Source organism: Rhinoderma darwinii, chromosome 5 (genome assembly GCF_050947455.1).
Source record: "Rhinoderma darwinii isolate aRhiDar2 chromosome 5, aRhiDar2.hap1, whole genome shotgun sequence".
In the NCBI taxonomy this organism is placed as follows: domain Eukaryota; kingdom Metazoa; phylum Chordata; class Amphibia; order Anura; family Rhinodermatidae; genus Rhinoderma; species Rhinoderma darwinii.
Window position 1 is genome coordinate 52,538,635 of NC_134691.1, and position 126,708 is coordinate 52,665,342.

The 126,708-nt window shown below is 42.2% G+C and overlaps 1 protein-coding gene across 2 annotated transcripts; it reads right to left on the minus strand.

Moving 5' to 3' along the window:
• Window positions 1-6,682: 6,682 nt before the first annotated feature.
• TMEM67 (transmembrane protein 67) lies at window positions 6,683-55,909 on the minus strand. Of its 2 annotated transcripts, XM_075825964.1 has the most exons (28): window positions 55,463-55,909; window positions 53,719-53,804; window positions 53,526-53,616; window positions 52,635-52,734; window positions 51,522-51,591; window positions 47,816-47,890; window positions 44,355-44,417; window positions 41,646-41,800; window positions 41,449-41,557; window positions 40,525-40,617; window positions 39,263-39,328; window positions 31,433-31,589; window positions 30,759-30,882; window positions 28,811-28,916; window positions 28,322-28,378; window positions 28,147-28,245; window positions 27,611-27,709; window positions 25,334-25,420; window positions 19,009-19,105; window positions 18,334-18,467; window positions 16,148-16,288; window positions 15,980-16,060; window positions 14,711-14,827; window positions 13,288-13,404; window positions 13,097-13,201; window positions 11,449-11,551; window positions 7,475-7,617; window positions 6,683-7,391 (listed from the first exon to the last, which is right to left on the minus strand). In XM_075825964.1, the coding sequence occupies exons 1-28, from the start codon at window positions 55,674-55,676 to the stop codon at window positions 7,311-7,313; spliced, it is 2,970 nt and encodes a 989-aa protein (XP_075682079.1). In that variant the 5' UTR covers window positions 55,677-55,909; the 3' UTR covers window positions 6,683-7,310. The 2 variants fall into 2 exon arrangements, with proteins under 2 accessions (XP_075682079.1, XP_075682080.1); XM_075825965.1 differs by lacking the exons at window positions 53,526-53,616; window positions 53,719-53,804; window positions 55,463-55,909 and having other exon boundaries at window positions 44,338-44,417; window positions 52,635-52,723.
• Between the last annotated feature and the right edge of the window lie 70,799 nt (window positions 55,910-126,708).

Below are 126,708 nucleotides of genomic sequence, written 5' to 3' on the forward strand. Positions count from 1 at the left end.
TCTAGTAAGAACACTATGTGCTGTGTAAATGAATGGAGAGGAGTGCATGATGCTGATTGGTCACTGATTCGTCAGCATCATACACTTCTATTCACAACGCCCAGTTAGTAAAACAAGTAAACCCGCCCAGTTAAAAACACAATACACGCCCAGTTGGACATACGAATAAAAACACGCCCAGTTTTCCATTTCAAAGCTCATTTGCATATATATAAAATAGCTCATAACTTGGCCAAAAATGAACGTTTAAAAAAAACAAAAAACACGTTACTGTTATCTGCATTGCAGCGCCGATCACATGCAATAGGAGATAGGGATTTGAGAATCTGGTGACAGAGCCTCTTTAACTCATTATTAGCCTGTTGCGATAGGCGCGTGTCACAATGCGGGGTGTGGACCCACTGGGCCGTACCGCATAGCGGGATGGCAGCTGGCCAAACAGGTATAGTACAAAGTCTATAGTACAAAAAGGGTACCTGTGGCAACTCGGACAGTAGCAAGGCAGGCTCGGCTGGGAAAAGGCAGCAGGTAGACGTCAGGCGTGGAGTACCAGAACAGGAGTGGAATACAGCACAACATGACAACAGCTCGTGCTTTACCATATACAGTTAGGTCCAGAATTATTTGGACAGTGACAGAATCTTCATGATTTGGGCTCGGTTTGCCACCACATTGAATTTGTAATGAAACAACTGAGATGCAATTGAAGTGTAGACTTTCAGGTTTAATTCAAGGGGTTGAACAAAAGTATCCTGTGAAACGTTTAGGAATTGCAACCATTTCTCTACACAGCCTCCTCATTTCAGGGGCTCAAAAGTAATTGGACAAATTAACATTACCATAAATAATATATATTTTTTTTAATACTCTGTAGAGCAGGGGTCTCAAGCACGCGGCCTGCGGGCCGCATGCGGCCCCTGGGGCTGTGATCTGCGGCCCGCGGGACACAGAGCCGCTAGTATCGGCTCTGCTCCGAGACTCTGGAATTCCCTGACATCGCTGTCCACATATGAACAGCGATGTCTGGGGCTTCCCCAGAGCCGGAGTCCCGGGCAGAGCGCTAGTACAGGCTCTGCTCCGGGACTCTGTGGAATTCCCTGACATCGCTGCCCATATATGGACAGTGTGTCAGGGTCTTGCCCAGAGCGGAGCAGAGCGCTGATGTCGGCTCTGCTCCTGGCCTTGTGCGGCCCCTGGGGCTGTGATCTGCGGCCCGCGGGACACAGAGCCGCTAGTATCGGCTCTGCTCCGAGACTCCGGAATTCCCTGACATCGCTGTCCACATATGAACAGCGATGTCTGGGGCTTCGCCAGAGCCGGAGTCCCGGGCAGAGCGCTTGTACAGGCTCTGCTCCGGGACTCTGTCCACATATGGGCAGCGATGTCAGGGAATTCCACAGAGTCCCGGAGCAGAGCCTGTACAAGCGCTCTGCCCGGGACTCCGGCTCTGGGGAAGCCCCAGACATCGCTGTTCATATGTGGACAGCGATGTCAGGGAATTCCACAAGGCCAGGAGCAGAGCCGACACCAGCGCTCTGCTCCGCTCTAGGCAAGACCCTGACACACTGTCCATATATGGGCAGCGATGTCAGGGAATTCCACAGAGTCCCGGAGCAGAGCCTGTACTAGCGCTCTGCCCGGGACTCCGCTCTGGGGAAGACCCTGACACACTGTCCACATATGGGCAGCGATGTCAGGGAATTCCACAGTGTGTCAGGGTCTTCCCCAGAGTGGAGTCCCGGGCAGAGCGCTAGTATAGGCTCTGCTCCGGGACGCTGCGGAATTCCCTGACATCGCTGCCCATATATGGACAGTGTGTCAGGGTCTTCCCCAGAGCCGAGTCCCGGGCAGAGCGCTATTATCGACTCTGCTCCGGGACTCTGGGGAAGCCTCTGACATCGCTGTCCATACATCGACAATGATGTCAAGGGCTTCCCCAGAGCAGGAGTCCCAGTGATGTCAGGAGCACAGCTGGAGTCCCAGGAAGAGCCTACTAGCGCTCTGCCCGGGACTCCAGCTCTGGGGTTGCCCCTGACATCTCTGTCCATATATGGACAGTGATGTCAGGAGCAGAGCTGGAATCCCAGGCAGAGTGCCAGAAGCGGCTCTGCTCCAGGACACCAGCTCTGGGGTTGCCCCTGACATCACTGTCGCAGCATCTGCAGAGGGCACTGATGGCATCTGCAGAGGGCACTGGTGGCAGCATGTACAGAGGGCACTGGTGGCAGCATGTACAGAGGGCACTGGTGGCAGCCTCTACAGAGGGCACTGGTGGCAGCCTCTACAGAGGGCACTGTGGCAGCATCTACAGAGGGCACTGTGGCATTATCTACAAGTGGGTGTGTGGCAGTATCTGAAGAGGACACTGGCATTATCTAGGGGTGTGTTGCATTATCTACAGAGGGCACTGTGGCCTTATCTACAGAGGGCACTGTGGCCTTATCTAGGGGTGTGTTGCATTATCTACAGAGGGCACTGCGGCAGCATCCACAGAGGGCACTGCGGCAGCATCCACAGAGGGCACTGCGGCAGCATCCACAGAGGGCACTGCGGCAGCATCCACAGAGGGCAATGCGGCACTATCTAAAAAGGGGCTGCCCAATCTTGACATGTGTGCTAACTGAGCCGCCGGACTGCATTTAGCGACACTTAAACTGGAAAGCTGGATTGTTGAAATAAGCACGTGGAGAAATATCTCAAATTTTAAACCTAGTGCTATTATTATAGTAATATAGTGTTATATTAGTTCAAATAACTAATTGATTAACAATAATTTTGTATTGTATCAAATTTGAAAGTAATGCGGCCTGTCAACTTCCCATTTTTTCTATATGCGGCCCACTTACCCGGCCGAGTTTGAGACCCCTGCTGTAGAGTGTCCTTTGCAGGCAACGACTGCCTGAAGCCTGGAACCCGTGGACATCACCACATGTGGGGTTTCCTCCTTTGTGATGCTTTGACCGGCCTTTACTGCAGCTGTCTTCAGTTGTTGCTTGTTTGTGGGTCTTTCTGCCTTAAGTTTTGTCTTAAAGGGAAGGTGTCATGAAATTGTTTATTTTTTTTATCATATTGCTTTTAATATATTAACATAAATTTTGTTTATTTGTGTTCTCGTGTTCTACTTTTTAATGTTTTCGGACTTTTACTTCTCTGTGGGGGCTGTCATTTTTTTTTTTCATCTCTGTATGTGTCGATTAACGACACATACAGAGATGGAATACGGCAGCTACAACCCCAGAGAATGCGAACAGGAGCCGTTCCATTCTCTGAAGCGTACGCCGTCTGTGTGGGATTGGTGCATGTGCCGCTCCCACACAGACCAAAACGAAGCTCGTTCGCAGAGCGAAATCCGGCGCCAGTTTCATGTGGACCAGAAGCCGCTGCCGGACAGTAAGATGACGACTTCCGGCCATATGTTCAAGGAAGCGAAGGCGCAAGGAATAGGAGTGGAGGTGGCAGCAGCGGCAGGAGCAGGTAATTTATGTTTGTGTATGTGCGTGTGCATTATGTTCGTGTTATACTGTCTGCTGAGCACTGTATCTAATCCTCCTACCACTGTGCAGTCGCTCAGAAAATAGCGGTACACAGTGTAGGAGGGTTTGAAGATTCAAACCCCTTCTCCTGGCACTAGCCAGAAAAAGGGAGGGGGGGGGGGATTGTGTGAGGACACTCGAGCGAGTTTGTCTACCACAAATTTGCAGGATAAAGCAATGTGGTTGCTTTACCAAATTGACCATGCTGCAATTTTTGGAACTGCTCCCTCTAGTGCCCAGCACATGGAAATGTTATAAATTAGAATCTAATTTATAATATTTCCTGACTTGTGAAAAATTGTAAAAAATTAAAACAATGTGTAATCACATAAATATTAATTGTTTAAGAAAAAAAATAAAAATTAATTTATAGCGACACATTCCCTTTAAGCAAGTGAAATGCAGCTCGATCGGGTTGAGATCTGGTAATTGACTTGGCCATACTTTGTATGGGAGCACGGCCCGAAAATGCGGCGGTCAGTCGGCGGCCAGCCGTGCCCGCAATCGCGGGCCGTGATTGCGGGCACGGTCGTGTGCATGGTGCCTAACACTAGTTAGGCCTCATGCACACGACCGTATCCGCAAATACGGACCGCAAATACGGTTCCGTATTGCTTTATAGTCATCAGCAGATCATCAGCAACGTACCCATTTCTGCTGAATGGTATCCGCAAATACGGTCCGTAGTGCATCTGTATTACATCCGTATATACGGATCCGCAAAATAAAGAGGTCTGGTTTATGGGAAATCCCCTTTGTGTCGCTTAGCAACACTTCTGTATTTGCGGATGGCTATCCATATTTGCGGACGCACCTCCGTAGCCATCCGCAATTTTGGCTTCCCCCATAGACTTCTATGGAGGAGTCCGTGCCGCAATTGCGGACCTAGAACGGACATGCTCCATAATTCCCGGCACAGTTCTGCGGAACGGACACTCATCCGTAGTGATACGGAAAGGTGTCCGCGTTCAATGGAAGTGACTGGGTCCGTTTTTGCGGACCGCAAAAACTGAGGTTTTGTACGGTCGTGTGCATGGGGCCTCAATGTAATGTTAAACATACAGCAGCTTTGCATAAATTATCCATTTTCAGTAATAAAAACACGGTACAAATGTTTTAATTTTTTTGTTATATATACAAGCATATGCCCAATAGGCACAAAAATATAAAACAGTTAATTTCTTTAAAAAAAATATTTTATCTTTAATATAAAAGTAATATTAGCGTTGATACACGTGACATTGCCTTGCTTGTTATCTCATGTCCATGAATCTATCATACGGTTATGCTGCATTGTTGATGCTAGTTGCCACTCTGTCTCTTTGTAACCACCTTTGTCTTAAATAAAGAATTCATTAAAAAATAAAGTAATATTTGTAACAATGGTTACAAGCAGTGGTTTTGAGGCTTCAACTGGTAGGACGGCCCTGAACATTTTTAAATGGACACTAACTTTTCACACAACTTGTGCTAAGCTAATAGTAAACCTGATATCTAGCAACTTTGCAATTTATTTTCTTAAAGAGGCTCTGTCACCAGATTATAAGTGCCCTATCTCCTACATAATCTGATCGGCGCTGGAATGTAGATAACAGCAGTGGTTTTTATTTTGAAAAACGATCATTTTTGAGCAAGTTATGAGCAATTTTAGATTCAGTTTCTTAAAGGGATGGTGTTGCCAGAAAAACATGTTTTTTTAAAAAAAATTAAACATTTAGTGTGTGGGTGATTAAACATTGTTCAAATTTTTTTTATTTTTTTGCATGAGTCCATGTAATATTATAAATTATTTCTAATTTATAATACTACCCATTTTTGGTCACTAGATGGAGCTGTTCCCAAAATTGCAGCATTGCAACATTGGGTTAAAAGCCCTCGCTCTAGTGAGCTCTCAGCATCCCCCCCTCCTTTATCCTGGCTAGTGCCGGGATAAACGAGGGGTTTGAAAGGTTTAACCTCCTACACTGTGTGTCGCCATTTTTTGAGGTAACCCACAGTGTAGTAGGTTTACATACAGTAGTAAACACACACAAACACTAACATACATTGAAATCTCTTACCTGCTCCTGCCGCCGCGGCTCCCTCCGGCCCGTCCGCTCCCTTTGCTGCCGCTGTTCCATGTGCACAAGTCCGGAAGCCGCGACCGTAAGTAGTAATATTACTGTCCGGCCGCGACTTCCGGTCCACAGGAAAATGGCGCCGGACGGCGCCAATTTCGAATAGGACTGTGTGGGAGCGGCGCATGCGCAGTTCCCACACAGACGCCGTACACGGCAGTCAATGGGACGGGAGCCGTTCGCAGTCCCTATGGGACTGTGGCTGCCGTATTCCATGTCTGTGTGTGTCGTTAATCGACACACACAGAAATGGAACAAAAAATGGCAGCCCCCATAGGGAAGAAAAAGTGTAAAAATAAGAAACAGTAAAACACAAACACACAAATGAATATAAACGTTTTTATTAAAGCACTAACATCTTTAACATATAAAAAAATTATTTGTGATGACACTGTTCCTTTAATGCCCAACTGGGCGTGTTTTTACTTTGACCAAGTGGGTGTTGTACAGAAGTGTATGAGGCTGACCAATCAGTGATCAATCAGTGACATACACTTCGCATTGTTCCAGCCCAGCATGATCCACAGCACAGTGAGATTGTGCAGTGAAAGAAGCTGGGCTGGAACAATGCGAAGTGTATGAGGCTGATTGGTCACTGATTGGTCAGCCTCATACACTCCTCTGTACAACACCCACTTGGTCAAAAGTAAAAACACGCCCAGTTGGGCATTAAGAAACGAAATCTAAAATTGCTCATAACTTGCTCAAAAATGATCGTTTTTCAAAATGAAAACCACTGCTGTTATCTACATTCCAGCGCCGATCAGAGTATGTAGGAGATAGGGCACTTAAAGAGGCTCTGTCACCAGATTATAAGTAAAAATTTATATTCTATCCTTGCAAAGTCTGTATGAAGTGACTGCCCTCCCTTCCTGTAATCCGCTGTCCACCCCTGGTTGTCATGCAAATTCTGTCATAGTTGCAGTAGCGGCCTGTGTCTCTGTCGGCTTTGTTATAGCGATTTTCTTTTTCAGCAAGCCAGCGTTCTTGTTTCTCAATCTATTTCATACATACCTTCCACTTTCTCTCCAGTGTATCGTTCTTATAATCTGCTTTACCACCAGTGATGTCACTGCACTTCTTGGACTCCATGTGCTCTTTGCTCAATGCTGTCTAAGGTTTGCTGCAAGTATCTCTCAATAATAACGAAAAAGCTGCATGTAAGCACGAATGCTGGGTTCCCACGTTGCGCTCAAAATGTGTTTTTTGGCAAAACCTTGCCATTTTGCTGTAAATCGTGAAGATTTGCAGCAAAATACACATTTGTAGTGAGATGTGATACCCCAGCATTAGCGCTTACATGGTGGTAAAGCAGATTATAAGAACGATACGCTGGAGAGAAAGACGAGGATATGTAGAAAATAGTTTAGGAAACGAGAACGCTGGCTTGCTGAAATGGAAAATAGCTATAACAAAGTTGACAGAGACACAAGCAGCTACTGAAACGATTATATGAGAGAGCAGGACTAAGAAGAGAACTTACATGTGTCACAGGAGCGTTGTACTGGCCGTTTATATAAAGAGAGATTAGTAGGGCAACAGAAACCGGGCGAAAAAGTATTTTAAAAGCACTAAAATGCGGGTGGAGTGTCATAACAGTAATCGGGTACTGAGAAGCATGACGATTTAGAATTTTTTGTTAAAAGAAATCAGGTGCGCTTTAAATCAAGAATCTTTCATCTATAAGAGTTTTGGATGCCAAATTCTTCTGCCCCACAGCACCACGAATACGCCGAAAACACTGAAAGAAAAAACGATTAAAACAGAAAACATTAGCAACACGAATATCTAGAACTTTACGATCTTATAAAAAAGTGGACTTACTTCTTGTTGCAGATAGGTCATAAGAGCAGCCAGAACAAAGCTTTGTGATACGATATCAACCACACAGAAAAAGAGAGCGTCAAAGATAAAGAGTGTCGATTCATGACCATAGAAGAGGACGTCACTGAAAGAATGATTTTCATCTACAGAGAAAGACAACACGGTCATTCACCAATGGGAAAACGGAACAGAACATATTTGGGTTGGTAGCCTGCTTATAGTCTAGTGGTTATGTTATTATAGAAACTATAATGATTGTGTGTAAAAAATATTGGTTACACCTAGGAATGCACGATGCATCGAAACTTCGATACTGTTTCGATACTTTGCATCCCAAACGGTTCGATACCATTATTTCATGTATTTCGATACTGAGCTGTGCACAGCTCAGTATAGTAACTCATGAATGTATGAGAGCGAGGCTGCGGCTGTGTAATACATGTGTAATATAGCCATTGTCCCGCTCCGGAGTCCTGACAAGTGCGCGCGGTCAGCATGAGGTGATGCAGCCAGCACTGCACTAATGAGCGGCGACACTGAAGACCGAACATGGCGGGCGCACTGCAAAACACCCCCATATTCTGTCCTCAGTGCCTGAACCGCTGCTCATTAGTGCAGTGCCGGCCGCATCTCCTCAGGCTGACCGCGCGCGCACTTACTGTCAGGAGCGGGGCAATGGCTGTATTACACAGCCGCAGCCCCGCTCTATAACGGCGGAGATCAGAGAAACCTCTCATCTCCACCGCTATTCTCCTGAATGCTGCGATCAAAGCCGAACGCAGCATTCAAGAGGAAGTGAGAAGAAGGAATCCCTGTGACGCGATTGAGGGACATACCATATATGGGCAGACAGCCCAGGGTCCATTGAAGGACCCCAGGGCTGTCTTACCATATTTCCTGTTGTTAGGGCATACCTAGGTATATCCTAACAACTGTCTGTGTACTATCCGTACACAGGCTAATGTACTGGGATATAGATATATGCCAGTACATTAAAGTTTAAAAATAAAGATTTAAACATAAAGTAATATTAAATTAAAAAAATACACATTCACCTTTTTTGCAATAAACATTAAAATAAGTCTCAATACATAAAATATACACATATTCGGTATTGGCGCGGCCGTAATAACCTGCACAACAATTTTTTTGCATCATTTATGATGTGTACGCTGTAAAAAAATAAAATAAAAACTGCTTTCTTTCACTTATTTTGGTGCACAAGGTGTGATGAATTTAACCTCCATGTGCCTCACATTAATAGTAATTAACCCCATCATGTACCTTACATATTAACCCATTTTGACTGAGAAACATGATGGGGTTAATTACTATTAATGTGAGGCACATTCAAAATTCAATAACACCTCACGCCTCACATCAGGAAACAAAAGAACTTTTTTTTTTATTACTGTTGGCAAAGTATCGAATTGGTATTGAAATCACAATACTAAACTAAGTATCAGTATCGAAGTCCAAATTCTGGTATCGTGACATCCCTAGTTACACCCTTTGTCACCTTAAAGGAGATCTACCAGTGTATATTTATAGACGGTCCTTCCAGTGTACATTAATAATGCAATGGATTTCTTTTCTCATATATAATTATTTGAAGTTAGGCCTAAAAACCTGTGATGTCATTTCTTGTTCTCATTTTTTGTCTGGTGTAGTGTTGTCATGGAAATCTTGTGCGGAGTACAAATCTCCATCCACATCAATATCTACATCCTACCAGGCTTAAATAGTGTCATATAGGTGTAAACATTGAGGCGGATTGTTCAGACAGAAATCAGAACAGGAAATGTCACCAGAATCTCACAGTGCAGCCTTAGGCTTTGCACCTGTAATTTCAAGTGTTTTCAGCACAGAAGAATTAAATAAATTTCACACTGTAAACTAACCTCTACTGGTAGGTCTCCTTTGAAATTTGAAGTGCATGCACATCAATCATGACCAACAGGTTACATTTTGCACAAAAATGTATAATCTGGCAGACAATAGGAAGTTATTCATTGGACAATAAAAGTTGGAGGATTTAAAGATCGCCACAGCTATTCTCTACTCTCTCTAAAAGACATTTAAAGGGGTTATCCACGACCAGACAACTGATGACCTATCCACAGGATAGGTCATCAGTATATGCTAGGTGGGGGTCCAACACCCAGACGCCACACCGATGAGCTGCTCCTGCTGCCTCCATGCCGGGAGCAGATGGCTCCGATCACGGAATAGTTCCCAAGCTGCAGTACTGCTCCTATTCAAGTGAATGGCAACTATGCAGTGGTCGGAGCCATCTGCTTCTGGCTCCAACTACTGAATGCCCTTCAAAACAGCTGGCGCCTGGAGGCAGCTGATCGGTGCAGGGTCTGGGTGTGGGACCCTCACCAATCATATACTGATTACCTATCCTGTGGATAGGTCATCAGTTATCTGGTCATGGACAACTCCTTTAAAAATTTCAGATGCTACATGTTAGCAAACCACATCAAATCACTTAAGAGAGTGGAAGACAATGGATCAGGGGGAAGGACAATCTCATTTGGCACCCAAAGCAAGCCTACAAACAGTGTTTCTACGACCAATATAATACGAAGGCCCTATTTAAACAACGGGGATTTGTCACACGGCCGCAATAGGAACAATAAACCCAAAATGGGGCTATTCACATGGACGATTTTTGACGGTAAGCCGGGCCGTCAAAAAATGGAACATTCCCTATTTTGGTCCGTTCTCCCGGTCACACGGCTCCCATAGAAGTGTAAAGCACGTCTGTCACTTGGAAGTGATCCGAGTGGCGGGCGTGCATTCTGCCGCTCGCTCTCTTCTCCTCACAGTGCGAAGTGCATGTGAGGAGGAGGAGGGTATTTTTGGCTCCCTGTAGGGGCTGAATCCCTAATCCTGGCCACAGCTTTGGCCGAAGCTGTGGCCGGAGATTCCGCTCCAAGGAGAAGTCCCTGACTTCAATGTACATATATGGACAGTGACGTCAGGGACTTCTGAAGCGGAATCCCCGGCGCTATGGCCGGTGATTCCGATCCAGGAGAAGTCCCTGACTTCACTGTCCATATATGGACAGTGAAGTTAGGGACTTCTCCTGGAGCTGTCCCATAAAGGTAGGGGAGGTTGCCATCTATGGGGAGTGGCTATGTACAAAGGTGCTGTGTGGCACTACCTACAGGGGGGCTGTGTGGCATTACCTACAGGGGGGCTGAGTGGCACTACCTCCAAGGGGGTCTGTGTGGAACTACCTCCAAGGGGGTCTGTGGGGCACTACCTACAAGGGGGCTGTGCGGCACTACCTGCAAGGGGGGCTGTGCGGCACTACCTGCAAGGGGGGCTGTGCTGCACTACCTGCAAGGGGGGCTGTGTGGCACTACCTACAGGGGCAATGTGGTAGTATCTACAGACGGCAGGGTGTAGCATTATCTACAGAGGGAAGTGGGTGGAAGAAAATGTAGAAATTAAAGTCATTCGTTTTTAAAACGGACAGGGAAAAACAAAACGTCCGAGAAAAACGGACCAAAACGGTCGACACTCAGACCCTGTCGCGTGAACAGAGCCGTACAGCCATATTATACCAGCCATATTAGCGCCCATATAATTTTACCAGACATATTACTGTCCATACAAGTGTGACAAATTAGATCACTATCGTTATAATAGTTTAAGTTTTATTAGTTCCCAAATAATATCATCCGCTTCAGTGCCTAAAGAGCTGTCACAGTGCTCATGTAATTGCATCAGGGACAATGCACATGTATACCATTTATCATGTGCATGTAATAGTACTATCCATAGTGCTTATATAATCGTGATAGCCACAGAATAGCAACAATCAGAAATATGCCACTTTGTCATCGCACTGGTATCAAGTTGGTGGGGCCACGTCCTAGATGGAGGAGGCAGCTGCACTCTAGGGGCTTCTACGCTGCCCTACTCCTTATCCCTTACATGCAATGAATAAAATTCAATACCATTGTAAAAGATACTTCTCTCCATTGGCTCCATAAATTCCATGCCGAGTATTCGTTCCAGGAGAAGCTTGTCTTTTACAAAGTAATCCATGTCTTTAAAAGCCTGTAATAAGCACAGAAAAGAGAAATAGATGAGATCTCCTCTTCAGTTTTGACTACTTCAGCTATTTGTGAGTACTGTTCTAACAGTTATCATTTTAATATCAAAGGATTTATTGGTTTTAGTGGCTACAAAGAAATGTGATTTTCTCACAATCATCCAGGTAATTAAACGGTAACAAAACTTTCAAAAAACTTCTGACATGTCATAAGTTTTGATCGGTGGGGGTCTAAGGACTGAGACCCCCACAATCTATAAAACAAAGCGGCAGAAGCGCTCGAGTGAGCAATGAGCCGCTTAGTTTCTGATCGGCTTTTCTTGGAAAGCCGAGCAGTTGGTGTATTGGCTCATAGACTTTCTATTGAGCACGTATAGATATAGTTCTTTATGAGAAAAGTGGTCAGTGCTTTCACACCATACGTGATCTCAAGGATTAGAATACCTTAGAATTGTAGGTGTAAGAATAAAAGGGTCTGTCTGCTTTAGACAAGCCTTTCTTCTATCTATCCTCAAATCTATAAGGACATGTTAAATGAACAGAGGCCTGAGAACTCTGCTGTATCAACCAAAGAGTTGCATCAAACGTTACCTTCATCTCCCACAAGCAAATTCCCCACGTCCACCTGATAGTGGTGGGACCTCCAATGTGACACGCAATTGTCCACATCAGACAGCATTTTTAAAAGCCACTGCAAATTCTTGGGGTATCCCCAACATAAACATTTATGGGTTATGAACAGGATATGCCATAAATGCTCAATAGGTGTTGGCCCCACCTTTGGGACCCTCACCTATAGGGAGAATAGGGGTCCCATGACCTCTGCTCAAGGATTCAGGGTGGCTGCTCTTCACATAGTTAATGTCAATGGAGAGGTGGACGCGCAGTCCTCTCCATTGAAGTCTAACTTAGCGCTGCCATGGGAAAAGCGCCGAGGTTGACTTCCACGGGCAGAGTGGCATGCGTAAACTGACAAATAAGGGTCATGGGACACCTGTCCTCCCAATAGGCGAGTGGGCTGACTGCATATTACTTCTTAACTATATATTTATTGCCACTGTTGTGCTTGAGCCTATTTACACAGAGCCGCCTTTTACATCTTGTGCTCTGGTTGTCCATTTTTCCTTGTGGTAAATCATCTCTGTCACTTATTTGTTTATTTTAATTGATTCAATAAACTTTCATTGTTTTATTCATCTTTCGTGTGCTAGACTCCATTTTATAGGTTTTGTCCCAATAGGCGAGTGTCCGAGTGATATTTAGAAGGAAAATGTTTTTTTATTGTATGGTATTTTGAAGAAATTGTAGTTTTAGACTCAATTAAATGTTGCATAATCTACAGCAACATGAATATGTACAGAGACACATTTCCAAAAGAACACCCTTTATCTAGGCTGGATTTCCTATGACAGATTTTCCATTCCATCATATACTATATATACTAGCCATCTTCTGTGAGAGGTCTACCCCTCTAGAAGACCATTTTGGGTTGTTGTCTCAAAGAAGCTTCACTGTATATATGTTTATAACTATTAAGATATGATACATACATGATCAATGAAGGAACTAAGGAATTTATTCATGGTGTGATAGGCTTTTGTGCTCTGTTCTGAAATAGCTGAAGAACTATGTAAAAACCGAGAGGGCCCATGATTCTGAAATGAAAAAAAGATTTAAAAAAATAAATGGTTTGTTGCAAATAAAAATCTCCTCATTTGTAGAAATATTCTGTCATACCAACCTTTATGAAATTATCATTGATCCGATCAAACTGTGTCCTGGTCCGGCTGGAAATAGAGATCTGAAATGTCTGAATATCTGTGTTTGGTTGTAGTCCTCTTTGGCTGCACATATTCTCCTAAATTAGAGAAGTAAAAATTCCAATTACATTTTTTTTTGTTCACAAAAACGTTTACATATCAAAAAGAAAAAGTGTCAAAAAAAGAAAGAATGCAGATGTGTAATAGTTATTCATAAATAAATAAATATATATATAAGCATATAAAAACATTCAAAGGTATAACAATTGCCAACCATGTGCAACATCCCAAAAATTACCAACAGCTTCCCAAGTAAAAAATTACATGGAAAAAAGAATGACAAATACAAGGGGGAAAATACAGATAAACACAATACATAGACAGACAAAATATTGCAAGGATAAGAAAGGGAAGGATGGGAAGGAGGGCCGCACACATTGGCCATTTAGCTTTCGTACTGAGCCAGTTGTGAAGTCAATAAAAATAAATATAACTTAGCTGTCTCGTGTATCAACATTTGCACCCAATTGTTGAGAACGCCACAATCTCATAGTGAGGGAATATTGATACAGAGAAGACCATGTGCTATCAAAGAACCCTTCATGGTCGTGCAGGATAGAAGCCTGTCCTGGCAGCAAGAAAGAACATGGAGATCCATTTATTGGTGGACTTCAGATGTCAAGTATTCAACGTCCCAATAGGGACTTATGGAGATTGGAGGAAGATCCTATCACCTTTGCAGAGAGCATCTGAAAACACATGGGAGAGACTCTGGGGAGTATGATACCAATTATATATGTTATTGGATAATCCTAATGGGTCACTAATAAGACTCTTGCTCCACAATGGTTCAAGTAATCATTGCTTCAGTTGTATCAAGTACCAATAAGCAAGAATGGAGGATGGTTATTGGCATTGGAGTATCATCAAAGAATAAACGTTTTTAAAAGACTTCTTTAAAGGGGTTCTCTAATCTGAACAACCTTTCATAAGATGGTGGGCGCCCAATCAATCAGCTGATCACTCTCTAGCGCCGTGCTTCCACTTAAGGGAAATGTAGTATTATAAGGCGCCCATTCAGATAAACAGGTGACATGCAGAGGAAGCTGCCATTTTTATAGCTTATAGAGCAATGTGTCCTGAGCAGGGGCCCCCCTTTATGACCTCCATAAGCTCACAACCCCTGTGAAACTATATTACCATACAGAAAAACATCTGCCCCCATGATCACTACTTTAATATATCTTGAGTTTTGAGAACCTCCAGATTCAGGGGTGCGAATAGGTTTATTTCTAGAAGATGAACGCTTGGTTGTAGACCCTGCAATGGAGTTTAATTCTACTAACATGCCCCTGAAGTCATCATTATTTTATATGCTGTGGTATAAAAGCGCAAAATAATTACCGCTTCTCTCTTTAAATTCGAATTCATCTCCTCCATGTTTGTATCCGAGTGTCCATGGACTGATCGGCCGTGAATGTAGTATCCATAGCATCTGTGTGACAGTATGAACACAGAGATCTGGAAAATTGAAATAAATATTTTGAGTTATTGAATAATGTCATGCACTGAAGTGTATTCTAATGGGACTGTGGCCGTTCATAAATTCAGCTTTATCCTAGTCAAAAATATCACTTTGCTTATGCTCCTTTCCCAATTAATAAGGTACACACAAAAAGCCAAATACACCACTAGTCCCAGGTGATGTTCAAGAGAGAGAGTGGGGGGGGGGGGGGAGGAGGTGGTGGTGGTAACGATGGTACCCACAAGTAGACCACTTGAATAAGTGACCTATCATATAGGAACTATAATAGTTTAGCTAAACTATGTAATGGTAGTCTAAAATTCTTCTCATAACTTATCAGAGGCTCAGGCTGCTGCTCTGCCCCTCCCTCATGCTTTACACTGCAGCTATACTTCAGGTTTGCAGCAGTATAAACACAGGTCCTCTGGAAACTCACTAGGAAGTCAGGGCATGGAGACCTCCTTTCCATTGCAGAAATGATAGCATTTTTGACTAAAAGCAACTAAACCACCAGAAGAAAACAAAGATTATCAGCTAAATCTCTGTTCACACTGCATTAAGGGTTTTACACATTTACACAACTATTCACCTATACATACATCTGCCATTATTTATTTTTTTAAAAAGCCTTTTGTGCGGTATACGTTTGTTTTGCAGGATCGCCATGTATTATAAAGCTTAGTTAACTATGCTTTTAATACAGCTACAAAAAAGGTAAACTGGCCAACAGGTTAAAAGAACACTCTTTAAAATGATGTTTAGCTAAAGATAGTCTCTGGGCAGATCGGCGTGTACGCCAAATGTACATCGCAAACGGATGAGCAGAGCCGGATTTCCACATAAGCCAAATGATGCTCAATCAGGACGCTTGATACTGAAAGTCTCAGGAAATGCTCAACACAAGGAGATCAGAAACCTGTAGGACTAATAACTCTATACTTCATTCTTCTAAAGGGTCAAGCAGAAAGATTTTAAAGAAATTAGACTTGGAATACCCAAACAGAAAATAAGTGCTTGAGTGGAAACAGGAATTTATATTTTATTCTGTAAGGAACGTAAGCAAAGTTTTTCTCAAACTGAACAGATATTGGCATGAGATCATAGATAGCCATAAAATAAATAATAACTAATAAACTAGAGTAACTTACATTACTCATGGAACACAAATCAACAAACTGTCGGATTTTGTCTTCCACAAATCTCTCATAAATTCCAGAGAAGAAGAGAATCTGAAAATACATAAACATTTGTTGAATGCACGAGTTACAAATGTCTCATTTTGTAAGGTAAAGATTTCCTTCACCGCAAGCTCATACCTGTAAACCCCCAATAGCAAGCCACAAGGCAGTAGCCACGCCATAACGCAAGATTCGGCTCCATGGAGCTACATAATCCTGGACGTCCCGGGAGAGACTGGAAGAAGAGTCCCGCAATGCTAGATTCTCAAAGCCGACAATCTGAGTATCAAAATGTTATTAGAGAAACGTTACTACAGGGGTGAACTCGTATTCTAGGGGATGATTCTTGCTCTTTGTAGATCACAATAATGGTCAGGTTATTAAAGAATCATGTAGTTAATATTCTTTGCCTCTATTCTATAGAATAAAGATGGGCGTGTGAGGCGAATTAGCTGGGGCAAAAGGAGACATTGCCCAGAGGCCTCCACCACCCAAATCCCTCCAGGCCTTAACTTACACTTGTCTGAAAAGAGTTAAACTTAACGTCAAACAATATAAATATCTTCATATGTGGCAGAGGGCAATATGCAGCTTTTACTCATATTAATTATTAGGGCTCAGAGCTCTAGTTTTCCTGGCTGCACTACTAACTAAAGAGGAATCTGGCGTTCAGACATACATGTTTATTGCCATAGGGAGATGGGGATAAGGAGCTACGTCTGGTTATCTGCTGATTAACCCGTTAGTGACCGGCCCATCGTGTTTCTACGTCGGTCACTAACGGGCCTTATTCCGATGCCATAGACTTTTTACGTCGCGGCATCGGAATAAGTAAACAGAGCAGGGAACTGTCAGATCTCCCTGCTCTCAGCTGCTAGAGGCAGCTGAGGGCTGGGGGCGTCCCTGCTCTGCCGTGTGAGATCGATATTAGTATCGATCTCACCCGTTTAACCCCTCAGATGCGGTGCTCAATAGCGAGCACCGCATCTGAGTGGTTTTGGAGAGAGGGAGGGAGCTCCCTCTCTCCCCCACCGACACCCGGCGATACGATCGCCGAGTGTCTGTGTCTCTAATGGCAGTCGGGGGCCTAATAAAGGCCCCCAGGTCTGCCTGGAGTGAATGCCTGCTAGATCATGCCGCAGGCATGACCTAGCAGATGCCTGTCCGTGTTAAACGGACAGGCATAATACACTGAAATACAGAAGTATTGCAGTGTATTATAATAGCGATCGGAGAATCGCATATTATAGTCCCCTAATGGGACTAGTAAAAAAGTGAAAAAAAGTTTAATAAAGTTAATTTAAAAAAAAAATGTGAAAAAAATGAAAAACACAGCTTTTCCCCTTACAAAATGCTTTACTATTAAAAAAAAAAAATAAAGTTAAAAAGTTACACATATTTGGTATCGCCGCGTCCGTAACGACCCCGACTATAAATCTATTACATTACTTAACCCGCAAGGTGAACGCCGTAAAAAAAATTAATAAAAAACTATGGAAAAATTGCTGTTTTCTGTGAATACTGTTTTTAAAAAAATGTGATAAAAAGTGATCAAAAAGTCGCATCTACTCCAAAATGGTACCAATAAAAACTACAAGTCGTCCCGCAAAAAAAAAGCCCTCATACAACCACATCGGCGAAAAAATAAAAATGTTACGGCTCTTCAAATATGGAGACACAAAAACAAATCATTTAGAAAAAAAAGCGTTTTTACTGTGTAAAGGTAGTAAAACATACAAAATCTATACAAATTTGGTATCGTTGCAATCGTAACAACCCGCTGAATAAAGTTATTGTGTTATTTATAACACACGGTAAACGGCGTAGATTTAGGACGCAAAAAAGAGTAGCGAAATTTCAGATTTTTTTTCTATTCCCCCCCAAAAAAAAGTTAATAAAAGTTAATCAATAAATAATATGTACCTCAAAATGGTGCTATTAAAAAATACAACTTGTCCTGCAAAAAACAAGACCTTATACAGCTAAGTCGACGCAAAAATAAAAAAGTTATAGCTCTTGGAATGCGACGATTGAAAAACGTAATTTTCTGTAAGACGTAAGAATCTGCTGACAATTATCTAATGTTCATTTTTAGTTATCCGGGCATTATATGAGACTTTTAGAACAATTGTTTTGCCCAGCGGCCACTCTACCAATCTTGATCTGGCCCAGTAAACATGCAATACATGGTGACGCGCATAGAAATGTCAAGCATGCGTCTAGAAGCGGTGCATGCAGACAGGTTTGCTTTAACTTTTTAACTCTACTATAGAAATAAAATTTTATGCAAGTTCCAAATAAAGTGAACATGTATAAACATATACCTCAAGAAAGAAGAGGACAACAAGAACTTGAAAGAGGGGATTGATCTTGCGCACAGCCTGGATTTCATTCCATTCATTTGCTATAAAGTATGTCCTCCAAATACTCACTGGAAATATGCTACTTTTTGGAACACCTGTCAAGATAACAAAATACAAACCATGTCTGCTATCCCCACAACAATTCAGCAACAACAACCTTTAGGGCCTGTTCACATGGCGGATTTTGCGTGGCAGGACCCGCCACAAAATCTGCCGAGGAATTATTCCTGCTGTTGGCAGGAAGTTTTCTCCTCCCATTGACTTCAATAGGAGGTTCGGGCAGAATCAGCCCGAAGATCAAAAAAATGAGCTAGCGGGGGAAAAGAAGAATCCGACTCCGATTGAAATGAATGGGAGGCCGAATTTTACGGCGGAACCTGCCGCTAAACTTCCACCATGTATTCAGGGCCTTAAACACAATGATAACATTACAAGGATGTATTAGTAAATAGAAATTGTAAAAATAGTTGACTTTTTATTTGTAGCTTTTAAAATAGAAAGGTCCTAAAAATTCCTTTGATCTATAAGAATGTACGAACAATTTTATTTCTAAGAAACCACAACACATGATTTGGATCGCTTTCCGGATGATGAGGATGATGATGATGATGATGATGATAAGGCTACGGTGCTTACCTTCAGATTTTAATGGTTTGTTTTTTGGTCTCTCCCAGTCAATAAAGAAAATATGCATAGAAAGCTGTGAGAAGAGGGTGTGCAGGAACTGCAGTGTCTGAAATAAATTTTACATAAACATAATAAGATACAGAATACGAGTCAGTATAATGAATGCATACAAATCATTGTGTTATAATGAATGGTTATGATAATGAAAAAATATACCTAGGTTTCATACCCCAATTTTTTTTAAATTCTCTCATAATAAGGCTTTCCCTCCCCATATATGAACACAGCCAATCTCTGTTGCTTACAAGGCTCCAGAATAAAAAAATTATCTCTTATCCACAGGATAGGTGATAATTTTCTGACCTCTGAGGGCCCCGCCGATTGCAAGAATGGGGGTCTCAAACCCTCTGTTCTTCCTCACTGCGTGACCACAGTGAGGAGGACATTGAATGGAGCAGCGGTTGAGCATGTGCACTGTCGCTACTTTCAAAGTCTAGGAAAATTACAAAAACAGAGGAGTACAGCATTTGGCGGTTTCTGTCAGTCACATAGACATTGTTTGGAACGGAGGGAGCATGCTCGATGGTTGCTCCACTCAAGCTCCTCCTCACTGCAGGGGGTGCAGTAAAGTAGGACCTGGGGGTTTCTCACGGTGGGTTGGGGTCCCAGCAGTGGGGCCATCAGTGATCAGAAAAATATCACCCATGCTTTGGATAGGTGATCATCTTTTTTCCAAATTCAATGTTTCATTCATTTTTTCAATATAAAACATAACAGACATTCAGGTGAGGATCACCTGGCATTTATAGGATGAAACAGTGTTTCGTTGAGACATAAAATATTTGCCTGGTGAAAGAAAGGGTGGGGAAAACAGGTAATAGGGGAGGGAAGGAAGGAAAGGAAGTCACAGCGTCGTATTTCAACATATTCCTAGAAAACTGAGAACATTATTAACAAGTTAGAAGAAGAAATTTGTAGTGGCATATAATGGCGGAGAAAGATGGACCCTCATGTCTTGGGGCAATGTAAAAGGAAAAAGGGCCCCGGAGAAGAGATCAAGCTCAGCGACATGCTTGCACGCCTCCCAGGAGCCGACTCAATCGGATACTAAAGCGTTAGTGCCCATAATTTCTCAGAATACTGAAACTCAATCCAAGATTCCCAAGTACGGACAAACTTTTCCCTCAATTCAGGAGTGTTGGCTATGAGGTCCTCCATTCTGTAAAGGTGAGCCACCTCTGTGTACCATTCCCCTAAGGTTGGAGGGTCAGAACTCTTCCATCCGCTAGGGATAACAGTTTTAGCTGCCTGGAGGAGGAAGCTCGCCAATGACCTTTTGTATTTTGAGAAGCCAGTTGGTATCATAAAAAGAAGGAAGGCTTCAGGTGTATTCGGCATAGAAATACCCGTAGATTCGGTAACTAATGAAAGAATTTGAGTCCAGAAGCTTTTTACTGTCGGGCATTCCCGCCAAATGTGTCATTGTCCCCTCTCCCGTCCTGCACCTCCAGCAGGTATCGGGTACATTCACATACCAACGATGGAACAAGGTTGGAACCCTATACCATCTCAAGATGATTTTAAATGAGGACTCCTGCGCCTTGTTTGCTATGTGCGCCTTATGAGCAAACTGAAAGCACCAGAGCCAGTTCCTTCTCCCAAACCTTAGAAAACGGGGGGAGCTCATCAGAGTGATTATTCAGTAGGAGGTTATACAGCTCAGATACAGAGTGGGAGGGGGGGACGACAGGTGATAATTTTTTTAGTCTACCCCTTTAAAGTGCATTTCCCATAAAATAAGTCATCAATAAGTCTTTGAGTCTTTCTGAGTAACAAGTAAAATGTCAGCCATTACAGCTTCAACATGTGTAGCCCCTCAGCGTTCTCAGGCTCCTAAACCGCAAACCTCCCTAGTTATACAACAATATGTATATATACAGTGAAGGAAATAAGTATTTGATCCCTTGCTGATTTTGTAAGTTTGCCAACTGTCAAAGACATGAACGGTCTAGAATTTTTAGGCTAATTTAATTTTACCAGTGAGAGATAGATTATATTTAAAAAAAACAGAAAATCACATAGTCAAAATTATATATATTTATTTGCATTGTGCACAGAGAAATAAGTATTTGATCCCTTTGGCAAACAAGACTTAATACTTGGTGGCAAGACCCTTGTTGGCAAGCACAGCAGTCAGACGTTTTTTGTAGTTGATGAGGAGGTTTGCACACATGTTAGATGGAATTTTGGCCCACTCCTCTTTGCAGATCATCTGTAAATCATTAAGATTTCGAGGTTGTCGCTTGGCAACTCGGGTCTTCAGCTCCCTCCATAAGTTTTCGATGGGATTAAGGTCTGGAGACTGGCTAGGCCACTCCATGACCTTAATGTGCTTCTTTTTGAGCCACTCCTTTGTTGCCTTGGCTGTATGTTTCGGGTCATTGTCGTGCTGGAAGACCCAGCTACGAGCCATTTTTAATGTCCTGGTGGAGGTAAGGAGGTTGTCACTCAGGATTTGACGGTACATGGCTGCATCCATTCTCCCATTGATGCGGTGAAGTAGTCCTGTGCCCTTAGCAGAGAAACACCCCCAAAACATAATGTTTCCACCTCCATGCTTGACAGTGGTGACGGTGTTCTTTCGGTCAAAGGCAGCATTTCTCTTCCTCCAAACACGGCGAGTTGAGTTAATGCCAAAGAGCTTAATTTTAGTCTCATCTGACCACAGCACCTTCTCCCAATCACTCCCAGAATCATCCAGATGTTCATTTGCAAACTTCAGACGGGCCTGTACATGTGCCTTTTTGAGCAGGGGGACCTTGCTGGCACTGCAGGATTTTAATCCATTACGGCGTAATGTGTTACCAATGGTTTTCTTGGTGACTGTGGTCCCAGCTGCCTTGAGATCATTAACAAGTTCCCCCCGTGTAGTTTTCGGCTGAGCTCTCACCTTCCTCAGGATCAAGGATACCCCACGAGGTGAGATTTTGCATGGAGCCCCAGATCGATGTCGATTGACAGTCATTTTGTATGTCTTCCATTTTCTTACTATTGCACCAACAGTTGTCTCCTTCTCACCCAGCGTCTTACTTATGGTTTTGTAGCCCATTCCAGCCTTGTGCAGGTCTATGATCTTGTCCCTGACATCCTTAGAAAGCTCTTTGGTCTTGCCCATGTTGTAGAGGTTAGAGTCAGACTGATTAATTGAGTCTGTGGACAGGAGTCTTTTATACAGGTGACCATTTACAGACAGCTGTCTTTAATGCAGGCACCAAGTTGATTTGGAGCGTGTAACTGGTCTGGAGGAGGCTGAACTCTTAATGGTTGGGAGGGGATCAAATACTTATTTCTCTGTGCACAATGCAAATAAATATATATAATTTTGACAATGTGATTTTCTGTGTTTTTTTTATATAATCTATCTAAAAATTCTAGACTGTTCATGACTTTGACAGTGGGCAAACTTACAAAATCAGCAAGGGATCAAATACTTATTTCCTTCACTGTATATATATATATATATATATATATATATATATATATATATATATATATATAAATAAAACGAATAAATAGCTGAATAGTTATTAGTAATTTGACAGCTGAGGACAACTCATGGGCTAGTACATACTAATGATCTTAGGAGAAAATGCTCAATAATTTAGCCACAGGGTACTCAACCGGACATTAAAGAGATAGGAATTCTAAGCTAGGATTTCGCTTTCGCACCGGAGGACCCAATATGTCCATGCATTACACACGACAGCCCAATGATTTCAATGTGAACCTGCTGCCGGATTCCACAGATTACAGTTGAGAGGTCCCGGCAGCGAGACATCATGTGACCACCCAAGTGTCTAAAGGCCCTTTTACACATGCCAATGATCTGGCAAATGTACGTTCAAATAAATGCTGGTTCTCAATCATCAGCCGATGAACGAGTGGATCTGCTCATTTATGGGGCAAAAAAAAATGGTCGCTAGCACATCTGCCGACATACCCGAAATATATGGGGACGAACGATTGTAGTAATGATGCCTCGTCCCCATACAGAACTGAACATTGCTCCTTGTGAATGGAGCAAATGAGTGCCGATCAACCACCAGTCTCATCAATCTGCGCCAATTTATTTTAAGGTCCTTTCTGATAAAGACATATTCTCGAAAGCAACAACAAAAGAACACTAATCGTTCAGAAGAGTACATGTGGGACAATGCAAAAAATACAACATTCCCCACAATATGAACAAGCCAGAATTCCAGCAGACAAGTTAGTTTCACACATGAAAATGTTAAAATGGAGATTACCTGGCTACATGTGAAAAAATATAAAAATAAATAAAATGTCTTCTTTAAATCAAGTAAAGAGACCATTATATTGAATTTAAATTAGCGCTCGTTCTCATCTGCTGTTTATTTGGATGTATAACATGTGGGGTTTAGGGTCATTCCAACAGGACATTTTACTAGTATGCTTTTCTATTTATTTCTAAAAGTATTTAGAAATAGTTTTTCTCAATAGGTCATTGGGGGCATTAGAGTAACTCTTACAGAGTTGTGCTAAAGAACAGTTCTGGTTAAGGGCAGGCATCTGGGCCGGCACTGCGGCGCCCTATAATCTATCTACAGCTCTGATCGATACGTTCCTCCATATTAAAGCCCGATAAGATGGCACCTAGTTATTAAGGGGTTAAGCAAGGACCCAAAAGTAGACACAATGGAACATAATTATCTCAATACAGGACATTGTGCCTGCACTCAAGCTGGTGTTTGACCCACTCATGGTTTGGGCAGGCAGTACAATTTATTACTTATTTCTGTACAGAGTATGATACATTTTTCTTTGTTAGTGGGACTCACATAAAAAAAACCTGTAGCAAACTCATTGTTATTGCCAGTGAAATACCATCTAATTTGTTTGATTCATGGTTCATGGGCGCTCATGGGAGATCCATATCCCTTCTGTACAGCATCCTACGACCATTGATACTTAATATGTCCCCCAAACAGGCCTTTAAGACATGGGAAACACTGTTCAGTCAGTATGCCAGATATAGAAAAACATATTGAAATGGGGTTGGTAGATTTTCGTGCCCATATAACTAACGAGAAGTGGTGGGAAACCCATTTATCAGGCAATTTATGCGTTTACTTTGCCCCCTTCAATAGCCAAACCCGATAGGAAAACCTCCTATCCTGGATGCAATGCTACTCAAACAGATATGTATCATGGCTTCTGGGCCTGCCCAAACATACAAATATTTTGAAGAGGGGTCACTTCCTTATTGCAACAAGTGAGTAGCTGTAGGGGGATCCTGGGTCCAATGGATGTCCTCTTTCATGTGAAACATGCTGGAGAACTAGATGATGCGGAGGCGACACACCTGCCTTCCATAGCACATGCCATATTATGGTAGCAAAGCAATGAGTCCTTCAAAATTGGCTGCTAGCAGATATCCCGGACCACAATTTAGTAATTCAAGGGATGAGGAAATTGTTCTATCTACATAGAGGCGGCAACTTAAATAACAATGATTCACAAGGTAAGACATTTTTTGGGAAATGGAAGCCGTTTCTCACATATCACTTCACTACATCGGAATTACTTAAAGAGAACCTTTCACCTCCCCATACATGTGCAGCTGAGCGAGGCATGTAATGGGGGGGCTGCACAAACACTGGGGCACTTTTCATTTTTTTTCTGTGCCGTTATATTTGGCTCCCGATATTTAAAATAACCTCCTGAAATGTCAATGGGGCGTGTACTGGCAAGGGGGCGTGTTACTATGGCTGTGACACTGTCCAATCAGATATGGACAGTGTTACAGCAAGAACGAGGAGAGTGTGCGCGCGCTATCACTCTTCAGCTTTCAATATATGACACATTTTTTCATATATGACACATTTAACATACTCTCTTTAGTACTTATATAGCTCCACAAAGCTCCAGTTTAGTTAAAGTTTTTGTCGAATTTGCTAATGTGGATTCATTGACATTTGTACATCTACGTGACTACCTTGGCAAAAGTAGGGTTAATAGACCTGTCATATCACTTGTTTTGTCTAACATCACCATTGCCTTATGACCATTGTGAAAATGTAGAGGATTGCTTTGTTACTCACAAGATGATGTAATCTTGTACTTGATTTCCCACTTTTGTATGTTCGCAATAAAAATATATGTTTTAAAAATACAAAAACAGTGGCGCAGCCTACATTGACTATTCAGACATTTAGGCGATCCCAATTCTCTTTTTTTCCAGCATGTCTAACTATTGTACAATGTCCACTAAACAGCCATAGAGTAACAATGCTGAATAGAAAAGGTTACATACCTTCAGAGCAAAAGCACATGCTACATAAGTTATGAAGGTATTTTCATCATCAGGTAGAGGCAGAAGGACAGACACATGCTGCTGGCCCTGTAAATTCACAAATATTCACACATGAGATATATGTTTTATATAAATAAATATAATATATAATTATATATATATATGCACACACACACACACACACACACACACACACACACACACACACACACACACACACACACACACAGTGTAAATCGAAAGTAGAAATCAACCATGTATCTAGAGGAAACCTGTCAGTAATTATCTTTTTTTGTATATTGTATGTACTATTTACACTGCAGTATATACAGAGCCCCCTTTGCAAGAATTTTTTGGGCATTGTTGTATTACATCTAAAATGAAAAATAAAGCAACGTTGCAGATAGTCTTGAATGAAAATCTATGCATCCTCATGGTAACAGACTACAAATAAACCCTGGTTAGTCTGGTCTGGTCTTATAGGCAGTCACGCTTCCTTCCATCTGTCTCCACTTCTTACTAACATTCCGTATTTTAGCAAGAAGTAGGGGATATTTGGAAGACTGTACAGCTGAAGAATCACACTACACAGGGTTTGTTTGCAGTCTGTTACCATGGGGACACATAAGCCTTCACAGGAGCTGTAGATACAAAAATGAAAGGAAATTTTCAATCAATGCTATTTGCAAAGTTGCTTAATTTTTTTTATTTTATTTTAGATGCATTAAAGGGGTTTTCCAGGATTTGATCCTTAGGATAGGCCATCAATATTAGATTGGTGGGAGTCCAACTCTCAGCACCAACGCCGATCAGCTTTTTGAAAAGAACGCTCGTAAGAGCACTATAGCCTTTTTATTGTTTACCCTCAGTTTCATATGTGTTCGTACTTGTACACGCCGTTACTTTCGTAGCAGCTGCGCAATAGGCCATCGATTTTGAAATCCTGGATAACCCCTTTAAAGGGGACCCATCAGTTCACCTGACATGTCTGTCTTAGTACATACTTGTATTCCCTATGATAAAACATTGCAGAAAAATCATTTTTTTTTTTTTTAAATTCTGCATTTTTTGCAACTTGATGTTACCATTCTTCCTGTCAATGGGGTGTGTAACTACAAGTTCAGATACTTTCACCACTAGTTGGAAATGGAGACTGTGCAGGGACACAACTCAATAACCGGGGGAATGGTAACACCAAGTTGGCAATTTATTTATAAATTTCGAGGAGGAAGAGCACAGCATAGAGTTCTAAGCAAAGATGCTCCAGGATAGTTATATCTTGGGGAATACAAGTATTTACTAAAACAGACCTGTCAGGGAAGCTGACAGGTCCCATGTAATAAAGAAAAAAAATAGGTTGCGAAAATGGACATACCCTTTAAGATGTTTACTCTGGGGCAAGAAGCCTCTACCACTGCAGTGTTGCATCTGCCCATGATCAAGCATGTAATATTATTCCATGAATAAGAACGAGCGAATAGTTTGAAACGCGTCGGGTCTATGCATCCACCCCTCTGTGCTTGCTACAATTTTTAAACTATTTTCAATAAAGTGGAAAATATTTCCTTTTAAACCCAGAGCTGGATCGAGATATTTTTTCATTCTAAATGTTTGCTTAGCGTCTGCTCAGGACTGGACTACTTGGTCGAGCACCTTTTATATGTAGATAAAGAAGCAAAAGGCACGGCGCCACATAGTGCAGGTCAATCAGACTAAAAATAAATGTAGAACGTAGTTAATATGCTCACCACGTAGTAGTAGGTAAAGGCAATATATAACTCCACTGTGCTGCTGCCAGGATCCAAAACCGGTGAAAACGAATGGTCACCGCTAATTGAAGCAAACGAAGGAAGAAAAAAGGAGGATCCTATAGGGCGCTGCTGCGTGGTTGTGGTGGAAAGTCAATGAAAAAATAGAAGATATATAATAATTATATAATAATTATTTATTGAACAATAGATGGCTACGCGTTTCAACACTGAACTAGTGTCTTCCTCAGGCCATATGGCCTGAGGAAGACACTAGTTCAGTGTTGAAACGCGTAGCCATCTATTGTTCAATAAATAATTATTATATAATTATTATATATCTTCTATTTTTTCATTGACTTTCCACCACAACCACGCAGCAGCGCCCTATAGGATCCTCCTTTTTTCTTCCTTCGTTTGCTTTTATATGTAGAGCAACTGCAAAAAGCAGCATTATTCTACATGGGAATAAGCGACACTTTATTACCCGGAAAAAAAAAAACAGTCATTAAAAAAACCAAACACTTACTTTGAATAACAGCAGCCAGTAAAATCCAGTTCCCACAGTCACAGCAAAGAACACATTGGCCAAAACACCGGCATATAAAATCAGAAACTGAATAACAGTCTGAAAATGAAAATGAAGCTATGTTTAAAGTGGAAATAAAAGTAAACCTATATAAAATGAATATTTATTTGAAAATGGCAGTGCACACAGCTCAATATTTTCCTACGGACTACAGATGTCAAGTAATAAAAGTTATATGCAATATGTAAAAACTTTTAACACTTAAGATGTCCAGCGCAATGGACCCAAGATGTTAATAGGGACCGTCCCCTTTAAGTGTTCTACTTTCTACATATATTGTATAGTACATAGTGCACTAGACATTATGTAATGCTCAAGAAAACCAATTACTATGAAAAGTACGTCATGCTAAAAAAAGGGTCTCTTCAGTCGAGTGCCTAACTTTTGCTGGTATTATACCGAACGTATACTGTAATAGAAAGTTTACTAAGATTCCAGATTACAAAACCAAACTAATAATTTTTTATCTATATTACCTGCAAGTCAATCACTTGACTACCAATTCTCCTTTTCCAGGCAGCTGTTTTTAGAAGGGACCACAACACAGCCAGACCACCCAGCACCCCCAATGCCACCTGCGAAATTAGGGACAATTATATTATGTCTCAAAAGAATGAAAGACGCTCAAGCAAGTAATAACCGATCACTTACATTTGTCTGGACGAGAGAGTCTGACTGATTCATTTCATACTGCACTGAAAATGAAACCTGGAACAAAAATAACATCATGTAAATTAGGATCTAAGGCTTTGTTCTCTAAGCTGAGCTCTCCAGTGCTTGAAACTACAACCCCCAGTATGTCAGCTGTCAGGGCATGCTGGGAGCTGTTACACATGATGAATATGACAGATCTGTCTGGATTAATCATATAATTGCATCTATCAAGTGAGTGTTGTATTCCATCACTTTTTTGCATTGGTCACCACGTTTTTTTTTTTTTTTGCTTGCTTCGGACCTTGGAGTGCTGTACAAACATGTGTGAACAGAGACTTATTTGGAAGAGTTATAAATATGTTCAGGGAGGGAAAAGCATTCCAATTAACCAATCACCATATCAAAGTCTCAAAGTATCTTGTGATTTCAATAATGCCTATCATATTCCCCATTAGGATGCATTTAGACGTGACATGCTATCTGTACCTGTACAATCTGGTTGTCTGGGTTTTGTATTTGTACATCTGCATATTCTACAATCATCAGTGGAGGGTAGATTGTTCCTCTTTGGGTTCCGGGTACAAGGCTAATACTAAGAAAGATAAATTTAGTTCTTAAAATAATGTATTTAAAATCCGGTATTACCAGCAGTTCAAGATAGAGTCTTATGCATCATTCAGACTTGTGTGTCACCACCTGTAATAATCCTATTGTGCTCTACGTACAAATGCTGTATTATGCACTGTGTTTCTTCCTAAAACAGTGCTTCTATGGGGAATACATTGTATAAGGCCTTGGCCACATCAGCATTGGAGCCTCCGTTAGGGGTCTCCATCGCAGATCCGGCCGAGATTACCATAAGCAATAGTGCAGCATGCTGCGCTATTGTTTCCGGTACAACCAGAGCCCCCGACAGAATCCATTAAAGTCAATGGGTTCCGTTGGCCGCTAGTGATGTCCGTGGTGCAACAGAACAGTATTTTCCTTGTTCTGTTCCTCTGAAGGAGCAGAACAGCGGAAAGCCCCGACACAGGTGTGAACATAGCCTAACACGGCATCCGATAGGAACATGCTCTGTATTGAAACATTTTAGTGTGCGAAAAACATTAACTCAAAATATTGTAGCTGTGAAAACCTCCATAGCATGACATTGACTCTGTATTCTGCACCTACTCCATCATTTAGAGAGTATAGAGTAAACACATGAAAGTGTGTATGAGACCTTATGCTGGTCTCATTTACCAAACGCATCTAATAACTACAAGATACACACCGGCATTTGTATCATTCAAAATCAGTGCTGCTGCCTGGCTCAGGGGTGGGATCACACTACAGCATCTGCCAGTGCCCTCAGCATCCATTGCGGGCGGCATCGGGCACACACACTTCGCTGACATCTACAGAGAGGATCTTTTAGAACGTAGCTTCAGAGACTGCTCAGAACCTCTGATCTGGAGATGATGTCATGGGAGAGACGAGTGCAGCCGAAAATTGCCGAAGTACTGTCTGTATAAGCAGAGAGTACTTCGGAAGATCAATGGGAGCGGAGGATAACAGGAAGAAAATTGTATACACTGGAAAAGAGACCGGTATATGGATTTTACATGACAACGGTCCACACCTGAGTTGCTTAATGGTGGAATACTAGTTAGCAATGGGGACAGAGAGGTATATTTACTGGTTGCAATGCAAGAAGTGGGTAATATAATATATTATGAAGTTATAGATCAATCCCCACTTCAAATAAACATTTAGTTACTCACGCTGAAAAAGACTTGCCTGTGCTCCAGCAGTTATTATGTGCGGTCATTCTGTTGTAGGTTCAGCTGTTTGACCTCTTTTAGCTTCAGTTTCTGGCTGACACTACCAGTAGCTCTCATCAGGCTGCTTTTTTCTGTCACAGTAAAGGTGACACATAATATAGCTGCCAGCTGTCCGTCAAATGAGCGTTCAGTCATCTCCCCCAATCTCGGGCAAGCGTGCATATTTATTTCAATGGGTAGAGGGGAAGAAGTTGCTACGAGACACCTCTGGCAGAAACTTATCTTCCATTGGAACAAAGGTTCGAGCATGTTTAAATCAAACACGCCTGCTTCTTCTTTCACCTCGACATTTGCCCTAGGACTGTTGGGTTGTGCCCATGCACATTAGTTCATAGGTCAATCCCGCTGAAATTGGCGACTGCAGTCAACTTTGATCTAAAGTGTTTGGCCAGCTTCACCCAAAGGGTCTTTCCCTCCCTCTCTCAGGTCTTCCTCGCAAACAACCCCCTATCCCTTTCACCGTCTAGAGGCATTAACTACTGACTCTATGACAGTAATTGGAAACATGGACTTAAACACGACATGCTCAGTATTATTGAAACAGCAAATTTCACTGCATGCAGGTTACAGATACACATTTTATTATTTTGAGAAAACACTTATCCGGTTACCTGATCGTTATTTTGCTGGCAATTCGGATTACACGTGGCAAGCTGGTTAATGTGTTTTCTTGCCCACTCAGTGAGTCAACCAAGAATATGCGACGTGTCAGGATCCAACTGTTGATGTTGTTTCCTTGGAAGTGAAAATAGAACAAAGTTACAAACAGTCAGAAGAGATAGATTCATATTGCTACAAGGAACCAGCTCTAAAAACAGTGTATGCAATACATAATGGAATTTTTAAGGGGTTTTCCAGTTCTAAAGAATTCATGGCCTATCCTCAGGATAGGACATTAATATCTGATCTGTCAGGGTTCAACTCCAGGCTACCCCGCCGATCAGCTGTTTTTAATCGGACGCAACGCTCATAAGAGTGCTGCTTCCCCTTCATTCCTTATCTGCTCTAACTGAGAATCGCCAACACACTTGTAGCGGCGGTTCACATTATTACAGCCTTCTTCCATTCACCTCGTACCAGAAGGCTGTAATACTGTGAACCGCCGCTACAACTTACAGTACGAGCAGGTTGAAATGAAATGGAAGCAGCGCTCGTAAGAGCTCCACAGCCCCCCATGGTCGGCGGGGTAGCCTGGAGTTGGACTCTGACCAATCTGATATTGATGGCCTATCCTGAGAATAGGCATTTCATTTCTTAGGACTGGAAAACCCCTTTAAGGACTCACCTATATTGATCAACTGGTCATTGTGCTGCAGGTTTAGGTTTAAGACAGGCACAGGCCAGACGTTCTGCTGTCCATCACTCCCCCCGTAGGTTAGAAACACATCAAAGAACACGGGTTCAGGATGATCATGCAGAAGCTTGGAAATTGACAATTCACACTGCGTAAAGGTGAGTAAATGTGTTTATATTAATATAGTTCATGAGCAAATTGCGGTACTTCTGTTCCTTTTCTTGCACTTAAAAACCTTTATTTAGATAACATCATCTCATTTATATCTTAAAGAGGCTCTGTCACCAGATTATAAGTGCCCTATCTCCTACATAATGTGATCGGCGCTGTAATGTAGATAACACCGTTTTTTATTTTGAAAAACAATCATTTTTGAGAAAGTTATGAGCAATTTTATATTTTTTGCTAATGACTTTCTTAATGCCCAACTGGGCGGTTTTTAACTTTTGACCAAGTGGGCGTTGTAAAGAGGAGTGTATGACGCTGACTTCAGTATAGTCCAACACAAACTTTACCGAAGTGTCGGGATTGTGAATAGACATCACATCCTGGCTGGAGGTGGTGTCTATTCACTGTCAAGACACTTCAGTAAAGTTAATGTGGGTGTATGTGACAGCACAGCGTGATCTCGCTAGATCACGCTGTGCTGAGTATGAATGGAGAAAAGTGTATGACGCTGATTGGTCACTGATTGGTCAGCGTCATACACTCCTCTTAACAATGCCCACTTGGTCAAAAGTTTAAAAAACGCCCAGTTGGGCATTAAGAAAGTAATTCGTATAACTCTAAAATTGCTCATAACTTCCTCAAAAATTATTGTTTTTCAAAATAAAAAACAGTGTTATCTACATTACAGCGTCGATCAGATTATGTAGGCACTTATAATGTGGTGACAGAGCCTCTTTAAATCAATGTATTTTTCCAACATTTCCTTATTAATACTAGTATCGGTCACTAAAGATGCACAAAGCATGGCCATAAAGATGTTGTTTGAAGATTAGATTTTTATTGAAATTTTCAAAACACAATTATGGTAACATAGAGGTATTACAATAGAAAAAAAATCATACCATAATCCAACATTAATAGAAAGGGCAGCATCTGATTTCAAGTACTGACCATACATTAAATTGGATAAACAACCAAAGAGGAAGGATCAGGATAATGGGCAGTGAAGGGAGGGGAGCAGGAGGTACAGATGTTTGGTTGCTATAATCATGAAAATGCAGGATTGAAGGATTGTCTGTCTGAGATAGAGAAGGTGTTTATATGTGCAATGATTGGAAACCATGATTATCACTTCTTTACAAGGAGACGTAGAGGATTTCCAAGCTTTGGCAATCAGCAGGAGGCTTGTGTATGGGCACTTCAGTGATTTTCGAAAGGAGGTGAAAGATATAATTCCAGAAAGGAGATAATAGGGGACAGCCCCAAAAAATATGATAAATAGTACCCACTGGGCCACAGAGGCGCCAGCACAGATCCGACGAGCGGGGATATATTCCAGCCAATTTGGAAGGCATGTAATACCACCTCATTAAAACTTTATGGAATACTTCCAGAAGATTCATACATAATGAGTCCATTTAAGTGCCGTTGCCCATTGGTCAGGGGAGAAATTTGTTAAGGTCTCTTTCCCAATTTAAAAAATGAGCCCGCTTGGAAATCTCCACATCCTCATTTAAAATTTCATATATTTGATTGGTATGGTTCAGATCTCCCTTCTTAGAATCAGAAAGGTGCTTACAGATGAATATTGGTAATTGGATTTCGGTTACAGATGAGATATCTAAATAAGTCTTTATCTGAACATATTTATATACATCACTTACAGAAATATGGAACCTAGCCACTAAGTCCGAGAACAGTCTAATGCAACTCCCATTAAATAAATCTGAGACATTTTGGAGACCATTCTCAGACCAAGTCTTGATGCCCAAGTTAGGAATCAGCAGTTCCAGTATACCCACAGCGATTGGAAGGGGGCTACTCACAGAGAAATTGGAGGTATTTGAAAGTAGGGAAAGCCACCCCTGTAGGGAGACTTTTACAGAAGGAATATCGGGAAGAGGTAGACTCCGCTTTAACCCCTTAGCGCACCAGGACGTACCGGTACGTCCTGCATTGAAGTGCTTTAAGGCACAGGGACGTACCGGTGCGTCCTGGCTAAAAACTGTCACCCTGTCAAAGGACAAGGTGACAGAACTGTGCCGTCAACTGTTTATGACAGTTGATCGGCACAGTAAGACGGCAGGGGACCATTCACAGCGGTCTCCTGCCGGCGATCGCTGTGATTGGTCAGTCAAAGCAGACTGACCAATCACAGCTCTATGACGTGTGTATGTGATGACGCTGGCTCAGAAGCTGAGCCAGCGTTATCACCGCCGGGAATCAGCTGCCCGACGCCCCTCTGCAACGGCCAGGACCGGAGCTAGGCTCCGATCCGGCCGATTAACCCCTTCGATGCATCGATAAACGTGATCGATGCATCGAAGTGGCTTGTAGCCCTGTCGGCAACCACGATGGTTGCCACGGGCGCGGGTGTCAGCTGTTTGTCACAGCTGACATCGTGCCCTAACGGCCAGGACCGGAGCAAGGCTCCGATCCGGCCGATTAACCCCTTAGATGCAGCTATCGCTGCATCTAAGTGATTAGATCGTACCCTATGGTTGCTAATAACAATAGTGTTCTGATGGTTGCTATGGCAACCATAGCCTAACAATCGCTTCCTAGTACGGAAGCCTATTAGGCCCCGCCGGGAGGCGAAGCCTAATAGGCTTGCTGTCAGTGAATAGCTGACAGCTCTAATACACTGCACTATGTAGGTAGTGCAGTGTATTAGAATAGCGATCAGGGCTTCATGCCTTCAAGTTCCCTAGTGGGACAAAAGTAAAAGTTAAAACAAGTTAATAAAAATGTTGTAAAAAAGTAAAAAAAAAATAAGTTTCATGTTAAAAAACACTACAACAGCCTTTTTTCCTATAATAAGTCTTTTATTATAGGAAAAACCAAAAAACATAAATAAAAGTACACATATGTGGTATCCCCGCGTCCGTAACGACCCAAACTATAAAAATATCACGCTATTTTACCCGTACGGTGAACACCGTAAAAAAATTAAATAAAAAACTATTCCAGAATCGCTTTTTGTTAGTCACTACCCCTTGCAAAACAGAATAAAAAAAGGGATCTAAAAATTGCATGTACCCCAAAATTATACCATTAAAAAACGCAGCCCGTCCCGCAAAAAACAAGCCCTCCCGCAGCTTTTTTGACGGAAAAATAAAAATGTTATGGCTCTCAGAATCTGGTGACACCAAAAATAAATTATTTGAAACAAAAGTGATTTTATCGTGCAGACGCTGCAAAACTTAAGAAAAACTATATATATATGGTATCGCCGTAATCATACCGACCCGCAGAATAAAGTAAAATTGTCATTCATAGCGCATGGCGAACGCCGTAAAAAAAATAATAATAAAAATCATCAGAATTGCAGGTTTTTGGTCACCCGGCTTGCCAAAAAAATTTTATACAAAGTGATCAAAAAATCGCATGTACCCCAAAATGGTGCCAATGAGATCTACAGATTGTCCCGCAACAAATAAGCCCTCACCCAGCTCCAGGGAAAAAAAATAAAGACGTTTTGGCTCTCAGAATATGGCGATGCAAAATGTGCAGAGTGTCCAAAAGCGGATAATATCGGGCGCCATTTATCAGTGCAACACCGGCCACGTCTGCGGATTATTATTTATTTACCGCATTATTATACTCTCTTATTATACCCCTGATGTTCTCCGCACAGATTACACATGCCCCCACATCATAAACTGAAATACCAGCAATACCCCAAACAAAACAACTAGCGAGCAAAATCCACGCTCCAAAAGCCAAATGGTGCGCCCTGCAGCGTGCCCATGCAGCAGTGTACGTCCACATATATGGCATCGCCATACCCGGGAGAACCCGCTTAACAGTTTGAGGTATTTGTCTTCAGTGGCACGAACTGGGCACAAAATATTGTGCACTAAAATGGCACATACCTGTGGAAATTTGCAATTTTCACTTTGCACCATCCACTGAGCATTCATTTCTAATAGAAAAAAAAAAAACCTGTGTGGTCAAAATGCTCACTACACCCGTTAATAAAATGCCTTCAGGGGTGCAGTTTCCAAAATGGGGGTCACTACTTGGGGGTTTGTTTTACTATTTGACCCCAGAGCCCTGCCGTTGTGGGCTAATGCTGCGAAAATCACCAAAATTGGTCTCACATGCGCCTTTCACTCCTAAGCCGTCATATGTCCAGGCAAATGATAAATGCCTTGAGGGGTGTAGTTTACCAAATGGGGTCACTTTTGCCGGGTTTGCAGTATTTTGGCCCCTCAGTGGCTTTTCAAATGTGACATGGGGCCGCAAACCATTCCAGCAAAACTTGAGCTCCAAAAGTCAAATGGCGATCCGTCCTTTCTAACTTCCGCCATGTGTCCAAACAGCAGTTTATTACCACATATGGGGTATTGCTGTGCTCAGAAGAGTTTGCTTTACAAATATTGGGGTGTGTTTTCTCCTTTATCTGTTGTAAAAATGAAAAAATCTGAGCTAAAACGACATTTTATTAGAAAAAATTTAGATTTTCAATTTCACGGCATAATTCCCATAGATTCAGCAAAAACCGTGTAGGGTCCAAATGCTAACTATACCCCAAGAAAAATTCCTTGAGGGGTGTAGTTTCCAAAATGGGGTCACTTTTGGGGAGTTTCCACTGTTATGATCCCTCCAGGGCTCTGCAGCAAACACGACATGGCACCGAAAACCATTCCAGCAAAATCTGCGCTCCAAAATCCAAATGGCCCTCGTTCCCTTCTGAGCCCCGCTGTGGGTCCAAACAGCAGTTTATTACCACATATGGGGTATTGCTGTGCTCAGAAGAGTTTGCTTTACAAATATTGGGGTGTTTTTTCTCCTTTATCTGTTGTAAAAATGAAAAAATCTGAGCTAAAACTACATTTTATTAGAAAAAATTTAGATTTTCAATTTCACGGCATAATTCCCATAGATTCAGCAAAAACCGTGTAGGGTCAAAATGCTAACTATACCCCAAGAAAAATTCCTTGAGGGGTGTAGTTTCCAAAATGGGGTCACTTTTGGGGAGTTTCCACTGTTATGGTCCCTCCAGGGCTTTGCAAACACGACATGGCACCGAAAACCATTCCAGCAAAATCTGCGCTCCAAAATCCAAATGGCCCTAGTTCCCTTCTGAGCCCTGCCGTGGGTCCAAACAGCAGTTTATTACCACATATGGGGTATTGCCGTAATCGGGAGACATTGCTTTACAAATGTTGGGGTGCTTTTTCTCCTTTATTCCTTGTAAAAACGAAAACATCGTATGTTTTTTCAGAAAAAAAGTAGATTTTCATTTTCACAGACAAGTTCCAATAAATTTAGCAAAAAACCTGTGGGCTAAAAATGCTAACTATACCCCTAGAAAAATTCCTTCAGGGGTGTAGTTTCCAAAATCGGGTCACTTTTGGGGGGTTTCCGTTGTTTTGGCACCACAAGACCTCTTCAAACCTGACATGGTGCCTAAAATATATTCTAATAAAATAGAGGCCCCAAAATCCACCAGGTGCTCCTTTGCTTCTGAGGCCGGTGTTTCGGTCCTTTACCGCACTAGGACCACATGTGGGATATTTCTAAAAATTGCAGAATCTGGGCAATAAATATTGAGTTACATTTCTCGGGTAAAACCTTCTGTGTTACAGAAAAAACTGTATTACAAATGAATTTAGTAAAAAAAAATTGAAATTTGTAAATTTCACCTCTACTTTGCTTTATTTCTTGTGAAATGCCTAAAGGGTTCAAATAATTTCTGAATGCTGTTTTGAGTACTTTAAGGGGTGCAGTTTTTAAAATGGGGTGTTTTATAGGGGGTTTCTAATATATAAGGCCCTCAAAGCCACTTCAGAACTGAACTGGTCCCTGAAAAAATAGCCTTTTGAAATTTTCTTGAAAATATGATAAATTGCTGCTAAAGTTATAAGCCTTGTAACGTCCTAGAAAAATAAAAGCACGTTCAAAAAACAATGCAAACATAAAGTAGACATATAGGAAATGTTAACTAGTAACTATTTTGTGTGGTATAACTATCTGTTTTACAAGCAGATACATTACAATTTAGAAAAATGCAGATTTTTGCAAATTTTCTCTAAATTTTGGTGTTTTTTACAAATAAATATTGAATTTAACGACAAAATTTTTTCAGTATCATAAAGTCCAATGTGTCACGAGAAAACAATCTCAGAATCGCTTGGCTAGGTAAAAGCATTCCGGAGTTATTACAACATAAAGTAACACATGTCAGATTTGAAAAAATAGGCTGTGTCCTTAAGGCCAAAACAGGCTGTGTCCTTAAGGGGTTAATGGACATGCCAACAAAATACTGTGAAAGGAATGGCATCCAATGAGGTGCTGTTCAAGTAAGGGCCAACTAGAATCCGGAAATTGGGATGCCATAAAGATGTTGTTGACAGAATATGCTGTAAATTGAATGTCTGTCTGCTACTATACTGTCCTAATACACAATACAATCAGGTTGGGAGATGCCTCCCAAGTATAAGACAAGGTCTCCATTTTGCTAGTACAGTAAAATTCCAATTATCTGACATCAGTAGGGCTGGATAGGTGCTAGATTATCGTATTTTCTGGATTAATCACATTGTCAAATAAAAATAAGCCAAAATAAAAAAGATGCTACTATATATAGTATCTTTTTTTCTCCAAAGGGTAAGTTCACACCAGTAAATGCAGCGGATTTTCCACAACGGATTTTGTTGCGGAAAATCCGCAGCATGATACAGTAACAGTGGAGTGGATGAGATTTGAACAAATCTCATCCACAGGCTGCGTAAATGATAAGCGGAAAAAACACTTTGAAATTGACCTGCGTTGCGGGTTTTTTAAACCACATCATATGAATTTTATTTGCGTTAACGGGAGTTAATTCAATGGGGAGGTAGAACCCGCAACAAATAGCAGATGTTACGACTTTTGCAATGGAAAAGCTGTGATTCCACCGCAAAAATCACAACTCAGAAAAAAAAATAATCATAAATTTACCCAGAATTCTGTGCTTCTTTGTCCATGCTAGCCTCCTGGGATGACGTTTCATCCCATGTGACAGCTGTAGCCAATCACAGGCTGCAGACGTCATATGGGATGAAACATCATTCCAGGAGGCCGACCTGAAGGACGGCAGAGGGATGCGTCGCCATGGCTATGTAAGTATGGAACTTTTTTTTTTTTTATATGCAGTTTTTCACAGCGGACATTCCGGCTGAAAAACTGCACCACAATTTGGTGAGGTTTTCTTGTCCGAAATTCCCTGCGGCGCCCAGGGCGGATACGCTGTTTGTTTGCGGAAATAGCCAAAGAGAGTTGGTTATTATGTCTCAGTCTCCTACTTCTGTTATGCCTAATTCACATGGAGTTTTTTGACAGGCAGAAAAAATCAGCCTTAAAATTCCTGAAGGATGTTTGAGGCAGATTTTTAATTGCCAGCGTTTTAGGACGTTTTTGTTTTTTTCCATTTTTTTCAGGGCGATTTGAGACGTTTTTTACTGCTGAAAATCACTGCCAAAAAACTCTGTGTGAACTGAACCTAAAACTCCACAACATATTGCAGTACAGTGCCGGATAATTACATTTTCTGGGTTATTGGATGCCAGAATATAGGGATTTCACTGTTCAGGACCTATATTCCTTCTAACTGATAAGCACTGTAATTGTAATGCTAGTATAACTACAGTATCATAAAATTCTTACATTTTGCTTATATGTTGTTCCGAAAATAAATGCAGCATCCAAGCGTTTGGCAATGTCAGGACAAAGCTGCAAAGAAAGAAGATAGAATTAACATACAACCATTTACCAGGTTTCACTACCAGAAAATAAAATGTATTTTTTTCTATTCAAATATTACATATTTTTTTAATTATTTAATGTAAAGACACAACAGTTATTATATTATTTATCTACTGATTATCCAATCAGTAATGATAACACTACTCAACAATAAATTCCAGCAAAATATATGATACACTATTTAAAAACTTAAAGTGATACTCAACCCATATGCATCTCCTAAACACCTAGAAATGTATTTAAAAAAACAAACAAAGTAGAAAGTAAGAACAGATCGAACGTCTACAATACACAAAGGGGCTAATTTGTCAGCAGTGCTACGCCAGTTTTCTGGCATAGAAAAGACGCAGAAGGGTCAAAAAGTATTTTCCACATTTTTTTTGTGGAAAGGGACGTGGCCTCGGGAAAGGGGCGAGTCCACCCAGACCCAACAAATTTATTATAATTTACACCAGAAAACTGGCAAAAATTATAGTGAAATTTACCTAAGCTTCTAGCCCGTGTAGATGTCCCTCTATGGGGCGTAGCAAGGTAGAGGCCCATGCTGGGCCCCTACCTTGACCCGCCATGATTAGACTACCTCCACCCCCCATTGGACATTAAAAAAAATTAATTATACTCAACACATTGCTTCTCTTCTCCCCTCTGCCTCATCAATACAACGCTGCTCATACAACGTAGTGACGCCGAGCAACATCATGACATTGTATGCAAAGCAAGCACTGATGATATTGAAGTGCTGCGTGGCATGTAAGGCCCTGACGCTAACGGAGCCTCCGTTGTAGATCCGGTCAAAAATGCAGGACATATTAGTGCAGCAATTATAAACATTAAAATACCTATTTTGAACCGCACCTATCTCCAGAACAAGAATGATTGGAGAGGTGGCTGTGGATGTGCGCATCTCTCTCCATACATTTCTGTGATAGTCGGGGAAACAGCAGTGTGCAGCAACCTCTCAATTCATTCTCCATCTGAACGCCCACAGCTGCCTCACCAGGTGGGACGGCGACACCCGTTCCAGACATAGGTGACCCCTTTTCTGGAGATATGTGCGGGTCTCAGCGATCGGAAACCACATCTATCAAATATTTATTGCAAAAACTGTGAATATGCCATAAATGTCTGAATTGGAGATAACCCTTTAAAGTTTGTTTGTTTACCTGTAAAAGGCCTCCATTTAATGACCTCCATCCAATAAAATTTCCACGTACATCATATAAAGCCGCTAAAAATTTAATGTTTGTATTCCGTGCCTAGAAGACAACAAAAAGGCATACTACATATCAGTTCAGTACTTCAGGGGTGCTAATAAACATAACACAGTTTAAAATAGTAGACACACTAAACCTAAAATCTATGTTAATAAAAAAAATCCTATCCTGGATACTATCCTGTCTGCAATAAAAACAATTACATATAAAGAATTCTTCTACATGTGTCCCAGGTCATCATTCATCCCCAAAATTTAGATCAGAACTGTAAGGCAACTGGCTGCAGCAGGCGTCCTTTCCCCCTGCTCTGTCTGCAAAAGAGGCGCGGCACACTAAGCCCTGCCCTCTTAGTAAAGCCCCATCTCTGCTAGATGAGACAGATTATATAGAGTGGCGTTAACAAGAATTTTTACTTTTACCATACATTTCTAGGTTTTCTGCTCCTTTCATTACAAATGCAATATTCTGGATGCGCCTTTGTGATAACTGTGATGTAGTTTCTGCCTGTCTGGTCTAATTGATTACTGTCTAACTTTTCAACTTACTGACGCTCCGTTCACACGGCAGAATTTTTGTGGCGGATTCCGTTGCAAAATTACGCCTCTCATTCATTTCAATGGGAGGCGGATGCTTCTTTTTCCCAACAGCTGACAAAAGAAGCGTCCTGCCCGATCTTCAGGCGGATTCCGCTCAAACCTCCCATTGAAGTGAATGGGAGTAGGAATCTTCCTGCTGACAGCAGGAATAATTCTGCGGCGGAACCCGCCAAGCAAAATCCGCCGTGTGAATATAGCCTAATAAATCGGCCCCAATGTCTCCTCTCTTTGACCAGTCATACAATAGGTTTTCTAGCCAACTTTGATCTTTACACACCTGGTCATTTAACTTAAAGCTGAAGTTTTCTGGGAATGGAAAAGCTGTAAGGACCCGAGCTGCTAAACCTGGCTGGTCATCATAATACAACCATGGGATATTGGTTCTCCTGTGAAACACATTCAATTAAAATAAAATAAACAGTCACAGCATTTTGTCCTATTCAAGATAATGCAGTATAGATTTTTCTTTTGTACCAGGAAGAAATAGAATGCACAACTCCAAGTGCAGCTGTATTGGTGAATATGTATCGGAACAGACCACAGGCGTCAGCGCTCTGGGGGCTTGATGAATGCATGTTCATTACACACATGTTCCCTAATGCTTGACACGCTGTCTGGTTGGAGTACAGCTACAAGAATGGATATAAAGTGAACAACAATTAAACAAAACACATATTTGCTTTCATTGGTCCCTAACCCCTTAACGACCAAAGTGCATTGGTCCTAAATGACCAGACACTTTTTAGAGATTTTGTGTATATGGTGGTTTAACGGCTCTTACATTTTTTTTTTTGGGGCTACTGAATATATTTTTGGTATTGTTTCATGACATATAGGGCTGTTTTTTCATACCCTATTTTTTTAAGTAATATTTTTTCTCTTTTTATTTTATTAAGGGTAATTTGTACAAAAAGTCAAAAACAAAGCAAAAAAAACGTTTTTTATTTATAGCTATTCACTTTCAAAATGTGCAAATTCGTACTAAAAGAATTCTAAAAAGTGCTAAATTGTATTCCCTATTTTGTTTTAGCGGTTTTGAGATTATATATGTATATATATATATATATATATATATATATATATATATATATATATATATATGTGTATGTAGTCTCGGGTGACTGGGGGGCTATGGTATCAGTTTGGGTTTGTGTGAAGATGTGTGCGGTTTTTTTTTGTACTTTATATTTTTGTGTAAGTTTAATTTTTTACATGTCCCCCCAATAGGTAATAAAAGACATCTGTGTGACATTCATACTTTAGATAAAAACAATTATTTTGCAGCTTTCCACTATTTTCCAGGGAAAAATAGCCCCCTGTGATGACATCAGTCACTGGCAGAGCTGATCCGGGTCTGCCATGCTGAAGGGCATGACATTACCTCTAGTCAGTGCACAGTGCTCATTGAGCGCGTTGTTAATTGAAATAGGGAAGACAGAAACAGTTATAAATTGCTTCCGCCTTCTGTTTAGTGTCTGACAGACGGACATTTGACCTGCTTGTGCTAGATAGTAGGAGCTTTAAAACGGTGTCATACATTAATGAGTTCAAGCATAGGTTCAGTATTTATTGATTAGTCACTTGTTAATAGTAGGGTTTTGTCAGACACAAATATTACCATGATTACCTTTTAAGGGAACTATAGCCAAAAAATAACATATTACTTAAATCAGGCTTTTATTTGAAACCTTTTTTACTAATATTTGGGCTTTCTTTTCCATTATGAAAGTATATTTCTTCAAATGTTCCAGTTTTCAGAACAGCAGACAAAGTAGACTGATATTTCCTGTTTTCTGCAGCTCACTTCTCAGTCTTCCTGTGTAGAAAGGGTCAGCAGAGAGCAGGCGACAGCACTATTGTACTGCTGGAGGCCTTTATTAGCAACAATATACACTGCACACACTCTGCTGCCATAAAGCACACACACCCTGCTGCACTATCTATACAGACAATACAGGAAGTGTGTGCCTCCAATATGGCTGCCCCTAGGATCGTTTTTAAAAATAAAAAGTTTCATAAAAAAAAAAAAAAGAACAAACACATTATTTCTCTTCTGCCAACGTACATCTAATTAATAAGACTAAAGTTAAATACACGATACATTCCCTTTAAGTAGACTGTACCCAGCCTTAAAAATAATTATTCAGACTTAGGGCTTATTCACACGAACGTGTTTTACGTCCGTGATACGCACGTGAAAATCACGAGCATCGCACGGACCTATGTCAGTCAATGGGGCCGTTCAGACTGTCAGCGATTTTCACGCAGCGTATTTGCGCAGCGTAAAACTCACGACATGTCCTATACTTGGCCGTTTTTCGTTCATCACGCACCCATTGAAGTCAATGGGTGTTTGAAAAATCGTGCACGGCACACGGAAGCACTTCCGTGTGTCGTGCGTGATTCACGCAACAGTAGATAAAGAAATGAAGGAAAAAAGAAAAGCACTTCTTTCATTTCTTTTTCTTAAACATCAAAACCGTGTGTCATAAGGATGGCATATGCGTGAAAATCACGCAGCCATGCACCATTCACTGATGACACACAGAACTGCAACGCGCAAAAACCGTGTTTTTTGCAAGAGCAAAACGCACACACTCGTGTGAATCCAGCCCTAGGCCGGATTCACACAAATGGGTGTCGAATTAGCCATGAAAAAAATGGCAGTTTTTCACAGTCGATTTGCATCCGTGCAGGACCCGTTTTCCCAGATCCTTCATAGACTTAAGTCTACTGAGGGATCCAGGAAACTGGTAAAAATAGGGCATGTCCTATTTTTTCACCGGCCGTCCACACGGTCTGTAAAAAAAACAAAACAAAGGGGTCGTGTGTATAGCCCCATAGACATGCGTTGTTTTTAAAGTAGCTGTGTGACAGCCATTAATAAAAACGGCCATCACACGCCCATCATCCCTGTCGTGTGAATAAGCCCTTATAAATTTGATGTATGCAAGTACAGAAGCCCACCCCAATCCAAGCAGCTACACCTCATGCAGAGCAAATTCTGACATACGTTACGTTATAAAATACACTTTGATCAAATTTGTTAAAGTTCAGCCAAAGAGCAACTGAAATAATTTTAGATTAATTGTAGAGTATATCGTGCAACTCCTAAATTATAGATTAGAATATATGACATATATTATCATTATTATATAGCACGTACTGAAGCTGAATTCATACCAGACAAGCTGCAGCTGATGCCTGCAAGTGCATGGAAAGCCACTCTGATCGTATTAATATTCCCTGAAAACAAAAACATATGATCAGATGTTGGAGTTCACACTAACATCATATACTATATCATCAAATAGTTACTTTATTTCAGTAATTAAATTCAAAAAGTGAAACTCATATGTTATATAGATTCATTACACACAGAGTGATCTATTTCTAGCATTTGTTTTCTTTTAATGTTGATGATTATGGTAACAGTTAATGAAAACCCAAAATTTAGTCTTTTAGAAAATTTGAATATTGGGTAAAAGTTGCAGATAACACTACTACATTATCTGTGCTGTGTACATATGTGCCTGTGTGGGTATATATGGGTCTGTTTGTGAATGTGTCTTTGTGCTTGTATATTTGTGCCTTTTATGTATTTGTATATGTTCCAGTCTGTGTATTTATCTGCCGGTGTGTGTGTGTGTGTGTGTGTGTGTGTGTGTGTGTGTATATGTGTCTGTACGTCTATATATTTACCTGTATGTATATATTCCAGATGTGTGTATGTATATTTGCCTGTATGTCTAAATATCTGTCTTTATGTATGTACAGTATATATGTTCCAGCGTGTCCATATATGTGGTTAATTTTTGGTTTGTGTAGGGAGTCAATAGAGAGTCCCGCACAGGGCGCCATCCAACCTAAGGCCGGCCCTGGCTGTCACCAACCCTAGTCAGAAGGAACTCCGCCGCTGCCTGCGCCGAATGACCTCCTAAGTCACACCAGGCAGAGCGGAGAGTGGTAGCGGTAGGCTACCGCTCACCGCTCTGTTCACAGTGTGGCGCTAAGTACAAGGGGTGGGAGTGTGGCGCTATTTAAAAGGGGTGGGAGTGTGGCGCTATTTAAAAGGGGGGGGGGAGTGTGGCGCTATTTACAAAGGGGCAGCGGGCTGTGTGTGGCACTATCTACAAGGGGGGCTGTGTGGCACTATTTACAAGGGGGGCTGTGTGTGGCGCTATTTATAGGGGGCTGTGTGTGGCGCTATTTACAGGGGGCTGTGTGTGGCCTCTTTAATTTATTTTCTTTTAATGGATTTTTATGTTAATTACATTATAGATCTACATCGCTTGTAAAATGTAGAAATGCTTTTATACTCAAGTTACATTAAAAAAATTGTGAACAAAAAATTACATCTCATTGATTGGTAGGGAAAGAAAACATGGCGAGGGGGAAGGAGATGTCGAGAAATAAGTTGGGGGGGGGGGGGCGCCAATCTGAATCTTTGCCCCGGGTGCAGGAGAACCTAGCTACGCCTCTGTAGTCTGGTTCAGTAGCTACACAATCATGGGGAAGACTGCTGACTTGACAGGATTGTCAAGAGAAGGCCATTCAAGAATCTGGGGGAGATTCACAAGGAGTGGACGGCGGCTGAAGTCAGTGTTTCAAGAGCCTCCACACACAGACGTATACAGGACATGAGCTACAACTGTCGCATTCCTTGAGACAACTTCAGAAGTGTCTTACCTGGGCTAAGGAGAAAAAGGACTGGTCTGTTGCTCAGTGTCCAAAGTCCTGTTTTCAGATGAAAGTAAATTTTGCATTTCATTTGGAAATCTCGGTCCCAGAGTCTGGAGGAAGAGTGGAGAGGCATCAATACAAGTTGCTTGGGGTCCGGTGTGAAGTTTCCACAGTCAGTGATGGTTTGGGGGCCGTGTCATCTGCTGGTTTTGGTCCACTGTGTTACATCAAGTCCAGAGTCAGCGCAGCGTCTAGCAGGACATTTTCGAGCACTTCATGCTTCCCTCTGCTGACAAGCTTTATGGAGATGCTGATTTCATTTTCCAGTAGGACTTGGCACCTGCCCACACTGCCAAAAGTACCAATACCTGGTGTAATAACCACAGTATCACAGTGTCGATTGGCCAGCAAACTCACCTGACCTAAAGCCCATAGAGAATCTACAGGGTATTGTCAAGAGGAAGATGAGACACTAGACCCAACAATGCAGACGAGCTGAAGACTGCTATCAAAGCAACCTGGGCTTCCATAACACCTCAGCAGTGCCACAGGCTGATCGCCCCCATGCCACGCCGCATTGCCAACACCTCAGCAGTGCCACAGGCTGATCGCCTCCATGCCACGCCGCATTGATAACACCTCAGCAGTGCCACAGGCTGATCACCACCATGCCACGCCGTATTGATAACACCTCAGCAGTGCCACAGGCTAATCGCCAACATGCCACGCCGCATTGATGCAGTAATTCATGCAAAAGGAACGCTGACCAAGTATTGAGTGCATATACTGTACATACTTTTCAGTAGGTCAACATTTTGGTAAAAGAAATAATTTTTGAATTTGGGCTTATATAATATTCTAATTTTCTGAGTGACGTAAAGGAACAGTGTCATCACAAATTATTTTTTTATATGTTAAAGATGTTAGTGCTTTATTAAAAACGTTTATATTTATTTGTGAGTTTGTGTTTTACTTTTTCTTATTTTTACACTTTTTCTTCCCTATGGGGGCTGCCATTTTTTGTTCCATTTCTGTATGTGTCGATTAACGACACATACAGACATGGAATACGGCAGCCACAGTCCCATAGGGACTGCGAACGGCTCCCGTCCCATTCACTTGTGTGTACGGCGTCTGTGTGGGAACTGCGCATGCGCCGCTCCCACACAGTCCAATTTGAAATTGGCGCCGTCCGGCGCCATTTTCCTGTGGACCGGAAGTCGCGGCCGGACAGTAATATTACTACTTCCGGTCGCGGCTTCCGGAATTGTGCACTTGGACCAGCGGCAGCAGACGGAGCGGACGGGCCGGAGGGAGCCGCGGCGGCAGGAGCAGGTAAGAGATTTCAATGTATGTTCGTGTTTGTGTGTGTTTACTACTGTATGTAAACCTACTACACTGTGTGTTAGCTCAAAAAATGTCGACACACAGTGTAGGAGGTTACACCGTTCAAACCCCTCGTTTATCCGGGCACTAGCCAGGATAAAGGAGGGGGGGGATGCTGAGAGCTCACTAGAGCGAGGGCTTTTTACCCAATTTTGCAATGCTGCAATTTTGGGAATAGCTACATCTAGTGACCAGAAATGGGAAATATTATAAATTAGAATTAATTTATAATATTTCCTGACTAGAAAAAAAAAATAAAAAAAATTTGAACAATGTTTAATCACCCACACACTCACTACATGTTTAATTTTAAAAAAAAAACAACATGTTTTTCTGGCAACACATTGCCTTTAAATTTTGGGTTTTCATTAACTGTTCCCATAATCATCAACATTACAAGAAAAAAATGCTGGAAACAGATCACTCTGTGTGTAAAGAATCTATATAATATAGAATTTTGAATTTAATTACTGAAATAAATTAACTTTTTGATGATATTCTAATTCATTGAAAAGGACTAGTAATATATATATATATATATATATATGTCAATGCTGCCAAATAAAAGAACTTACTAGTTGCCCAAACCGGATAGTTGAAAGAACTCTGGACAAGATGTGAACTGCTCCATTGAAACATATGCCACCAGCCTAGGAAAATATGAGCCGAGTCAATAAACCTTGTCAACTGTACCTCATAGAAGAAACAAGCAAATGTAAAGCACTAGATCCCCAAGAAGTGTATTCTTTTATGTGTCCCCTGTAATTTTGAGCCCCATAGCAGTCATAAAGGTTTCTGAAGCTGGTACAAATGATTTTATAACTGAGTGGGGGCTTCCCTGTGTTATATTTCTATCCAGCAACGTATAAGAAATTGTACTGCAAAATGAAATGCCTTTAAGGGTTCTTTTACACTGGCAGATTTTTGCTGGTAAACGAGTGCCAATTGATAATATAGCACGTCGATTGGCGTTTAGCTCCACTTACATCAAGCAATCAGTGTACTCTATAGGGACGAAAAAGATTGTTCGTCCCCATACAGTTTGCATCATTGTCGGCAGCACATCCTTTGCTTACATGGAGTGATGTGCTGCATAATTTTTAGTGCCACATAAAAGAAGCGATCAGCTAACAAACGAGCTAAACGCGGGGTTATTTTATATGGCTGATGATTGTGAACGAGCGTTTTGTTACTCCGATCCTCAGGCCGTGTAACAGGGCCCTAACTGTCCTTTTCCTATTGCAGGTTGCAAATTTAAGAATATATGGAAGAGGAACATCTTTGTCTTTCCTTAAGCTCTTAAGGGTTAGTTCACACGAAGCAGATTTGCTAAATTTCTATGACTGAAAATAAATTCCATTCATCTGAATGGAAGTTGCAGAAATCCATGCACCTGCTGCAGAAACAACCACATTCAAATGAACGGAACTATTTTCAGTTGCAGAGATTTCTACAACAAAATCTGCCACAGGTGAAGTTACCCAAAGGCCAGATTTTTCACGTCCGAGTTGCACCCTTGCGTGTCTCGTTTTCACGTATCCCTCATAAACGTGAATCTATCGAGGGATCCATGAAAACGTAAGAAAATAGGAGATTTTCTATTTTTCAATGGACCCTTCACAGTCTGTTGAAACAATGGCCGTGTTAACGGCCCCATTGAAATACATGCGTCCATGTGACGGCCGTTGTTTTAAGGACGTGGTCTGTATTTGGCACTAAGGATGCAGTGTTTTTTTTTTCTTTTTCATCTTTGCATTGGCATATTCCGTGATCTATACCTTTTTTATTTTTTCCTTGACATAGCTGTATGAGAGCTTGTTTTTTTTGCAATGGCGCCACTTAGCTTATTGATTCACTTCTATACATTTTTTGGAGGGGATTGTAAAAACAGCAGTTCCACTTTTTTCCCTAGTTTTTATTTATGCAGTTCACGTGCGGTAGAAAAGTCATGATAATTTTCTTCTATGGGTTGTTCTGAATACGGGGATACCAGAAATTTGTACAGCAAGTATGTATGTATTTAATGTCTTACTACTTTTACACAATAAAAGTTCCTTTATGGAGATAAAAGTGTTTTTACTTTGAACTTTCTTCTTTCGATGAACTTTATTTAACTGTATTTGCTTCCATAATATATTGCAATACAGTAGTATTCCAAAGTATTATGGTTGTCAACGTTACAAACAGGGCCTAGTAGGCACATAGACAGTGAGGACATTGAATGGAGCGGTGGTCGAACATGTGAACTGCCGCTGCATTCAAAGTGTTTGGGAATGACGGAAATAACAGAGTACAGCGCTCGGCTGTTACCGTCATTCTCATAAACCGTGAATGGAGCTGCGAGTGCATGCTCGACCACCGATCCATGCAAGCTCCTCCACACTGCGGACGAGCAATGAGAAGGATCTGGGGATTCATGACCCCCGTTCTCACGATCGGTAGGTGTCCCAGCGGTGGGGCCCCCAGAGATCAGAAAATAATCACCTATCCTGGGGATAGGTGGTAATTTATTATTTGGGAAAAACCCCTTTAACAATATTATTTTAACCCCTTAATGACCGGGCCTGAAAAGGTCTTAAAGGAACAGTGTCATCACAAATTATTTTTTTATGTTAAAGATGTTAGTGCTTTATTAAAAACGTTTATATTCATTTGTGTGTTTGTGTTTTACTTTTTCTTATTTTTACACTTTTTCTTCCCTATGGGGGCTGCCATTTTTTGTTCCATTTCTGTCTGTGTCGATTAACGACACATACAGACATGGAATACGGCAGCCACAGTCCCATAGGGACTGCGAACGGCTCCCGTCCCATTGACTTCAGTGTACGGCGTCTGTGTGGGAACTGCGCATGCGCCGCTCCCACACAGTCCAATTCGAAATTGGCGCCGTCCGGCGCCATTTTCCTGTGGACCGGAAGTCGCGGCCGGACAGTAATATTACTACTTCCGGTCGCGGCTTCCGGATTTGTGCACTTGGACCAGCGGCAGCAAACGGAGCGGACGGGCGGGAGGGAGCCGCGGCGGCAGGAGCAGGTAAGAGATTTCAATGTATGTTCGTGTTTGTGTGTGTTTACTACTGTATGTAAACCTACTACACTGTGTGTTAGCTCAAAAAATGGCGACACACAGTGTAGGAGGTTACACCGTTCAAACCCCTCGTTTATCACGGCACTAGCCAGGATAAAGGAGGGGGGGATGCTGAGAGCTCACTAGAGCGAGGGATTTTAACCCAATGTTGCAATGCTGCAATTTTGGGAATAGCTCCATCTAGTGACCAAAAATGGGTAGTATTATAAATTAGAATTAATTTATAATATTTCCTGACTCGTGAAAAAAATAAAAAAAATTTGAACAATGTTTAATCACCTACACACTAAATGTTTAATTTAAAAAAAACAACATGTTTTTCTGGCAACACATTCCCTTTAATGACCAGCTACATTTTTCAGTTTTTACCTCTCTGCATTTCAGCAGCCATAACTTATTAGTTTTTTCATTGACATATCTGTATGATGCCTTGTTTTATGCGGGAGAAATTGTATTATTTTTTTTCATAGTTTGGAGGTAGGAAAAAATATTTTACGCCGTAAATATAAGAAAAAGCAATTCTCGGCATAGCTTTTCTTGTTTATTTTTTATCCTGTTCACGTTTCATGCTAAATAACCCGTTCGATTAATTGTTCAGGTTATTATGGTCGTTTTGATACCTAATATGTGTAGGTTTTTTGTTTTTATTTAGTGTAGGGGCAATAAAATATATATTTTATGCAAAATAATGACTTTTTTTTTTGGTCTCTTTTTTTAATCCCATTAAGGGATAACTTTATTTATAACTTTATTTTTTACTTGTAATGTATTACCATACTCCTGTATGCTAATACATCATACTGTGTAACCATGAACAGCAGGCTTACTGAACAGACAGCCCTGTGGTCCTTTGTAGGACAGCAGAGGAATTCCCCGATGTTTGATCACGTCACTGGGTTTCCGATGACGAGATCAAAGCGGGGAGTTCCCTTTGATCTTGCAGCGGTCACGGACCACAGCGATCAAAGGGTTAAACAGCTGGGGGGAAAATGTTTTCCGACCCCAGCTGTATTCAGCAGGCTGTTCTAAGATCAGGAACTGTTAATTACAGCTCCTGCTTACAGGATGAGCGCTCACAGGTACGCTCATCAGCCTCTTCTACAGTGACGCCAAAAGACATCGCTGTAGACTGAGGACCTGCACCACCTGCCGGCAAAAGACGGTGGGTGGTCGTTAAGGGGTTAATGTACTTACCAAAATATTTGGCTGGAAGCAGTTGCATGAGTTGGTCTTATTGATAAACATCTGATAACATCTCTCACACCTATGGATAACATGAAACAATTATGATAAAATAAAGAACATTGAACAGATACATGAATTACAGACCTCCTTGAAGGCCATGCATCACTGTGTTCCTGCATATAGAGGTATAAGGGAATGTCAGTGGCTGTATTTCTGTTTAAATACTTTGTTTTAGAGTTCGAGGTAATTCACACAGCGTTTTTTTTTTTTGTGGAAACTGCAACGGAATCAGCGCCAAAAAAATGGCACAAATCGCCACTTAATGATTTCAAAGAGAGGCAAATGCAATTTTTTTCCCAGGTGGCTTTTGGCCACTAGTGGGAAAAAAAAAAGTGGCATGCACTTTCTGTGAGCGGTTTCGGGCTCTGACCTCCCATTGAAATCAATGAGAGACAGAAAAACCTGCGCCTCTAGTTTGATTTTTTAGATTTAGGTAATTTACCGGGTCTTTGACCGTTGTTTTTGCATTAGATTTCATACGGTTACAAAAAACGGCACAAAACGCAGGAAAAAAAGCTTAAAAAAAATGCTGCCATTTAAAAATCTGCCTCAAAATTCCTAATGGAATTCTGGGACTGAATTTTCCTGCGTGAACTACCCCTTGGGGCAACATGCACATTGCGGATATGCTTTGGGCCCATACCGCATGCCTCTGATTTTATACCACATGGAGATTTTTCTGGCCATATCGGATTTCTTGCAATTTTTGCAAGGTCGCTTATAACTTATTTCCCTCGGAGGCAAATATTAAAATTGCTGCATAATTCACGGTAATGCTGTGATTTTACCACAACTCACGGGTAAAGCCAGGAAGCCCTAATCTAATCTGTGGTGGTCTTGGGCAGTAAAGTGGTTAATGAATACATCCCTGGTAGTCTAGGGTGGTGAAATAGTGTCTGTGTCATTTTACTTTATGTATTTTAATGTATGTGCTGATGAATTTTATAATATATTATAGGTATCCGAATTCCCTTTTTTTCACGTAGCCAGTTACATGATAAATTTGTCTGCTCCCAGTCACCACTAGGGGACCGCACGGCGTATGGATTTAGGAGAACATACCGGATCCCAGAAGCATCTGGCCATGTAAAAGATGGCTCAGATCCATCGCAGTCGACACACTCAGCTTCACGCAGCAAGGTCCCATTTACGTCTCTTTCCACTAAACAAAATAAATGAGAAGATAGAACTGAAATTCTAAACAAACACTTCACGGAAATTAATTGAGGGTTCAGGTTTTGATTGCTAGATCAAAGGACATTATGAACATCGATCTTTTTTATGAGAAGGATCTTATCGTCGGAACTGGACGTGTATGAGCAGCGTTATTCAGGCCACACAGTATTATAAGTGCAGGAAAAAAGAGAGGAATGATCCAGCGCTGTGTAGGTTTAAAAAGGGATGTTCTGTTCACTTTTATTGAAGACAAATAGTATTAAAAATAGAACAGAGACGCAGTCTCAAGGTGGTAAGTGATGCGGGCAAGTGCCCGGGCTTACGCGTTTCGAACACGTGCAGTGTTCTTATTCATGGCAAAAGAAAATGTCATTTTCTTTTGCCATGAATAAGAACAATTGGGCTTGTTCAGCTTGAAAAAAAGACGACTAAGAGGTGATGCTATTAACATGTATAAGTATATGTAGGGTCAATACAAAGAACTAGCACATAATCTGTTCTTGCCAGGACTTTACTAAGGACCATGGGACATTCACTTGTGTGGAAGACGTTTCAGACATCAATACAGGAAAGGGTTCTTTACAGTTAGAGTAGTCAAACTATAGAATGCCCTATCCCAAGAGGTAGTCATGGCAGATAATATGTCAGCATTTAAATAAAAGGACTACATGTTTATTTAATGACTTAAGGCAATAAGGGTTATAAACTAATTGACTGAGAAAGGTTGAACTTTATGGACCTGTGTCTTTCTTCACCCTACGTAACTATGTAACTTACCCAGAATCTTTCCAGAAGAGCACTGACAGTTGCCGTATAAAGTTATTCCATGAGGACATTTAATACAATTCCACCCATCGGATGTAACGCCCTGAAACAATATCAATTCATACAATAGATCACCAACTGTAAGAGATGGAAGATGTAGTCTATGTTCAAATCAATCTACTTTGCAATCAAGTCAAATACCCACCAAGTTGTCAGGACATTTCTGGCAGCTGACAATGTGGTCATTCTTGGAAAGAAGTTTATACCCAGGGAGACACGCACATGAAATGCCTGAAGAAAAAAACGTGTTACTTTATGTCACAAATTAATAATTCTCAGCTGCGTTTCCCATTTGTTGAAAGTTTCCTTCTAGTTTGAGGGTATGTTCACACGCTAAAATAAAAACGGCTGTAAAATACGGAGCTGTTTTTAAGGGAAAACGGCCTCCGAATTTCAAACGCTTTTTTGGAGCTGTTTTTCTATTGACACAATGAAAAAGAGCTCCAAAAACAGCTCCAAATTTGACATGCTCCTTTTTACGGTGCGTTTTTTTACTCGTTGTTTTTTCAGACGGCCACGTAAAAAAACGCCCCGTCTGAACGAAACGCCATTTTTCCCATTGCAATCAATGGGCAGATGTTTGTAGGCGTTCAGCTTCAGTTTTTTCAGGTGTTTTTCTAAGGATTTATCCCCAAAAAACGTCTGAAAACAAAGTGTACGAACATACCCTGAGGGTATGTTCACATGCAGTGACCAAAAACGTCTGAAAATACGGAGCTGTTTTCAGGCGAAAACAGCTCCTGATTTTCAGACATTTTGTGTAACAACTCGTGTTTTTCGCGGCGTATTTTACGGACGTTTTTGGAGCTGTTTTTCAATGGAGTCTATGAAAAACGGCTCCAAAAACGTCCCAAGAAGTGACATGCACTTCTTTTTTGCGGGTGTCTTTTTACGCGCCGTATTTTGACAGCGACATGTAAAATGACACCTCGTTGGAACAGAGCACCGTAAAACCCATTGAAAGCAATGGGCAGATGTTTGTAGGCGTAATGGACTGTTTTTTCAGGCGTAATTCGAGGCGTAAAACGCCAGAAAACATTGCGCGTGAACATACCCTAAGTATAAAACTTGCTCTTTGTCAGCAATATCCACATGATCCTCCAGAACTTAACCTGGAGCATCTTTTCTTAGAACTGTGCAGTCATTCCTCTGTTATTCCCCCTAGAAATGTATAAATAAACAGTGAGCAGCGATTTCTGTGTCAGACTAAATAAGGGACACACTCCCAACTGGTAAAACACAGTTTTCAATTTATTCATAAATTTGTAGGAGGAAAAGTACAACGCAGAGTTCTAAGAAAAGACACTCCAGACACAAAAATAAATAAATACACGTATATGGTATCGGTGCGATCCTAACAACCCAAACAATAAGTTAACATTTTATTTAAACCGCATGGTAATAAAAAAAAAATACAAAAATGGTACCAATGAGGGGGGGGGGGGGGGGGAGAAAGGCTCTTGGAATGCAGCGAACACAATATTTTTGTTTAAAAGTGTTTTTTGTGTGTAAAAGCAGTAAAACATTAAAAAAAAATACATATTTGGTATCACCGTAATCATACAGACCCATAGAATAATAGTTGTCAAGGGTCAACATAGGCTAACAGAACAAAACATCCATTTATGTGTATCTCAAAATACTACTGTGTCCTGTATACCCGGCCCTGTGATGTATGTATATGTGTGTGTGGGAATCCTCGTGTATAAACAGTAATGTTAACAAGGTGGAGCCCATAATAACCAATCAGATTCCTGCTTTCATTTTTCCCGCGCAGGTTAAACAACTAAAACAATGTTCTGATTGGTTGCTATGGGCTACACCGGCCTCCTTGTTTATATATGAGCCCCAGGCCTGTGTGTAGCAGGGGAGCTGTTCATGGTCTGTACCGTCCTGGCTGGGCTTCTGTGTGTCCGGGCACTGTATGCAGGAGAGGTTTCCCGGGTGGTAGTACTGCTGCGCCGTGCAGTCCTGAGGACGCTGCAGCGGGATGGAATAACCGAGGCCGGAGCACGGCAGGAAAACCGCGGCTACGTACAAACACTGCAGCAGCCTGAGGCCTCGGTACCGGGAGCCTGGGATGAGCCGCTTCCCCGTGTCCATGATACAACAGACCGCGAACCCTGAGCTGAGGAGGACGAGGGGATAATTGCGGACATGGAGGAGGAGGGGATAAGTGGGGACATGCAGGAGGAGGGGGGAAGGATGGAGGGCGCGCTGCTTAGTGCAGGCAGTGGCAGGTCTGTAGTGTTTGCAGCCTCAGGGTGTGCAGTGGCGATGTGAGGACATGGCGGTTCTGTGCTGTTAGGGGGGGCTGGACATAGACTATGAGAAGGATTTATAAAACTAGTGGAAATTAAATGTGAGTTCCCTACACCTTCCAATCAGGTTGCAGCTTTCATTATCCAAAGGGCCTCTGAGAATTAAGAACAGGATTTTGATTGGTTGCTGCGGAAACGTCTTTACATTTGCACTATCTTCTATAACTCTGCTTCACTTCACCCCTAGATTTTTCTGCCTGCAAAAAACAGTGTGAACAGGGCCTTAAGGCCCTTTTACACGTGCCAATGATCAGGCAAACGAGTGTTTATATGAACACTCGTTCCTGATTGCCATGTGTAAACAGGGAAACGCTCGTTCATCGGCTGATCGCATCTCTTATGCAGCAATAAATATGACCGTCAGCAGCACATCTCTGTGTAAACAGGGAGACATGATGGAAATATATGGGGATGAGCGATCGTAGTTCTAATAACCAGTCATTTCTCCTTGTGTAAGAAGTAAATGATCTGCCTTTTATCGGCGCTCTTTTTCATGGACCGTATTATATCGATTTGGGCACTGGCCCGTTCTGCTGGATTCACAGGTTTTGCTACAACACTTTTTTTGCCTTTTCTTTTACAAACTGCAGCATGCTCTGGTTCTGGTGTTTTTTTTCCCATAAGCTTCTCTATAGGAATTGAGAAATATCAGAAAAAAACCGTAGGTATTAAAATAAAAAAACACCACAAAAGCGCTTGAAATTCATGGGATGTTACAAATGTTTAAAAACCCTGAAAAGAATCGTGTGTGACGGAGGTCTTGGGTGGATATTGTCTTTGTCCTACAAGGGGCGGATCATGAGAATCAAGACCTGTCTACATGGACAGACCTACAGCTGTATTGGACTCCAGATCAAAAGTACAGCATAAGTTCTGTCAGTATCAGATACCAAAACTAAAAAAAATAAAATAAAAATGTGACGGTACGTGGCGCTCGGGACGCTGATGAATGGAGCTCCTATGACATGCTCAAGATGCACAGAGCACTCTCCTGGACACTTCGAGCCTCCGTTGGTCACCATTTGGATTCTTTGCGTGACAGATCCATTAGTGCCACGGCTTCTGTTATAAACTGAAGCAATGACGCTACCTGCCTGGAACTTTGAGGGTGACCTCATTCTGTTCCTCCAAATAGGATTCTCCAAAAAACATTTTTTCCCCTTTAGGACCGGCAGCTTCCCAGTAGAGCAGGAAATCATCTCTGTATTGCTGACTTTTGTATTTTTCTGCTATAAGGGAGAATGGATTCTAGCAGAAGAGATGAAATACTTTTACAAACAGCCTATATTCTTATATGTGGATACCTCATGGACCGAGGCAGTAACCAGCCTAGTTCGTCATACTTCTTTTACAACGTTTCACAATGATACACTTGGCCATATGTACAATAATGTCAACAACTTTCACATTTTATGGAGTCTGTCACCAAACACTGGCCAATAAAAGTAGCAGCACAGTAAGGCCCCATGCACACGACCTTAAAACCGCCTGTAATTACAGTCTGTAATTATGGGCCTATTCATTTCTATGCCCGCCAGTCACCTTCCCGTATATCTACGGGAGGGTGTCCATGCGGTAGAAACCAGCCGAAAAAAATAGGACATGTCCTATTTTTTTAATTTTACGGACCGTGCTCCTATACTTTCTAATGGGAGCACGGCCCGTAAAAAAGTCCGGCTCTCTGCTGCCGGCCGTGCCCGTAGTTACAGGCATGGTCGTGTGCATGAAGCCTAAGATAGTGTAGCTTCACCTGAATATAATGCTGTATTTCTTTTTCAGATGTGTCTCCCCGTTACAGCGATAACATTTTATTCTTCATATGCAATTGAGCTTTATGGAGCAACGAGCGCTTCACTGTTGCAGAAATATAAGTTTATTCTTAATATGCAAATGAGCTGTTTGGAGTAACGAGGACGCTACCGTTGCTCCAAATAGCTCTACCTTCTCTCCCCCGGTCCGTCCCTTCCTCTGATTGACGGGGCCAGGCAGCGTAGAAGACGTGCTCATGCCCGGCCCTGTATTCTCCTGAGCGCGCCTCTGCTCCTGAATCATGGAGTTTAAGAAATTGGGAATGTTTTGTAAGTTACCGTGGATGAGGCCGGTTTTACACATGCGTAATAGGGATCTAGGATGCAGCTAGTTTAAACCATTGGACTTCTTTTCAGGGCGGGATTTGCAGCCTCACTTGTGTGAACCTGGCCATAAGTTTAAAAACTTCTTTAACCCCTTCCCGACATCCGCCGTATATATACTGCGCTGCCAGGACGAAGTTCCCGCAAACCACGGTACCATTACGTCTCAGTGATAGTGCGGGCTCAGAAGCGAAGCCTCCAATATCACTGACGGGTGTCAGCTGTATATTATAGCTGACACCCTCAGGTAATGGCCAGGGCCCAAGCTATTCTCCGATCCAACCGATTAACCCCTCAGATGCTGCGCTTAATAGAGAGCGCGCAATCGCTGAGTTGCTATGGCAACCGAAGGCCAAATAATGGCCTCTGTGTCTGCCTTGTACAGAAGCCGATGAGGAACTGCCGGAGCGGCTTGCGGTCAGTGAATAACTGACAGCTCTAATACACTTACACTACGTATATAGTGCAGTGTATTAGAATAGCGATTGGGGCTTCAGGCCTTCAAGTCCCCCTGTGGAACAAATTAAAAAAGTACAAATAAGTTAATAAAAATGTTGTAAAAAAATACAAGTTTCAAGTAAAAAAAAAAGTCAAACTGCCTTTTTTCACAGAAGTCTTTTATAATTGGAAAAAACGTAAAAAATAAATAAAACTATACATAATTGGTATCGCCACATCCTTAAAGAGGCTCTGTCACCAGATTTTGCAACCCCTATCTGCTATTGCAGCAGATCGGCGCTGCAATGTAGATTACAGTAACTTTTTTATTTTTAAAAAACGAGCATTTTTGGCCAAGTTATGACCATTTTTGTAGTTATGCAAATGAGGCTTGCAAAAGTCCAAGTGGGTGTGTTTAAAAGTCCAAGTGGGCGTGTATTATGTGCGTACATCGGGGCGTGTTTACTACTTTTACTAGCTGGGCGCTCTGACGAGAAGTATCATCCACTTCTCTTCAGAACGCCCAGCTTCTGGCAGTGCAGACACAGCCGTGTTCTCGAGAGATCACGCTTTGTCGTCACTCACAGGTCCTGCATCGTGTCAGACGGGCGAGGACACCGGCACCAGAGGCTACATTTGATTCTGCAGCAGCATCGGCGTTTGCAGGTAAGTCGATGTAGCTACTTACCTGCAAACGCTGATGCTGCTGCAGAATCAACTGTAGCCTCTGGTGCCAATGTGTCCTCGCTCGTCTGACACGATGCAGGACCTGTGAGTGACGTCACAGCGTGATCTGGCAGAAGCTGGGCTTTCTGAAGAGAAGAGGATGTTACTTCTCATCAGAGCGCCCAGCTAGTAAAAGTATTAAAAACGCCCCGATGTACGCACATAATACATGCCCACTTGGACTTTTACTTTTAAACACACCCACTTGGACTTTTGCAAGCCTCATTTGCATAACTACAAAAATGGTCATAACGTAGCCAAAAATGCTCGTTTTTTAAAAATAAAAACGTTACTGTAATCTACATTGCAGCGCCGATCTGCTGCAATAGCAGATAGGGGTTGCAAAATCTGGTGACAGAGCCTCTTTAATGACCCAAACTATACAACTATTATGTAATTTATCCCATACGGTGAACGCCGTAAAAAAAATAAAAATGGAAAAACACCAGGATCCCCGTTTTTAGGTCACATCTCCCAAAAAATGGCACAAAGTGATCAAAAAGTCACATTTACTCCAAAATAGTACCAATAAAAACAACAACAACCCGTCCCGCAAAATAATAATCCCTGACACAGCTTTGTCCACACAAATAAAAAAATGTATGTGTCTTTTTTTTTTTTTTTAAATAAAGTGATTTTATTGTGCAAAAGCTGCAGTACATGAAAAAAAAAAACGATGTAAATTCGGTATTGCCGTAATCATATCGACCCGCAGAATAAAGTTAACGTGTAATTTATGGCGCACGGTGAATGCCAAAAAAAAACCCTAATAAAAAACTATTCCAGAATTGCATGTTTTTGGTAATTTCCTCTTCAAAAAAATGAATTAAAAAGTGATCAAAAAGTCGTATGTGTCCCAAAATGGTACCGATAAAATCTACAGCCCGTCTCGCAAAAAACAAACCCGCACACCGCTCAATCAACTGAAAAATCAAAAAGCTATGGCACTAGTAATGCGGTGATGAAAAAACATCCCGATGCAGGGGGAGATTCCTTCAGTTTCAGGGCCATAGTATTTAGGTACCAGGAAGGGAAGGGACATCGTACATCCGCTGGAAACAAGGGCGCCCGTATTATACCAGGGCAACACTTTCCTGGCAAAATTTCCCAAACTACGAGGGAGAAAAAGTCCCCAAAAGGTGCAGAGCGTTACAAAAGGGGGATAAGAAAGAAAACCGTTTATCAGTGCGACAGTGGCCTGCGTATAACGGATCGCTTCACAGCGTAGCACACATCTATGGAGAATTGTATTATTTACCCCATTATTATACCCTCTTATCATGCCCTGATGTACTCCGCACAGATTACATATACCCTGATATACTCCCCACAGATTACATATCCCCCACATTATAAACTATTAAATACTATTAAGGGTATGTTCACATGGCTTATTTTTGCCCCGAAAAACAGCTAAAAATACAGAGGCTGAACGCCTCCAAACATCTGCCCATTGATTTCAATAGCAAAAATAGCGTTTCGTTCCCACGGGGCGTTTTTTTACACGGCCGTTTGTAGATGGGGAATATTACTGCATAAAATATTATGGAGATCAACCTATGCATATAAAAGAGTGCAATAAAGACACAACAATTATATATATATAAAAATATCTTTATTATGACTCTTAATAATATAATAAAATAAGCCACACTGGGGATACTGTTGGAAACATCACGGGGACATAATCAGATGAATAATTATTGCATAAATGTAGTAGCAAAGAGATGACATACTAATACATATAACAATAAAGTGCAATAGTGCATGAACAACGTATTACACCATAGTCTCAGCCACAGAAAAAATTACAGACCTATTTCTTACCCCAGATAATGGTGGCCAACCCGGACGTACATTTCGGCACAAGCCTTCGTCGGGGTCTTAGTAGTCTTTGTTCACGATACGGTGCATCTCTTTATTGGAATTTGGTCTGATACAATAAAATAAAGGGACTCATAAAGAGATCACATGGTGCAGGTTTCCCGTAAGTGTTAATGTGACATTTATAGGTAATAATATAATATTAAGTTATGTGCAACATATTGATCACTTTTTTTATTAAATTTTTTTGGAGGCAAGGGGACTAAAATTAAGTCAATCAGCCATTGTTTTTTTTATTTATTTTTTATACGTTTACAGTGCGGTATAAATAAAAATGTTATAGTACAGGTTGTTCCGAACGCAACGATACCAATTATGTATAATATGCTTCCACACATGGCAGACCAGGAGGCAATTATCAGGCTTCCCTGTTGCCATAGCAACGCCAGCACCGCACAATTTATTGAAAGCAGCATCTAAGGGGTTAAACGGTCGGGCTCAGAGGTAACGCCAATCTAGGCTGTTGCAGCGGGATGTTGGCTGTATATTACAGCAGGCACCCGTTGTAGACCACGCGCGGGCACAGCTCCTGTGACCGTGCCATCCAATGGACGTAACTATACGCCTATAATGTACCATTAAAATGGACGTACAGTTATGTCCATTTGTGGGAAGGAGTTAAAGAGAGTCGGTTACCAGAAATTGGCCTACAAAGCAACAGTACACTAATATAGTGTAGCCTCACTTGAATATAACGCTGTTTTCATTTCTCAGATGCGTGGCCCCGTTACAGCGATAGCATTTTATTTTCATATGCAATTGAGAATTATGGAGGAACGAGGGCTTCACCGTTGCTCGAAACAGCTCTATCTTCTATCCCCAGTCTGTCCCTCCCTTCTTTGATTGACAGGGCCAGGCAGTGTAGAAGCCGTGATTACGCCTGGCCCCGCATTTCCCTGAGCGCGCCGCTCCTCGGCTTCTGAATCGGCACAGTACAGCACTGGAGTTTCACTGGTTAAATGGGCTCTACTGCGCATGCACTGATTACGTCACTCTGCACCCGGGTGAAGTGTGACGTAATCAGCGCAGTCGAGCCGATTAGACAGGTAAAACCTCAGTACTGTATTGCGCATGCGCCGATTCAGAAGCCAGGGCACGCTCGGGGGAATGCAGGACCAAGCGTGATCCTGGCTTCTACACTGCCTGGCGCTGTCAATCAAAGGAGGGAAGGGAGGGACAGACTGGGGATAGAAGGTAGAGCAGTTTGGAGCAACGGTGACGCCCTTGTTGCTCCAATAAAGTTAAAAATGAAAAACAGTGTTCTATTCAGGTGAGGCTACACTATATCATTGTACCTCTGCTTTGATAGGCCAATTTCTGGTGACAGACTCCCATTAAGAACCTCTTCATACAAAGATTTTTGTTTTGTGTTTCTAAAACGCACTATTCTATAGAAAAGCACATACAGTATATCCATCAATGTAACTTTTCTATTCACTCCAAGCTAACATCTGCATGTTTCATTTTGTCACTTAATGGAAAAAAATGCAAAAATAAACCCAGACTAAAAGTCAACCGTGGAATTATCATTCACAGCCATGACGTTCGTGAAGCTTAACCCCTTCCCGCTTTGGCCTTCCTGACAGAGCCTTATGTTTCAAATCTGACATATTTCACTTTATGTGGTAATAACTTCGGAATGCTTTTGCCTGTCCAAGAGATTCTGAGACTGTTTTCTCGTGACACATTGCACTTTATGCTACATTTAAATGTATCTGCTTGTAAGACAGGCAGGAATACCACACAAAATTGTTGCTAATTAACATCCCCCATATGTCTACTTTAGATTGGCATCGTTTTTTGAACATCCTTTTCTTTTTCTAGGACGTTACAAGTCTTAGAACTTTAGAAACAATTTCTCAGATTTTCAAGAAAATTTCAAAAGGCTATTTTTACAGGGGCCAGTTCAGTTGTGATATGGCTTTGAGGGCCTTATATATTAGAAACCCCCAATAAGACACCCCATTTTAAAAACTTCACCCCTCAAAGTATTCAAAATAGCATTTAGAAAGTTTCTTAACCCTTTAGACGTTTCACAGGAATTAAAGCAATGTAGAGGTGAAATTTACAAATGTCATTTTTTGTTTTGCAGAAAATTCATTTTTAATCAATTTTTTTGTAACACAAACTTTTACCAGAGAAACGCAACTAAATATTTATTGCCCAGGTTCTGCCGTTTTAGGAAATATCCCACATGTGGCCCTAAAATGCTTATAGACTGAAGCACCGGCCTCAGAAGCAAAGGAACACATAGTGAATTTTGGGCCTCCTTTTTATTAGAATATATTTTAGGCACCATGTCAGGTTTGAAGGGGTTTCGCGGTGCCAAAGCAGTGGAAATCCCCCAAAAGTGACCCCATTTGGGAAACTAAACTCCTCAAAGAAATTATCTAGGGGTGTAGTGAGCATTTTGACCCCACAGGTTTTTTGCAGAAATTATTGGAAGTAGGCCGTAAAAATGAAAATCTACATTTTTTTCAAAGAAAATGTAGGTTTAGCTATATTTTTCTCATTTCCACAAAGACTTAAAGAGACTCTGTCACCACATTATAAGTGCCCTGTCTCCTACATAAGGAGATCGGCGCTGTAATGTAGGTGACAGTAATGCTTTTTATTTTAAAAAACGATCTTTTTTCACAACGTTAGGAGCGATTTTGGTTTATGCTAATGAGCTTTCTTAATGCCCAAGTGGGCGTATTTTTACTTTCGACCAAGTGGGCGTTGTACAGAGGAGTGCATGACGCTGACCAATCGGCATCATGCACTCCTCTACATTCATTTACACTGCACTAGCGATATAGTTATATCACTATGTGCAGCTACATACACAAGCCCTAACATTACTAGTGTCCTGATAATGAATACACATGACCATCCAGCCTGGACGTCATGTGTACTCAGAATCCTGACACTTCTGAATCTTTTTTGAGAGATTCCGGCAAGTGAAACCAAATCTCTCCTCATTAGCATAAATCAAAATCGCTCCTAACGTTGTGAAAATAGATCGTTTTTTTAAATAAAAAGCATTACTGTCACCTACATTACAGCACCCATCTCCTTATGTAGGAGATAGGGCACTTATAATGTGGTGACAGAGCCTCTTTAAGGAGAAAAAGCACCACAAAATGTGTAAAGCAATTTCTCCCGAGTAAAACAATACCCTACACGTGGTCATAAACGGCTGTTTGGACACACGGCAGGGCTTTGAAGGGAAAGAGCACCATTTGGCTTTTGGAGCTCAAATTTAGCAGGAATGGTTTGCGGAGGCCATTTTGCATTTGCAAAGCCACTGAGGGGTCAACAGTGGAAACCCCCCACAAGTGACCCCATTTTGGAAACTAGGCCCTTTGAGGAAATTATCTAGGGGTATAGTGAGCATTTTGACCCCACAGGTTTTTGGCAGAAATTATTGGAAGTAGGCCGTGGAAATGAAAATCTAATTTTTTTTCAAACAAAATGTAGGTTTAGCTAATGATTTCTCTTTTCCACAAGGACTAAATGAGAAAAAGCACCAAAAAATGTGTAAAGCAATTTCTCCCGAATAAAACAATACCCCACATGTGGTCATAAACGGCTATTCGGACACACAGCAGGGTTAGAAGTGGCTTAGAAGTGAAAGAGCGCCCTTTGGTTTTTGGAGCACAAATTTAGAAGGAATGGTTTGCGGAGGCTAAGTCACATTTTCAAAACAGTGAAAACGCCCAAAAAGTGACTCCATTTAGGAAACTACACCCCGTGTGGAATTCATCTAGGGGTGTAGTGAGCATTTTGACCCCATAAGTGTTTCATACAGGGGCGTAGCTAGAGGCTCATGGGCCCCGATGCAAAAATTCTTACTGGGCCCCCCCCCGCAAACTTCTCATGGCCGACGGTCCGCTTTCAGCTGCATCGCTGGGTCTCCTAAGTGACCCAACAATGCAGCACTAGCAGCCGGGGGTGTCACTAAGGCTGGGTTCACACACACTATTTACGGACGTAATTCGGGCGTTTTAGCATTGAATTACGTCCGAAAATGCGGCTCAAAAGCGTCGGCAAACATCTGCCCATTCATTTGAATGGGTCTTACGATGTTCTGTGGCGACGGTCATTTTTTTTTACGCGTCGCTGTCAAAAGGCGGCGCGTAAAAAAGTGCCTGTCACTTCTTCAGACGTAAATGGAGCCGTTTTCCATGGACTCCATGGAAAACCAGCTTCAGTTACTTCCGTAATGGACGCAGCAAAAGACGCCTGCACATGCCATTACGGCTGAAATTACGGTGCTGTTTTCTCCTGAAAACAGCACCGTAATTTCAGCCGTAACGGACTCTGCCGTGTGAACATACCCTCAGGGCTTAAAATGTCCAGGAAATAGCCCCAATACATATGTGTCCGCCCCCAAAAAAAGTGTGTATATGAGACAGCATAGCATATCTATAGCACTACGACCCTATAAACTATGGATAGGATTAGATACAGTGGCTGAGCAGACAGTATCACACATGATAGGATTAGGTACAGTGGCTCAGAAGGCAGTATCACACATGATAGGATTAGATACACAGCTCAGCAGACATTATCACACATGATAGGATTAGATACAGTGGCCCAGCAGACAGTATCACACATGATAGGATTAGATACAGTGGCTCAGCAGACAGTACCACACATGATAGGATTAGATACAGTGGCTCAGCAGACAGTACCACACATGATAGGATTAGATACAGTGGCTCAGCAGACAGTATCACACATGATAGGATTAGATACAGTGGCTCAGCAGACAGTACCACACATGATAGGATTAGATACAGTGGCTCAGCAGACAGTATCACACATGATAGGATTAGATACAGTGGCTCAGCAGACAGTATCACACATGATCGGATTAGATATAGGGCCCAGCAGACAGTATCATACATGATTGGATTAGATACACAGCTCAGCAGACTGTATCACACATGATAGGATTAGATACAGGGCCCAGCTCGCTGACATTGCGTCTCCAGCGCTGGACCCAGGATAGGTAAGAATAATAATTTTGCTTCTTTATGTGTTACTGATTATTTTTGTGTTTGTGTTTTTTTACAGGTTCGGTTGTTGGACTTCGGATTTGAGGACTTCAATGACGGCGTTTTTTTTATTCTCAATAAAATGGTTAATGAGGGTTGTGTGTGTTTTTTTTATTTCAATAAAATATTTTTTCTATGTGCTTGTATCTTTTTAAACTTTATTATCACCGCCTTAGTAATGGCCGCTGGCTGATTGACAACCTCCATTACTAAGGCGAGGCTTAATGTTAGCCGGTGCAGAGGCTAACACTAACCCCCATTATTACCCCGGTACCCACCGCCACCAGGGGTACTGGGAAGAGCCGGGTACAAACCAGTACCCGACCATCTGTAGTGACGGGCAGGCACCGGGGTGGCCGCAGGCTGGTAGTATTAGGCTGGGGAAGGCCAAAAACAGTGGCCCTTCCCACCCTTGTAATGCTGCCTGCTGCTGCTGTGTTGTATCTGGCTGGTTATGAAAATTGTGGGGGACCCCACATCGTTCTTTCCAATTATTTTTTTTATTTTTTAAATGACGTGGGGTTTCCCCCATTTTCATAACCAGCCAGATACAATAAAGCAGCAGCAGGCAGCATTACCAGGGTGGGAAGGGCCACTGTTTTTGGCCTTTCCCCTCCTGATAATACCAGCCTGCGGCCACCCCAGTGGCCGACCATCACTACAGATGGTCAGGTACTGGATCGTACCCGGCTCTTCCCGGCACCCCTGGTGGCGGTGGGTACCGGGGTAATAAAGGGGGTTAGTGTTAGCATCTGCATCCGCTAACACTAAGCCCCGCCTTAGCAATGGATGCTGTCAATCAGCCGGCGGCCATTACTAAGGCGGTAGTAATATAGTTTAAAAAAAAAACACAGACATAGAAAAAATATTTTATTGAAATAAAAAAAAAAAAACACAGCCCTCATTAACCATTTTATTAATAAAAAAAAAAGCTGTCATCGAAGTAGTCCTGGAATCCGCCGTAGTCCAACGACCGAACCTGTAAGAAAACACACAAAAAATGATTAGTAACACATGTGTTAGGGTATGTGCACACACACTAATTACGTCCGTAATTGACGGACGTATTTCGGCCGCAAGTAGTGGACCAAACACAGTGCAGGGAGCCGGGCTCCTAGCATTATAGTTATGTACGACGCTAGGAGTCCCTGCCTCGCTGCCGGACAACTGTCCCGTACTGAAAACATGTTTACAGTATGGGACAGTTGTCCTGCAGCGAGGCAGGGACTTCTAGCATCGTACATAACTATGATGCTAGGAGCCCGGCTCCCTGCACTGTGTTCGGTCCGGTACTTGCGGCCGAAATACGTCCGTCAATTACGGACGTAATTAGTGTCTGTGCACATACCCTAAGGCTTAGATACAGGGCCCATGTGTGATACTGTCTGTGGGACCCTGTATCTAAGCCTACCACAAGGTAGGCTTAGATACAGGGTCCAGCAGACAGTAATCTTATACAGTATAAGATTACTGTGTGCTGGGGCCCTGTATCTAAACCTACAGTGTGGTAGGCTTAGATACAGGGCCCAGCAGACAGGATCACGCATGGGCCATGTATCTAAGCCTACCATGTGATTGGCTTAGATACAGGGCCCAGCAGACAGGATCACATAATCTGTGATCCTGTCTCATGGGCCCCCTAAGCCTGATACATCGTAGGCTTAGGGGTTGTGCAGTCCCTAAACATTGATGGCCTATCCACAGGATAGGCCATCAATAGCTGATGTGTCGGGGTCCGTCTCCCGGGACCCGCAAATCAGCTGTTTTGAAGGGGCCGCAGCACTCGTACGAGAGCTGCTTCCCCTTCATTTCACTACTCGCTCACACTGTGAATCGCCGACACCGATTCACAGTGTGACCGGAATGAAGTGACCGGAATGAAGTAACCGGAATGAAGGGCAGCAGCTCTCGTACGAGTGCTGCGGCCCCTTCGAAACAGCTGATTGGCGGGTCCCGGGAGTCGGACCCCGCCAGTCAGGGCTAACCTTACCTTCCTCTTCGGCCGCGGCGGGAGTTCTGTAGTCTCGATGCTGTGCGCGGCGGCATAGCGCTGTGACGTCATGCGCTGCGCACAGCGCCTGACATCAGGACCTCCGCTGCGATCCGGAACCAGGAAGGTAAGTAAAGTATGTTACTATAGTAACAGGGGCCCGCGGCCCGAGTTACTATAGTAACTTTTTATTGATGTGGTGCGGGGGGCCGTGGGCCCCCCTGGCTTCGGGGCCCGGTCGCAATTGCGACCGCTGCGACCCCTATAGCTACGCCAGTGGTTTCATATATTTTATTAGAATTGGGAAGTGAAAATAAAAACAATCCTTTTTCTTCAATAAGACGTAGCTTTAGCTCAAATGTTTACATTTTCTCAACAATTAAAGGAAAAAAAGAACCCCAACATTTGTAAAGTAACTTCTCTGGAGTACGGAAATACCCCATATGTGGGCATAAACTGCAGTTTGGGCACACGGCAAGGATCAGAAGAGGAGCGCCATTTGGAGCACAGACTTTTTGGATTGGTTTGACATCATGTCGCTTTTGCAAAGCCCCTAAGGTAAGGAAATGAAAGGAAAAGTAGAACCCCAACATTTGTAAAGCAATTTCTTCTGAGTACAGCAATACCCCATTTGTGGTCATAAACTGCTGTTTGGACACACGGCAGGGCTCAGAAGGGAAGGAGCGCCATTTGGCTTTTGGAGTGCAGATTTTGCTGGATGGCTTCTGTGCGCTATGTTGCATTTGCAGAGCCCCTGTGGGACCAAAGCTGTTGAAACCCCCCAGAAGTGACCCCATTTTGGAAACTACACTCCTCAAGGTATGCAGCTAGTGGTGTAGTGAGCATGTTAACCCCGCAGGTGTTTTGCAGAAATTAGTGTGCACTCGATGTTGCAGCATGAAAATTTTATTTTTTCCATAGATATGCCAATATGTGGTGCCCAGCTTGTGCCACCATAACAAGACAGCTCTTATTATGCTGTTTCCCGGTTTTAGAATCACCCTACATGTGGCCCTAATCTTTTGCCTGGACAATCGACCAGGCTCAGGAGTGAAAGAGCAACATGCGAAGTTGAGGCCTAATTTGGTGATTTATAAAGTATTGGTAATTGCAGGGGCTCTGATGTGAAATAATAAACGAAAACTGCACCCCTCAAGGCATTTATTAAGGGGTGTAGTGAGCATTTGACGCCGCAGGTCTTTTTCATAGATAATTGCGTTGCGGATGGTGCAAAGTAAAAATGTACATTTTTCCCCAGATATGCCATTTCAGTGACAAATATGGTGTGCACAGCTTTGTGTCACTGGACACACCCTAAAAATTGTTAAAAGGGTTCTCCCAGGTATAGCGAAGCCATATATGTGGAAGTAAACAGCTGTTTGGGCACACATTTTGCTTGGTAGTTTTGTTTGAAGTTTTACTGTTATTTTAGCTTATAATGTGGGGCTACATGTAAGCTGTGCAGAGTACATGAGGGGCATAGTCAGGTGGTATAATAATGGGGTAAAAAAATAAATAAAAAATAATCCATAGATATGTTACGCTGTGAAGCAATTCTTTATGCACAGGCCGGTGTCCCACTGATAAATGATCCTTACTTATCCCCCTTTTGGTCCACACGCCGCACCTTTGCAGTTTGAGGAATTTTGCTGGGAAAGTGTTGTCCTGGCATAATACGGGAACCCTCGCTTCCAGCAGATATGGTTGCGCCCTCCCTTTCCTCGTTCCCTAGCTTTGTTCATTTTGCACCTATAATAATTGTTTTGAGAAAGTGGCATAAGATAAGACTTTAGTCTCATTAAAACGTGAAGACCTTATCTTGAGGTCATAATAAGTTCAACCTATTATAATTCTTTAAAACAATTTATGTACTGAGACTTTCAAGACCTAACACATCTTCACATACTTAAAGGGAATGTGTCGCTAGAAATGTATTTTTTTTTCTTTAGTTAAATAGTTAGTGTATACATGACTAGACATTATTCTAATTTTTTTTATTTTTTCACGAGTAAGGAAATATTATAAATTAGATTCTAATTGATAACATTTCCCTGTGCTGGTCACTAGAGGGAGCAATTCCCAAAATTACAGCATCGGCATGTGGTAAAGCAACCACATTGCTTTATGCTGCAAAATTTGAGAAGACACACTCGCTCTAGCGTCCTCAAACAATCCTCCCTCCTTTATCCTGGCTAGTGCCAGGAGAAAGGAGGGGATTGAATGTTCAAACCTCCTACACTGTGTGTTGCCATTTTTTGAGCGAATACATAGTGTAGTAGGCTTACATACAGTGGTAATCACACACTAAAACACGAACATACACAAACATAAATTACCTGCTCCTGCCGCCGCCGCTCCCTCCGGTCCGTCCGCTCGCTTCTGAACACATGTCCGGAAGCCGCGACCGGAAGTAGTCATCTTACTGTCCAGCCGCTGCTTCCGGTCCACAAGAAAATGGCGCCGGATGTCGCTCGGCCGAAGACCTTCCATTTGCACTGTGTGGGAGCGGCGCATGCGCCGTTGCCCCACAGACGGCGTACACCATAGTGAATGCGAACGGCTCCCGTTCGCATTCTCTATGGGGATTTATGTGCTGTATTCCATGATGTCTGTATGTGTCGTTAATCGACACATACAGAGATGAAAAAAAAAAATGGCAGCCCCCATAGTGAAGAAGTTAGAAAAAAAAAAAAAGAAAGTAAAAGTCAAACACACAAATAATTTTTTTTTAAATAAAACACTAAAAGCAAATTGATAAAAAAAATTTTTTCACGACACCCTTCCTTTCAATTTTTTAAATATATCTTCTGTGGAGTCCCTGAAAACTTCTTGGAAACTATCCTGGGAATAAATTTTTAACACAGCCGAGTTTGACAATCTAAATTTGATCCTCTTTTTTCTTTTACCAAGAGTGTACAAATTTGTGAGAAACGTTTAAGTTTAGCATTTAGGACCATAGAATAGTCTGAGAAAATTAGGCTCTTTCTACCTTCCCAAAGAAAGTCCTTAATTGCTTTTATCAGATGATCTTTTTGTGAATAAGGGTACGTTCACACACAAACTCAAAAACTTCTGAAAATACGGAGCCGTACCCTTTCTATTTTTAGGGAGGTTTTTATGTTTTTTTGCATCCCTAATGCTTCTGGAATTTAAAAATATGTAATTACAATAAATTCTGCAGGAGTTTATAATTTTTTGGAAGGTAAACTATACAAACGTTATATTATCGTGACCTATTTTCCATGTCTTCAACCCTATCCTTAAGGGCATGGGCCATGTAAACGAGTCAGCTTGTTGATTGGCGCTCGTTTGCTCCTTTCACATGGAGCAATGACTGGATATGTATAGGGGCGAGCGTTCGTCCCTATACATTTTCATCATGTCGGCAGCGCATCTCTGATTACACAGGTAGATGTGCTGCCGAAAACAATGAGTTTCAATTCTGCATTAAAGAGCAGATCAGCCGATAAACGAGCGTTTGCTCATTCATAAGCTTATCATTGCCGTGATTATTCACGGCAATGATCATATGAACGCTCGTTTGCCTGATCATTGGCCCGTGTAATAGGGCCTTAAAGGGGTTGTCCGAGATAACAGAATATTTTTAATAACACCATTAAATCATTTAAGTTAAAAAAATAAATACATTTGTAATATACTTACGTTTTCCAAAGTGGCCCAGTTTCCAGATCCTGCCGTCGGGAACTTGATTGTTGACGTCTCTCTCTGCTCCGGCTCTGCTGCTTTGTTGATCTTGAATTCTTGCCGGGTACACGACACGTCACTTGTGACGTGGTGTGTATCGGCTTGTTCTGTTGTAACGCGCATGCGCGGCCCCTGCTGTTATCTCGAGAACAGCAGTGACAGCGCATGCGCGTTACTGCATGTGAAGCAGAAGAAGCCGATCTACACCACGTGACAAGTGACGTGTCGTGTACCATCCGAGGTCTCGCTGGTGCGAGACCATGTGATCGGGATACGACACGACAGTGGAGGCGGCTGAAAAGGTGACGTCAGAGCTCAAGTGACCAGAAGGAAGAAGCAGCCAGAGCGGAGAACAGAAGCAAGATTGCACAGGTAAGTATATTATGCAATTTTTAATATGTGTAATGTATTTCTAACTGTACTTAAAAAAAAAAAATCTCGGACAACTCCTTTAAGTATGAAGTTTTCTTTAATTAGATCCTGTACTTAAAGAAGCTCTGTCACCAGATTATAAGTGCCCTATCTGCTACATAATCTGATCGGCGCTGTAATGTAGAGAACAGCAGTGGTTTTTATTTTGAAAAACGATCATTTTTGAGGAAGTTATGAGCAATTTTAGATTTAGTTTCTTAAAGACCAACTGGGCGTGTTTTTACTTTTGACCAAGTGGGCGTTGTACAGAGGAGTGTATGAGGCTGACCAATCAGCATCATACACTGCTCATTGTTCCAGCCCAGCTTCTTTCAATGCACAATCACACTGTGCTGTGGATCATGTTGGGCTGGAACAATGAGAAGTGTATGACACTGATTGGTCAGCCTCATACACTTTTTACAACACCCACTTGGTCAAAAATAAGAACACGCCCAGTTGGTCTTTAACCCGTTAGTGACCGGCCCATCGTGTTTCTACGTCGGTCACTAACGGGCCTTATTCCGATGCCATAGACTTTTTACGTCGCGGCATCGGAATAAGTAAACAGAGCAGGGAGCTGGGAGCGTCCCTGCTCTGCCGGGTGAGATCGATATTAGTATCGATCTCACCCGTTTAACCCCTCAGATGCGGTGCACAATAGCGTGCACCGCATCTGAGTGGTTTTGGAGAGAGGGAGGGAGCTCCCTCTCTCTCCCACCGACACCCGGCGATACGATCGCCCAGTGTCTGTGTCTCCAATGGCAGCCGGGGGTCTAATAAAGGCCCCCAGGTCTGCCTGGAGTGAATGCCTGCTAGATCATGCCGCAGGCATGACCTAATAGATGCCTGTCCGTGTTAAACGGACAGGTAGTAAGTAATACACTGCAGTATTGCAGTGTATTATAAATGCGATCGCAGAATCGCATATTATAGTCCCCTAGCGGGACTAGTAAAAAAGTGAAAAAAAAGTTTAATAAAGTTAATTTTAAAAAAAATGTGAAAAAAAAAATGAAAAACCCAGCTTTTCCCCTTACAAAATGCTTTACTATTAAAAAAACAAAATAAAGTTAAAAAGTTACACATATTTGGTATCGCCGCGTCCGTAACGACCCCAACTATAAATCTATTACATTATTTAACCCGCACGGTGAACGCCGTAAAAAATGTAATAAAAAAGTATGGAAAAATTGCTGTTTTCTGTGAATACGGACTTTAAAAAAATGTGATAAAAAGTGATCAAAAAGTCGCATCTACTCCAAAATGGTACCAATAAAAACTACAAGTCTTCCCGCAAAAAAAAGCCCTCACACAACCGCGTCGGCGAAAAAATAAAAACGTTACGGCTCTTCAAACATGGAGACACAAAAACAAATAATTTTGAAAAAAAAGCGTTTTTACTGTGTAAAAGTAGTAAAACATACAAAAACTATACAAATTTGGTAACAATCGTAACAACCCGCTGAATAAAGTTATTGTGTTATTTATATCACACGGTAAACGGCGTCGATTTAAGACGCGAAAAAGAGTGGCGAAATTTCAGGTTTTTTTCTATTTTCCCCCAAATAAAAGTGAATAAAAGTTAATCAATAAATAATATGTCCCCCAAAATGGTGCTATTAAAAAGTACAACCTGTCCCGCAAAAAACAAGACCTTATACAGCTATGTCGACGCAAAAATAAAAAGGTTATAGCTCTTGGAATGCGACGATGGAAAAACTTAAAAAATGGCTTGGTCATTAAGGTCTAAAATAGGCTGGTCATTAAGGGGTTAAAGGACAGGTGTCGCAAGAATTTTTTTTTTATATCAATTTGCTTTTAGTGTTTTATTAAAATAAATTGTATTTATTTGTGTTTTACTTTTTTTTTTCTAACTTTTACTTCACTATGGGGGGCTGCCATTTTTTCTTTCATCTCTGTATGTATCGATTAACGACACATACAGAGATGGAATACGGCACATACATCCCCATAGAGAATGCGAACGGGATCCGTTCCATTCACTATGATGTACGCCGTTGTGTGGGAACAGCGCATGAGCCGCTCCCACACAGTCCAAACGGAAGGTCTTCGGCCGAGCGACATCCGACGCCATTTTCATGTGGACCGGAAACCGCGGCCGGACAGTAAGAGGACTACTTCCGGTCGCGGCTTCCGGACATGTGTTCAGAAGCAAGCACTAGGAGCGGACGGACCGGAGGGAGCGGCGGCAGGAGCAGGTAAGTTATGTCTGTGTATGTTCGTGTTTTAGTGTGTGATTACCACTGTATGTAAGCCTACTACACTGTGCATTCGCTCAAAAAATAGCGGCACACAGTGTAGGAGGTTTGAACATTCAACCTCCTCCTTTCTACTGGCACTAGCCAGGATAAAGGAGGGGGATTAATTGAGCACACTAGAGCGAGTGTGTCTTCTCGAATTTTGCAGCATAAAGCAATGTGGTTGCTTTACCACATGCCAATGCTGCAATTTTGGGAATTGCTCCCTCTAGTGACCAGCACATGGAAATGTTATAAATTAGAATCTAATTTATAATATTTCCTGACTTGTGAAAAAAATGTAAAAAATTGGAGCAATGTCTGATCATGTATATACTAACTGTTTAACTAAAAAAAAAACAAACAAACATTTTCTAGCGACACATTCCCTTTAAGAAACTAAATCTAAAATTGCTCATAACTTGCTCAAAAGTGAGTTTTTAAAAATAAAAACCACTGCTGTTATCTACATTACAGCGCCGATCAGATTATGTAGGAGATAAGGCATTTACAATCTGGTGACAGAGCCTCTTTAAATGCAGGTCCTCTTCATCGTCCTTCAAAGCGACCATATCAGTTAATCTAGTATTCTGGATCTTTTAGCTTATTATTTAGCTCCTTCAAAGCCTGCTGCTAGACTGCATTTTAGATTGTTTAGATAGTAAAGAGAGAATCTCTTCTGCCAATGTTTTAGCTACAGAGTTAATGTCCAGCTGGCATATTTGAGTCATTGTATTCGCATTACTTAAAAGGCGTTGTGCCACTAAGCTAACTGCACCTATTAAGTTAATATTGTTGCTGCAGTAATGTCTGCGTCCTGTATTTTCATGTTTGGGCTGTTTTTTTGCATAATAAAACGTAAATTTCGGTGTCTTCATCTGCCCCTGAAATTCTTTCACTTCCGTTATGATGGTTGGCAGTCCGTGCTTCATGCACTGTCCCACAATCCTTCTGTGGTGTGCAACGTTCTTTGAGAGAAGGCACTGACATCTTAGCGTTGGCACTCAGCGCAGGGAACTGCCATTCAACTGTGCACACGTGACTGGCTTAGTGCACCGATTATCCGGATGGAACTATTGGCAATGGGCCATATGAACATCGGAGCCACAAGGAAATTAGCAAGCAATATAGACAACAACAGCAGAAATTGAAAATTCATGTATATTGAAAAAAACCACTATTCATTAAAGGGCTTTTCCAATCAGGAATATTTATAACAGAACCATAGGAGCCCCAATGCAGGTCCCAGCTCTGGTACCTATCTCTAGATGCGGCTCCCAGTTCTGGTACCCATCTCTAGAACAGGGCCCCTTAAACCCCGTTCTACCACTCTGTGTTGCGGCTGAAGCGTGTGATTTCTGACCATGAAGAAGAAAACAGTCTAGCTCGCTGAGCTAAGCTGCTTCCATACCTGCCATTCACAACTATGGGACTTACGAAAACAGCGTAGCTCAGCGAGCTACGCTATTTTCTTCTTCTCGGAAATCACACGCTGCAACACAGAGAGGTAGAACGGTTTTTACCTGTGGATATGTCATAAATGGCCCTGATGGGAAAACCCCTTTAACTCTTGATGCATTGGAAAACCATTCTAGTTTATGGGACTACCCCTTTAATATGGTTTCAGTGAGGTAAGTATTTTGTTTAGCATCAATGATCGGGCAAACGAGCGATCATATGAGCATTCGATCCCGATCAATGCCCTGTGTAAACAGGGCAATGAGAGCTGTTCATCGGATGATTTCTCATTTATGCAGCAATACATTTTATTGTTGTCTTCCACAAATCCCCCTGTATAAACAGAGAGACGTGCTGCCGACATGATGGAATGTATGGGGACGAACATTCGCGGTAATGATCACTCGTCCCCATACATGAGCAATTATTCCTTGTGAATGTATTAAACGAGCACCAATCAACTAGCTCGTTGATAGACGCTCATTTCAGGGCCCAAATCAGACCATGTAAAAAGACCTTAAAGGCGTTGGCCAGGAATACATTTTATTTTTATTTTAACCTAATGTGACATATACAATTACTTTTATAATATAATGTTTGTTTATATATGGCAGCGTTGCCTACTTATAATTTTCGGTCACATGACCGCACCCAGAGTAAATTTTTGTTTTCCTGTGATGTTCCGTGTCTTTGCTCAACCAGCACTTCCGGCTGAACAAAGGCACGGCGCGTCATCAACTACATTTCTGGGCAGTGGGCCGGGCGGATGTTTCATGAGCTCTTCAGAGCGCCGCCTCTGGTCCCACTGCCTGTAGATGTAGTTGATGACGCGCCGTGCCTCTGCTCAGTCAGAAGTGCTGGCTGAGCAAAGACAAGGAGCGTTGTCTCTCCTAGTACACGCCCCACATCCTTCTACTCTCTGATGGGGAGATGTAAGCTGTCTCCTCAGATGCAGCAAGGGATCATGGGTATGGTGGGTTACAAGGCAGGAAACAGCCAGGACCTGAAGCAAGGGATGTAAACAAACAGAAAGAGCAACAGTGACAATGGAAATCAAACAGAAACTGGTTAGAAAGTATGTAGGGGGGTTTTAGGGAAGGCAAAACCAAGGCTGGGGGACACTTTTTAGAAAATATTTTTTTCCTGGCCAACCCCTTTAACTCAAGTGAGTATAGTGCGGATACTGAGAAGAATTAAAGTGCAAGTGATTTCAATGTAAAGTGAAGTGCTTGTGATCAGTCCCTTTATGCATGAGCAGCTCTGTGTATCATTCTCAGAAGAACTACATGTATTTTCTGTCTGTACAATCTACATAATGAACTTTATATACTTTTCCAAATATTTCCATGTTGCTAAATGTAAAAAAGAAACAACAGATTTGGTTTTTAAAGAATATTTATTTAAAATACTGAGCTATTTTAATGTATTTCATATTTACACTTGGTGTATAAAGATTCATCTTCTCATTACTAATGTGCACATTTTAGTATATTATAATGCTGTACTGCCCCCATATCTTTAGCGCTAACTTTTCACAATACTTTATAAGGAGCCGGTCATTCCGTATGAAAGTGGCCTAATCTGCAGAGCAAATCCTCAACAATTGTTTGAAGGGGTTTCCTGATACTTTTATTTGATGGCCTATACTTAGCATAGTAGATATGTATGAAAGAGAGAACAGCCGTGTGTGTTAAATGATCGTGTAGAGCCCCTGATGTATCGCCACAAAATACTGCTTCCTCAGGGGTAAAGACACGGTCTTACCCTAACCCCTATATTGTATACTCAATTAACAATGTATAACACCCATCCAAAAAACTAATTAAATATAATAAAAGATACCTGGACCGAATCCATTGAAAAGCACCTGTATATGGCTGCCGTAGCTCAGAACAGCGTTCGGAAGTATCTACAAAGCATGTGTAGGAATCCCATACTTGTGTGGACATAGTAGTTTAATATCAATAGTTTTGCCGCAGTAGAAGTAAATGCCACAATGATCCAGCACATGCACCATAACGAGTTGATTTTATGATCCATATAACTTAAGGTACAGTGGTGGAGTACAAAAAGTATCCAGATATGAACGCCATAGGAGATGTATTGTTTATAAACCTAACATATAATGGATGCACTAAGCCAGGGGTATCAAACTCGGCCAGGTAAATGGGCGGCACATAGAAAAAATGTGAAGTTGGCGCTACGCATTACTTTAAAATTTGATACAATACAAAATTATTGTTAATCAATTAGTTATTTTAACTACTATAACAATACTACATTACTATAACAATACTACATTACTAGAACAACATCGCTAAGTTTAAACTTACTGGAAATTTGCGAGTTTACTTCACATGCTTATTTTAACAGTCAAGTTTAAGTGTCGTTAAATGCAGTCTGGCTGCTCAGTTGACAGCGTTTGGCAGACACAAGAATGTCAAGATTGGGCAGCCCCTTTTAAGATACTGCCACCACGCCCTGTTGATAATTCCACAGTACGCTCTGTGGATAGAGACACACCACCCCCTAGATAATTCCCCAGTGACTTCAGTAGATAATGCCACACATATCCCCCTATAGATAGCGCCATCGGGGCTCCCTCTAGGAGTGGAATCCCCAGCCAAAGTGTTGCCGGCACTTTAGCCGGAGATTCCTCTCCTGGAGGAGCCCCGGACGTCACTGTCCATATATGGACAGTTACGTCAAAGGCCTCGTCTATCAGCGGAATCCCCGACCAGTGCGACAGCAACGTGCTGGCTGCCATTCTGGTCCAGGAGGAGCCACTGACGTCAATGTCCATAAATGGACAGTAACGTCGGGGGCCAGGTCTATCAGCGGAATCCCCGGCCAGAGCGCTCTGGCTGGGAATTCCACTCCTAGAGGGAGCCCCAATTAAGCCATCTATAGAGGGGGTGTAGCTCTGTCCACAGGGTGGGATGTGGCACTATCTACAGGAGTGTTTGCGGCCCTCATTTTTTGGCCTGCTCTCCCGCGGTCAGCGGGCTGCAGATGACAGCTTCAGGCGCCGCATGCGGCCAGCGTGTTTGAGACCTTTGTACTAGTGCAGGTGAATAAAGTTCATCTTTGAATTTTACACTCTTTTTAAAGGACAGATAGTGCTTTGTTTTAATGCCATTTGTCAGTATACATCATTTTTATTTTTTTCTCTAAAGTGGGCAAAATTGGAAAAAAATGCAAGAATTTAGCAAATGTGTCAGTTTATGCCAGCATTTTTCCACACACAGTATAGACCACGGACAAAATTAATCTCCTTTCACATTCTTCCACTTCTCCTGTGCTTTATTCACTGTGCGGCATGTGCCAGGGCGTAAAAGAAGGCTTCTTGGCCTTTTCGGTCCAGGAATTCTGCACTTGATTTTATAGGAGCATACTGTTTTCTGGGGGGCCTAATGCTGCTGAAACATTAGAAACACCCCATAAATGACTTCATTCACACAAGTAGGCCCCACAAGGTTTTCTTCAAGGGGTTTATCGTATTTTTATAAAGTCCAGATTTCTTCTGAAAGTTTCTTGAATAAGATGGAACAAAATAAAATTAGCATTTTTTGGCAAATGCGTCAGTTTATGCGAGCATTTTTCACACACACTATAGACCACGGACAAAATGCATCACCTTTCACATTCTGCCACTTCTCCTGTGAAGTGGATACCAAATATGTGTGCCTTATTTATCACATAGAGATGTAGGAGGGCTTACAATAGAAGAAGCTTATCTCACAAATCATCTTTTTTCAAAGCTGGTATAACAAAACTCAATGTAGTGTCCATGGCCACGGGCCGTCGGGTTTACTCACATCCCGACGCCCGCAGCCATGGATCCGTGAGCGCTGGTTCGAATCTCCTTCCCAGGAGACACCAGCGCTCACTTCCACTCCGGTCTGCTGTATCCGTAAGACCCGAGACCTGATTGCTCGTCACTTTTGGTGCCCCACGCTACCTAAAGATGTTCTGGACTTTGTCTCTTCTTGCACGGTGTGTGCTTCTAAAAAAGTTACTCACTCCAAGTCTGCCGGTCTGCTTCTACCTCTGCCTGTACTCAATGCCCCCCGGCAGCACATTGCGATAGACTTCGTCACAGACCTTCCCCCCTCAGCAGGATGCAACACTGTCTGGGTAGTGGTGGACCGGTTCTCTAAGATGGCACATTTTATCCCGCTGACAGGCCTACCTTCTGCTCCTCGACTGGCGAGTCTCTTCATTCAGCTCATCTTCCGCTTGCATGGCTTGCCTCTTCACATTGTGTCCGACCGGGGGGTTCAGTTTACCTCTAAGTTCTGGAGAGCCCTCTGTAAACTCCTGGTTGTGAGATTGGACTTTTCCTCAGCCTATCACCCCCAGTCCAATGGGCAAGTTGAGAGGATCAACCAGATCATGGAGAATTATCTCCGCCACTTCATCTCTTTACAGCACGATAACTGGGTACAACTTCTTCCATGGGCCGAGTTCTCGTACAACAACCACACAAGTGAGTCCACCACTTCCACTCCATTTTACATTGTGTACAGTCAACATCCTAGAGTCCCTCTTTCACTGTCTACTACATCTCAGGGACCCGCTGCTGACTCTGCATATGGGGACTTTCTGCAAATCTGGCAACAGACCCGGTCCTCTATTTTGCTGGCAGTTGATCGCATGAAGCGAAAAGCAGATACAAGGTACCGGGTACCAAAGTCTGGCTGTCCTCTCGGAACATTCGTTTGAAGGTGCCTTCATACAAGTTTGCTCCCAGGTTCCTCGGTCCTTTCGAAATTCTGCAACAAACCCTGTCTCCTATAAGCTGCTGGCTCCCTCTTACCGTCAGAATCCCCAACTCCTTTCATGTGTCCCTCCTGAAACCTGTGGTTCTGAGCCACTACAGCAAGACTTCTAGTTCCACAGTTGCTCCCAGCAGTTCTTCTGATGTGTTCGAGGTGAGGGAGATCCTGGACTGCAAAAGGGTAGGTGGAAGGACTTTCTATTTGGTGGACTGGAGAGGGTTTGGTCCTGAGGAGAGGTTCTGGGAGCCAGAAGAGAACCTCAGTGCTCCTGCTCTTATTAAAAAATTCCTCTCTCGCTCTGGCCCCAAGAAAAGGGGGCGTAAGAGGGGGGGGGATACTGTAGCGTCCATGGCCACGGGCCGTCAGGTTTACTCACCTCTCGACACCCGTAGCCATGGATCCGTGAGCGCTGGTTCCCATCTCCTTCCTAGGAGACGCCAGCGCTCACTTCCGCTCCGGTCTGCTGTGGCCTTAAAGGGCCAGCGCGCGCACAAGAGGAAATCATCAACTGCCCATGATTTCCTGGTCTATAAGAAGGCCCCAGCCCTTCTGATCCTTGCCTGACCGTTGTTAGTTATCCCAAGTCTGTCTTGCAAATGGTCCCTTAGTGTTTCCCGTTACAGTTGTAACCCGTGCCCTGTTACCTGTTCCTGTATCCCGTGATGTGTTCTTGTTCCTGTGCCTACTAGTTGGAGTTGTGTCTACTGCACCTGCTGTTGCCTTGCCACGTCCGGAGGGATTCGCCACGTCTGGCGCAACCTGCGGCACCTGCTGTCATCTGCCACGTCTGGCGTTAGTTGCTGCACCCACCTCCATCCGTGCCAGAGCTGCGGCCATTGTCTGGACTATCCAGGTACTCTTGTGCGGGACTTTGTATTCTGGGGTTCCTGTTTGGTCAGCTGCCTCCCTGCTACGGCGGAGCGGCCTAGTGAGTCCACATACCCACAAACTGTGACACTCAACAGTTTCTATAACACTTCCAAAATATCTGCTCTTGAAGCAGAGATCCCAAAAGTATTCATCTAGGGGTATAATGGGAATTTATTTTTTTGGGTTTCCTAAAGTAAGAAATTGCAGGTTTATGCAAATGGAGCTATCCAGCAGATGAACTTTAGAAAATATGCAAACATGACATCCACCCCCCCACCCATTCCCTCCCTCACCCTTGGAGTAAAATCATTGGAAAAATAAAAATGTAATGTAGGGCAAATATATGTTCAACTAAAATCTAATAATTCAGAACAGTGTGGTATTTTTTAAAACATGGGTGAATGCAAAGGCCTGGATGGGAGGGACACGAGGGACAGAAATATTGGGAATATTTGCGGCGCCCGTCTTTTCTGCAGACGCAGCACTTTTTCTGGGGGTTGCTTCTAGTTGGTGTTGGGAGAATGGGGGTGATGAAATGTCTTTCAGTCAGTCACTTGACATCCTCAGACTGGGGACATTCTCTGGTGTCCTGAACGTCAAATATGAGGCCTTCAATAATTTTCTCCTGGAAATCCAGATATGTGTCTCTGCCTCTGTTTTTTTTATAGAGCACAAATTAATTGTGGATTGCCACCTGTAGAAGATAAATGGCCACTTTTTTGTACCAGGTGTTTGTTTTACGTTTTACTAAATAGGGCTGTAAATAAAACATGGTCGCTTAAAGAGGCTCTGTCACCAGATTTTGCAACCCCTATCTGCTATTGCAGCAGATAGGCGCTGCAATGTAGATTACAGTAACGTTTTTATTTTTAAAAAACGAGCATTTTTGGCCAAGTTATGACCATTTTTGTATTTATGCAAATGAGGCTTGCAAAAGTACAACTGGGCGTGTTTAAAGTAAAAGTACAACTGGGCGTGTATTATGTGCGTACATCGGGGCGTTTTTACTACTTTTACTAGCTGGGCGTTCTGATGAGAAGTATCATCCACTTCTCTTCAGAACGCTCAGCTTCTGGCAGTGCAGACACAGCGTGTTCTCAAAAGATCACGCTGTGACGTCACTTCCCCAGGTCCTGCCTCGTGTCAGACGAGCGAGGACACATCGGCACCAGAGGCTACAGATGATTCTGCAGCAGCATCGGCGTTTGCAGGTAAATCGATGTAGCGACTTACCTGCAAACGCTGATGCTGCTGCAGAATCAACTGTAGCCTCTGGTGCCGATGTGGCCGACACGATGCAGGACCTGTGAGTGACGTCACAGCGTGATCTCTCGAGAACACGGCTGTGTCTGCACTGCCAGAAGCTTGGCGTTGTGTAGAGAAGTGGATGATACTTCTCGTCACAATGCCCAGCTAGTAAAAGTAGTAAAAACGCCCCGATGTACGCACATAATACACGCCCAGTTGTACTTTTACTTTTCAACACGCCCAGTTGTACTTTTGCAAGCCTCATTTGCATAAATACAAAAATGGTCATAACTTGGCCAAAAATGCTTGTTTTTTAAAAATAAAAACGTTACTGTAATCTACATTGCAGCGCCGATCTGCTGCAATAGCAGATAGGGGTTGCAAAATCTGGTGACAGAGCCTCTTTAAATCCACCCCCCCCATGTACTTGTTATATTTGGACACGCTCACTGGTTTGTGCTTGTCCGATGATGCCCCTTTCCTTCACTGCCACTGTTCCTGCGGTATGTATCGTGCTTAGTACATACACATCTGTGCGATCCCTGTACTTGACCGCCAGCAATTCTTCAGATGCATAAGCACAGGAGTCCCAGTTTACCATGAGCTTCCCCACTAACTGCTGCGGAAAACCAATTCGGTTTTTGCGCATGGTACCACATGCACCAGTCCTTGCAGAATGCAAATGCCTAAACAGGGGCACACTTGAATAAAAATTGTCGCAGTACCCCTGGTGAAGAAGAGGCTGCATTATCTCCCACACAATTTTGTTGGTGGTGGAAAGGTCAGGGGGGCATCCAGGAACATTGAGCGGTCCCGCCATTCATAAATTCTGAAGGCGGTGGCATATCCTGACCCGCTTTCACACAATTTATAAAGCTTAATGCCATATCTTTCCCTTTTGGAAGGCAGATATTGGCGAAAGCAAAGTCTTCCATGAAAGTTGAGGAGGGATTCATCCACACTTACATTCTGCTCAGGGGTGTAGAGTTGCAGAAATAAATGATTGAGGGAATTTATTAGTGGTCTTATTTTGAACAACCGATCAAGGTTTGCATCTGTACTTGGGGGGGGCCTGTGCGTTGACAGTGAACCTCAATATTGTCTCGTAACGAGACCTGGGCATTACTGCAGAATACACTGGGGTGGCTTGGGCGGCTCTTATTTTACAGTAAGACCTAATGTAGGGCTTTTTTAGAATACCCATATTTAGGGTGAGCATCAAATTTTTTTTTCATTCCTGCAAATTGGTGGACGTCCAATCTCTGGCATGGGTGGATGAAGGTTTCTGCCTTATATACTGAGCGGCATACAAATTAGTTTTGTGGACAATCATATTTAGGATGTCGTCAATAATAAATAAATGGAGGTAATCCATTTGGACAAAATTTGTATTGTCCACAGTTATGCCAGGAGTGGAAGTAAATCCGTGGATTCTAGGCCCAAAAGATGGAGTAGATGCCCATACAAGAGCCTGAACTGGAGGAACCAGGCTGTCTTGTGCTACAGCGCTACTTGGCCCTGCACTTTCATGTTCTGCAGTTTCAACTGCGTCAGGGACAACGTCCCCTGAAGATGAACCTGAAGTGACGCTATAGCCACGGACTAAAACAGTTTCCATTTCTAACGCCATCTCTGATGCGGTCTCAGACTCTGACCACAGCATGGCGTATGCCTCCTCAGCGCTAAATAACTTCCTCGCCATAACGTCACTAACATTAACTAAACAAACAATTATTTATTTTTTATAAAACACACAAAACTGCTATATATATCTACACTACCGCTAACAAAAAAATAAACCGCTATTGATATAATATATTGGTGGACGACAACGGCCGGGTAAGTATGAATGTCTTTTACATTTACCTCGGAAAGGGCTGCCCCTTCTCTCTATCCTGCACTGATAGAGAGAAGGGGCTGCCGATTAGTGCAGTGCAATTTTGCATCGAAAACGTGCCCGTAAATACGGGTGGAATACTGGTGATTCCGGAACCGTATTTACGGGCACGGGTCCGTAAATACTGGTGCAAAACGTGTCGAATACGTGTGACACCGGACCCGTATTTACGGGTGGGAAAAAATACGGTCGTGTGCATGAGGCCTAACTCTGTATTTTTTTGGGTTTTCACAGTATTCGTAGCAGCAATTCTCTCAGGTCTCTTCTTCTCCTCACACTGAATCGATGCGTGAGGCCCCATGCACACGACCGTAAACCTCCGTTTTTGCGTACCGCAATTGCGGTCCGCAAAAACGGACCCATTCACTTTTATTGAACGCGGACACCTTTCCATAGCACTACGGAAGGGTGTCCGTGCCGTGGAAATGTTCCGGGAATTATGGAACATGTCCGTTCTTTTGCGGCCCGTGCTCCCATACTTTGTATGGGAGCACGGCCCGAAAATGCGGCTGTCAGTCGGCGGGCGGCCGTCCCGCAATCGCAGGCCATGATTGCGGGCACGGTCGTGTGCATGGGGCCTTAGGAGAAGAAAAGAGGCAGGAGATTTGCTGCCAGAAATGTCAAAATAAAAACAGGGCTGTGTGCACACGATTGCGTGTACACTGTATTTTGCATTGAAATGCATGTGATCGCTGTAATTAGTTGTCACAGCGATCACATGTTCAGGGACCAAAAGATTGGCCCCTGACACTCTGTTGCCAACAGCCCTGGGCAGACAGGGCACAGGGCTGTGTGCACACTCTCTGATGTGCCGCCATAATTAGTCTATATGACGGTCTTCAGAGACCCTGACCGCTGGCTGTAAAAACACCTGTTAAAGGGACTCTGTCACCACATTATAAGTGCCCTGTCTCCTACATAAGGAGTTGGGCGCTGTAATGTAGGTGACAGTAATGCTTTTTATTTTAAAAAAACGATCTATTTTCACAACGTTAGGAGCGATTTAAGTTTATGCTAATGAGCTTTCTTAATGCCCAAGTGGGCGTATTTTTACTTTCGACCAAGTGGGCGTTGTACAGAGGAGTGCATGACGCTGACCAATCGGCATCATGCACTCCTCTCCATTCATTTACACTGCACTAGCGATATAGTTATATCACTATGTGCAGCCTCATACACAAACCCTAACATTACTACAGTGTCCTGATAATGAATACACATGAAATCCAGCCTGGACGTCATGTGTACTCAGAATCCTGACACTTCTGAATCTTTTCTGTGAGATTGACAGAAACGGATACGAAATCTCGTTTACCTCGTAATCTCGCGAGATTTCGTATCCGTTGCTGGAATCTCACAGAAAAGATTCAGATTCATTAGCATTGATTACAACTTCGTATTATATTATATACAACTGCATCTTTAACCACCTATATATTAGGACATATAATGCTAACGTGCGACATGGATTACCTGATATATGCTATATTGCCTAGCTCTATCTATTTTATTAGGTTTCTTTCCCTATAATATACATTACTATCCATCATCTTCGATGGCGCCGTGATCTGGATACTTTTTGTACTCCTCCACAGTACTTCAAGTTATATGTATCATAGATTCAACTCAACGTGATACAAGTTATGGCACATACGCTCAATCATTGGGGCATTTACTTCTACAGTGGCACTACTATTGTTGTTAAACTATTACGTCCACGCATGTGTGGTATTCCTACGCATGCTCTATTGAGACTTCCGAACGCCGTTCTGAGCTACGGCGAACATCTACAAGTACTTTTCAATGGCTTCTCCCCTCCAGGTATCTTTATTTTATTTCATTTGTTTTTTGGATAGGTGTTATTCATTATTTGAATTCAGTATACTATATAGGAGTTAGGCCGAATTCAGACGACCGTAGTTTACGTCCTTAAAACAACTGCCGTCACGCGGACGCATGTATTTCAATGGGGCTGTTCACACTGCTATTGGGTCCGTTGTAAAATATAACATGTCCTATTTTCTTCCGTTTTCACTGTTCCCTCGATAGACTCAAGCCTATGAGGGGTCCGTGAAAAATTTCCGTTTTTCACATCCGAGTTTGCACTCATTCGTGTGAAACTGACCTTGGGGTAAGACATTGTATTTACCCCTGAGGAAGAGGCATTTTACGGCAATGCGTGTAGGGCTATACACGGTATTCCCTCCTGCAACTCTATGTATTGGTAATGCTTTATTTCACCAGGATTTCTTCATGGCCCTTTATCAATGTTGTATCTCTGCATCTTTGTTAATTTTTTTCTATCGTCATATACTAGCACTTTTGTATCGATGTTCTTGTAAATTGTATTTTGCACATCTCATCCTTCTCTTGCATTAGCAGTTTATTGTATTGTGTATTCTGGTTATATCTTTTTACATTTATAGTGTCTACAGAATTGCTTGGAGGGTTGACTTGCGAGACTACAACTTATCTCGTTATTCCCTTGCGTCTGTGTGTTTACAAAAATAACAATTATTTTATTGGGGTATTTTAAACTATTTTGAGTGCATGGTTGCATTTTACCACTCACCACTGCTTTTCTTTCATACTTTCCTTTTTGGATGTGTGGCAACTTGTGCACAATCTGTACTTTGTGCGGTGCCTGCCCTTAAATTGTTGTTGTGCTATACTTAGAATAGGTTATCAATATTAGATCAGTGGGGATTCGACCACTAGCATCTCCACTAATCAGCTGACTTAACGGTCCGCAGTGACGAACGCCACGGCCTCGTCATAGTTTACCAGGCACAGTCCTAACACATCTGTAGCGGCTGTGCCTGTGATTGCAGTTTCTTTCATATTTATGTGGTAAACTATGAAGGAGCCGCAGCGGTCGGAGTGTCGGGAGTCGGACCCCCACCGATCTGATATTGATGACTTATCCCAAGGATAGGCCTTCAATGTCAAAGTACTGGAAAAATCTTTTACTTCAGACCTGCATTTTACGGTTTTCCGTCAGCAGTATCGCTAGATTTTACAGCAAAAAAAGCTCTTTATGCAGCGCTATTATTTTACATCAAAACAACTGACACCACATTGGAACCCCAAGTCAGAGGGATCCGGGGGGTGCTGTTGGTTATTGTACACCAACAGCGTTTGTTTTAGTATGTCTGCCTCCTTTTTTTGCCCATACAAGTATTGGATCCAAACGGGGGAACAGCTTACAACTATTTTGAGAACCCTCCTTCCCTGCTTGGTCACTCCATGTTCAATACTTACCATATTACTGGCTGTTTACTCATCGTTATTTCCAAACCCTGCAAAAGATGAGATAAAGAAAAAATAAGTTTGAACCAGATTTTTACTTGTTCTCTATGGCACAGCTATGATCAGTGACTGCTGCTCAGCAGCATGATCTATTATAGTCAAACACACCTCCTATGCGCTCTCCCTTCCTCATGCTTTACACTGCAGCTCTATATGATCAGATAAGTGGTGTGTAAAATCATGCGCACATGGACATACTATGAATTTGTTTTTTTCCTGAACAATAATACGGTACATAGCCTGTAACATGGACCTGTAGGGAGTCTACGTGCCCCTATAAGGGTATGTGCACACGATAACTGAAATTACGTCTGAAAATACGGAGCTGTTTTCAAGGGAAAACAGCCCCTGATTTTCAGACGTTTTTTGAGCAACTCGCATTTTTCGCGGCGTTTTCTACGTCCGTTTTTGGAGCTGTTTTCAATGGAGTCTATGAGAAAACGGCTCCAAAAAACGTCCAAAGAAGTGTCCTGCACTTCTTTGACGAGGCAGTCATTTTACGCGTCGTCGTTTGACAGCTGTCAAACGACGACGCGTAAATGACAGGTCGTCGGAACAGTACGTCGGCAAACCCATTCAAATGAATGGGCAGATGTTTGCCGACGTATTGGAGCCGTATTTTCAGGCGTAAATCGAGGCATAATACGCCTCGTTTACGCCCGAAAATAGGTCGTGTGAACCCAGCCTAAGGGATCGTGAATGCAGTAATGGACTCCAAGTACAAGCTCACCAGGAAGTCAATACATGAAGACCCGATTTTTTTTCCTAATAGGCTTATGGCCAGGGAAGGTTTCTCTCAATCTCAGCTGTTGCAGCGGGAGCCCGGCTGTCATTCACAGCCTGGCTCCCCCGGTGATAGTGTGGGCACAGCTTCTGTGCCCACGCGATTACCATTACATACATGCACGTCTGAATGCTGGAAGGTGACCCTTCCCATGACGTGCATGTACGTGAAAATGTGGGTTAATATCTAGTATGTAACACTTTTTTTTAGTTTTCAAGTAATTTTTGATACCTTGCCTGAAATTTCCTTAACAGAATAAAAAAGAAATACTTAGATTTACTTAGAGATGTGAAAAAATTATTAAAAAAAGAGGCGCACGCCGTTTAAGAAAGTGAAATGCTACAAGCGGTCGTAAATTTCTGCTATAGTTTGTATATTTTTGGTGCAAATGTCGAACAGCGGGTACTCCACCCTTCCACTAATCCCCACCCACTTTTTTCATATTGGCAAGAGTGGCGTAAAAGGGTAAAAAGTGAAAATAGTTTCCACAAAAGGTGTGCACAAATATTTGCAACTATTTTATTAATGGGGTGTAAATCTCTTAATCTCTGTCCTAGTCAGTAGTGCAGTGTATTATAATTGCGATCAGGGCCTCCTGCCCCCAAGTGGGACAAAGTAATAAAGTAAAAATAAGAAAATAAAAGTTTTAAAATTAAAAAAAAAAGTAAAAATCCCCCTTTTTGCATTATCAGTCCTTTATTATTAATAAAAATAAACACAAACTATACATAATTGGTATCGCCGCGTCCGTAACGGCCTGAACTGCAAAATTATGTTATTATTTATCCCGCACGGTGAACGCCATAAAAGAAAATAATAAAACATACAAAATCACAATTGTTTGATCACTTCACCTCCCAAAAAATGGAATAAAAAGAGATCAAAAAGTCGCATGTACCTAAAAATGGTCCTGATCAAAACTACAGTTCGTTACGCAAAAAACAAGTCCTCGCACGGCTTTCTTGGTGCAAAAATAAAAACGTTCTGGCTCTTAGAATAAGGTAACAAAAAGTAAATTATTTTTTACAAAAAGTATTTTATTGTGCAAAGGCCATAAGACATAAAAAATAAAAATAAACATCTGGTATCGCCGTAATCGTATCGCCCCGCAGAATAAAGTGAATGTGTCATTTATAGCGCACGGTGAACGCTGTAAAAAAAACAAATTGAATAAAAAAATCTATAGTAGAATTGCTGTTTTTTAGTCACCACATCTCTTAAAAATAGAATAAAAACTGATCAAAAAGCTGCATGCACCCCAAGAAAACTACAATGAATTCCTCAAGGGGTCTAGTTTCCAAAATATTGGGGGGGGGGGGGGGTTTCCACATTTTTGGCACCACAAGACCTCTTCAAACCGGAAAGAATGCCTAATAAAAAAGGAAGCCTCAAAATCCACTAGGTCCTCCTTTGCTTCGGAGGCCGGTGCTTCAGTCCATTACCGCACTAGGGCCACATGTGGGATATTTCTCAAAACTGCAGAATCTGAGCAATAAATATTAATTTGCTGGTAAAACCTTTTGTGTTATAGAAAAAAATGGAATAAAAAAGGATTTTCTGACAAAAAAAATAAAAAATGTAAATGTCACCTCTACTTTGCTCTAAATTCCCGTGACACACCTAAAGGGTTCATAAACTTTCTACATGCTGTTGTGAATACTTTGAGGGGTCTAGTTTCTAAAATGGGGTATTTCATAGGGGCTTCTAATATAAATGCTCCTCAAAGCAACTTCAGAACTGAACTGGAACATAAAAATGAGGCAATACTTCGCTTCTTACATTATACTGATAATGAGCCGTGCCCACTCCGAGATGACCCCAGTTTTGACCGTTTGTATAAACGGAGACCCCTATTAGACAGTTTCAGTGCCCGGTTTTCCCAAGCATACACCCCCGAGAATTGTATTTCTATTGATGAGTCCTTGGTACATTTTAAAGGGAGGCTTCAATTCCGCCAGTCCCTGCCGAGTAAGAGGGCAAGGTATGGCGTGAAGATGTATAAGCAGTGCGAGAGTGCATCAGGGTATACCTACAGATTTAGGCTATATGAAGGGAAGGACACCAGTATTCAGCCCCCAGAATGCCCCCCCCCCTTACTGGGAGCTAATGCTAAATTGTGTTGGATTTGGTGCACCCACTGCTGGACCAGCGTTACCACCTCTACCTGGATCATTTTTATACCAGCGTCCTACTCTTCAACTGCCTCGCTTCCAAAAGTCCTGCGGCACTGCTAGAAGAAATCTGAGAGGCCTCCCTAAGACTCTGCTTGGGCAAACACTCAGAAGGGGTGAGAGCAGGGCACAATCCAGCAGCAACATATTGTGTGTCAAGTACAAGACAAGAGAGATGTCCTTGTATTGACAATACATGGCCACACCTGTACCCATGTACCTGTACGATGTACCAGTACAGAGACCCCCAAACCAGATTGCATCCTGGACTACAATAGGTACCTGGGAGGGGTTGACTTGTCAGATCAAGTCCTGAAGCGCCATGCGGTAGGTGGTATAAGAAGCTGGCCGGGCACATCATACAGATGGCATTGTACAATGCGTACGGGCTACATCGATGTGCAGGTCAGAGGAAAACTTTCCTGGAATTTCAAGAGGTGATTATCAAGAACCTAATCTTTAGGGACCAAGAAGGGGGGGCACCCAGTACTTCTGGAAGCGGGGCCACACGCATCGTACCAGGGCAACACTTTCCAGGAGAAGTTCCCCAAACTGGCAAGAAGGGAAAAAGTCAAAAGAGGTGCAAAGTCTGCTATAAGAGGGGGATAAGGAAGGACACAATATATCAATGTGACACGTGTCCCGAAAAACCAGGGCTTTGTATGAAAGTGTTTTCAAATTTATCATATCCCTTGATTTTTAATCTACCGCAGTTTTACTTACCCTGCTCAGCTGACCTTGTGACTTACTGCATAAGAGGCGTAATCTAAATGATTAGGAACATACCCCTTGAAAAAGCCATCCACGCGAAACGCGCGTTGGGGTTTCTCCACTTCTGGGAGTCACCACATTCCTGGAACGATATGGGTCAGTACTATCGGTGTTTCTTTTGCAATATACGACTATTGACTGATACATTTACTCCTCTGAGCTTGCGACAGGTTTAGTTGCAAAACACTTATGTCTACTTAGACAGCAGGTTTGGTCGTACCGAGACTTTCTCTGCTTAACTATTAGGTTCCTTATCCTTTTCATGCCTGTTACTAGACTAATCGCTTTTTGCTGATATGTACCGACACTGTGTATGGTTATAACTAACCCTCGCTTCCTCTGTATCTATCGTTTGCAAACCGCTTAGAACCACTGATATAAACTGATGTTTGTACTGTTTTACCTCTATGACCCATGTTCCTCTCCCATACTTTTGGAGATATACAGTCTATTTTGATTTGTAGTCTATTTTTAATCGTGTTACTTGTACTGTCCAATAAAATATATATTTTTCTATGCCATTTGGCAAATTTACATTTATTGATAGTTTCTGACTCTTTCTTTCTCTTGTGCTTAATCTGATATTTGGAGTTTCTATCATTACTGGGGAGTCGAATAAATTTAACCGCACTTGCTGGCGACTTAACCCATAGACTGTATAGTCCCATGAGACATATGTTGACAGTTTTACTTACCCTGATGTACTCCGCACAGCTTATCCCCCTCATCTTTCCCTTCTGAGCCCTGCTGTGTGTCCAGGCAGCTGATAACAGCCACATGTAGGGTATTGCCGTACCCAGGAGAACCCACATTACAGTTTATGGGGTGTATATCTCCGGTCAAAATGCTCACACCTCTAGATGAATGCCTTAAGGGGTGTAGTTTTTAAAACGGGGTCACTTCTCAGGGGTTTCAACTGTACTTGTACCTCAGGGGCTTCTGCATACATGACTTCGCACCAGAAAAACGGGCCAAAACGCGCGTCGGGGTGGACTCCAGATACTCAAATTTGAGATCGGTAAGAAACATTGACACATTTCGATTTATTGCAGTAGGTACTTATGTTATGATGTGACATTCTTCCAGTTATTCTTCTCCATCGTTTTTGGGCTGTTGTCCCAATTGTATTACACAGTGATATTATACAGTGTATCCTTTATTGCTGCATGTACCACCCAGCACTTTGTATTGACACACAATTGGCTGTTTTGCACATTACTTGTCAGCCATTAATGCTATTTGCTACAGTTGTGCTCAGCCTATCTACACAGTGCCATCATTCATATTAGATATTCTGGTTGTCCATTTTCCTTGTTGTAATCATCTCTATGCTTTTACATAGGTGTTTATTTTAATTGATTCAATAAACTTTCACTGTTTTAATTCATCTTTCGTGTGTCAGACTCCAAGTTATAGGTTTTGTTTCATATTTAGCGGGCTCACCGTTACCACCATGCTTATTATGGGCCTGGGGCGCAGTTCCCTATAGAGCCCATACATCATTGATGAAGGGGCATTCACCACGGATATTGTAGGGAGCGGTTTGGTGTCCTCCATTTAGGTATAGTAGTACATATTTAGTAGTGTTTCTCTGGTAAAACCTTCTGTGTTACAGAAAAAAATGGAATAAATTCGAAATTCAGCAAGAAAAATGAAATTTGCAAATTTCACCTCCACTTTGCTTTAATTCCTGTGAAATGCCTAAAGGGTTAAAAAAAAACTTTCTAAATGCTGTTTTGAATACTTTGAGGGGTCTAGTTTTAAAAAATGGGGGGTTTTATGGGGGTTTCTAATACATAGGCCCCTCAAAGCCACTTCAGAACTGAACAGGTACCTTAAAAAAAAAAGGCTTTTGAAATTTTCTTAAAAATATGAGAAATTGCTGTTTATGTTCTAAGTCTTGTAACGTCCAAGAAAAATAAAATAATGTTCAAAAAACTATGCCAATCTAAAGTAGACATATGGGAAATGTGAACTAGTAACTATTGTGGGTGGTATAACCGTCTGTTTTACAAGCAGATGCATTTAAATTCAGAAAAATGCTATTTGTTTAAATTTTCTCAAACATAAAGCCCAATGTGTCACGAGAAAATCTGAGAATCGCTTGGATAGGTAAAAGCATTCCGAAGTTATTACCACATAAAGTGAAATATGTCAGATTTAAAAATGGTCTCTGAGCCTTAAGGCGCAAACTAGGCTGCATCCTTTACCGGTTTTTCAAGTATTTTTTAAAATTGGCCAATGTAGAAGGGGATGCATAAAAAACAAAAACACATTACTAACCTCACAGATCCCAGTCGTTCCAGCGCCGCCGCTGTTCCTCCCTGTCGCTGTTTATTGCATAGCTGTAGCGATTACGTGCCTGTATACCCAAGTGATCGCTGCAGCCAAGCACTGGCCTCCGCAATCCTGTGCCATACACCCACTGAGACCAGTGATTTGCTGCAACGGTCATGTGGGTATACAAGCACATCATCGCTGCAGATATGTCAATACAAAGCGGCGATAAACGGAAGCAGCAGCGCTGGAACGACGAGGATACGTGAGGTGATCAATGTCTTTTTTTTTTTGCATTCCTACTATTGTGGCCAATTTTTTAAAATAATTTGGAAAACTCCTTTAAACCAAAACCTGAAGTGCTTCATAAGAAGAGTAAAGCAAGTTTTTTTTATTTTTTATTATTCTCTTCCAGTGTTTGGGTTTCCCCTTGATCTTGGCTTATAAAGCTGGATGCAAAATACTCACCAAACCTGCATTGTACTAAAGTGTCCTCACAGAGTTTTTGATTTTTTGTTTTGTGTTGCCATATACTGAGAGCCATAACTTTTTTCGTTTTCTGTCAAATGAGCGGTGTGAGGGCTTGATTTTTGCAGGGCAAATTGTATGGGTATGTGCACACGATATCGACAATTACGGCTGAAATTACGGAGCTGTTTTCAGGAGAAAACAGCTCCTGCATTTCAGACGTAATTGCTCGTACTCGCGTTTTGCGAGGTGTCAATTATGGGCGTAATTTGGAGCTGTTCTTCATTGGATTCAATGAAAAACGGCTCAAATTACGTCCCAAGAAGTGCCCTGCACTTCTTTGCCGAGGCTGTAATTTTACGCGCCGTCTTTGGACAGCGACGTGTAAAATTAAAGGTCGTCGGCACCATACATCGGCAAACCCATTGAAAGTAATGGGCAGATGTTTGCCGACGTATTGGAGCCGTGTTTTCAGGCGTAATTCGAGTCGTAAAACGCCTCGTTTACACCTGAAAATAGGTCGTGTGAACCCAGCCTATCACTTTTTACGGCAATTTTTTGTGGGAGATGAGGTGACTAAAAAAGTTTTTTTACATAAATTTTTCGACTACGTTTACTGTGATAATGTGAAATTGTAATAGTTCTGATTTCAAAAGATGCAGCGATACCAGCGAAACATTTTTTTTATTAAGCCCTATAAAATACAGTTAAAGAGGGGTTATGTCGGGACCAAAAATTATTAGCAGTGTACTCACTGCAGTATGTGACCGGGCGTCTAGTTGCATTCTTTTTTGAGGATGATAAGACTCTTCAGCATGTGACCGTCCCCACTATACTCCATGTATAAGCAGTAGCACAGCGAGTACATAGAGTATAGTTGCGCCGGTCACATGACGAAAAGTCATGTAGTCAACAAAGAAGACTGTGCGACTAGACTGCAACTAGCCTTCCGGTCTCCCTGCAGCACTATAAAAATTACAGAATCAGCACGGCAGGGGACAGAATGTGTATTAACCCCTTCCCGTTGTAAACAACAACTTTCAGATTTTCATTTTCGTTTTTTCCTCCCCACATTCCAGAAGCCATAACGTCTTTATTTTCGGTCGATATAGTACTATGAGGGCTTGATTTTTGCGGGACGAGTTGTAGTTTTTCGTAGCACCATTTATTTTGCCGTATAATGTACTAGGAAAGGGGGAAAAATTATTTGTGGGGTAGAAAATGAAAAAAACAGCGACTCCTCCATGGTTTTTTGCACGCAGTTTTTACGGAATTCACTGTGCAATTAAAACAACATGTTAACTTTATTCTGTGGGTCAATACAATTACGGCGATACCAAATATATATAGTTTTTTCTATATTTTACTACTTTTACATGTAAAAACCTAAGTGTAAAAAAGAAAATTTATATTGCGTCGCCAAATTCAGAGAGCCATAGTTTTTTTATTTTTCCGTCGATTAAGTGGTATGAGGGCTTATTTTTTGCGGGATAAGCTATAGTTTTTAATACCATTTTGGGGTACATGCGACGGTTTGATCACTTTTTATTTCATTTTTTGTGGGAGATTAGGTGACCAAAAAATAGACATTCTGGCGTTTACAAATTATTTTTTTTACGGCTTTGACCGTGCGGGTTAAATAATGATATTTTGTAATAGTTCAGACTTTTACGGACGCGGCGATACCAATTATGTTTATTCATTTATTTTTTTACTATGCTCTAGGGGGAAAATGGGAAAAGGGGGGTTTTTTGAACTTTTAATTTTTTTTTTACACAAAAAAAAACGTATTTTTAATTTTTTATTAGTCCCCCTAGGGGACTTCAACCAGCGATCAAGGCTTAATAGGTTTACAAAGATGGCGGACCTGGGGGCATTCATTAAGCAGGTCCCAGGCAGCTATAGCAACCATCGCCCCCCCGCTATTGCTTTGCGGGGGGCGCAATGAGCCGTTAGAGTGGGCCGCCCCCTCTTTCTGACTATTTAAATGCTGCGGTCGGTATTGACCGCAGCATTTAACGAGTTAAACTAGCGGGATCGCGCTCGAGCGCGATGCCGCTAGTTACTCTGAAGTGTCGTCTGTAACATACAGCCGACACCGGCATCGTATGGAGCGAGCTCACTACGTGAGCCCCCTCCATACTTCCCCTACCCGACTTTGGCGTATGTATACGTCAAATGTCGGGAAGGGGTTAAGGAGTGTAGTCCCATAGCGCATTAATTTACATGTTCGCTTTATTGTTTGGGTCATTACGGGCGCAGCGATACCATATATGTGTACTTTAATTTATTTTTTGCACTTTTACTAAATAAAATTAGTTTTTATGGGAAAATTATTATTTAAATGTACTACTTATTTTATTAGTCCCACTAGGGGACTTCACTATGCTATCTCTTGATCGCAGATATAATGCTTTGGTATACTTAGTATACTAGAGCATTATTGCCGGCACGTCCTAATAGGTATATACCCAGGGCAGACCTGGGGGCCTCTATTAGGCCCCCGGCTGCCATGATACCCATTCGGAGGCCCGCGATTGCATTTGCACATGGCTACGGTCATGTGCACGAGGCCTAAGACATTGCTGTGATGCTTTAAAAAAATAAAAATAAAGCTACTTTACCTAATACTGATAGATATCAGATTGTAGTGTATATTGAGGAATGAAGTATTTGCGGAATACCTTTTTTTGTACTGCAGATATTTAAATATCATATTTAAATTAACATTTTCAATAAGCATGCAAAGTTGCAAAACATGAACATTTCAGTGGTAACGTTAGAACGTTGCATTCACTTTAGTAGGACAAAGAAACAATACCTTGCACAGCTGTTACGAAAGGAACGGCGTGTGCAAGTACAAACAGAAATCGAAATAAATTAAGATGCTGCAACGCTTGTACGAGCACTGCTGCCTTTTTTCAAAAGCTGATCAATGGGGGTGCCGAGAGTGGGAACCCCCACCGATCTAATACTGTTGCAGTATCCGAAGGATAGGCCATCAATTTTATAATCCTGGATAAACCCTTTAATAGTGTGAGAGTAAGGTTTACAGACAGGGTCACTCTTTTTGGTGTTTTCACTCTGTGGTTAGGCCTCTAGGGTTTAGGTAACCCACTTAATAGGGGTAGACACGGTCCTGGAACCTGCTGCTACATTGGGAGACCAAATTGCTAGCATGCACTGTGTAATCATTGGAGGCGGTGAGAACGTTCAGTTATATTGCTACAAGTATGATTTTGTGCGGTGTGTCTTGACCATATCTGCTCTGATCCACTGCACTTCATATTTGGCTAGATCGCAAAAATAGGTCTCACAGGACAGTGACCTAGCCCAGGTGTCCTTGAATCTGGATTACCACCTCCCGAGTATTAAATAGAAACTCTGCACTTCTATATATATATATACACAGAAAAAAGGAGTCATACCTACATACAGAATAGTAACACATAAAGCAGCAACAAAATCTCATATACAGAGCGTGTTTCGCGTGGTTAGCTTTATCAAGCGGTGATAAATCCCCTTGATAACGCTAACCACGCGAAACGCGCATTGGGGCATCTTCTGGGCATACAGGACACACGATCAATATGGGCAAGTCACTCGACCTATATCTATCTACATACCTACTTCGGGGAGACTATCTCTTTTTTGAAGTGTGAGGGGTCACTCCCTCCATATGTTATATATGTCTATAATATGTTACTTCAACATGACTTACTGACTAGCATGTAGTACTTATACTATCGCTTCATCTCCTCCTCTATAGACTTACTTTGCATGCATGATTCCACTTTTGGCAATTATTTTGCTTTATATAGTGTCCCTGTTTCAGGCACCTCATACCCATTTTTTCGTGTGACATTTCATACTTGTATCTACTCTTGATATGGCGCACTAGCCCTCTGTAAATGAGATTTTGTTGCTTCTTTATGTGTTTCTGTATGTAGCCAATATACAGTTATTGATTCGAATTCTCTATGTACAATTTTAACAAGTGTTATTTAGTAAAATTGAGTGTTTTTTTACTCTTTGAAACACTGGTAATAGTATATGACTTTTTTGTGCATATAGATTTGGTTAGATGCTGCAAAATATTAGAAAATAGGGCATTATTTGTAATTTATAAAGGTTTGTTGGTTGACTCGGTGGGGGTTCTTATTTTTTAATTCACAAAATATAAGCTAAATTAGAATTGTCTTGCCCTTTTGAGTGATATACTCTAATCCTGGTGGGATCTACTGTACAGCAGAATTTATTTCATTTTTGAACAATTGTGATTTAGGTTTATATCTATAATTAAACTAAAATGGTGTTCATAGGTGGACATACCGATAAAATCTTATAGCTCTCGCTAGGCATGTATTTCGATACTAAGATGTGCGGCCTCACAGCTAAGTATAGTAATACATGAATGTATGAGAGCGGGGCTGAGGCTGTATGATATATCCATTGCCCCGCTCCTGAGTCCTAACAAGTGCGCGCCGTCAGGATGATGTGATGCGGCCGGCGCTGCACGAATGATTGCCGGCAATGAAGACAGAACATGACGGGCGCACTGCAAAATACCCTCATGTTCTGTCTTCAGTGCCTGCGCCCCCGCTCATTAGTGTAGTGCCGGCCGCATCACCTCATGCTGACTGCGCGTGCACTTATTGTCAGGAGCGGGGCAATGGCTGTATTACACAGCCGCAGCCCCGCTGGCGGAGATCAGAGAAACCTCTTATCTCTGCCGTTATTCCACTGAATGCTGCAGTCAAAGCTGACTGCAGCATTCAGGGGAAAATGAGAAGGGGGGATGCCCTATGACGCATTGAGAAACATACCATATATGGGCAGACAGCCCAGGGTCCATTGAAGCCCAGGGCTGTCTTACCATATTTCCTGTTAGGGCATACCGAGGTATGTCCTAACAACTGCCTGTGTGCTATCCATACACAGGCTAATGTACTGGCATATAGATATATGCCAGTACATTAAAGTTTAAAAATAAACTAAAAACTTAAAGTAATATTACATTTAAAAAAATAAGTCTCAATACATAAAATATACACATTCTGTATTGGCACGGCCGTAATAACCTGCACAACAATTTTTTTTGTGTTATTTATGATGTGTATGCTGTAAAAAATAAAATAAAAACAGCTTTCTTTCACTTATTGTGGGGCACAAGGTGTGATGATGAATTTAACCTCCATGTGCCTCACATTAATAGTAATTAACCTCCATCATGTACCTTACACATTAACCCATTATGACTGAGAAACACAATGGGGTTAATTAATATTAATGTGAGGCACATTCAAAATTCAATAACACCTCGCGCCTCACATCATAAAATGGAAGAATTTTTTTTTCTATTACTGTTGGCAAAGTATCTTTTTGGTATCGAAATCGCAATACTACACAAAGTATCGGTATTGAAGTCCAAATTCTGGTATCGTGACATCCCTAGCTCCCGCTATCAAATCCTGTCACAGTGCTCAGCCTGCCCTGTATTGAACGCTACTCAGCAGAGTAACGTAGCTGTATTTATAAAGAAATCTATCTTGCCATATCACTTCTATTACCGTACGGTCATAAAGCAGCAGGTATCAGAGAGCTTGGGTGGGACAATCAGCCTACTATATTGCTAACAAGTAGAGTTGAAACTGTGACCATATTGAACTACATTCATTGGGTAACTCATTGCAGCCCTTTGGAGAGGACTACCATGTAGCAGTCACTAGACTTTGGATGCTGACATCATCATCTTCCTCTGGCCTTTATGTAAACGGTTGACTCCACCAGACTTTGTATGCATGTGTTTAAAGCACAAACCACCACGCCGTCATGCGGGAGGCGGAGAAGAAGGGTCATTGACAGCCAAACAAATGACTCTTAGGCCTTATTCACACAAACGTGTTTAACATCCGTGAAACGCGGGTGAAAATCACGCGCGTCGCACGGACCTATGTTAGTGAATGGGGCCGTTCAGACATTCCGTGATTTTCATGCAGCGTATGTGCACTGCGTAAGACTCACGACATGTCCCTTACTTGGGCGTTTTTCGCGCATCAGGCACCTATTGAAGTCAATGGGTGCGTGAAAATTAAGCACAGCACACGGAAGCACTTCCGTGTGTCGTGCGTAATTCGCGCAACAGTAGATCAAGAAATGAAGGGAAAAATAAAACCACTTCCTTCATTTCTTTTTCTAAACATCAAAACCGCGTGTCATAAGGCTGGCATATGTGTGAAAATCACGCAGCCACGCACCATTCACTGATGACACACGGAACTACAACGCACAAAAACAGTGTTTTTTGCAAGTAAAACGCACACGTTCGTGTGAATAAGGCCTTAAAGAGGCTCTGTCACCAGATTTTGCAACCCCTATCTGCTATTGCAGCAGATAGGCGCTGCAATGTAGATTACAGTAACGTTTTTATTTTAAAAAAACGAGCATTTTTGGCCAAGTTATGACCATTTTTGTAGTTATGCAAATGAGGCTTGCAAAAGTCCAAGTGGGTGTGTTTAAAAGTAAAAGTCCAAGTGGGTGTGTATTATGTGCGTACATCGGGGCGTTTTTAATACTTTCACTAGCTGGGCGCTCTGATGAGAAGTAACATCCTCTTCTCTTCAGAACGCCCAGCTTGTGACAGTGCAGATCTGTGACGTCACTCACAGGTCCTGCATCGTGACGGCCACATCGGCACCAGAGGCTACAGTTGATTCTGCAGCAGCATCAGCGTTTGCAGGTAAGTCGATCTTACCTGCAAACGCTGATGCTGCTGCAGAATCAACTGTAGCCTCTGCTGCCGATGTGGCCGTCACGATGCAGGACCTGTGAGTGACGTCACAGATCTGCACTGTCACAAGCTGGGCGTTCTGAAGAGAAGAGGATGTTACTTCTCTTCACAGCGCCCAGCTAGTAAAAGTATTAAAAACGCCCCGATGTACGCACATAATACACGCCCACTTGGACTTTTACTTTTAAACACACCCACTTGGACTTTTGCAAGCCTCATTTGCATAATTACAAAAATGGTCATAACTTGGCCAAAAATGCTCGTTTTTTAAAAATAAAAACGTTACTGTAATCTACATTGCAGCGCCTATCTGCTGCAATAGCAGATAGGGGTTGCAAAATCTGGTGACAGAGCCTCTTTAAGAACACAGGGAGAGGACTACGAATACTGCTGGATTTACACATTCAGTTTGTGACGGCGTATTTTTGAGCCAATGGCAATTTTGTATCTACTCCTGTGTTTGGCTTAACCAGTTGTCAACGCCGGACGAGTACGCTTGTTCTAAACAGCAGACAGTGCCTGCATGTGGATGAGCATACCTGATTGTACGGACACAGCAAGTGTACCCCTGTGATCAAGAGTGGGTCAACGGCTAAAACTAACACAGCACAAAGCCCAACTAACGGTGGAGATTAGTGGAACCTGTGGTCTTCATCTTTTAACCCCTGAGATACCATAGTCAATAGAGACTAAGGAAGGGGCTCCCTCTGTCAACCCATTGGTGTCTTGCCGATGGGTTACTCAAAGGCCCCCAGGTCTGCCATAAGAATCTGTCTATTAGCTCATGCCAGAGACACGGCCAAATAGGTTGCTTGCCAGTGTTACACGAACAGGCAAAAAAAAAACTGGAAGGCAAAAGGAAAATTAAGTGGAATACATTTTAGCAAAAAGTCTCCCAAAAAATCCTTTTTTTAAATTAAAACTTATATTTTCAAAAACAGTTCACTATTAAAACAATATATTTAGTACTGTCGCAACTATAAAGACCCGTAGAATAATGATAACTTATTATTTATACTGCAGGATGCAGTGTGTAAAAAACATCATTCCCTCCCCAAAAATTAGTCAATAAATTATCTTTCCCAAAATGCAACATTAAAAATGAAAACCCGTCCCACAAAAAACAAGCCATCATACGACTAGTCAACAAAAAAATAAAAAAAGTTATGGCTCTCGGAATGCAGAGACTGAAAAACTACTTTTTCTCATAAAACATGTTTTTATTGTGCAAAAGTGCCAAAACATAACAAAAACTATGCAATTGGTATCGCTGTATTCGTACGGACCCGTAAAATGTCAGATTTTTTTTCTTTGCATCCCCCTTAAAGAAAAATGATAAAATATCAAAAAGCAAGCCCTCATACATCTACAATGATAAAAAAAAAAAAAAAAACTGAAGATATGACTCTTGGAATTTGACTATGAAAAACAAAATACTTGGTCCTTAACCCCTTCCCGCTATTGGGCCTGACTGTACGTCCTGATTCACAGTGCATTCCCGCAATAGGGCGTACAGTCACGCCATGTAAATGAAGCGGGCACAGGAGCTGTGCTCGCGTAATCTTTAGCGGCTGTCAGCTGTAATACACAGCTGACATCCCGCTGCAACGGTGGCGATGGCAGTTACCGCCGATCAACCCCTTCAATGCGGCTGTCAATGGCGTCCGCCACATTGAAGTGGCTGACAGAGGGAGGGGGCTCCCTCTGTACGTCCAGGCCTCCCCCGCGAGAGATCGAGTGTGGCGATGGTTGCTATGGCAACCAGGAAGCGGTTTCTAGGCTTCCTGGTTGCCCAGGTACGGAAGCCTAATAGGCTAACTGCCAGATGAAGAATGACAGTTACAATACACTGCACTAAATAAGTAGTGCAGTGCATCATAGTGGGGATCAGAAGACCAGATCTTCAAGTCCCCAGGTCAGTGTAAAAAAAAAAAAAAAAAAAAGTGAAAAAAGTGAAAAAAATGTGAAAGAAAAATAAATACGTTTTAACTAATAAAAACAATAATTTCCCTGATCAACTCCTTTATAATTAGAGAAAAAATTAAAACATGAAAGAAAACCTATACATAATAGATAGCCACGTTCAGAACGGCCTGATCTATAAAAATACCACTATTTTTACTGCACGATGAACACAGTAAAAAATCAATTTAATAAAAAACAAATGACAGCATTTTACTTTTTGGTCATCTTGTCTCAAAAAAAATGTAATAAAGAGTGATCAAAAAGTTGCAAGTAACGCAGAATGGAACTAATAGAAACTACAGTTTGTCACGCATAAAACAAGCCGTCCCGCAGCGATATCAACTAAAAAAGAAAAAAAGTTATGGCTGTCAGAAAATGGCGACACTAAAACATGATTTTTTTTTTTTAGAAAAGGAGTCTTTTTATTGTGGGAACGTAGTAAAACGCAAAAAAACAATATAAATTTGGTGTCGCTGTAATCGTATCGACCCGCAGAATAAAGTTAACATGTTGTTTATACTGCACGGTGAACACTGTAAAAAAAACAAAAGCGGGCTAGAATTGCTGTTTTTTGGTTTCCTCATCTCCCAAAAAATTGAATAGTGATAAAAAAAAATCAAAAAAAATAAAAATAAAATATCGCATGTACCCCGAAATGGAACCAATAAAAAATTACAGCTCGTTACACAAAAAACAAAGCCCTCACACAGCTCCGTCAACGGAAAAATAACACGTTCTAACTCTCAAAACGCAATGATGCTAAATGACGGCCCAGACTAATTTTTTAGGTCCAGTAGAATTTCACTAAATACCCCACATCATCATTTGCTGGACCCCACAGGTAGACCCTGTAGATGCAGCGGAGATGAGGAAACTTTAGGGCCTTGTGCTGCTTATAGGGCTAGTGAATAAGTCAAAGATTAGGCAATACTGGAGCACAGATATTTTATATAATACCCAATAAACCCGGCCTGTGTATAAAGGATTGGTTCAAAGCGTACCACACCAATCCATGGATTATTCATTCACCCCATTTTATATCATCCTATTATGCCCTGATGCACTCCGCCCAGTTTACATATACCCTGATGAACTCCGCCCAGTTTACATATGCTCTGATGCACTCCGCCCAGCTTACATATGCCCTGATGTACTCCGCCCAGCTTACATATACCCTGATGAACTCCGCCCAGCTTACATATGCCCTGATGCACTCCGCCCAGCTTACATATGCCCTGATGCACTCCGCCCAGCTTACATATGCCCTGATGCACTCCGCCCAGCTTACATATGCCCTGATGTACTCCGCCCAGCTTACATATACCCTGATGTACTCCTCACAGCTTACATATACCCTGATGTACTCCGCTCATCTTACATATACCCTGATGCACTCCTCACAGCGTACACATGCCCTGATGTACTCCGCACAGCTTACACATGCCCTGATGTACTCCGCACAGCTTACACATGCCCTGATGTACTCCGCACAGCTTACACATGCCCTGATGTACTCCGCCCAGCTTACACATGCCCTGATGTACTCCGCCCAGCTTACATATACCCTGATGTACTCCGCCGAGCTTACATATACCCTGATGTACTCCTTACAGTTTACATATACCCTGATGAACTCCGCCCAGCTTACATATACCCTGATGTACTCCTCAGAGCTTACATATACCCTGATGTACTCCGCCCAGCTTACATATGCCCTGATGTACTCCGCCCAGCTTACATATGCCCTGATGTACTCCGCCCAGCTTACATATGCCCTGATGTACTCCGCCCAGCTTACATATGCCCTGATGTACTCCGCCCAGCTTACATATGCCCTGATGTACTCCGCCCAGCTTACATATGCCCTGATGTACTCCGCCCAGCTTACATATGCCCTGATGTACTCCGCCCAGCTTACATATGCCCTGATGTACTCCGCCCAGCTTACATATGCCCTGATGTACTCCACCCAGCTTACATATGCCCTGATGTACTCTGCCCAGTTTACATATACCCTGATGTACTCCGCCCAGTTTACAATTCCCCCTACATTATAAGCTGAAATACCAGTAAAACACCAAGGAAAATCTGCGCTTCAAAAGCCAAATGGTGGTCCAACTTTAATGGCAGTGTGCCCAAATGGCAATTTATGACCACATATTGGGTATTACTGTATTCTGGAGAACCCACTTAACAATTTATGGGGTGTGTGTCTACGGTGGTACAAGCTGGGAACAACATATTGGGCACTGAAATGGCATATCTGTGGAAAATGGCTTTTTTCAATCTTCATCATCTATTGTGTATTAATTTTTGCAAAACACTTGTGGGGTCAAAATGCTCACTACACCGCTAGATAAATTCTTTGAGGGATCTAGTTTCCAAAATAGGGTAATTTTTCGGGGTTCCACTGTACTGGTACTATAGCTCAATGCAACATGGTGTCAAAAAACTAATCTTGTAAAATCTCCACCCAAATACTAAATGGGGCTTCTTCCCTTTTTTAGAGACTTGCTGTGTGTCCAAATAGCAGTTTATGACCACGTGCGGGGTATTGACTTACTCTGGAGAGAATGCTTTATGAACGTTGAGGTGCTTTTCTCCGATAGTCCTTGTGAAAATGCAAAATTTTGGGCTAGAACTACATCTTTTCGCAAAACTACATCTTTTCACTACACCCCTAGATTAATTCCTTATAGGGTGTAGTTTACCAAATGGAGTCACATTTCAGGGGTTCTTACTGTACTGGTACTTCAGGGTTTTTGTAAATGCAACATGGCGCCCAGGAATCAATTCTGCAAAATCTGCACTCCAACTGCCAAATGGTGCTCCTTCCCTTGTATCCTGCAGTGTATCCAAACAGCAGTTTATGACCACATGTGGTGTATTTTCCTACTCTGAAGAAGTTGCTTTACAAATGTTAGGGTGCTTTTTCTCCTTTATTTGTTGAGAAAATGAAATTTTTTTAACTAATGCTACATCTTATTGGAAAATAAAATGCTCACTATACCCCTAGATGAATTCCTCTAGGGGTGTAGTTTCCAAAATGGAGTCACTTTTGGGGGGTTTCCAATGTACAGAGCTTTACAAATGTAACATGGTGCCGAGAAATCATTCCAGCAAAATCTGTACTCCAAAAGCTAAATGGCGCTCCTTCCCTTCTGAGACGTGCCGCTTGCCCAAACAGCAGTTTATGACCACATGTTGGGTATTTCTGTACTCTGGAGAAGTTGCTTTACAAATGTTGGGGTGCTTTTCCTCATTTATTTGTAAATAAAATTCTGAGGTAAAGCTACATCTTATTGAAAAATAATGTGATTTTTCATTTTCACTGCCCAATTCTAATGAAATCTATGAAATACTGGTGTGGTCAAAATAATCACTACACCCCTAGATGAATTTCCAAATGGAGTCACTTTTGTGGGGTTTCCTTTGTTTTTGCACCACAAGACCTCTTCTAACCTGACATGGTGCCTGTAATATAATTTAAGAAAAGAAAGGCCCTAAAATCCACTAGGTGCTCCATTGCTTCTGGGGCTTTTGCTTCTGTCCATTAGCGCACTAGGGCCACATGTGGGATATTTCTAAAAACTGCAGAATCAGGGGAATAAATATTCCGTTGTGTTTCTCTGGTAAAAACATTCAGTATTACAGAAAAAAAATGGATCAAAATGGAATTTCTGCGTGCAAATTTCCCTTCCACTTTGCTTTAACCCGTTAGTGACCGCCGCATAGTGTTTTTACGTCTATGCAATAGACTTTTTACGTCACTGCATCGGAATAAGTAAACAGAGCAGGGAGCTGTCAAATCTCCCTGCTCTCAGCTACTGGAGGTAGCGGAGGCCTGGGGGCATCCCTGCTCGAACGTGTGAGATCGATATTAGTATCGATCTCACTCGTTTAACCCCTCAGATGCGGCGCTTAATAGCGTGCGCCGCATCGGAATTGTTATGGAGAAAGGGGGGGGGGAGCTCCCTCTCATCCCACCGGCACCCGGCGATAAAATCGCAGAGTGTCTGTGTCTCCGATGGCAGCCGGGGGCCTAATAAAGGCCCCCAGGTCTGCCTGCTAGGTCATGCCTCTGGCATGACCTAGCAGATGCCTGTCCGTTTTACACGGACAGGCATAATACACTGCGATACAAAAGTATTGCAGTGTATTATAAATGTGATCAGATAATCGCATAGTGAAGTCCCATAGTGGGACTAGTAAAACAGTAAAAAAAAAAACAAAAAAAAAAAAACAAAAAACACTTTTCCCCCTTACAAATTGCTTTATTATTAACAAACAAAATAAAGTAAAGAAGTTACACATATTTGGTATCGCCGCGTCCGTAACGCCCCCGACTATAAAGCTATTACATGAGTTAACCCGCACAGTGAACGTCGTAAAAAAATTAAATAAAAAACCATGCAAAAATTGCTGTTTCTTTGAATCCAGCCTTATAAAAAATGTGATAAAAAGTGATCAAAAAGTCGCATCTACTCCAAAATGGTACCGATAAAAACTACAAGTCTAAAGGGAAGGAGCGCGATTTGGTTTTTGGAGTGGAGATTTTACAAAATTAGCTTTCTGACACCATGTTGCATTGTGCTAAGGTGTCAGTACAGTGGAAAGCCCTGAAAAAACAAACCATTTTGGAGTCTACTTTTCTGAAGAAATTCATCTAGAGGAATTTGGAGAATTTTGACCGTGCAAGTGTTTTGCAGAAATTAGTGCACAGTGAATGTTGCAGATTTAAAATTGCCATTTTTACACTGATATGCCATTTCAGTGACCAATATGTTGTGCCCAGTTTGTGCCACTGGAGACCCACACCCCATAAATTGTTAAGCTGGTTATCCAGAATACAGTAATACTCCATATGTGGTCATAAACTGCTGTTTGGCCACACTGTCAGGCTCAGAAGAACCGCCATTTGGCTTTTGGAGCATAGATTTTGCTTAGTAGTTTTGTTTGGAGTTTTATTGCTATTTCAGATCATAATGTGGGGGCATATGTAAGGTGTGCGGAGTACATCAGGGTATATGTAAGCTGGGTGGAGTACATCAGGGTATATGTAAGCTGGGTGGAGTACATCAGGGCATATGTAAACTGGGCGGAGTACATCAGGGCATATGTAAACTGGGCGGAGTACATCAGGGTATATGTAAGCTGTGAGGAGTACATCAGGGTATATGTAAGCTGGGTGGAGTACATCAGGGTATATGTAAGCTGGGTGGAGTACATCAGGGCATATGTAAACTGGGCGGAGTACATCAGGGTATATGTAAGCTGTGCGGAGTACATCAGGGTATATGTAAGCTGGGCGGAGTACATCAGGGTATATGTAAGCTGGGCAGAGTAGATCAGGGTATATGTAAGCTGGGCAGAGTAGATCAGGGTATATGTAAGCTGGGCGGAGTACATCAGGGTATAATAGGATTATGTAATAATGGGGTGAATGAATAATAAAATTAATAATCCATGGATTGGTGTGGTACGCTTTGACCAAATCTTATGCACAGGCCGGGTTTTTTGGGTATTGTACTAAATATCTGCGCTCCAGTATTGCCTAATCTTTGACTTCTTCAGTGGCCCTATAAGCAGCCCTATATGCATCATTGCGTTGAGTCAAAACGTGTTATTTTTCCGTTGACGGAGCTGTGTGAAGGCTTGGTTTTTGTGGAACGAGCTGTAATTTTTATTGGTTCCATTTTGGGGTACATGCGATTTTTTTTATCATGATTTATTACATTTTTTGGGAGACGAGGAAACAAAAAAAAACAGCAATTCTAGCACGGTTTTGTTTCTTCTTTTTTACAGCGTTCACCGTGCAGTATAAACATGTTAACTTCACTCTGTGGGTCGATACTATTACAGCGACACCAAATTTATACATGGGGCCTTACTACTTTCCCACCCAAAACATTTTTCTAAAAAAAATAAAATTAGGTTTTAGTGTCGCCATTTTCTGACAGACATTACTTTTTTATTTTTCAGCTGGTATCGCTGTAGGAGGGCTTGTTTTTTGCGTGATGAACTGTGGTTTATGTGTGTACCATTTTGGTGTACTTATGCCTTTTTGATCACTTTTTATTAATAGATTTTCTGAGACAAAGTGACCAAAAAAAGAAATTCTGTCAGTTTTTTATTTAATTATTTTACGGTGTTAATCGTGCGGTAAAAATAACGTGATATTTTTATAATTCAGGCCGTTCCGAGCACTGCAACACCTACTATGTGGTTTTAACAAAAATATAAAAAAATTAGAAAAGGACTTGATCAGGGAAACCGGGTAATTGTTTTTATTACCGAAGGGCTTATTTAGACGAACGTCTAATACGTCCGTGCAACGCGCGTGGTTTTCACGCACCTCGCACGGACCTATGTCTATGGGGCCGTGCAGAGTGTCAGTGATTTTCACGCAGCGTGCGTCCGCTGCGTGAAACGCACATGTCCTTTGTTCCTGCATCACGCACCCATTGAAGTCAATGGGTGCGTGAAAATCACGCGCAGCACACGGAAGCACTTCCGTGTGACACGCGTGATTCGCGCAACAGCAGTAAAACTATGAATGAAAACAGAAAAGCACCACGTGCTTTTCTGTTTACAAACATAGTGTCATAATGATGGCGGCTGTGTGAAAATCACGCAGCCACGCATAATATGATGACACACGGAGCTGTTAAGTACCTTTTGCACGCGCAAAAGGCCGCGTTTTTTTGCACGCGCAAAAGGCACACGCTCATGTAAATCCGGCCTAAAACATTTTATTTATTTTTCTTAAATATTTTTTTTTTACTCTTACTAGGGGACATTAAGATCTGCTCTTCTGATCCCCAGTGCAATACACTGAACTACTTATGTATGTACTTATGTAGTGCAGTGCATTGTAACTAATTTTTCACCTAACAGTTAAGCCTATTAGGACCTGCCTTGGGCAGGACCTAATGGGCTTCCGTACCTGGCCAACCAGAAAGCCGTTGCTAGGCTTGCTGGTGCCATCGGCACTAGCAATCTTTCGCAGGGGGGTAAAGAGGGAGCCTCCCACTGTCAACCACTTTAATGCAGCGGACGCCATTGACTGCTGCATTAAAGGGGTTAAACGCCGGCGATAACTGCGATCAACCGCCTTTGCAGCGGGATATCAGATGTATATTACAGCAGACACCCGCTGAAGATGAAGCGAGCGCAGCTCCTATGCCCGCTTCATCTACATGACGGGTCTGGTACATCAGATTGCGGGAAGATTCTTGCAATACCGACGTATTAGACCCTGCATTTTGTAGGAACGTTTTGACTTTTTTTTTCAGACGGCCTCGTAAAGAAAAAACCACGGATGGGCAGATGTTTGATGGTGTTGAAGGTCTGTTTTTTCAGCCGTTTATGCCCCGAAAAACGCCTGAAACCACTGCATGTGAACATACCCTAAAACTGACCGCCATCTGTTAGGCCTAACTAGGGATGTCACGATACCAGAATTTGGACTTAGATACCGATACTTCGTGTAGTATTGCGATTTCGATACCAAAACGATACTTTACCAACAGTAATAAAAAAAAAAAAAAAAAAAAAAAAGTTGTTCCATTTTGTGATGTGAGGCGCGAGGTGTGATGAATTTTGAATGTGCCTCACACTAAAGCGCTCATTTACACGAGCGTGTGCGTTTTGCGCACGCAAAAAGCGCGGCGTATTGCGTGCGCAAAAGGCACTAAACAGCTCCATGTGTCAGCCCTGTATGATGCGCGGCTGCGTGCTTTTCGCGCAGCCCCCATCATGATGACACTCCGTTTGGATGTTTGTCAACAGAAAAGCACGTGGCGCTTTTCTGTTTGCAAACAGACTTTTGACTGCTGTTGCGCGAATCACGCGCGTCCCACGGAAGTGCTTCTGTGTGGTGCTCGTGATTTTCACGCATCCATTGACTTCAATGGGTGCGTGATGCTCGAACAGCGCACAAAGATAGAACATGTCGTGAGTTTTTTTCAGCGGACTCACACTGAGCAGAACTCACGGACTGTCTGCACGGCCCCATAGAGTAATATAGGTGCGTACGACACGCGTGAAAAGCACGCACGTCGCACGCACGTATATCACGCTCGTGTAAACGAGGCCTAATAGTAATTAACCCCATCATGTTTCTCAGTCATAATGGGTTAATGTGTAAGGTACATGATGGGGTTAATTACTATTAATGTGAGGCACATGGAGGTTAAATTCATCACACCTCGTGCCTCACAATAAGTGATAGAAAGCTATTTTTTTTACAGCATACTCATAAATTATGCAAAAAAATTGTTGTGCAGGTTATTATGGCCGCACAAATACCGAATATGTGTATATTTTATGTATTGAGACTTATTTTAATGTTTATTGCAAAAAAATTGTATTTTTTTAAATTTAATATCACTTCGTTTTTACTTTATTTTTAAACTTTAATGTACTGGCATATCTCTATATACTAATAGTACACAGGCAGTTGTTAGGACATATCTCAGTATGCCCTAACAACAGGAAATATGGTAAGACAGCCCTGGTGTTCTTCAATGGACCCTGAGCTGTCTGCCCATATATGGTATGTCCCTCAATCACGTCACAAAGATTCCTGTGATGCGATCCGAGGGTCATCCCCCCTTCTCAATTTCTCATGAATGCTGTGGTCAGCTTTGATCGCAGCATTCAGGGGAATAATGGCGGAGATCAGAGGTTTCTCTGATCTCCGCCGTTATAGAGCGAGGCTGCGGCTGTGTAATACAGCCATTGCCCCGCTCCTGACAACAAGTGAGCGCGCGGTCAGCATGAGGTGATGCGGCTGGCGCTGCACTAGAACAAGCGGCGGCACAGGCACTGAAGACACAACATGGGTGTTTTGTAGTGCGCCCGCCATGTTCTGTCTTCCATGCCGCCGCTCATTAGCACAGGGCTGGCCGCGTCGTATCATCCTGACCCCGCGCACTTGTCAGGACTCAGGAGCGCAGCAATGACTGTATTACACAGCCGCAGCCCCGCTCTCATACATTCATGTGTTACTATACTGAGCTGTGCAGCCGCACAGCTTAGTATCGAAATACATGAAATAGCGGTATCGAACAGTTTGGGGATGCACAGTATCGAAGTTTCGATGCATCGTGCATCCCTAGGCCTAAGGCTGGGTTCACACGACCTATTTTCAGACGTAAACGAGGCGTATTATGCCTCGTTTTACGTCTGAAAATAAGGCTACAATACGTTGGCAAACATCTGCCCATTCATTTGAATGGGTTTGCCGACGTACTGTGCAGACAACCTGTCATTTACGCGTCGTCGTTTGACAGCTGTCAAACGACGACGCGTAAAAATACAGCCTCGTCAAAAGATGTGCAGGGCACTTCTTTCAGACGTAATTTGAGCCGTTCATCATTGAACTCAATGAAGCACAGCTCAAAATTTACGGCTGTCAGAGAAGCCTCGCAAAATGCGAGGAGGAGCATTTACGTCTGAAACGAGGCAGCTGTTTTCTCCTGAAAACAGTCTGTCTTTTCAGACGTAAAAGCCAGCTAGCGTGTGCACATACCCTAACAGTTAATCACTAAAGGCAGACCTGGGGGCCTTTGTTAGAAACCATTGGCACCCTGCCATGCACGCAGTGGGGGTGAGAGAGGGAGCTCTGCTAGTGGTCTCCGATCGTTGCCCTGAAGCCAGAGGCTGTTAGCCTGGGCTTCAGGAGCACACTGCACGATGCCGGAAAAGTTTTTCTGAAATGCCGACGTGGATTTTGTTAGACTCTTAAAAACAATGATTAATTTTACTCAAAGTTAAAAAAAAACTATTTATACCCATATGCTTGCAAGATTTTAAAAGTATAAAATTACTTTATGTGTACTGTAGTATTGTGAAGCTACAAGCGTGTCGGCGATTCAGAGTACAAGCAAATAAAGAATGAAGGGGTACGAGCGCTGCAACCCCTTCAAAACCGTTGATCGATGGGGCTCCTGGAAGTCGGATCACGACCGATGAGATAATGATGGCCTATCCTTAGGATAGGCCATCCATATTTAGAAAGAACCCCTTTAAAGCCCAAAACAGACCAGTCCTTAAAGGGTAAAAGTCTGCATCAAAAACTGAATGTGTGAATTTAGCCTTAGACAAATTTCTTGTTAGATGAAGGAATTGGAAGATTGCTTGAATAATTACACAATTTTTACTTCAAACTCTAAGGTGGTAATGAAACAGGTTTACTGTTTCAACCCCTTAACCCGTTAGTGACGGCCCATTAGTGTTTTTATGGTGGCCACTACTGGGCTTTGTTCCGATCCAATTGCTTTTTTAAAATAGCGTCGCTGGGAGGATGGATAGTTCCCTGCTCTCAGCTACCGGCGGAAGCTGAGGGCTTGGGGTACTGACTGGGGACCGTTGATGGCAGTCCCAAAACCACGGCGATCAACATTACAATGCTGTGTGAAACGCTTTTTATCTCCTCTCAACATTAATGTTTGGTGAGAGGAGATAAAAAAAAACGAATTGTTAGGCCCCCCCAACCAAAAAGGCAGACGCATGCGCTGTAAGTGCAAGGCAGAATCTGCCTGTAAGTTGAAACTGACCAGGGACCATTATAATTGGTCCGTGATCATATGGTCACTGTGATATATCGATCACAGTGAGTGACCATAGTCACCTATTTACAAAATACAGCACAGGATTTGTGTTGTTCCCCCTCCCTTCTCTCACTGTAGTTGTTTTGTGAGAGGAGACCGTGACACTGCTTTAAATCTTGTACTGTTATACTGTGAAAAACACTACATATTCGCCTGTGTTCGCAGGATACCCTAAGGCCTCATTCACACGAGCGTATCAGATTCACGCGTGTGAAAACCGTGCATGAATCTGGTCTGTGTGTTGCGTTATGCATTAGTGTGCTTTGCGAGGGGCGTGCGTTATTCACGCACTCGCAAAGCACATTTTTTTTTCATTTTCAACTGAATTGATGCACAAGTCACGCACCGCACATGCATCTGTATCCGTGTGCGGTGCATGGTTTTCACGCACCCATTGACTTCAATGGGCGCGTAGGTTCGTGATAACGTACCAATATAGAACATGCAGTGAGTTTCACACAGCGGACCCTCGCTGCGTGAAAAATCACACATGTGAATGGCCCCATTGAAATCAATGGGTCCTTGTGCTGTGCGTTGTTTCAACGCACAGCACACGGACGAGATTCACGCTTGTGTGAACGGGGCCCTAATCACCTCCAGATTACCAGTGATCTTTTTTTGCTGATTTCGCTGTTATAATAGCGGTTATTAGCTGCGGTTTAGCGTAATTATTTTGCTATTTTGAAAGTGTTACGGCGGATTCACACGAATGTGAATTGCGTCCGTGCAGGTCGCGTGGTTTTCACGCGGCTCGCATGGACCAATAGAAGTCTTTTGGGCAGTACAGACAGTCCGTGCTTTTTGCGCAGCATTTGTCCGCTGCGTAAAAAGCGTGACATGTTCAATATCTCTGCGTATTTCGCGCATCACGCACCCATTGAAGTGAATGGGTGCATGAAAACCACGCAGGTCGCACGGCAGCACTTCCGTGTGAACTGCCTGTTTCGCGCAACAGCTGTCAAAAGGATGAATGTAAACAGAAAAGCACCACATGCTTTTCTGTTTACAAACATTCAAATGGCGTGTCATAATGATGGCGGATGCGCGAAAAGCACGCAGCCGCGCATCATATGATGCTGCCTCACGGAGCAGGTAAGTGGCTTTTGCGCAGGCAAAACGCTGCGTGTTTTGCGCAGGCAAAACGCAGCGTGTTTTGCGTGCGAAAAAACGCCACGTTCGTCTGAATCAGCCCTTATATAAAAATAATTAAAATACGAAAAAAAAGTTAATTAGTGTAGCGAAAAATAAATTGCAGAAATCGCAGGATGTTCACTGCGGAGAAGGCGTACACCTTGCTGTGCGCCACATTAGGCAGCGATATGAACACTGCATCAGAAGGGATACAAGTTCTGCTTCTGCCACTGGACACCCCCAGCCCTATATGGTGGTGGATGCAGCTGTCACAGTTGAACCGTCAGGGGCAGGGGCTAGTAATGCAGTCCCTCCCACAATGTAGGATCCTGCAGTTTTTCTCCCCAACCCCAAATGTCGCCACTTTAGCCATCAACATGGATGTCGTAAGTTTTAGCCCCTATAATTTTTTTTTTTTAATTACTTCATAGGCGATCAGGTCCAGGAACTAATTGTACAGCAGACAAATATATATGGCAGGCAATTTGTGACCGAAAATCCAAGGTCTTACTAAGCCAGAGGATGGATCCCCACAATGGTCTCGGATATTAAAATTTTTTGGGAATTACCCTAAATATGGGGTTAGTATGAAAAAAAAAAAACGCCTTCCATCCGGTCCAACTGAGCTACCAGCGCTATCCACAGGACCCGTCTTTGCAGCCGTCATGGCCCGAGCACTATGAAACAATAATGCGTTTCATGCACTTCTCGGATAATTCTCAAATCCCCTAAGAAGTAACCCAGGCTATGATCGCCTCAACAAATCGAGACCCCTTATCTCCCTCCTATCGGAGTAATTTTTAGGCCTTATTCACACGCGCGCAAAAGGTCCGTGTGTCATCAGCATATTGTGCGTGGCTGCGTGATTTTCGCGCAACCGGCATCATGATGACACTCTGGTTTTATGTTTACAAACAGAAAAGCACGTGGTGCTTTTCCGTTTTCATTCATTTCTTTTACCAGAAGTGCTTCCGTGTGCCGAGCGTGATTTGCACGAACCCATTTACTTCAATGGGTACGTGCTGCGCGAAACACGGCCAAATATAGGACGTCATGAGTTTCACGCAGCGCACATACGCTGCGTGAAATTCACTGAGTCTGAACGGCCCCATTTACTAACATGTCTGTGCGACGCGCGTGAAAATCACGGACGTATAACACGTTCGTGTGAATAAGGCCTTAAAGTTATACAGCCCAGTTCAAAACCTAGCGGCAGCCGAGTCTCTTATGAACGTCAAGGGCCGTTCATCCTTTTGCCAAATCATCCCCTCCAAAAGAGCCGGATATTGTGTGAAACTGTTTAAGGTATGTGATAGCACAACGGGCTACACCTGTGGCTCTCTCATTTATGAGGGCAGGGACCGCCACCTTAATCCCTCAGGCTGCCCAGAAGATATTGGCATTAGTGGGAAAATCATCTGGGAACTCACGAGAAAGGGTACCAAGTGGACACGTACAACTACTATACTAGTGTCCCCCTGTCCCTCCATTCTGCATGTGCAGGGGCCTGTGGAACAATACGTAGAAATAGAGCTGGCTTCCCTCAACAAACGGTGTCCAGGCGTTCAGAAAGGGGTGCATCACTATCATTTGCAAGTGACCAGTTGCCGGTTGTCAAGTGGAGTGACAAAAAGGTGTACATCCCCACCACTATGCACGAGGACACCACCGTGTCAGTGAGAGAGCGGGTCACTACCACTCATAAAAGGAAACTGGTCTGTAAAGTCAAATATATAGGGGGGGGGGCTTGGGGGAGTCGATTTATCTGACCAGGTCCTACAACCTTACATAGTCATACGTAAAACTAGGATCTGGTATAAAAAAGTAGCGATCTACTTCATCCAGATGGCTACTTATAAGGGTATGTTCACATGGCCTATTTAAAGCCGTCTTTCGGGCCGTAAACGGCTGAAAATACGGGGGGGCTGAACGCCTCCAAACATCTGCCCATTGATTTCAATGGGAAAAACGGCGTTCCGTTCCCATTGGGCATTTTTTACGCGCCCGTTTTTAAAAACGGTGCGTATAAAAACAAACACCCTGTAAAAAAGAAGTGCTTGTCAATTCGAGCCGTTTTTCATTGTCTCAATAAAAAAACAGCTCCAAAAACGTCCGTAAAAAAAACCCCTGATGCATAAATAACAGCTGAAAAGCAGAGGCTGTTTTTCCTTGAAAACAGCTCCGTAATTTACAGCAGTTTTTTTTGCTAAGCGTGTGAACACACCCTAACAGCTATACGCTCTACAAGACACAAGGAACGCTCAGTCTCCTGCAGTACCAGGAAAAAATGATTGAGCACCACCTGTTTGACTCAAGAATCCTAAGGGTATGTGCACACGATAACGTCAATTACGGCTGAAATTACGGAGCTGTTTTCAGGAGAATACAGCTCCTGCATTTCAAACGTAATTGCGCGTACTCGCGTTTTGCGAGGCGTCAATTACGGACGTAATTTGGAGCTGTTCTTCATTGGATTCAATGAAAAACTGCTCCAATTACGACCCAAGAAGTGCCCTGCACTTCTTTGACGAGGCTGTTATTTTACATGCCGTCTTTTGACAGCGATGACGCGTAAAATGACAGGTCGTCGGCGCAGTACATCGGCAAACCCATTGAAATGAATGGCCAGATGTTTGCCTACGTATTGGAGCCGTGTTTTCAGGCGTAATACGCCTCCATTACGCCTGAAAATAGGTCGTGTGAACCCAGCTTTAGAGTCAGAGAATGTCAAAAGGCTCACTGAGCGCCACTTCCTTCACCCTGTCCCTGAGAATAAACAATACCCCCAAAACAGATGCAGAGTTTGCAGTGAACATGGAAGGAGAGATACCCGGTTTTACTGTCCCATGTGCCCTTCAAATCCAGGCCTGTACAACTTTCCCTGTTTCGAGACCCATCACACTAATTATTAATTTTATATATCATTTTAGGGAGGGAATTTCCTTTATTCATATTCTTTGTTTAGTTTCTGGCCTTTCCGAGGGTGGGATTTTCATGGGGAGGTAGTAAAGAGTCTTTTTTTCAGACTGTAAAATTTTACCCCTTATGATTTTTTTTATATGATTCTTGAACAATTAAATTTAGGACTTGATCACTCACAAATTAATTTCTAATATATAATTCTTGGACAATTAAATCCTGGACTTGTTCACTCACAAATTTATATATATTTTTTCATTAAGTTTATTGTGCAGGAGCCCACATCGGTCTATTCAGACCCCCACAATTGTTCTTGAAATAAAAATTAATTTATTAGTAGATAAATCCAACACCCATGCCACCCCTGAATTAGTGGAAGTCGTGCATTTTCGCAACGATTACAAGAATAAATTGAGGATGTATTTCCTTTTTCTTATGACTATGTCCTGCCACATACAGCGGTTACATTCCTATTTCTGTACCATGATACGGGCATGATATATTTTTTTTGATGAGGATCTCTAATAATTGAGCTGGTCCTTATCAATATACCATGGGCTTTGTGACAGTTTTATTCGGGTTTTTGCTGGATCTCTTACACCCGACAATACTTCTGGAAATACTGATATGGTTTTGGGGATTAGTGATCCTTTACTGTTCGTTACTATAGATGGTTTTGGACACTGCCCCTTTATATATACTTTAACCGATTGTTTGGTGCACATTGCGGTTTCTACTCTGGAGAGCAGGAGCCTCTTATGGTGTACCGCGTCACTTGGCACGTTCATCCCTCATATAGGGATTGATGGAGCTAAAGAGATGTTGTTGAGCTATCGAGCGCCACATCTTAGGGGTTAAATATGATCGGAGACCACAGCTAGTGGTCTCCGGTTGTTGCCCTGAAGCTGTTCGCAACAGCCTAGGCTTCAGGAGCACCCGCCCGATGCGGGAAAAGTTCTTCTGAAGTGCCGACATGAAAAGGCGGTACTTCAGAAAAACTACCCCGAACGGCCGACGTAAAAAGACTATACGCGGCTCGTTAAGAAATTAAACAAAAAAACAACTAACATACCACTTTCTGACTGTATGTTATAACCACTAACCTTTCTCTTCATACCGAAGCATTTTCAGTGTCAACAGTGCAAATCAAAATGTGATTTGCCAGCTAAGTAATATTGGGCAATAAAAAGTGATTAAGGTGCTTTCACATGTGCCAAATGGTACGGTCTTTTTTCCTGTGCATCCAATTAGCGTTTGGCAAATCCATGTAATTGGTCGCGCGGGAAAAAAAAAAAGCTGGTACCGTTTGGCATGTGTCAAAGCACCCTATGGCCGGGTTTCGATGGGTCGTATACGCTGCATAAAACTATGTAGCATATCTGACATGGAACCCGCAGAACATTCCGTCAACAAACACGCACATTGAACGAGGGAAAAAATTTTTTTTAAACATTTTCATACTTCCCCCGGCCGTTGCCATGGTGACACGTCCCTCCTTTGCCGTCCGGCCTCCCTGGATAACGCTGCAGCCTGTGATTGCCACATAGGATGAAACGTCATCCAAGGAGGCCAGACTGGCGGAAGAAGCAGGGCGTTCTAGGCAAGTATAAACTTTTTTTTATTTTTCCCGGCGGTGCGATTTTTGTAGCAGAAACGCGGCGATTCCAATGCAAACGTCTCAACACTTGGCTATTTGTTGCGGGTTTTGCTACCCCATTGAATTAAAAGGGGAAAAACTGCAACAGAAAATTTTAAATTCCGCACCGCAGGTCAATTAACGTTTTTCCTGCGGTTTATTTCCACAACGTGGGAACCCAGCCTAAGACAGAAAAATACACCGATTGGCCAGAACATTAAAACCTCCTGCCTAATATTTTAGTCCCGCTTGTTACGCCAAAACTGTTCTGACCCGTCAAGGCATGTACTTTCCAAAGTCTCTGAAGGTGTTCCGTGGTATCTGGTAGACCTATTTGTTAAAAATATCTCACGAAGTCCTGTAAGTTGGGAGGTTGGGCCTCTATGGATCAGACTTGTTTTTTACAACCCATGCATGGATGCTCAATCAGATTGAGATCTCGGGTATATGGAGTCATAGTCAACACCCTTAACTCGGTCTTGTCATGAAAAGCATTGAGGAACAATATTTGTAGTGTGGCAGGGCACATGAAAGAGGTAATTAACATCAGAAAAAACTACTGCCATGAAGGGATATACTTGTTCTAATTCAATGCTTAGGTTTCCCAGTAGAACATTGCCCAGAGCATCACACTACCTCCGCCAGTCTCCCTTCTTCCCATAGTGCATCCTGGTGCCATCTATTCCCCAGATTAATGACACACATACCCTCGGATGTTCAGAATGTAAAAGAAAACGCGATTACGCAAACCAGGCCATCTTCTTTCATTGCTACATAATCCAGATCGGATGCTTACGTGTCCATTGTAGGCCCTTCCGGCAGTAGACGGAGATCAGCAGAGGCATTCTGACAGGTCTGTGGCTACGCAGCAGACTGCGATGCTGTGTGTTCGGTCACCTTTCTATCATAGCCAGCATTAACTTTCTTAGCAATTCTTGCTACAGTAGCTCTTCTGTGGGATTGGACCAGACGGGCTAGCCTTTGCACCCCCATGCGCATCAATCATCCTTGTGCACTCATGAGCCTGCCACCACTGGTTGCCCTTCCTTGTACCAATTTTGTGAGGTACTAACCACTGCACACCGGGAAACCCACCCCTCTCCAGACATGCAATTTTAGAGATGCTCCAACCAAGTTGTCCATCACAATTTGTCCCCTGTCAAAGTCTCTCAGATACTTACGATTATCTATAAGGCTATGTTCACACCCTTAGCAAAAAACTTCTGAAAACACGGCGCTGTTTTCAAGGGAAAACAGCTCCTGATTTTCACTTTTTTTTAAGCAACTCATGTTTTTCACAGCCATTTTTGGAGCGGTTTTTCTAGAGACAATGAAAAACGGCTCCAAAAACAGCTCAAGAGACATGCACTTTTTCACTGGCATTATTTTACACTGGCGTTTTTCAAAACTGTCGCGTAAAAAAACGCCCCGTCGGAACAGAACGCCGGTTTCCCCATTAAAATCAATAGGCAGACGTTTGGAGGCGTTCTGCTACCAATTTATCAGCCTGTGGGTAGGTGATAATTCTGGGAATACCCCTTTAAGAATGGACTGTTCACTACCTCCTATATCCTACCATGACAGGTGCAATTGTAATGGGATAATCTATGTGATCTGTTAGTGGTCTCAATGTTTTGAGTGATACTTTGTTAAAGAGGACCGGTCATGTCCCCTGAAATGTTAATCTGCTACCATACCTTTATAAGCCAGCTTCTCCCTGATTACAGCAGTTTCTTTTATCACTGTAGGTGCCTTAAGGTAGAATACAGCTATAAAAAGGTATGGAGTCAGATGAACTTTTAGGGGGATATGGCATGTCCTCTTTAATAAGCGCATTTTTATTTATTTTTTTACTCTGGAAGGCACTCCCGTTGTGACTCAATTCTTGATTTACACTTACCTTAGATCCACAGCAGCAGATGCATTTATTTTACATCAATTGGGACAGGAAAAGGCCATTTAGGTTTTAGGAATTTAACTTCGCATGTTACACTTACCTGGAATCTGCTCCATCAGTCTTGCCTTTACAGAGGAGTTGCGACTGTGGAAAACCAGTGACATGGTCTTGAGTGTCTGCAGGGGCCAGGAGAGTGCATCCCACGCAGGTGACAACTTCACTGGATACTGCTTTTTTTCCCCCCGAGTAGGGGAAACCATTTGAGTGACTACCGCTTGTAAGCAGCAGAGTTGTTATGGGGCAATTCCATTAAATGCATAGAATTCAGCCCCAACAGCCATTATCCAATCGTCCAGCGATGTAATCTGAGAATTTTTGACATTCACCATCTGGTTCTTCTGTTCTGCATGTTCCCATAAGCAATGGAATATTCAGCTCCAAACACGTTTAGGGCTGATGCTCATGGCAAAGCTGTGAGCATAGAGCCTGTACAGAGCACAGGGACTCTGTGTACTGACGTATGCCTCCATATTACAGAGGTATTCTCCCATGGAAGCAATGCTTCAAGGGGAGCACAGCTCTATAATACGCTTTACATATGATTTTTCTTTTTTGTCAGATGCCATGTCTCTGCATTAAAAAAATAAAGCGTAAGGCCCCATGCACACGACCATAGATTTCGTCTGTATTTACGGACCCATTCATTACTTTTGACCACGGACACCTTCCCGTATATTTTCGGGAAGAAGTCTGGGCCGTAGAAAGCCTTGGCAAAAGATAGGACATGTCCTATCTTTTGATTTTTATGAACCATGCTCCCATACTTTTTATGGGAGCACGGGCCGAATATGCAGATGGATGTCCGCGGCCAACAGCCATGCCCGTAATCGCGGACCCGGATTATGGGCACGGCCGTGTGCATGGGGCCTTAGTGTTTTACTAAAATAAAGTGTAATCCTGTAGCGTTCAAAAAAAATTATAAAGCATTAATAAGAAATCGTAAATTCCTATTAACAATGTAGATCTGGCTGCCTAGTAAAATAATGCAACTACGCAACTGCCACAAATATGTTGCATGTAGTATAGTTCCTGCGATTTCCAGGGACACAACTACTTTGCTGCATGTGTGAGACAGTAAAGAAGTCAGCAAGCAATGTAGTAGCCAACAGAACTGCAACAATCGAATGCGTAGTGATAGAGTGTGATTTTTCCATGGAGAAGACACATTTTTAATATACAGATTTATTTGAGAGAAAAATGTAAAAATGCTGCAACATTCTAAGCGGCATCAGCTTCCACGATACGATCCAATGTTTACCTTAGTTGATGGTCCCATCATATCTCCTTTCTTGCTGTCCTTGATCAGCAACTGCTGGTGATGCATCATTTGAGGTCCAGACCACATAAATTAAATGTTTTGCCTACATCTGAAGGCATGCGGCAAAGCCAATACATCGGGTTTTTAGTTGGCACTCAGAGCTTGTGACCATGATAATTGGCAGTGAAAATGAGGAGTGCCTCATTTTTCACTTGCTATATGCTAAGAATCCATAGTAACCCCACTAGCTTGAGGCAAGTCACTTCCAAGTTACCTACTAATGCAAAATGTCACTGGAGAGGGTATAAAAATTCTATCCTGTATTGTCAAATGACCAATAAAAAAAAAAAAGAAAAATAAAAAAAATCTTAAAGGGGTATTTCCATCTTGGACATTAATTGCACAGCCACAGTATGTCATACATTTATGATAGATGCAGGTCCTATCTCTTGGCTACATCTACTTCCAGAAGAGGAGTCCCCAGACCCTGTCCTCGCTGATGGAGAATAAGCAGAAAGGTGGCGGGGAAATCAGAAAACGCCTGACTCGGCTGTTTCTGTCCCAGCCACCGTCACTGATTCCCTGCCTGGAAGCTACTCCTGGCGAGACCCCTGTTAGGAGGATAAGTACGGGTCACAGAGGTGGGACCTACATCTATCAGAAATGTATGGCTACTCCTGTAGATATGTCATAAATGTCTAAAATGGGAAAACCCCTTTAAAAGGAACTTTTCATACAGCTTTTAAACAAATTTGAAAAATAAATAACTGCTTTTGGTTTTTTTCCACTTTGTATCCTGCTTTCAATAAGAGCTGGGAATGTGACCTGTGGAAGCAGCTTGCAGCCATGTCTCTAGTGCCTCAATAATGGATTCTGGGGTTAAAGTGCAAATGATTTGAAGTATTTTCCTAGCTATTTCTGCAGTGCATGGCACTATTTCTCTATATTTCCAGAATCGTGGCTGCCTACTAATCAGTATTAGCTGTATGAAGTGATTTATTCTCCTACAACTGCATCTAGTTTTCCAGTGTTGTGAACTTCCTGCCAGGTCACTACCAAGACATAAAAAATGCTTCCCTAACAAATCTCCTAGAATGTGTGGCTTTTACTACTAATGAAGATTTAGGGTTTGTAAATAAATATTCAAACTGAAGGTCCACCTTTGCAACCCTTTTATTGCTCTAATGCATTTAAAATAAAAATTGCCCTTAAAGGCCATGTACACCTTTGAATGGTTTTTGAAGGTATTTTTTTTTTATTCTAAGCACTATTTTAATAGACTTATTCTATGTTTATTTTACAATACAGCTTCTATGTATCCTGTATACATAGAAGCTGTATCGTTCTCAGCCGAATCCATCAGTTCAGCTCAGAGAAGTCCTTTGTCTCTGACACACAGGATTGACCTAATATTATTAGATTAAGTTATGAACTTAGATGTCATTGAAATTAGGTGGATCCTGTGTGTCAGAGACACGCAGGACTCATTTTAACCCCTTCCCGCCGCAGCCATTTTTCAGATTTTCACTTTTGTTTGTTCCTCTCCACCTTCCAAAAGCCATAACTCTTATTTTTCCATCAATATTGGCGTATGAGGGCTTATTTTTTGCGGGACGAGTTGTAGATTTTCACAGCACCATTTTTGTACCATATAATGTAGTGGGAAACGAGAAAAAATATATATGTGGGGTGGAATAGGAAAAAAACAGCGATTCCTAAGCCTTTTGGGTGGTTTTGTTTCTACGGCGGTCACCGTACGGTAGAAACGGCATGTTAACATTATTCTGCGGGTCAATACAATTACAGCGATACTAAATTTATATAGTTTTCTTTATGCTTTACTACTTTTACAAGGAAAAAACAGATTGTTAAAAATAAAATTTGAGTTTTGTCACCACATTCTGAGAGACATAACGGTTTTATTTTTCTGTTGATTTAGCCGTGTGAGGGCTTACTTTTTGTGGGGCGAGCTGCAGTTTATATTGGTACCGTTTTGGGGTACGTGAGACTTTTTGATCACTTATTTCATTTTTTTTTGTGGGAGAAGGGACCAAAAAACAGCAATTCTGATGTTTTTAATTTTTTACAGCGTTCACCGTGCGGACTAAATAATGATATATTGTAATAGTTCAGACTTTTACGGACGCGTCAATACTAGTTATGTTAGCTTTTTAATTTTTTACATTGTACTTGAGGAAAAATGGGAAAAGGTTTTTTTTTTGAGCTTTTAATTTTTTTTTATTTGTTAAAAAAAACAACTTTATTTTTCTTACTTGTCCCCCTAGGGGACTTTAGCCAGCGATCGTTAGATCGCTTGCACGATATACTGCAATACTAATGTAGTGCAGTATATCGCGTTTCTGAGTCTCCTATGAAGCCCTGCCGTTGGGACGTTACAGGGGGTCACCCCCGTTTTTAGTAACTTAAATGGCGCGATCTCTATTGAAAGCGGCATTTAACAGGTTAAACAAGCGGGATCGCGCTCGAACGGGATCCCGCTCGTTACCCGGAAGTGTCGGCTGTAACACACAGCCGACACACTTGCTCTATGGAGCGGTCTCAGCCCGTGAGCCCGCTGCATATTCCCCCACCCGGCGTGCGCCGTATATATATACGGCGGATGTCGGGCAGGGGTTAAGCAGAGTCATCAGCACTTAGATGTGATTGATATCAGGTGGATCTTGTGCATCAGACACACGTAGGACCCGCTCTCAACTTAATTGACAAATTCGGCTGAGAAAGGAACAATACAGCTTCTATGTGTACAGGATACACAGAAGCTGTATCGTGGGGGAAAAAAAAAAACTACAATAAAAAAAATACATTGATTTAATGATTGATTTTAAAATTCAAAAAGGTTTTCATATTTTTTTTAGGACCAAGCCAATTGTGGCCTTGAGGACCAGAACCAACGTACTGACTTTTCCTCTTTGCATCCTGGCACTTTAACGTTTTCATTCTGTTTTTTGTGCGGAGCGTGTTGTACTTTATGTAGGTGCCATTTTTTTGGTATATTTACATTATCGTTTAAGAATACATTTTATTTTGGCAAAAAAAATTATGCTGGTCTTTCTATTTATTTCTTTTTTATATAGCTTACACCGATCATAAATGCTGCTATAAATTTGTTCTGCAGGTTGTTACGATCCGGACGATACCAAAAATGTGCATTTCATTTTGTGTTTTGGAACTTCTATTTATTTATCGTAAAAATGTACGTCGGTGTGTATTTTTTTTTTACAGACTTTAATTTAACATTTTTTACATTAATTTAACTTTTTTTAACTTTTAAAATTAAAAAACCTAAGTATGCCCTAACAACAGGAAATATGGCCAGACATCCCTGGGGTCCTTCAATAGGCCATAGAGCCGCATGCCTTACTCAATCGCGTCACAGCAATCCCCACTCACTCTTTCCCTTTGAATGCTGTGATCAACTTTGATTGCTGCATTAAGGGATAGAGGTTTCTCTGAACTCTACCTTCAAAAGCAGTGCTGTAGTTGTGTATTACAGCTCTTGCCACAACCCTGATCGCATAGATACTTTCGTAGGCTCGTACGATCAGCACGACGCGTAACGTCCTGCCGCTCATGACGAACACACATGTCATGCGTTGTGAAAGGGGTTATTCCGGGGACCAAAAATTACATTGCAATAATATATTTATGTAAAACTAAGTAACTTACTTATGTACTTTAATTTAAAATTCTGTACTAAATGGTGCAGTTCAAACCTCGTGAATTGTTGCCGGAAGTGCTGGAGGTTTTCGAATAATGATGACGCTCCAACATGGCCCGTGACTGAGCTCTTGCTTCACGTGCTGTTCGTGAACATTACCGCAAGCGGCTGTCACATTGCCAATTTTGAGTCCCGAGCAGAGCATCAGCTAGCGCTTTGCTTTGGACTGCAGCAGAA

Coding starts and splice junctions, on each gene's coding strand:
- TMEM67 (XM_075825964.1), bottom strand. CDS start 55,676: ATGGACACGGGGAAGCGGCTCATCCCAGGCTCCCGGTACCGAGGCCTC. Junction 47,891..51,521: donor GCTTCCAGCCAAATATTTTG/GTAAGTACATTA, acceptor ATATTTTCCTAG/GCTGGTGGCATATGTTTCAA. Junction 7,618..11,448: donor GAGAAGTATCTTTTACAATG/GTATTGAATTTT, acceptor CTTTCTCTGTAG/ATGAAAATCATTCTTTCAGT.